Source organism: Peromyscus eremicus, chromosome 5 (genome assembly GCF_949786415.1).
Source record: "Peromyscus eremicus chromosome 5, PerEre_H2_v1, whole genome shotgun sequence".
NCBI classification, from domain to species: Eukaryota; Metazoa; Chordata; class Mammalia; order Rodentia; family Cricetidae; genus Peromyscus; species Peromyscus eremicus.
The window spans coordinates 76,551,203-76,695,381 of NC_081420.1; the positions used below are offsets into that span (position 1 = coordinate 76,551,203).

The 144,179-nt window shown below is 43.8% G+C and overlaps 1 protein-coding gene across 3 annotated transcripts; it reads right to left on the reverse strand.

The window, feature by feature from the left end:
• Positions 1-29,626: 29,626 nt before the first annotated feature.
• Epc1 (enhancer of polycomb homolog 1) lies at positions 29,627-115,833 on the reverse strand. Of its 3 annotated transcripts, none has more exons than XM_059263745.1 (14): positions 115,641-115,833; positions 54,323-54,482; positions 48,534-48,679; positions 47,287-47,493; positions 46,571-46,719; positions 45,270-45,429; positions 44,017-44,190; positions 43,804-43,893; positions 43,573-43,721; positions 42,384-42,736; positions 34,600-34,721; positions 33,558-33,699; positions 33,085-33,448; positions 29,627-30,996 (listed from the first exon to the last, which is right to left on the reverse strand). In XM_059263745.1, the coding sequence occupies exons 1-14, from the start codon at positions 115,641-115,643 to the stop codon at positions 30,924-30,926; spliced, it is 2,292 nt and encodes a 763-aa protein (XP_059119728.1). In that variant the 5' UTR covers positions 115,644-115,833; the 3' UTR covers positions 29,627-30,923. The 3 variants fall into 3 exon arrangements, with proteins under 3 accessions (XP_059119728.1, XP_059119727.1, XP_059119726.1); XM_059263744.1 differs by lacking the exon at positions 115,641-115,833 and adding an exon at positions 88,192-88,638 and having other exon boundaries at positions 44,017-44,187; XM_059263743.1 differs by lacking the exon at positions 115,641-115,833 and adding an exon at positions 88,192-88,637.
• Between the last annotated feature and the right edge of the window lie 28,346 nt (positions 115,834-144,179).

The following is a 144,179-nucleotide window of genomic DNA, read 5'->3' on the forward strand; positions in this document are numbered from 1 at the left end:
CCTGTGAGTGAACCCAGTTCAGCCATTGGTTGACCAAGCGAAGTGTGGGTTGAATCATTGGCCTTGGTCTGTCCCTGGTGCTCTGTCTGGGGTGAACAGTCATTTGTTCATCTGCCCAGGGAAAGTTCACACAAAGGTTCAAAACAAACGTGGCAGCAGTAAGACTTTTCTTTACTTGCAAACACCAAAAAGTAATTCAAAATCATAACAGCTCTGGTGTTTCTGGATACGTTTCCCACATTGCATCATGGGAGTGTGTTGCAGCCTTGGTTCTGAACACACACCATGCTTGCATTTGTGTGCCATCACGCCATGCAGTGAGTGACAAGGGACCCTGCTTGGCTCCGAGCTGAGACTGTCACAGGCCCTGAACCATCCTGTTTGTACTGTACACACAGTTTTCTGCTCTTACAGAAGCATGATGTTCTGACCACAGAAAACAAAATCTTGTAATGTTTCCATACCGTCCTTCCATACAGCGATTTGCACATTGTTGGATTGTATTGTGTTGGAATATTGGGGGGGTATTATAATTTATTTTTATTTTATGTTTATTCATGTCTTGCCTGCATGTATGACTGTGTGAGAGTATCAGAAGCCCTGGAACTGGAGTTACAGACAATTGTGAGTTGCCATGCGGGGGCTGGGAATTGAACCTGGGGCCTCTGGAAGAGCAGCCAGTGCTCTTAATGGCTGAGCCAGCTCTACAGCCCATGTTTGTTTATTAATTGATGTTTGAGTAGACTTGAGATTCATCTTTAAAAAAATCATTGAATAAATTTTGGTTTACTATTAGGACAGAATTTCTAATGATTTATGAAATTACCTTGCTTTCCTTAAGAAAACAATTAAAACAAACAATTGTTTTATTGTGTGTAGATGAGGTGTGGGTGTTGCCGGGAAGTCATGTGGAGGTCAGAGGACAGCTTTTGAGAGTCTGCTCTCTCCAGGAATTGAACTGTCATTCCTACCAGCTGGGGAGCATGGCCAGACCACTTCCTCTCTTACCTGCCTTTCCTTCTGTTCTGGTTTTTAGACCCCTGATTTCAAGGACTAAAATCTTCCCAGAATAATGTGACGTCTTGGTAAACACCCGTTGAAAGCAGCTGTGTTCCATTTCAGTTTTGGTTAAACAAAACTTCGTGCCACACAGAATTGCAAACCCCGGAAGGGCTGCTGTGAGGTGTGTGAGAAGCAAGGGCAGCTGTGGGCGCTGCTGGGCCGGTCTCAGAACCCACCCCTGCCCGCCGAGCTTCTCCCCAGCCACATCTGTAGCGGGGAAGTGTGGGGGACCAGGGCGGAGAGACTAAAGACACAAAGGAAGGGTTGGGATCTGGCAAATCAAACCAACAAAAAGCCACTGTGACCCCAAGTTCCGCAGGGGGCTTCTCCAGCATCCTGTGCTGGTCACCCATCCTGAGCTTCTTAGAATGCAGGGTCTGAATATGGGTCTCCGGGGAGTCTGGATTTTTTAGATTTTTGTTTTAAATTTATTTATTTATTATGTACACAGAAGAGGGTGCCAGATCTCATTACAGATGGTTGTGAGCCACCATGTGGGTGCTGGGAATTGAACTCAGGACCTCTGGAAGAGCAGTCGGTGCTGTTAACCTCTGAGCTATCTCTCCAGCCAATTTTTTAGATTTTATTTTTACTTATCCATCTATTTATTTCGAGACAGACTCTCAGGTAGCCCATGCTGGCCAAGGATGACCTTGAACTTCTGATCCTTTTGTCTCCCCAATGCTGTGATTGCAGGCCTGTGCCAAAAAATTGTTGGTTTATGGGTTGTTGGGAATTCCTGCACGCTAGGCACAGCTAGATGTAGCTCTACCCACAGAGCTACAGCCAGGTGAGCCTGCAGTGTTTAGTCAGTGCTCTGGAGTGGTTGGTCCAAGCGCGGCAGCTTGGTGCTGGGGAGGGATAGCTGTGGTTAGGTTGCCCTCTATTGATAACCGCATAGAAATCCAGGGTATTATCACACAACAGACACCCAGATGAGACCTTCTCAAACTTTAAAATTATTAATACCAAATTAATGAGAATTTACAGAGGGGCTGGAGATACGGCTTTTCCAGAGCACCCAGACTTGGTTTCTCGGCACCAACCTAGTGACTCATAACAGTGTGTAACTCCAGTCTCAGGGGATCTGACAGCCTCTTCTGAGCTCAAAGGACGCCAGGCACACATACATATATGTAGGCAAAACACCCATGCACATAAATAGTAATCTCTATTATTTGTATCCCTTCAAACTCTTTTATTATGTAAGTTTTTATTTGATTCATTTTCAGCGCTGGGTTGGAACCAGAGGCCTTACTGTGGTAAGTGGTGTGATCTCCACTGTGCTGCATCCTCGGCCCTTCCACATCTGAAGTCTGTCAGATTCCAAGACAAGCATTACCAACGTCATCTTCCTCTTCCACCCCGCACCTCCGGGCTTTGTCCACATAATCACAGCTTATTTCTGTAATGGTGACTGAGCTGGGCCTCCCCCATGCTCAATTGTTCTGTCTCTGAGCTGTATCCCCCAGCCTTCTTCTTACCTAAATTTCCCAGAACAGCCTTGAACTCAACTCTCCAGCCCAGGCAAGCCTGATGGTTACCCCAGCTCAGCCTCTGGAATAGTTGGGATTCCTGACCTCAGCTGACCCGGCTATTTTTCTTTTTCTTTTGGATATTGCCTAATCAAAGCCTGGGTATGCTTTCCTGGGTGCTCTGGGCCTTCCCACTCATCCCCTGAAGGTCTCCTCCTCCTCCTTCCATCATGCTTGATAGCCTCCATTTCCAAAGGCTAGTCTTTCTCGCTTCCTCCTCTCCGTTGCCCTGTGACAGCCACTGAGATTGATAGCTTGTTATTTCCCCCCTGTGGTGGTTTGAAAGAAAATGGCCTCCAAAGGGAGTGGCACTATTAGGAGGTGTGGTCTTGTTGGAGGAAATGTCACTGTGGAGGTGGGCTTTGGGGGTCTCATATATGCTCAAGCCATGCCCAGTGAGACAGTTCACTTCCTGTTGCCTGCAGAATGTAGGACTCTCAGCTACTTCTCCAGCACCATGTCTGCCTGCATGCCACCATGTCCCACTATGATCATAATGGACTAAATCTCTGAAAAGGTAAGCCTCTCTAATTAAATGTTTTCCTTTGTAAGAGTTGCTGTGGGGGCCAGAGAGATGACTTAGAGGTTAAGAGCACTGACTGCTCTTCCAGAGGTCCTGAGTTCAATTCCCAGCAGCCACGTGGTGGCTCACAACCATCTATAATGAGATATGGTGCCCTCTTCTGGCCTGCAGGGATACATGCAGCAGAACACTCTATATGTAATAAATAAATCTTAAAAAAAAAAAAAAGAGTTGCTGTGGTCATGGTGTCTCTTCACAATAATAGACACCCTAACTAAGACAGAAGTTGTTACCAGGGCCTGGGGGATTGCAGTGATAGGCCTGACTATGCTTTTGTTTGAAGGAATATGGACCTTAGAACTGTGGATTAGAAAAGCAGTTGGATTCTTTGTGTTGCCTAATAGGCTATGCTAGTAGGTGCATGAAAGACAGTGGTGCTGAGGGTGATTTGAACTGTGTGGGGATGGCTCAAGAGGTTTCAGAGGAGAAGAATTATAGTATGTTGCCTAGAGATGATTCTTGTGATATTTTGGTGAAGAATGTGGCTGCTTTTTGTCCTTGTTTTAAGAGTCTGCCTGAGGCTAAAGTGAAGAGATTTGAATTAATTCCCTTGGCAGAGGAAATCTTAAAACAGTCTAGTATAGACTCTGTCGTGTGGTTTTTAGTGGTCACTCTAATGAAGATATGCAATGAAAGGGAGCAAGCTGAGTAAGGAAAAATATTTGAGGAGAAAAGGAGCACCTAGAGGTGGAATGGAGCTAAATCCTGTGTTCAAGGAGATAAACTGATTAAGAAATGGAATAAAGGAGCCAGCTCCCAGCACTTGGAACACAGAGCCAGGTGGATCTCTGTGAGTCGAGGCCAGCCTAATCTACAGAGTGAGATCCAGGACAGGCACCAAAACTACACAAAGAAACCCTGTCTCAAAAAAACAAAACAAAACAAAAAAGAAAAAAAGAAAGAAAGAAATGGAATAAAGGGAATGATGACCTCAGATCCAACTCTGCTAAATTTCCAACTTGTGAAAAAGGGTTAAAGGAAGGCTTAGAGCTGGGTATGGTGGTACACACCTTTAATCCCAGCACTGGATAGGCAAAGGCTAGTGGATATCCGAGTTTGAGGCCAGCCTGGTCTACAGAGCAAGTTCCAGGACAGCCAAGCTTAGTTAGTGAAGGAAACTATTGAAAACAGAAGTTGGTGAAGATGTAATTGAACAAGGGGACCATGGTCCAGCCCCCCAGCAAGCAGCAGAATTTGGCAGCTTTGACCATGTAGTTTGGGCATTAAAGTTAAGGATAGAAGAAAGGAGCTATGGAATTTGTCTCCACACCCAAGGAAAGCCACTGAGACAAGGCATGTGTCAGGGTGTTCCTGAATGGAGGTCCAGAGAGGGCTATTGCATGTGAAGCTATGAAGTTGAAGCCTGGATTACCTTGGAGACCCCAAGATGTTAGAGATGCCAGACCCAGAGCCGTAGGGTACCTGCTGAGGAGAGCTGCTACTAGAGAGTGGAACCAGTCCAAAAGAAAGAAGTGTGTTGCAGTCAACAAAGCTGAAAAGAGTTGGAAATCTGAAGAGTGCTTTAACATCAGACAAGGAGATGCAGAGTTTGGAATCTGCCCAGCTGGTTTTCAGTCTTGCTTTGGTCCAGTATTTCTTCACTACGCTCCCTTCCCTATGTTTTGAAATGGTATTGTATATCCTGTGCCATTATAGATTGGAAGTACGTGATTTGCTTTTTGCTTTTGATTTTATAAGGAATTACAGTTAAGAGATTCTATGAATCTCAGAAGAGACTTTGAACTTTGGACTTTTAAATAAATTTGAGACTGTGATAGATTATGGGGACTTTTGAAGTTAAACTGAATGCATTTTTGCATTATGACATGGCTTCAAGCCTTTGGGGGCCAGGGAGTGGAATGTGGTGGTTTGAAAGAAAATGGCCTCCAAAGGGAGTGGCACTATTAGGAGGTGAGGCCTTGTTGGAGTGGGTGTCGTCTTGTTAAAGGAAGTATGTCACTGTGGAGGTGAGCTTTGAGGTCTCATTTATGTTCAAGCCACACCCAGTGAGACAGTTCACTTCCTGTTGCCTGCAAGATGTAAGACTCTTCAGCACCATGTCTGCCTGCATGCTGCCATGCTCCCACCATGATGATAATGGACTGAGCCTCTGAAACTGTAAGTGATCCACCCCAATTAAGTGTTTTCCTTTATAAGAGTTGCCACAGTCATGGTGTCTCTTCACAGCAATAGAAATGTTGGGAAGCTCCACCCAGTACCACTCCTCCCATTCCAGACCCTGCCCCAAGAAAGCCCGCCATTGGTGGCCCCCCTCCCCCAGGGGGCATTTAAAGCTCCCTCTTCGTGGTTTCCCTTCATGGTTTCTCTTCTTCCCCTGGGACCACCCAGGAATGCTTTGCTTAGATTAAACCTGGGCTTATTAATTTGGCCTGATCTGATTTAGTGCGTTGGTGGAGAGAATTAATATCGGGTACAGAAACCCTAACTAATACACCCCAAACTCTAAGATTGACCTCAGACTTATTGCCAAGACCATTTCTGAAATCTTTTATTAATGAACCCACAAAAGGGGAACCCTACTTTCTCTAGTAACAATAGTGTCCTAGTCACTGTTCTGTTGCTGTGGAGAGATACCATGAACAAGGCAACTCTTAATAAAAGAAAGCATTTAATTGGTTTGCTTACTGCTTCAGAAGATTAGTCCATGATTATCACAGCAGGGAGCTGGAGCAGTAGCTGAGAACTACATCCTTGTCTTCAGGCAGAGAGAGAGAAAAAGAGAGACTCTTGGCCCCTGGGCTTTTGAAACCTCAAAGCCCACCCCCAGTGACACACCTCTTCCAACAAGGCCACACCTTCTAATCCTTTTCAAACAGTGCCACTCCCTGGTGACTGAACATCAAATATATGAGCCTTTTGGGACCATTCTTATTCAAACCACCACATATGGAAAATATTCAATAGATGACATTATATAGAATTACCTATGAGAGCAAAGAAATGGAGAAGGGCTATAGAGGATAGGTCAATTGTGTATCCTTGGGGAACAACTCACGCTTATGGTGAGTGGGACAGATGATCTGGAAATCAGGGAAAATGTTACCTATTATAATAGGGGATCAAGGACTGGAGATAGAAGTCTCAAGATTAACATATGAAAGAGTCCCATTGCCTGAGAAAGACACAAGGTCCTCCCACCTGGGCTTCACACAAAAGAGCATGCTCAAGAAACACCCTTGGTATACAAAAGTGGGCATTGTTTGGTCCAAAAGAAACTCAGGACAGACAGCTATCTCTGGTGCCTATTATCATATCAAAGCCCATGTTGGCCTGCAGAGTCCCTCAGTATCGCAAGTCCCTGTGGCTCCTCAGTCCTTCTCACCCTGTCCCTACCCTAGACTTCTCCAGCTCATGGACTTCCTTTCCCCTACCCCGTCCCTCATTCCCTGTAACCCTGTGATTTCAGGCTCTTTTGGTCGGGTCTCTTTTTCTATCTCACCACTCTTGCCCTTCTAATGGCCATGTTCAGTCCACTACTTTCTCTGTCTGCTCTGGACTCTTCCAGAAGCCTCTGGCTGTCCTGTCCCTCACATCTACAATATAAACCTTCCCCTTAACCATACCCTGGAGTGGCCATGTTGACAGTTTATATAGGCGTGTACTATGTATATATACTACAGCTTTCCCTTCCTAATAAACTCTTTGTTCCTGATCTTGGTCATTGGTCTAACTCTTTGCCCTGGGACACAAGAGCCTAGAATCTTCAGTGAGGGCCCTGGAACTCAGATCCATGCTGATGTCACTTGGTCAGCCAGATGACGTGAGCTGATAACAGGGTGGTCCTTTGTGTGGTCTTTGTGAGTGAGGAGTGCGGTAAAGAAACCACTGACAAGGCAGATCCTTGGTTAGGGGGAAGGTTTTTACTGTAGATAAGAGAGAGAGTAGTCAGAGGCATCTGGGGGCGTCTGCCTCGGCTACCTCTCGGGACAGAGAGACAAGGCAGAGAGAGAGAGGAGCACACTGCCAATTGCCGGGGCTATGGGAACACAGAAGACAGCAAAAATGGTGGAGGAAGCTGGGGGGTGGCGCACATCTTTAATCCCAGAACTCAGGAGGCAGAGCCAGGTGGCTCTCTGTAAGTTCGAGGCCAGCCTGGTCTACAGCGGAGAGCCAGGAACAGGCAACAAAACTACACAGAGAAACCCTGTCTCGAAAAAACAAACAAACAAAAGAAAAAGAAAAAAAAACAAAACACAAAGAAAGAAAGAAAGAAAGAAAGAAAGAAAGAAAGAAAGAAAGGCAGGAAGGAAGGAAGGAAGAAAGGAAGAAAGGAAGGAAGGAAGAAAGAAAGGAAGGAAGGAAGGAAGAAAGAAAGAAAGGAAAGAAGAAAGAAAGAAAAAGAAAGAAAGAAAGAAAGAAAGAGAAAGAAAGAAAGAAAGAAAGAAGAAAGAGAGAGAGAAAGAAAGAAAGAAAGAAAGAAGAAAGAAAGAAAGAAAGAAAGAAAGAAAGAAAGAAAGAAAGAAAGAAAGAAAGAAAGAAAATGGTAGAGTCCTGTCAATTCTAAGGGCTTATGCTGTGGTGGGAGGAGGGCCCACTAGCTGGAACAGCCTGGGAACTAGGGTGGGGCTCTGATCTTGTTAATAGAGAACTAGAAGCCCTCTCCAGGTTGGGGGCTGCAGGAACCCGCAGGAACTGATAAGGGTAATGGCTTTCCCTGGCAAACAGAAACCCAGTTTACAAGGTTTCTGAGGAATGCGGGGTGATTACAGACCAGAGTCCGCCTAAACTGAGCCCAGGCTGCCATCTTGGCGCGGAGGAGGGGTTTGGGGTGGTGCGGGAGTTGAGATCTAACAGTCTTATTGCTACCCCTATAGTCAGAGAGTTTTACTTTACAGTGCACATTTAGGAAAAGTTGATTTTAATCTGTGAATTATTTTGTGCAAGGAAGAGAAGACAGGGGAATACATTCGCCACGTATCCCGAGATTAACCCCTGTTTGTATCCTCCGTGGGCAGAGCCAGGGTCCCACTCAGTAGTTATCCCAGAGTGTGTTGTGAATGACGTCTTACTACAATTCATTAGCCGTAGGAGGAGGATGTGGGGCAAACAGTTCAACCGGTGTCAGGTAGTGAAGAGGCCAGGCGGGGAGCGGCAGAAAATTGTAATGGGAAGTTCTTACCTCTAACTAGAGCACCCTTGCCGCTCAGAGCATTCTCTCAACATCTGCTCCAGGCACATCATTAGCAGGCCTTTGCAGTGCTGTGAATGGAATACTGATTTCCAAAGACTGGGCAATCAACAGTTGCTTGATTCGGAAACCAAGTGGTTCCTGTCAATTTGCATGACAGTGTTAAGAGCGTGCCTGCGAAGAATGCTGTACTGGATGAAGTGAGAGAAAGTGGAATCCTGAAGGAACCTCTAGAAATCTGGGGGTACCGATGGCAAGGGCCTTCTCCCCTCCTTGTCCCATCATGCACTGCTTTGTCTGGCAGTCTGCCCCACGGCCATTCCTTTTCTCTCTAACCTCTCTATCAGCTCTGCCCCAGCTGTCACACGGGACTGTCACAGCTGCCTGCTGCTCGATGTTCTCTGGCCTTGGTCACTCCAGGGCTCTCTCTACACAGCTTCCATCGGCAAGAGTGCTGTAATGTGTTTTACTTCCCAGATCAAAGTTTTGGATGATTCACAGCTAACCACAGGATCTAACCCAAACAGTTTTCCTTTACCATTATTTACTTCCTTGTTTATTTGTTTACTCTGTGTGTGTGTGTGTGTGTGTGTGTGTGTGTGTGCACATGCTTAGAGTTTATGGGACAAGTTGTAGGAGTTGGTTCTCTCCTTCCACCATGTGCAAACGTAAGTCATCAGTTTGGGCAGCAAAAGCCTTTCCCTGCTGAACCTCCTTGCAGGTAGTCTGACTTCTGAGCTTGGCATGCAAAGACCTCAGAACAGACATTTTCTTGCCGTTGTCTAGGACAAGCTACATCCTCCAGAGTGTGGCACGTTGTGGTTCCCTTATTTACACTACTTTTCATCTCAATTATTTTCCTCTGTAAAGAACCCCACCACGCTGCCAGGCATACCCAGGGCCCCCTCTGCTCCTGCAGTACTTGTACAAAACTTCACACTACAAACCATCTCTGTCGTTGTGTTTAGGACCTCTCTCCCTGTTGAAGAGGCAGTCTTTTAAAGATACGGGCTATTTTGTGCATCCTGAGTTTAATTCTTAGGGCTTGACATATAGAGGAGGCATTATTTAGTTCTTGGGTGAATTAAAAACTGTAAGTTAAGAATATCAAAAATGACTTAAATAAATAAATAACACATGTAAAAAATAGTACCCTATTTTCCATTTTACATTCACCACTTTCTAGACCCTACACAAATACTTTATGTTGATGTTCCTCAGATTTCAATGTACATTATTTTCTGCAACTTGACACATTTTACTAGTATAAAAATAGCTTAGGGGTTGGAGAGCTAGCTCAGCAGTTAAGAGCACTGGCTGCTCTTTCAGAGGATCAGGGTACATGGCAGCTCCCAACCATTTGTAACTCTAGTTCTAGAGGATCTGATGCCCTCTTCTGGCTTCTGCGAGTACTGTACATATGTGGAACACAGACCATACATGCAGGTAGAGCAGCCCTACACATGAAATTAAAAAAAAAAAAAAGTAAAACCCAGTATTTTAAAGTAAAAATGTATCTCATTGCTATGTATAGGATGCTAATGGCACCTGGTGAAAACAGAAATAAAATAAATTATGCAATATAAGTGGCCGTGTATTTCATCAGTTTACTGAACTGTTTGTTCTCCAACAGGAAGGAAGGAGTCACTTCAGCTTAATCTCTCAAAGGCAAAAAAGGTTGCAAGGATGTGCCTTGGGGGGGAGGGGCTGCTTTTTGTAAACTTGTATCAATAGTTCTGATTCATGTACATTCACAGTTTAAGTGGTAATTATGTATAATTTACTCCATATTTATAACCAAAATGACTGTAGAGACTTTTGTTCAATAAATTTCAGTTAAAAGAGATGTCAGAATTGATTGCTAGAGTTTGTGCTTCTGTCAAATTATTTAATGGCAGCAAAATGATGCAGAAATATTCCTGGCTTATGTGAGTCTGCCAACAGGGTTGAAAAACGTGGGCCTTTTTTTTTTTCTTTTTTCTTTTTTTTTTTCCCACAGTGTCTCTCTATGTAGCTCTGAATAGACTTGAACTCACGATGTAAATGAGACTGGCCTCAAACTCATGGAGATCGCCCTACCTTTGTGTCTCTTGAGTGCTGAGATTTAAGGAGTGCAGTACCAGATATACATACATGATTTATTTTTAAAATTAAGTTCTTTGAGTTAGTTTTTTGTTTGTGTTTTGTTTTAGTTTTTCCAGACAGGGTTTCTCTGTATTTTCTAGACAAGGTTTCCCTGGCTGTCCTAGAACTCATTCTGTAGACCCTACTGGCCTCAAACTCACAGAGATGCTCCTGCCTCTGACTCCCTGATTATTAGGATTAAAGCACCAGTTTTTTTGTTTTGTTTTGTTTTTATTTTTTCTCTCTCTCTCTCTTTTTTTAAACTTTAAAATTTCCCAGTAAGGTTTTTGGCTGAGACTTCAGAATCAGTTTGTTCATCTAACCAAAAGAATCAGGCATACCACAGATAAGTGGGTGTCCCTGGTCTGTGTAATGAATGATGTTCACTTTGCCTCAGCTGGGGAATGCTGCCTTGTGGGAATGGAGTCAAGCTGTTAGTGAGCACATGTACATGCAGAAACAGTAATTTACAAAGTCCTGCAGCTGTGAGAGAATGAAGGCCTTTCTCCCGATTTTGGGGAACCAACTGGCCTCAGTGCCCAGAGAGGAGAACTAACATTTATGCTCAACAGAGTTGGTCATTAACGCCATTTTACTAAATACCTGAACAGCCTTCTGTGTCTTCAGGCATTGGAAGGTTTCCCTGTTCAGAACCATTATACAGAGTGCACCCCAGGATGGAACTTGGACGGAACAAACCCTTGTGGCTCTTGCCCTGAATGTGCTCAGCGTGGGACCACTGACCTAGCACATCAGTTCACACGTGTTCTGGGTGCCCTGTGCCGCTCTCTCACGCCGGTAAAGACTTGCAGGGCAGGTTCGGTTACGGAAGGTTTAAAATGCACCACCACTCTTTCTTGTTTTGTTTTTTTGAGACAGGTGTTTCTCTGGGTAACCACCCTGGCTGTCCTGGAACTCACTCTGTAGACCAGGCTGGCCTCGAACTCATAGAGATCCTTCTGCTGCTGCCTCCTGAGTGCTGGGATTAAAAGTGTGTGCGGCCGCCACCACCCGGCTGCATGACTGATCTTAAGAGAGGAATGGGGGAAGGACGTAGGTGTGGTACAGTCCCAGTCATTGTGTTAGGATGGAGACATAACTTGCTGTTGGGAAGACTCCATATTCCCAGTGGGTGAGGACAGTTAGGGAGAACAGGAGCAAGAATGGTTACGGGGGGCACTGGTTATTTTACTGCCTGGCTGAGACACTGAGGGGGGAGAGAGGTCTGTTTTGGTCCCAGCTTCAGTCTGTCATGGTGAGGAAGGCGTGGTGGATGTTTTTCCACGGTTGCAAGAATGTGGGGCAGTACCCGCTCACCTGGTGCCGCCCAGGAGACAGAAGACAGGAGCTAGAGGCAGACCTACTTCCACTAGCCAGGTCCCACCTCAGAGAGGTGAAAACATTGTGAATATTTTAGCACAACTTAAAAATTAAAATAAAACCAAAAAGAAGAACATGCAAAGAAAGGTCTTTCTGAAACCCTGGTCCTGTGTGAGCATCTAGGCCAACATATCATTTTGCCTATCTCCTGGCCACGGGCACAATGGCGATGTCCCTCTAGGCCAGAGCCTTGCTATCTGTATGCAGTTTAGCAGATGACAATTTCGAAGACATTTTAGTTTATATTGAATGAGATCCTCATCTCTGCTGTCGATGAGTTTAAAACTCTTTCCCAAGAGGGGGAAAAAAAAGAGAGAAGGGAAAAAAATGCCCCCAGCTGGATCCTGAATTTGCAGTTTTGTCCCAAGAGACGGGAAAACACCTGGTCCCTGCAGACTTCCTGTTGAATTTTGTGCGGCTTTCAAAAATAGACAAAATCTTAGCTGACTGCAAGGTTGGGGTACATGTGCTTGTCTTTCCCCCGGTTTACCCAGGCGCGAGCAATCACATGAGATTCACTCTTGTTTTTATCAGCAGAGAGAGGGACACACAGAATTATGTTCCATCTCTGCTAAACTGCCATCATTTTGACAGCTCAGGTGGTGACCGGAGTGACTTCAGAGGAGGGGTGTGTTAGAGGTGCACCTTCTGGACTGCCACTCACCTGGAATGGAGGCAGGAGGATCAGAAGGTTCAAGGATAGCCTCTACTGCATTGTCAGTTTGAGGCTAGCCTAGACTACATGGAACTCTGTTTCCAAAAGCAAGACAAAATCAACAACAACTACAATCTTTACTTCACCCATAGCCTAGACTACTGACCAGAACCCGATTTTTCATATACCCCTAATGTTATGGCCTAAGGCTCTCAGGCTGATGGTTTGGTCCCCAGCTGGTTATGCTGAGAGGTCACTGGATCCTGAGAGTGGGAGTTGTTAAGTCTCAAACTTTGGGACAAATGGTTGAGGTGCCTATTTAACAAAATGGTGCCTATTTATCAAAGAGAATCTGACTGCCAGGTTCTCCCAGCATCCCCTCAGTCCTTCACTGTTACAGGGGGTAGCTGACATGCCCTGCCCCCACCCCACACTCTACAGCCCAGGGTATGGGTTGTCATTCCCCCAGAGGCTCTTCCCTATAGAATCCAGCCGTTTTGATTAATAGTTTCTTTTTTGTACCTTTGACCTCCTGGCTGCTGTACATGGTTCCCCTCTCTCCCCTTTCCCTTCCCTTCCCTCCTCTCCTCACATGGTTCAGGGCCATGTCCACTCTGGACTCTCCCAGATGTCTCTGACTCTGCTTATGCTCTCCGCCCCCCCCCCTTTTTTTTTAAAAGATTTATTTATTTATTATGTACACAGTGTTCTGCCTGCATGTGTCCCTGCAGACCAGAAGAGGGCACCAGATCTCATTATGGATGGTTGTGAGCCACCCTGTGGTTGCTGGGAATTGAACTCAGGACCTCTGGAAGAGCAGCCAGTGCTCTTAACCATTTTTTATCTACAATTAACTTTCTCCTCCACTATATCTAGGAGTGGTCGTGTCCTTTCCTTTTTATTTCTTTTTTTCATCCAGTCACTTCCTCAATGGATTTCATTGAATTGGAATTGGCCAGTGAGAGGTGCTCTTAGTTGGAGAAAGTAGACACTGGGGATGTGCCTTGGAAAGCGGATCTTTTTTTTTTTTTTTGGAGACAGGGTTTCACTGTGTAGCCCTGGCTGTTCTTGAACTCACTCTATAGACCAGGCTGGTCTTGAACTCAGAGATCCACCTGCCTCTGCCTCCCAAATGCTGGGATTAAAGGTGTGGAAGGTGGATCTTGTCATTACTTCCTGTCCTGTCCTGTTCTCTGTTTCTTGCCACCAAGAGGCAAGAAGTCTCTGCCCCACCCCCAACACACACACACACACACACACACACACACACACACACACACACACACGCTCTACTTTATCTTAGACCCAAATGGGTCCAGCCTACTGTAGACTAAAGCCTCTGAAACTTGGGGAATGCTCAGTAAAGTTTGAGCAGAGTTTCAGAAACCCTTCAGATGACATTTTGGTCTACTTATTAAAACTGCATATTTCTCGATCCTGCCCAGCATCTGTAAAAAATGCCCTGTATAACTGTATAAATTGTTTGTTTTGTTTTCTAGTGCTAAGGATTTGAATCTAGCCAAGCTCTCTGCCATGGAGCTATATCCCAACACTTCACTCCACTCACACCCACACCAGACTCTTTGAGACAGCAAATAGTCACACTGGCATTGAACTCACTTCAGATCCCAGGGAGACCTTGGTCTTGGGATCCAACTATCTCAACCTCCCAAGTATCTGGGATTCCAGGCATGTGCTCCCAGGCCTGGCTTCCCAGTATGATTCTAAGGTGCAAGCTTTCCCATTGCTACACACTGGGGTCTAGAGGGCTAAAGAGCAGTGGAGCTCTGTGCTAGTGGGGACAGAGGCCCTGTGGCTCCCTACACCCAGGCAGAATGGATCTTCAAAGATGTGTCTGCCATCTCACTTCATCTCTCAGTCTCAATTCCTCTTCTCTCCCCAAACATGAGAATAGTGGAGTTTGAGAGAAGAGGAACCCAGGGAAAGGCAATCTGTGCCTATACATTTTCAAAGAATCAGCTCCAGGCTGACCTGCAGCTCAGCCCTGCCTGCTTTTCTTGGGTGGGGAATGGGGGTGGGGGTTGCAGTGTAGTGAGGTCCAGTGGTAGCTGGGAAGACCCCTCCCACTTTATGCAATAGTGTGAATTATCTGTCAGCTTTGAATAACAGCCAGTGTGTGAGCTCAGAAGAGGAGGCATGACCGGCATCCCACAAGTCCTTCCTGGTGCTCTAGCCCACCATCAGGAGTGCTTTCTTCTTAGTTCACTGCCTCAGTTTCGATTCCTAACCACTACTCCAATTCTTTGTCCTCAGACACAATAACCGGGACTTGGCTCTCCGCTGAACTCACGTCTACACCTCTGCCAGACAGTATGACAGGAATCCTCCTCCAGACTCGCCAGTGCAGTGTTCACTTAAAACATCACCGTGTAGCAGGCTGAGCATGGCCAAGGTCACCCACCTGAAGAAGGAAGTTGGTATTGAAACTACAGCTTTAATCTTCCCTTATGAAATATCGATCTTGCAGTTAATGTGCTTTTTCTGGACTCTGATCTATCCGACCGTTACACACTGTATTTTGTAGTCCTGTGACCTTGTCTCCTGTGACGTGGGTAGATTGTACAGACGGCATTCAGTAGAGGCAGCTGTGGGCAGGACATCCTCTGGAATTTTGCACACTTCTTTTGAGTTTGCGTGGGTCCCGGCGCTCACAGACTTACCCGAGGGGCTCCTTTATCACGTCCTCTCAGTTTATTCAGTAGGGTGTGGCGATGTTAGCATGCATTTGACTCCTGCCAGGTAATTTGATAAATCACTTTAGGGAGCATCTGCATAAAGGTAGGAACCACCTATTGAGTGACGTCTCCTTGTGCAGGGACAGATTGCTTTGATCTCTTCCCTTTTTTCTTTTTACAAGGCAGAGTCTTGTCATGTAACCCAGGCTGACCACAAATGGGCTGGCGACCTGTTCTTGACCCTCCTGCGAAAGTCTCCCAAGGGCTGGGATTCCAGGTGTGTGAGGCTATGCCCATCTTCTAGTCCTTAAAAACACGTTTTACAGCGTCACGTTCACAAGGTAACGATCCTAGAGATGGTCTGCGTCTATTCCATGCAGGCCCCGCCCACTTCATAACACACATGGACGCGCGTCTGCTTGGGCTTTTTTCCCCCGCTTTCAGCGCAGCACTTTGGTTTCGCTCTATCCCCGAGATTGCCACCAGGGGGCACCCGTGGCTACCAACCACTGACAGCTCACTGGAAAGGCTACTGGCTGATGGTTTAGAGCAATAGCGAAGTGTCTTATCAACCAGCCTCCCGCCAGTGGCTCCAGGGATCTGGATCTTGTTGCCTCTGATTGGAATGGATTCCAGAAATTCTAGCTTTGGGTTATCTTTATATTGCTAATAAGTAAAGAGGCATATTTGCCTCTGATGTGGGCTGTGCAAGAACAAGACTGGACATCTGCCTGAGGGCTTGCAGAGGTGCATCAATTTTAAGAGCTTTATCTTACTTCATTTTAATTTTTTAGATTTATTTATTTTATTTTGTGTGTATGAATGTTTTGCCTGCGCACTTGTATGTGAGCCGCATAAATACCTGTTGTCATCTGCAGTCATGGGTGGTTATAAACCACCATGTAGATGCTAGGAACTAGACCCAAGTTTTCTGCAAGATAAGCACGTGCTCTTAATCACTGAGCCATCTCTCTAGCCCTCCTATTTTATTTTTAGAGATTATTTTTGGTTATTTTAAAGTGTGTGTGTGTGTGTGTGTGTGTGTGTGTGTGTGTGGTGTGTACGTGTGCCAAAGGAGGCTAGAATAGAATAGATCTTGAAGTTTTAGGCATGGCTAGTGGGAACCTAACTCAGCTCCTCTTTAAGAGCCATATGTGCTAAGCCATCTGTCCAATCTCTTATCTTACTTTAAATTGTGTGTGTGTGTGTGTGTGTGTGTGTGTGTGTGAGAGAGAGAGAGAGAGAGAGAGAGAGAGAGAGAGAGAGTATGTGCACATGAGTGCATGCACCTGAGGGGGCAGAGACATCAGACCCCCTGAAGCTGTGGTTACAGTTGATTGTGAGCTGCCCACTGTGGGTACTGGGAACAGAACTCAGTGTGTCCTCTTAGCTCTTAACCACCGAGCCATCTCTCCAGCCCTCTCCAGCACCTCTCCAGCATCTCTTCAGCATTTCTCCAGCACCTCTCCAGCACCCCTCTCTCCAGCATCTCTCCAGTACCTCTCCAGCATCTCTCCAGCATCTCTCCAGCACCTCTCTCTCCAGCACCTCTCCAGCATCTCTCCAGCATCTCTCCAGCACCCCTCTCTCCAGCATTTCTCCAGCACCTCTCTCTCCAGCACCTCTCTCTCTAGCATCTCTCCAGCACCTCTCTCTCCAGCACCTCTCTCTCCAGCATCTCTCCAGCACCTCTCTCTCCAGCACCCCTCTCTCCAGCACCTCTCTCTCCAGCACCTCTCCAGCATCTCTCCAGCATCTCTCCAGCACCCCTCTCTCCAGCATCTCTCCAGCACCTCTCTCTCCAGCACCCCTCTCTCCAGCACCTCTCTCTCCAGCACCTCTCTCTCTAGCATCTCTCCAGCATCTCTCCAGCACCTCTCTCTCCAGCACCTCTCCAGCACCTCTCCAGCATCTCTCCAGCACCTCTCTCTCCAGCACCTCTCTCTCCAGCATCTCTCCAGCACCTCTCTCTCCAGCACCTCTCTCTCCAGCACCTCTCCAGCATCTCTCCAGCATCTCTCCAGCCCTGCACAGGTAGAACGGACAGCTGTGAACAGTGCAGCAGCTAAGCTGAGGTCTGAACCCAGAACTGCAGGCTCAGTGCATCCCTGTTGGTCTCTGTGATCCTGTTTACTCTGCTTCCCATGTATCTTGCTCCAAAAGAAACCAGGGAAGAAATAACCTTACCCATACCCCCTCCCAATCCCCCCAGAGCCATCAAAGGTGCCTGCGAAGGAAGAGACCTTCTACATCTGTGCTTAGTTTATCGTACAGTGGAGAGAGGGCCTGACTTTAGTCTGTGTGGTGTGTTGGTAAATGTCTAATGACCAACTCTTCACGCAACAACCTGTTTTCCTGTTTCTGATTCTGTGGGGTAAACCACCCCACAGCTGAATCAAGCATCGGTGTGATTCCACTGAACACTGAGCTGGGAATGGCTGTCACAAGCCTTCGTGTAGGTAGTAGGATACAAATATGGGTGTGGCCTTAGGAGCACTGCTCATAATAAATACAATGAGATGAAAAGAAATTGAGGAGTTTTGATTGCTTAGGGCCGCTGCTTTAAAAATTTTTAAGTATGAGAAAATACATATGGCACAGTTTACCTCCTTAACTATTTTTAATTGCTTAAGTTATTACTCTGTTGTTATAGGACCATTGGCCAGAACTCATAAAGCTGAAATCTTTTTGTCTATCAATGGCTCTTGTTTCTCCCTCGTCATCCTGTGGTGACATCTTTACCTTCTGTGAGATTACTACCATAGATAGTGTATGTGGCTGTTCTGTATCACTCAGTATAATGCATTCAACGTTGCTCTGGGCTACACAGGACTGCCTTCAGTCTTGTGGCTGAGTAATACTCCCGGGTGTGTATGTAAATACCACCTTTGCTTTGTGGATGAACACCTGCCTGCTCACATCTCTCGGCCATTATGAATAATGCTGCTATAAACACGTGTTCACAAACATCTTTCTGAAATTCTGCCTCTGGTTCTTTGAGACAATGGAATGGATGATATTCTATTGCAGTGGGTGACAGAATACAGGCATCTACATTTATGGGCTGTCTGGAAGTCCATAAAGATTGATTTCTATCATCACAGAACTGTCCTGCTTGGTCTGGGCCCACTCGGGAACAGCTGTGGTGGGGCTCCACTGCCTCCCAGTATGGGGACAGCTGCAGGAGACTGTCTGCATCAATATTTAGTTCTTGCCACATCCATTTCATTATCTTGAGAGAAAAAAAAGACTTTTTATTCTATCAATTCAATAACTCCATGTGACCTAGCTGTGTGCTGTGGGGTTTTTTGACATTTACATAGGTGACTATTTCTCATGGTTTTATGATCCTCAAAGGGCTTTCTCTCTGTCTCTTGTCTCTGTGGTACATGCACGTGGGTGTGGGGGTGCATGGGCCAGTGCTTGCAGAGGCCAGAGCAGGGCAGTGAGTATCCTTTTTTGTTACTCTGTAGCTTATTGTCCTGAAACAAAGTGTCTCATTGAACTGGAAGCTGGCCATTTCAACTAAGCAACCTCTTGAGATCCGCCGCCTCTCCCCTCCATTACAGGAAGCCATGCCCAGTCTTCCCACGGTGCTGGAAATTTGAACTCAGGTCCTCACACTTACAGAGCAAGAGTTCTTACCAAGTCACCTCCCAGCTATGAGGTTTTCCTAATAAAAGAAAGAAGTGGCATTAGCCTGAGAGAGCCTGACCAGCGGCTTGGTAAGACACTCAGCCTGGTTGAGCCACACTCCTGGTGCTCAAAGAGATTGTAAGAAGTCCTCACCCCAAGAGGAGCAAAAGCAGTAGCTATGGGAACAGAGCACTGGGGCTGTTTTCACTCTCTCCTGCAGTTTGCAGCATACCACCGAGGAGACTGTTATATATGTACCTGTTCTACATCCGGAAGAAATAGGGCCCCTCTTTTGTCATGGCTCAGGTGTTTACCATCCAGCCCTCTTGCTTCAGGAAGGCGCCCACCAGTCGGAGAGCACCTTGGCCGCCTGTAAGTCCCTCTTGGTCATCAGCTCTTCCCAAACCCTCCCAAGGGCTCCGGGCAGACAATTTCCATTTCCGGCTTTTTTTTAATAAAGTCACCTTTCTTGCCTCAACATATTATCTCCTCATTTGGATTGGTTTATTGTGGGGCAGGCAAGCAGTCAGACCTGGATTCAGATGACACATTCTATTATTTAATTAGCATAGGACAAGAGAAACAGACGCACGATGGTGCAGGATTTTTTGTTTTTGTTTTTAAAGCCAAGTGCCACTACACCAGGCAATGTGTGAAGATGTTAGGATGCGGGGCTGGAGAGATGGCTTAGTGGTTAAGAGTACTGGCTGCTCTTCCAGGGGACCCAGGTTTGCTTCACAGCACCCACATAGCAGCTCACAACTGTCTGTAACTCCTGTTCCAGGGGATCCGATGCCTTCATACAGACCTACCTGCAGGCAAAACACCAATGCACATAAGTTAAAAATAAAGAACAGCTGGGAATCCCAGCACTCTGGACGCAGAGCCAGGCGGATCTCTGTGAGTTTGAGGCCAGCCTGGGCTATAGAGTGAGATCCAGGATAGGCACCAAAACTACACAGAGAAACCCTGTCTCAAAACAACAACAACAACAACAACAACAACAACAACATAATAATAATAATAATAATAATAATAATAATAATAATAATAAAGAACTACTTCATCAGGCCTATATTTTAAAAAAAAAACATGTTAGGATGCTAGGAACGTGGTGCCAATAGGGGGCGCTCATTTCCAAAGGAATGGATTGACAAGGTCACCAAAACCCGGAAGCTTCAGAAGCTGCCCTGGAGAGCAATTAGCTTACATTTCATTCCCCGCAGTGGGCACTGACACCAGAACCCTCCACTCCCCACCCCCTAAGAAAAACTACAGGTCTCAGCTTACTGGTGTGTGTTCAACAGTTTTTGGAGGGACGGAGCAACGCAGACACCACCATCACACGTATGAAATGGTTGCAGCCCGGCTGTCATGAGCAGCTGGAGCGTAGGCCATGCACTCTTGGATGGTGGAGCTTGGTGCCCTGCCTGTGTGCAGACACCGTCAGTGTGTGGGTGGCCCTTCTTTGAAAGGGAGAGGACAGCCTGGCACGGACTCTTGCTCCTCGTTCGTTCTCCATCAGTTCCCCACTTTAAAGAAGTAGCTTGCGGCAGCTCGCTCCAGCTCTCTCAACCAGTTTCTCGTTGGTCACGGTGCCACCCACAACCCTTTGCTTTATGCGCTTCCCCTGTTTAGCGGTCTCTGTGTCCTACTTTTCATGAGAAACTGGCAATAGCTGGTAAATTAATTTCTTATCTACGCATCTTATGTAACTTATGTATCTATCTAGTTAGCTGTTTACATACGTGGCTTTCATGTAACTTTTACTGACAGTCCTTACATTCACCCGACCTAGAGCCCCATTGTGTAGTGGTTTTTATGGATGTCTAATAAGTAGATACGGACAATTAAGTCATTGGCCATTGGTGACTGAAATCATCTCCAGCACCAATTCTCTCCTGGAAGGTCTGGAAGCTGGGCTGGAAATTGTGTATACTGTTACAATTAATTTGTTAAAACTTTTGGTATTTGTGTGTGCATGCACATGAGTGCACTGATATTTGTGGATACATTGTTCTGTATTTTTTTTTGTTTCTTTTTTGAGACAACACATCTCTATTATGTAGCCTTGGCTGTCCTGGAACTGGCTCTGTAGACCAGGCTGGCCTCGAACTCACAGAGATCCGCCTGGCTCTGCCTCCTGAGTGCTGGGATTAAAGGTGTGTGTTACCACATCTGGAGATTTTTTTTCTTGTAATCATTTTGTTTTATTTTGTTTAAGTACAGTGTCTTTGAACTGTAGTCCAGGCTGGCTTTGAACTCAGCGTCCTCTGGCCTCATGCTCTCAAGTGTTGGGATTATAACCATGCACAGTACAGCCTGGCTGACCCTTCCTTCCCACCTTTCTTCCCTTTGTGGTTTGTGTGTATGCAACTGCACACACGTGGGGTTCAGAGGACAACCTTGGGTGTCCATCCCCACCTTCCACCTTCTCAGAGGCAGGGTGTCTGTCCATCCTCACCTTCCACCTTTCAGAGGCAGGGTGTCTGTCCATTCTCACCTTCCACCTTCTCAGAGGCAGGGTGTCTGTCCATCCTCACCTTCCACCTTCTCAGAGGCAGGGTGTCTGTCCATCCTCACCTTCCACCTTCTCAGAGGCAGGGTGTCTGTCCATCCTCACCTTCCATCTTCTCAGAGGCAGGGTATCTGTCCATCCTCACCTTCCACCTTCTCAGAGGCAGGGTGTCTGTCCATCCTCACCTTCCACCTTTCAGAGGCAGGGTGTCTGTCCATCCTCACCTTCCACCTTCTCAGAGGCAGGGTGTCTGTCCATCCTCACCTTCCACCTTCTCAGAGGCAGGGTGTCTGTCCATCCTCACCTTCCACCTTCTCAGAGGCAGGGTGCCTGTCCATCCTCACCTTCCACCTTGTTAGAGGCAGGGTGTCTGTCATGTCTGGCTGCTACATACACCAAGATGGATGGTCCAAAAGTTTCCTGGGATTCTCCTTTCTGCAGAGGAACACTGGGATGTAGACATTTGTTACCACATCTGACTGTACGCAAGGACGGAGGATCTGAACTCATGTCCTCATACTTCAGTGCCAAGCACTTTACACACCAAGCCGTCTCCCTAGCTTGCATCTAGCATTTAAAAAAATTCTTGTTATTACAAACAAACACTGATTTCTTCTGGAAATAGTTGTGTCAACTTGTGTTTTTGAAGGAAATCTTGTTCCATTTAAGCTGTGAGATTTGTTGGGATAAGTTTGTGATATTTCCTTGTCATTTTTGTCTTGGTAGCATTTGTAATCCTGTGTCCTCTGATTCCCCAGCGCTGATCAACTGCATTTTATTCCAACCTGGTTATAGTTTTACCAGCCTTCCAGATCTGCTTAAAGAGGTAGCTTTTGGTCTCTGTTTCTCATGGCTTCTGTGTCCATTCCTGCTTCCAGGCTCCTGCCTGGAGTTCCTGGCCTGACTTTCCATCATGATGGTCTATGAGCTGTAAGAGGAATCAACCCCCCCCCCCATGTTGTTCTTATCATGGTGTTCATCACAGCAATGTAAACGAACTAGAACAATCCACGTGATGAAGTCCTCTGTGATGGCAAGATCTGAGAGGAGGGAACCTCAGTTCAGAAACTGCTCCACAGCGCTTGCCTAGCAAGCACAAGGTCCTGGGTTCGGTCCTCAGCTCTGGAAAATAAAAAAGAAAGAAAGAAAGAAAGAAACTGCTCCACAAGGTTGGACTGTAGGCAAGCCTGTAGGGCATTTTCTTAATTAGTGGTTGATGGGGGAGGGCCCAGCCCATTATGAATGGTGCCATTTCTGGGCTAGTGTCCTGGGTTCGGAAAGAAAGCAGGCTGAGCAAGCCATGGGGAGCAAGCCAGTAAGCAGCACTCCTCCATGGCCTCTGCATCAGCTCCTGCCTCCAGGTCCCTGCCTTGTTTGAGTTCCTGTCCTGACTTCCTTCAGTGATGGACAGCAATGGGTAAGCCGAGACCCTTGGAGGAATCCAGAAATTTGTAAGTGGATCACAGAAATTGGACATTGCGTTATTTATATTGTTGGGAGTTTGGTTTTGCTTTGATCTGATTGTGACTGTACCCTGATTCTTCCCTTTTGAAGTAGGAAAGTAACTTAATTTTGATTTCTACAGGAGCTCACAGCTGAGAGATTTTGAACTCCTATTATCTATCTATCTATCTATCTATCTATCTATCTATCTATCTATCTATCTATGGTTTTTTGAGATAGGGTTTCTCTGTGTAGCCCTGGCTGTCCTTGAATTTGCTCTTTAGACCAGGCTGGCATCAACCTGCCTCTGCCACCTGAGTGCTGGGATCAAAGGCGTGTGCCACCCCCATCCCCCAATCTCCTGGTGAGACTGGATATTTTAAAGGGACTGATTTTTTTTTTTTGAGACAGAGTTTCTCTGTGTAACAGTCCTAGCTGTCCTGGAACTCACTCTGTAGACCAGGCTGGCCTCAAACTCACAGAGATCTACCTGCCTCTGCCTTCCAAGAGTTGGGATTAAAGTGTGCATCACCACTGCCTGGCAGAGACTGAATTTTTAATGTGTTTGAATTTGAAAAGACTATAGGACTTTTAAAGTGGTTTATGTTTTTCGAGACTTTTTTAAAATTTATTTTTGTTTTTATTTTTTTTCACATACTCAGCTCTCTCCTCAACCCCTCACTTTTTTTTTTTTTATACAGTGTTCTGTTTGCACATATCCCTGCAAGCCAGAAGAGGGCACCAGATCTCATTACAGATGGTTGTGAGCCACCATGTGGTTGCTGGGAATTGAACTCAGGACCTTTGGAAGAGCAAGCAGTGCTTTTAACCTCTGAGCCATCTCTCCAGCCCCTTAAAGTGGTTTATGTTTTTAATGTGAGATCTTGGGGATGAATGAGAAAGGAAAGGTTGTAGTTTGATGATGATATGTTTGTATGTCAGGTTGACAAAGAGTCAATTGTGCTGGCTAGTTTTATGTCAGCTTGACACAAGCTAAAGTCATCTGAGAGGAGAGATCCTCAATTAAGAAAATGCCTACATAAAATCAGGCTGCAGGCAAGCTTGTAGGATATTTTCTTAATTTGTGATTGATGGGGGAGGGCCAGCTCGTTGTGGGTGGTGCCATCCCTGGGCTGGTGGTCCTGAGTTCTGTAAGAAAGCAGGCTGAGCAAGCCATGAAGAGCAAGCCAGTAAGCAGCACTCCTCCATGGCCTCTGCATCAGCTCCTGCCTCCAGGTTCCTGCCTTGTTTGAGTTCCTGTCCTGACTTCCTTCAGTGATGGACTACAATGTTGAAGTGTAAGCCCACATACACCCTTTCCTCCCTGAGTTGTTTTTTTATTATGGTGTCTATCACAGCAATAGAGAGCAAACTGACAGCCTTCATGAGGAAGTCATCTTTTGGTATTATAAACTCATCTTTCTCCCTAGCAATGTTCTTTACTTTTAATCTACGTTGTCTGATAGTAAATGCATCCTGTACTGTAGACTTGTTGACTTTAGCTTGGGTCAAGTTGACATAAAACTAGCCAGCACAATTGACCCCTTGTCAACTTGATGTCTCAGCATGCAGATAGCTGTTTTAGTCCCTTTGGTGATACTATTATAAAATACCTGAGACAGGACAATTTTTAGAGAAAATTTGCTTTTATATTTCTGGAGACTGGCAAGTTATGATTAAGGTGTCAGCAGGCTGGGTCACCTGATGAGGGCTCCATCTGTCCCTCCAGATAGAAGTTGTGTCCTCACACGTCAGAAAGACAAAGGCAAGGGTAAGCGAGTGGATGCTGTGTGAAGAAGTATCTATTGCATTTATCCTTAGTCCCAGTTATATCTGAGATGCAAACCTTCCAAGCCTAGTCTTTCTTTAAAAAAAAAAAATGTTATTTTTCGTGCATTGGTGTTTTGCCTGCATGTATGTCTGTGTGAGGGTGTTGGATCCCCTGGAACTAGAGTTACAGACTGTAGTGACTATTGTGAGGGTGCATGTGGGTGCTGGAAACTGAATCTGGATTCTCTGGAAGAGCAGCCAGCACTCTTAACTAGTTATTTTTAACTATGTGTATGTGTGTATGGGTGGGGTGGGCAGGTGGACATGGGTACGAGCACAAATGAGGGCAGGTGCCCTTGAAGTCGATGAGAGGGTACCCGATCCCCTGGAGCCGGAGTTGGAGGTGGACGTGGGTGCTGGGAACTGAACCCAGGTTCTCTTGTAAGAGCAGCCAGCCATCTTAACTGCTGAGCCATCCTTCCAGTGCCCGATTGGTTCATTTACATTATTGACATATAATTTTGTCAAGAGTGGGAACGCACTAACATGAAGTAGAACGGATCTGCTTCTATTTGCTTTACGTATTAGGTTCTAGACAGGAATTCTTTCACTGAAAGTTTTGCCATGTTGAGCCTGTGAGATAGCTCAGCAGGCGAAGGTGCCCACTGCCAAAGCTGATGACCCAGGATCGACCACCCACCTGGTAGAGTTGTCCTCTGACTTCTGCACAGATGCTGCAGCTCACACTCATGCTGCAGCTCACACAGATGCTGCAGCTCACACTCATGCTGCAGCTCACACAGATGCTGCAGCTCACTCATGCTGCAGCTCACACTCATGCTGCAGCTCACACTCATGCTGCAGCTCACACTCATGCTGCAGCTCACACAGATGCTGCAGCTCACACTCATGCTGCAGCTCGCACTCATGCTGCAGCTCGCACTCATGCTGCAGCTCACACTCATACTACAGCTCACACTCATGCTGCAGCTCGCACTCATGCTGCAGCTCGCACTCATGCTGCAGCTCACACAGATGCTGCAGCTCACACTCATGCTGCAGCTTGCACTCATGCTGCAGCTCGCACTCATGCACACACAGAGACAAATTTATAATTAGAAAAAGTTTTACTGTCAGAAAGATTTTAAATTTGGAAATAACAGGACTAGACAAACATCATATTCACCCAACATGTATTTATTAGCAAGGTTGTCAGTTTTGTGCTACATTTCACATATGTGATCCATGAATTGGGGTTCCGGTGCCATTCACGTAGGACCACAGGGCCGAACAGCCTTACATGTAGGTGGAATCATGCCCAGGGGCCTTGATTCTGAGAATTTTGAGATGACATGAAGATTACTGAGAACATTGTCCAAGTGCCCAGTTTACAGCACTATACAGGCCTGGTTTGGGAGGAGGGGAGGGTCATTCCCAGGGGAGCCTAGGCAGCGGGGGCTTTGAGGACACAGAAGGCATTGGGAAGATACAGGATGCCCACTAGCCGCCAGCAGCGGGGCAGAGCATGAAGCGCTCTGCCCTTGGCGACTTCAAAGGGATGAATCGTAGTCCCCTTGATTTCAACTCACTGAAATAAATGTATGCTGCACGTCCAGCTTCTTCTAGAACTGAGAGTCCATTTTTGCCAGGCATGGTCAGTCTTTGACATCCTGACACAATGTTGCCACTCACAAAGCTCATACACATTGTACAATCAAGTTAAAAAAGAAATTGTTTCGTGTTGTGAGAATCCTGGGAGGTATCATGTTTGCAGTAATGTTACTGTGGCTGGAATCTAAAGTATGCGGTCAAAAATAAAGCTGTTAGCGTGCTAGATGGTTGAACTAGGAAAGCGCCTTCCGTGCAAGCCTGAGGACGTGGGTTGTTTGAATCCCCAGCACACACATAAAAGGTAGATGTGGTGGCATAAGATTGTAATGCCAGAGGGCAGAGACAGGATCCTGGAGTTTGCCAGCCCAGCCAACCCATGAGTGTTTGGTTCAATGGGAGACAGCCTGCATGTTGTTCTCTGATGTCTACACACATGCTATGGCACCCACACTCAAATGCAGTAACAATAAAAAAAAAATACTGGAAAGGACACTGAGCTCTAGTCTCCATGTACAGATGCACACTGCCACATACCCACTCCACACCTATGCACACCACACCCACACGCACACACATCCACACCCATGCACATGTACCCCCACTCATACATTACCCCCCTCACACATGTACACCTGCCCGCACACCGAAAAGCAAGCCAGCCTTCTGTAACACTAAAGCTCTCCAACACTCGTGGGCCTACTCTTTTACAGAATTACAAATGTAGACCATTGTCCATTTTTTAGATTTTGTACCTATTTGGAATATTCTGGAATTATCACCTGCTTTATTCAGCCGTGTGGTCTGTAATTTCAGAGGCTGGATGTTACATTTACTTGAAAAAAAACCTAAGTGATTGTGATATATTATTCTGATTTCAAGATAGTCATGTTAATAGGATGGTGCTTTAATCTTGCCGAGTCCGTCACGGAAGGCAGAGCCCACCAGGACGTAAGCTGCAAGGGGGCTGGGCTTTGCCTGTCTCAGCTTCTGCAGGAGCGCCTGACACTGTTAATATGCAGTTGTGCTGATGTGCTGTTTGTCTGTTCCTCTGTTGCTGCTATTATTTTTGTACTAACCCCCCCCCCCACCACCAACAAAAAAACCAAACTCCACAAACAACAAAACTCCAAAGCCATACAATTTGGAGTTTAAAAGAACAAAACTCCTTTACCTAGGTAAAGAACCAGTGTCTGTGAGGTATCTGAGGTTTTGTTCATGAATCCAGACCAAAGCTTAGTGATAGTGTCCTCTAACGTTACCTTGGTAACCATGGTAAGGACGGTTACCAAGGAAACTGCATCTGTCTAATCACAGAAGAGCTGTAGACAAACACTGCCACCTTTGGAGTCTGGCAGGTGTGAGTTCAAGCCTGGGACTGTCAGCCACTGTGACCTTTGCTCATTTTCCCCAAGGCCTTCTTGTTTAAGCTGCTGTTTGGCTACCACGACTTTTATTTCATGCGATTACAACATGGTAGCAGAAGCACTGGAAACATAGTGTAGGGGTCCCTCCAAACCAGTTTTGAAGGCATCTCCTTTTGAAAATGTGCGCATTAGTTTGGATATTCCCTGAATCTCAGTTGTGATGCAACAGAACAGATGCTGTGTGGACCACAACCACCACCCGTCAACCAGCAGCCCAGTACAGCTGCATTTCAACCTTTCTAAGCAGGACTCCTCACTGCCTCGTTCCCAGGAACACTTAGGAATTTGCCTGCAGACATAGAGGGCAGGCTTCTGAGGACCTTGGACTTAACTCTATCTGTAGCATGCACTCCAGCAATTCTGACCCCGACCTCAGTTATTCTGCGGCACATTTCTTTATGCCAGCAGCTTATAGATTTAGGTTTTCAGTCTCACTGACTACACACTGGATAGAAGGACAGACCTGCTTTCTCCTTATACATTAGCTGGCTACTCCTTCAAGGCAGGGGATTCTTAGAGGTAAAAGGAACTCAAAACCACCTTGCCACAGTAGACTCTCATATCCCTTGCTTTTTGTAACCTTATGCCTCCAACTGCAACCCCAAATATTCTTAATGTTTGATCTCCAGCTCAACCCCCCCCCCCCCCCCAACTCCCACCGGTTTCTGTGTCATGCTTTCATCTTGAGTTGGATGTTGAATGAGCATCTCGAACCTTCCCAATTCCCTAGACCTACTTCCTCTTACCATACTTTTAACCATGGTCATCTGCTCAGGTGAAAGATCTTGAACTTGAGTTTTGTCTGTTCATCCATGTGGAGGCCAGAGAGCTCCCTCAGGTGGGGCCCACCTTGTTTGTTCAGTCTCCCATTGCCTGGTTTCCCAAGTAGGCTGGTCTAGCTGGACAGTGAGCCCTGAGGCTGCAATACCCCTCCCCCTCCTTCTTCAGCCCTGGGATGACAAGCACATGTAACTACCTGTTTTGTACGTGAGTTCTGAAGTCTAGTCTGGACACTGAGGCAGTTGAACTTCTCTGCTCCAAGCTCTTTTCTGTATAGAAGGCAGAGCCTTTGCATAGCTCATCATACCTTCTCCATGCCACACACTGCTGCTGTTCCCACCTGGCTCCATCACCACCTCCTTCTCCATGCCACACACCGCTGCTGTTCCCACCTGGCTTCATCACCCCCCCTTCTTCATGCCACACACTGCTGCTATTCCCACCTGACTCCATCACCCCCCCTTCTCCATACCACACACTGCTGCTGTTCTCACCTGGCTCCATGCCACATACCGCTGCTGTCCCCACCTGGCTCCATCACTCCCTCCTTCTCCATGCCACACACTGCTGCTGTTCCCACCTGGCTCCATCACCACCCACTTCTCCATGCCACACACTGCTGCTGTTCCCACCTGGCTCCATCAACATCCCCTCCTCCATGCCACACACTGCTGCTGTTCCCACCTGGCTCCATCACCACCCCCTTCTCCATGCCACACACTGCTGCTGTTCCCACCTGGCTCCATCAACATCCCCTCCTCCATGCCACACACTGCTGCTGTTCCCACTGAGCTCCATCACCACCCCCTTCTCCATGCCACACACTGCTGCTGTTCCACCTGGCTCCATCACCTCCCCCTTCTCCATGCCACACACTGCTGCAGTTCGCACCCTCTGCTCCCTCTCATCCCCGGATTGATGCTCCCCTCTGCCCAACTGCTTCTGCTACCATGTCTCTGACCCAGCCTGATACAGTGAGCACCTTTGGCGTCTACGCTGGCTCACTGGCCCTGCCTTTTCCAAACTCTTTGCTTCCCAGTAGGTATAACACATTTTAGATGTCATTTACTCTCACCTCCATGAGGTTATAAGTTGAGGGCAGGGATTTCTTTCTCTGATGTAGGCATAGAGTCACGTCAAAATAACAACTGAAAACACGGGAGTCTCCCTTCATCCCTTTCTAACCAAGCCCCTTTACTGAAATAACAGACAGTCACACAGAGTTCTGGGGTTGAAAATAAAAGCAAAGACCACTGCGCGTTAGTTTGTCAACATGTAATGCCCTGGGTTTATTTTGTGAGAATTCTATCACAATGTTTCCAGGTGGGATTAAAAACCTTAAGGATAACGTATGCCATTGGACTGGGCATTCAGACTCCGGTACTGACAAAGCACTAGCAGTAGTCTGGTAAGTACCGTTCTCTTCACAGAAGAGAGGTCAAATATTTCCAAAGGAAGGCACCCGATATTTGTGGCTCTGGCCTCGCAGCCTTCTGGAGAATCTTAAAAGGAAAAAAGCTGGCTGGCTGTTTTACACACTGGAATGACGATACACGGACAGCAATTACTGCATTCTTCTCCCCTATATCCTTTCTGTAAGAACAAGTAAAGAATGAAGTCTTTAAACGATTCCACAATAAAAAAGTACATCTTTTTGTGCTAAAAAAAGGGCAAGACAACATAAACTCCAGTTGTAAGGACTCCGTTTGCGTACTTGATTTAACACTTTTGGTGGGAGGAAATGGGACGACTGGACTGTTTGCAGAGCAGCAACGGGACATTAGTGCTTTAAGTACCGGGCGCCCAAGCTTGCAGGCGGGTGGGCGGGCGGGCGGGCAGGGACGGGAGGGTCAAGAGACTTCATTTTTAGCTTGTTGCGCGTCCTAATGGTAGAAGACCAGAAGATCCCCATTGAACAGTACATTCCCCATTTTAAAAAAAACTGGTGCCTTTTTTTTTTTTTTTGTAAAATTCTGTATGTATGTCACCATTTTTTTTTTTTTTTTCACATGATACACAGAAAACTCAAGGACCCAGAGGGAACCAAGTTATGTTATACCATTTACAAAATACCAAGGAGTCCACAGCTACCTAACACACTTACTACAGCACAGGAACCAATGAGGGTACAGTGTACAAAACCTGTAAACACGGCACAATAAATAGACAGCAGGTTCCGCACCATGCACATGATGTGATGACACCAGCTACACAGCTCACAGCTCACACTCTGGTTGCAGTTTATTCCCCACCCCCCCGCCCCCAAGTGCAAAGCATCACAAATGAACATTTCTGTATTCAAGTAACATATATACAAGGGTATTACAAATATGCAGTACTATACAGATAATTGCTGTATTCTTAATTTACAGATGTTGATTTTTTTCCTATTAACAGTAAGAAAAGAAAAGTTGAAGCATGAGAGATGCGCAGTGCTGCCGAGTCCCCACAGCTGCCATGGAAACGCATGTGTGCATTCCATCCTCCCCTGCGTTCCAACGCCTCTGATGCATAGCACCTGATCGTGTCCCCAGGCTGCAGTCCTGTTCCCAGGAAGCTACGTCACCTCCATCGCTACTGTGTTGTCGGTTATATTGTTCAGTGCTGGCTTTTCCGAGTCATGATTTTCCCTGTTGGGATAAAAGTTCAGTTACTTAACCGTCACGTACAAATGGAGCACACAAAGAAAAAGCATTAGTTATCTTTAATTACGGGGAGAAACTTTACTTATGGACAGTGGAGCAAAGAGGAGTATGAATTTTTATAATTATGAAAAACAGGCAAGCAGAAATCAGGTGTCAACAGTTAATTCCGTGGCCAACTGGACTGCTGAAAACTTGTAGAAGAGCCTGAGTGACCCAGGGACCTGCATACTAACTCCCCAACTTCTCACGCTCTGAAAGGTACAGCTGCAGCTGCCTTCCACATTCAACTTCTCTTCTTGCATTATTTACTTATTTATTTAGTGTGTATGTGATACACAAGTGTGCTTGTGACAGTATATCATAGTATATCATAGCTGAACTTCTGGGGAGTCAGTCTCTTCTTCTACCATGTGGATTCTGGGGATCAAACAGCTTGTGAGGCTTGGTGGCAAGTACCTTCACCTACAGAGCCACCTCAGCAGTCCTAAGCTTTTATTCCTTTTCAGGTGTGTGTGTGTGTGTGTGTGTGTGTGTGCACGTGGAGACCCGAGGCAGATGGCGGGCCCCTTTCCTATCACTTTACCTTACTTTCTGAGACAGGGTTTCTCACCTAACTTGAAGATCACAGAGATGGCTGGGCTGGCAAGGAGCTTCAGGGATCTGCCTATCCCATCCCTTCCCACACCTCCTACAGTGGAGGGGTTATACGCACTCAATACTACATGTAGCTTTTAAAAAAAATGTGGGATCTCGGGATCTGAACTCATATGCTCCTGTTTGTACTGGCAAGTAACTTACCAACTAAACCATCTTCCCAGGCTGTGAACCATTTTTAAACCTTATATAACTGTATGTGTGCACACGCATGCCAGTGTGGAGGTCAGAGGACCACTTACAGGATTTGCTTCTTGCCTTCCACCATGTGGGTAAAGTGGGTCAAACTCAGGTTGTCAGGCTTGGCGGCAGGCACCTTTACCCATGGAGGCATCTCCCGCTTTCAACCGCAAACAAAAATGACTAAGATTCACGTCAGGACTTTAAATCTGGGTCCTAATGAACCTCACCAGTGAGGCAGATGCAGGACTAGTAACCAGAGCACTAAGTTCTAGAGGTATCCCTGGAAAGTCCACTGACCTCCAGGAATTTGTTTCCTGCTTTTCAATAGAGACAGGATCTGAGAAGTCCCATATACTATAAATGTTCCCATCTGTGTACAATTCTACAGCAATGGAAGTCATGATGGTTGGTGATGGGGAAGAGGGGAAACCACAGTCGGATGATCAGCCACAAGTGGCCCAACAATACAGCTGGTACTGAGTGGACAGGGACTTGTGGGTGTGCAAAGTAAAGGCTCCCAATAGGCTGCTACATAACTGCTCTCGCCGCCACCCCCGCTCTTAGCTAAAGTCTTTTTTTAAAAGATTTATTTATTTATTATGTCTACAGTGTTCTGCCTGCAGGCCAGAAGAGGGCGTCAGATCTCATAGATGGTTGTGAGCCACCATGTGAGTGCTGGGAATCGAACTCAGGACCCTTAGAAGAGCATTGGCTGAAGTCTTAATGCTGGTCTAACAAGCTGCTGGTGTGATCTGCTCTCCTCCTGTCACTCCTTTTCTCCTAAGCTCCCTGAGACCCTAGGAAAGCCGAGTACTTGTTAACCACTGGTATTTCCCTGCCTTTAATCCCAGCATTCTGTGAGTTTGAGGCCAGCCTGGTCTACAGAGCAAGATCCAGGACAGGCACCAAAACTACACAGAGAAACCTTGTTTCGAAAAAAAACAAAACAAAAAAAAAACCAAAAAAAAAATCATTAGAGAGAGAGAGAGAGAGAGAGAGAGAGAGAGAGAGAGAGAGAGAGAGAGAGGCCCAAGTCACATGAGCAATACTCACTATCTCAGTGAGTGAACTGGCTCATTCTCAACTAAAAGTGAATTCACTAACACGGAATTACAACATCCACTTGCTTAGTTCCTAAGAAAATGAGGGTTCTTGTATCTATACTTTTCAATACATAGAAGGCTGAAGTGAGGTGCCTTACTTTTCCAGCATTTTAAGCTTAGAATAACTACTCACCTTGGAACGGAATCTACAGAGGATGAGGAGGGGACCTTGGAAACTTGACAGTTTGCCGCGGCAGCCAGCTTTAAGGCAGATGACGGAACAGCACTTAAAGTCCTAGGTATATGTCGTGCGTTTATTGGGGCGATAGAGTTTACAGTGGGGACCGATGAAGGTACAGTTAATCGAATGTTGTTCCCAAACAGGACCTGAGTTGTCGCAGAATTGGCAGCAGTTACTTGGTGACTCAGCGCACTGTGGGAGCCTGAAGTCTGTGTAATGTTTGAAGGCTGTAACAGAGTTGAACCCGCTGTGGATGGACTCGTATGTACAAGCGCTGTTGGTGTCGTGCTACTGAGGTGCAAGCCCTTGTACACTCCTGGGGAGAGAAAGAGAGCAGGTAAACACCGCATCTGCTGGCTGTATGACAATGTGTACAAATATGCATGCGTGTAAACACGAGGCCATGCACATCTCTTTATCCTCACCTGAGGCTGGAAGGACGCCATTCACCCCAATCCCAAGCACCACATCATCCTTCATCTTGAATCCCATCAGCTGTTCTGATGTCATCAAAGCAGAAGCAGCAAATTGCGCACTAGCAGAATCCAGAGTCTTAGAGACAAAACCCTGGAAGGAAAATACAAGGACAGCTGTCAGTGTAACGGCTTCCACCAGCATACAGACACACAGGTGCACCAAAGTCAGCTTCAAAAGCACTGAGAGCTGGCCGCCAGGAAACCTTAGTCTCTTCTCAGAGAGAGAAAAGTTCCCCGTCTAAAGATTTATACATTTTCATCTTCCTATAAGATAATATAGCGTACATAAGACAATTATCAAAAAAATAATCCCTTTAGTACAGAATGCGATAACAGCAAGAAGTTCCAACTGAGAGGTTAGAAATATATTTCTCAAACAGTCAAATATATAAGGCAAATACGTAAGCTTCCTTGTAACCTCTATACACCTATTCTCTATCTCCCACCCTCCTCCTCACCCTCACTGCTCATACCCAACCACTACACAATCAAAGACATCTTTGAACTAGTAAGACAATCACCCCTTAATAAAAAAGATATAATTTAAGAATTAAAAGGCCTCTTGTGAAATTCCCTTTAAGATGCTTACAAGACTCAGTTCTCAGTCTTTCAGCTCCAAATCTATGTATACAGCAAATATTTTCCCCTGCTTGAAGGTGAAGAGTAGTTTTAAAGAGTAGGACAGGTTTGGGTTTAATTGTGATCACGGAGAGGGAGCTGCACGGGGCTCTGGGCTGGACAGCGCCATTGCAGACACAGACCGCAGCAGCTTTACAGCTAAGGGAACTATGTTCTTATGTTACTCTGTACAATAGGCAGCAGAAGGAACCGCTTCCATACTCACCTGGAATGTTCTTTCTAAACCCTGTATGTTCAGGCCAAAGCCACTTTTCTGCTGGTTAGATGCAAGGTTCTATGACAACACTTGGTAATTAGAGATGAACTCTGGCGGGAAACAATGAGGATAATCATAAGACACAAAGGCCCTCACCTGTGGCGCGGCGGCGGTGGAGGAATTACTATTCGCTTGCTGTTGCTGAGTTTGTGCAAGCTGCTGCTGCTGCATGAGCGCCAGCTGCTGCTGGTGTTGCTGGTATTGTTCGGCTGTAAATGCTTAACAGAAAACAAGGAGACGATTCACAAAGATGCACACACACCAAGGACACCTTACAACACTAAAAAAATAATCCAGCATCAGAAAAGGATGGTTTTGTGCAAAACTGAAGCATTTGGGTAGATATGATCCTGCTAGAGATCACTTCTAGGTGGAAACCCCAGCTTTTTCTGCCACATTTAACAAAAGTGGCTTCAATTTAAAGAAAAAGAGAGAGTGAAGCTTCCCGAATTAAATACAGGAAACTCTTGCTTTTCTAAGCTGTGACCCTTGTGCTGGACAGTGTAGAAAGTGCTCTTGTGTTCTCAGTCCACAGGCTTGGAGATGCACTTTGTGCTGAGCATGAGGTGAAACCTGGTGACCACCATTGCGCTCCTACTTTATCCAGACTGCCATGCCAAGGCGCCCAGGCCTTCCCAAGAGCGCTGTGTGCAAACACTAATGTCCACATAGCTTCTTATTTTAGTCATTACAAAGGTTTCCTCTAAATAAAAGGTAAATCAGATAGCTTATTACTTTAAAAAAACAAAAACAAAAACAACTAATCTTTTAAGTTCAACAGGAAGAAAAGGAGTTTCCAATGTTAAGTTAATGACTTTTCCCCACCCAATTAACCCACCTGGACAAAATCCAGTCAATAAGAACGAAGTTATGCTGATTACTGTACAGAGTGATGACTGAGGAAAGACACTGTGTTATGCTACTATGTGTGTCTATGGAGAGCTCAGTTCTAAAAAAGACAAACAAAAAAATGTTCATTTATTACCCCAAAAAGTGTGTGCAGTTTTAAAAAGGAAATCTGTTTCTTTATTCTTTTCCTTTTGCCAGTTTAAAAAAAAAGGGGGGGGGGGGAAAAGAAAAGCACATAACACCAGAACTACTTGACTGCAAGGACTTCTTTAAAGAAACCTTTCCTGTCTGAGTAGAAGTTATTTTAAGGGAAAAAATCAATACAAACTTTAGCATGTATCCCCAGGTACCAGGGCACCTACTGATTACCCAAAGCTCCTTGAGCTCAAGCTAATTTTCAACCCCCCCGCCCAATTGGTTGCTACGAAGTCTCTTTTAGCTGACATCAGCCCACCCCATCAGGTTTTCTCATTTTCACCTAACCTCCAGAATCCGGTTTCTGCCTGATACCACTAGACAACAGCTAGCATGCCCACCACACGTGGAATGGACTGGAAAGGACCTAGAAGCCAAGGGCCGTACAACTCTTAGTACCTATACAGGTTCTTCTAAGTTCATGGGCCACATGGGCAAAAAAAGTACCTTCTCACTGGAAAAACGCTCCCATTGATCCTCTTCTTCTGTGTGTTACAGCTCCATTTAACTGGTATCTGACTTGTAAGTCTTTTCCTACTGTTTGTAATCTACACATCAAGCTCTATGAGAGACTTACTGATACTAGAATGTTCTCTAAGTACCGACAGAAGTAATTCCTGTCACGCACACATCAACATGTAATAAAAGTGACTGGGTCTAAACCATGAACACTGCCTGGAGTGAAGGTTCACAGTTAACGTAACTATTTTCCATAAAACCATTTAAACCTTAAGATACTTAATTTATTAGATATTTTTTACCAATGTGTTTGAAAGTTACTTTAACTTCCTAAAAGCTAATGTGCTGCCTCAGCCTTTACTTTCCCAATAGGGAATATTTAGTAATTAAAATAAAAATATTTCTAGAAGGATCAGGTCATTACACACTTAGAAAAATCATAATTCATAATTCAGCATTCACTCAAGACCTCTAGTATGAGTGAAGCAAACAGAAATGCTCATAAATAACAATGCCTTTTCCCTGCAAAATTCTTTTGTGTATCTTTGATATTTGTGTTTTAGTTAAGCATGTAGTGGTAATTAACTGGGAATCAACTTTGAATGAACTTCCAAATACTTTTGCCCTAGTTAAATCAAGCTCACCCTAGTTTCTGGGAGTGTGTCAATCTCACCCTAACATCTGTCTCCTGCTGATGCAGATGCAGAGATAAAGACACAATAATTAACCCACAGCCAGTCAACTCCCAATCTGGGATGGCTGTTTCTTTTGGTTTTTTGAGACAGGGTTTCTCTGTGTAGCTTTGGAGCCTTTCCTGGAACTCACTCTGTAGCCCAGGCTGCCCTCGAACTCATAGAGATCCACCTGCCTCTGTCTCCCGAGTGCTGGGATTAAAGGTGTGTGCCACCACTGCTTGGCTGAAATAGCTGTTTTTTGATGAAGCTCTTCTGTCTGGAGTCTAGGTGTAAAATCTGGCCTGGATGTTTCTGGTAAATGATCTGTAATTAACAGAGCAGCAAACAGGCCAGCAGCGAGGCGATAACAGCCTACCACAAACAGCAGCTTCAAAGAGCATGCCACCCTTTGTGGTTCAGCACCTCCAGTTAAACGTGACAAGGATGAACCGAGGTGACTGCCAAAGTCCTCTTAGCTCCCTCTCAGAAGCAAAATGAAAGGATGTGAATTTGTACGAAGGTAAGGTAGTGAATGTGGATAATTAAAATGTGAACTGGATTTTATATTCCTATTTATCACAGAATTGTAGAAGCACTCAAGGTCACTGGCCCGTTCTAACTCCAAGGTCTAATCAAATGCTCCACGGAGTAAAGCGAACGTGGCTGCTTTATGAAGCTTCGACTCTGAACCAGGGCATCACGGCAGGCAGTTTCGAGGTCTACATCTACTTCAGACAAAGTGCAGCAGTCAAGTCTAAAATGACAGGCACAGGCAACCAAGCAAATCTAGATGGCTTTGCAGAACCAAAAGGGCTGTGGTCAGGTGAGGCCCTTGGACCCTGACTTCCTCCTATAACCTCACACTGGAGATGAAGACTGAGGTCCTGGAGTCACAAAGCGGATGAAAACACACACACACACACACACACACACACACACACACACACACACACACACATATACACCCCACCACCAGTTAGTGAGACTTCAAATTTAAAACAGAGAAAAACAGCTTTAGATTTGGAATTCACAAGCTATAATAAAAACCTTAGCTATTCACCTGTATGAGCAAAATGCTTAAGAAAAAAAAAAAAGTACACTAAGAGTACTTAACCAGCAAGAATAACCAGAAGAAGAAGTGGGACTGCAGATCTGTGGAGAACAGTGTGACAGGGAGAGTGCACACTTAGCACACTCCCATAAGAAAACACAAGTCTGAACTCGAGGAGGCTGCTTTTGGCACGATGTATGGATAAGTTTCTAAGCAAGCTCCTTCAATGTAGAATAACTTGATCTGTTCTATTTCCCCTTCATCAGAAATACTCAAGCAGATATCAGAAACCACCCTGTTTTCCCTTTGCTGGTCTTTCCAGAGAGGGTTTCTCTGTGTAACAGTTCTGGCTGTCCTAGAACTCGCTCTGTAGTCCAGGCTGGCCTCAAACTCATAGAGCTCAGAGTGCTGGGATGAAAGGCATGTGCCACCACCACCACCCAGAAGTGTTGCGACCCAGTGCCTGGATCCGTCTAAGTTACAGGCACACACCCCTGTAGCTTCAGCAATCTAACTGAGGTGCTTAAGGGGGTGCGGGGGTGGGGGGGTGGGGGTGCGGTGTGAGGGATACCAGAAAGAAATGAACCATTCCAAAATGGAGTCTGGGTTATTCAAAGGCATTTATACTTCATTAAAAAACACACCAAAGCCACAAATCTGTTTTAAAACATATCTTCGAGTTAGCAACTTCTGACTCTAACAGGCCTAACAAAAAAGGTAATTAAAACAAAAGTTGGGGATATGGCTTAGTGGTAGAGCACTTGCCTAGCATGCAGGAGACCCTAGATTCAATCCCCAGCCCCACAAAAACAAACAAACAAACAAACAAACAAACAAACAAGCAAGCAAAATAACTCTGAAGTGAAATGACTCTAATTAGTAGGATCCCTGCATTAAGGAGCTGAAATCGGGGGTGGGGTGGGGTGGTGGGGGTGGGAGTGGGGGGGTTCCCAAGCTTTGAACCACCTGAAAAAAACCCAACTTGTAAACAAAGTGTGTTGTGATTCAGTTGGTGGCCAGCTGTGTCAGAGCTGAGCACACTGGCTATGACCGACTCCAGTGTGACCGACATTTCCCTAGGCCCGTGCTGCTCTGGGGGTGCGGCGCCTGCCTGTGCACCATCTACATACACCTGCCGACCTCACAGTGCACCTTACACAGGTGCCGCGTGAGAAGTCCATCATTCAGAAAAGATTCTGCAAGCTTTCAATAAAGCTCAGGGTCCGGGAGACTTCCAAATGTAACAACAATCCGTGCACAAGACTATAGTCCCACACACAGATTAAGCCAAACATACTAATTCTATGCACAGAACATGTCACTTACAGAAACAAATCAGATTTTTACAGATGGTGTGAGTTTAGGTAAACAGCTTACAATGATGCTAAATTTCATTGGGAGCTAGAATTTTAAGGCATCACTGTAGTAGGAGTTTTAGTCTTTCTGAAACATCTACCCATGCAAACATTTCCTTCTGTGTGTGTGTGTGCGTGTGCGTGTGCGTGTGTGTGTCTTGCTCTCTCTATGAGAGAGACATAGTGTGCAAGTGCACCAGGAGGACAAAGGACAACTCGTGGGAGTTGATTCTCTCCTTCCACTATGTGGGTACTGGGTGGGGATAGAACTCAGGACGGCAGGCCTGGCAGCAAGCAGCCTTTACATTGAGCCGTGTTGCCAGCCCCTGTAACAGTGTCTTGTCTAATTATGGTAATTTGATATCCCTTCAATTTCAAGTGCACAAAATGAATGCTTAACTACTCAGCAAACACTGAATTTGAAAAGGTGCTATTATAGATTAAAAGGCCTAGAAAACTATTTGGAAACAGTCCAAATTACAGATTAACTAATGATTATTAAGAAGAAATAATTTATCTCTAAGTAGATCTAGCCCTAGAAATTCTAAATCCCTATCAGCAGGTCTTTCCAAGATCCTCATTCTGTTACAAAGGGGATACAGCTGGAGAGAAGGCTCAGAGGTTAAGAGCACTGGCTGCTCTTCCAGAGGTCCTTAGTTCAATTCCCAGCAACCACATGGTGGCTCACAACCATCTAAAATGAGATCTGGTACCCTCTTCTGACATGCAGGCAGAACACTGTATACATAATAAATAAATAAATATAAAAAAAGGGGGGGGAATACAGGATTCACCAACACCTCCACAGAGGCTACCCAACATCAGACATGTCCTATTTGGGACACCCTCTGTGGTACACAGTCTGTGAAATGGCCGAGACTGGGAAGCAAGCAATGTGGATCCCAAGCAGCGGGAACAAGCTATACAAGCGGGCACTCTTCAAGGAAATGAGTGGACTCCTGTTACCTTCATTCAGAATTTCCTTTTCGAAAATGAGTGTTTGAGAACTCACTAGTAACTACTTAGGAAAGGAGCCTGGCAGGTGCTGTTTGTGTATATCAATTTTAGTTATCTGAATCAGTAACTGAATCATCAAATAATGGTTACACTTTAAGTCATCATTCGGCCTCCGTAGCAGGGCAGCGTGTTAACCGACTCCCATCTGCCACGATGGTTAAGTCAGCACAGTTAAGTTCAGCTTGGCAATGCTTTCAGAGAGGACATGGCTAGAGACTGAAACATCTTGGTACAGCCAGTGATTCCTCTGGCATTGACCAAATCAGGCTTCTTTGGTACCAAGTGTGGTTTAACATCTGGGGGTCTTGGTGTAAAGGAAAATTATTTTTAAAACCACAAGTATGATGGAGTGAGATGATCGGCCTATGAGGCAATATCTGGACTCTGCACGTCAACATCGAATGAGACCCTCGTCCGATCCAGGCTGCCTCTGGAGAGTGCTTTCTTAGAGGAGAAATGCACTTCGGCTTCTGTGTAACACGTCAATACCTAGGTTTTCTTTTCTGTCCTCAAGGACTGTCAGCTGAACTCACCTATGTTTAATGCACACATGACATAATTTACAGAGCCACAGAGCGCTTCACGATCTCACGAATATTCACAAGCATGAAAGCAGGGTATCACTGTGTAGTCTGTTGGCATTTATTCTCTAAGTATATATGAAAATAAATACGGCATTTTGAAAAGCCCCATTGTCAAAAATAGTGATTCAGGTACAAAATTACATGATTATCAAGGGTTTTTTTCCAGCTAACTTTTGCTAATGTTCACCTTTTAATGACATTTGAGAAACATACAGGAAACTTTGCAACAGACACCAACATGTTTATGTAAGTAATGTGTCAGCAAACTACCTCACACAAAATAATCCTAATGGAATCTGGAGGTCTGTTCCATGTTTCAATGTCTACACCATAGGGGGTGCCATGATGTGGATTGATGGAAAATGGCTATTTTCTCTATAAGGTCTCCAAACCTTTTCTACATCTTAAAAACTATTCTTGGGTAACTATTACAAGTTCACACTTTAAACTTGCCACACTTGTGCTTATCTAAGCCTCCAAACTGAACAGCTCTTCAGCCTGACATTAAGGACTATACAGGACAGAAAAAGTCACCAAAATTAGTAGAATTATAATCTGTTAAATCCCAGAAACAGATTTTCCAATTCTCAAGTTTAGACAGTTCAAAGAATTACTTTTTTTGTAACTAACAAGTAGATTAGTTTATGAAGCATTTTCTGAAGGCTTCTGAAGATGACAGCAAATCCTCATGCTTAGAAAGCACTTTAATTGTAGCTAAATAGGTAACTAGGGAAGCGATCCTTTAAATAAAAATCTATATTAAAGTTAATCTAGAAGAGCTTTAACAACGTAATTTAAAAATATTTTAAACATTAGTCAGCCATGGTGGCACATGTCTTTAACCCGGTACTTCAGGCCAAGAAGCTCTGTGAGTTCGAGGTCAGCCTGGTCTACAAAGTGAGTTCCAGGACAGCCGGAGCTACATAGTGAGACCCTGTCTCAAAATCACAAGTAAATAAATATTTACTCACTTATTGTATTGATGTACTTGGGTGTGTACATGCACACATGTATGCAGGCTAGAAGACAGCCTGAACGGGTTCTTTCCTTCTACTGGGTGGGTCCTGGGGACTGAACTCAGGTTGTCAGGGTTGGTGCTGAGCACCTTTACCGGCTGAGCCGTCTTGATAGTGAACATAATTTATATATAATTTATCTATAATTTATACAACTTAATGTGGACTCAAATGATTCAAAAAAGAAAGCCAAGAGTATTGTAGTATTTTCAGTATTTTAGTCTCATCGCACCAAAGTAGGTATTATCAAAAATGTTCCCAAAGAATTAAAATTCAGTTTCTCTCTCATGTATTCTAATGACTATGTCAGCATACGTTATGTGTAATTACTGACTACCGGCCTCTACATTTAAGCAGACCAGATGAGGTAGGTGTTCAAGTACGTACCCCAAACAACTTGGGGGGTCCTTTTATTTTCTTAGTACTTAAATTTATGAGTCTTGCGGTTCATGGGCTGCCTCAAGGTAACAAATGAAACATTAAATACATAGCAACGTACCATCTCTTTGTGGTTGTGGTTAAGGAAGGACACATGCACACAAACGCACACAGCAACAATACTAGTGAGCAGAAGTCAAAGAAATACTTAAGGTGTCTAACTGTGGCTGTCACAGACCACATCCTCAACGAGATGGATGACCCGACCCTGACACGGCGATGGGTACCACAAAGGAACGTACCACAGTGTGCGGAGCCACTGCTAGTTTTACTCTGCGAGGAGGTACTGCATGTGTGGGTCCCGGGCTGTGCTGCTCCTGTCCGATTTATACTCCTGTGTAATTTTCTACTGGAGAGTTCATCACTGTCACTGTCATGTAGGGATGATGTCCGAGGCCTAAAGTGCCGCCATCTACATGATTTGATATCGACTAATATCTGACTGAGGTCTTTAGAGGAAGATCTGTCCGAGGTATTGGTTTCTGAGGTATTGGCAAACTGATTGATTGGAGAAGGTTGTGGTGAGGGAAGCATGTCCAAATCCAGGTGGTGAAACATACTGTCATAGTCTGAATGCGCTCTGTCCAGCAGGACCCTGCACAAGGAGCAGACGTCAGAGATTACATCAGAGGGTTGTTTTTCTTTCTTTCCCGAAAGCCCCAAAGCTGAATAAAAGTATACTGCATATTTAAAAGCCACAGAGTTCATCACTGTAGTATCTGGCTCTTTACACAGTGGGTGTGCATGGCACAGGGCACAGGGCACAGGGCACACGCAGAGGTCAGAGGACAGCAGTTTTCAAGAGCTGGTTCTCTCCTTCCACCATGTGGGTACTGGGAAAGAACTCAGGCAGTCAGCTTGGTGGCAAATGCCTCTTTCCACTGAGCCATCTTGCTGGCTCCGGTTCTTTTAACCTCAGTCTCAATGCTGGATAAAAGTTCTTTTTTTCAAACTGTCTTTCAACCAGACTTTTCCTGTGCTTTGCCATTCCTTCCCTCCTTCACTCTATGCATGAAGGGATTCTACTCCAGACCCAAGAACCGAATCCTGACCAAGTGAGCCACGAACAGAAGAGGCAACCACTGCAGTAGTTAAGGTCTACTTTCCCCCAGAATTCAATGACTTTGTTTGTGGTTCCCCGAACCAAATCCTGAGTGTGTAAACACGATTTACACTTGTCCTTCCTTAGAATTTTATCCTGTGATAACTTAGTTTAGACGTTAAGAAGTTTGGGGAGAAAAGAACCTACACGGGTCCATTAGAACTATGCAGTGGGGGAGGCTGGTGGGAGGATGAGTGGGCTCATGCGGACAAGCCGGTTAAGCACAGTGAGCTGGAGCCGCTACAGTCTGTTCTCAAGGAGGGCCTCAGTTTAAACTTGGATTTCAGTGTCTAAAAGCATTCGATGCAAGGAAAGCAGAAGTGCGTTACCTTCCACCGCGCCCAACCCGTCTTCGTGCAAATCCAAGACACCGCTGGGGTACGGTGAGAGTTGTTAAGCAGTATCTATAGCGAACATCCCCCAATCCTCCATCTTTAGGGCTAGTCCAGGGCCAATTGCCAGTTTGGTCTAAATGAGGCTTAAAAAAAAAAAAATCCAAATTATTGTATTCTGTCAGTTTATCTGACGTCTGCTCTTTACAAACAAAGGCGGACACTTACAGCATAGTACTGACAACCTGCCTTCCTACGGAAAGCAAAAGGGCCGTCAGGGTCATTCTCTTCCTCAGCTTCCGAAGAGCCAGACAAAACCTTGAAATAAAGCAGCGAGAGGTCAGACCTGTGGGCTCCTGCACTCCTCCTCCTCCTCCTCCTCCTCCTCCTCCTCCTCCTCCTCCTCCTCCTCCGCGGGCAGAGAACTGGTCTTCCGTTTACCTGGGACAGAGGCTCTTCGTCTGAGCTGGGGAAGTCGTACTGGTTTAAGTCTTTAGCACTGAACACGGGCAGTGCAGCAGGGCTCGGCTGCTGAGGAGCGGCGGCCGACGGCGGTAAGACTTTGGGCTTCTTCTCATACTTGCGCTTGGGTCGAGTAAGGTCGGCTTTCTCCTGCTACAGCACAGACACAAATCAGTTACACACCAGAACCATGTCCCCAGCCTGCAGCTTCTGTTAATACTTCTAGCTAATTATTAGCTGGGGAGTGAACTGCTCACACTTCATATTAAAAAAGGCCCCAGTTTTCCTCCCTGGCAGTCCCCTCAACCCTCAGAGGTTCATTCTGTTTTCTAATAATCTACATTTTCTCCATTCAAAACAAACATGCTTCAAAGGCTTTAAAAATGTACGTGCATGTGTATGTGCAGGTGCCTTGGAAGGCCAGAGACCATCAAGTCCCCTGGAACTGGAATTAGAGCTGTACACCACCCCATGTAGGTACCGGGAACTCAAGCTCTGGTCCTCTGCAAGAGCAGTGTGTGCTCTAACTACGGAACCATCTCTCCAGCCCAACAACAACAAAATTTAAATGAAAATTGAAAAAACTGTTCTAGATAAAAGAACTATTCCATTAATTACCCTGTCTTTTTTTCCCGTTTTTTAAAGACAGGGTTTCTCTGTGTAGGCCTGACTGTCCTGGAACTCACTCTGGGACCAGGGTGGCCTTAAACTCAAAGATCCACCTGCCTCTGCTTTCCGAGTGCTGGGATTAAAGGAGTGTGCCCCTCCACACACACCCCCCCCAGCTGAGGCACGTTTTTCAAAAAGGCACACTGACTGTCATCTTTTATTTCCCTGGTTTCCCCTTACTAATTTTATTTCCCCCTCACCAACTTTATTCTTCACAAATTGTGAATTATTTGGTTAAGTATTAACTTGTCCAAACACTTCCCCTTCAACACCACTACCCATGTCACCGACTGTTCAAAGGTCCCTTGGTCGACTCTTTCCTTCACTCACACTGCCAGGGAGGCTTCCTGATCTCCCCAAGCCTCCGCCCTGTGAACCACGCCGACACTTCACAGCCCCTAGCAGCAACCCTCCTCTATCAGACCTCGTCTCCCGAGGAAGAAAGAGAAGCGGAACAAAACTGGCACAAGAGCTGGTTTTCCATCCAGTGGACAGCACACCTTATGGTAGAATTTACTTATTTCTCCTCCTCATGGATGCTACTGTCACCGAGCCTTAATCACCTTATGAACTTTGAACTCCTTCACATCCGTGACTTCCTGGTGTTTGAACTGACTGCTGTTAGTGATAGGGATGATGGGGATGGCGTAAGTAGGCTTCACTGGCTGTCTCTGTGCCATGACCTCAGACATGATCTCTCCACTGTAGTCACCTAAATTATACCTGAAATGACAGAGAGGAGACTTTAAGCTGTATATAGAGTACAATGAAATTACTCCATAAACACTGAAATGATCTACAAGTCAGACTAATCAATATCCACCTTCCCAGTTACCTGGTGTGCCCGCTGCAGGTGGGGTAAACTACTTAAGAGCTTTTTTCTGAGACATGTATCCTGGGCTGGTATGTACTCAATGGTGACTTTGAATGCATATGGGTGGTTTGTCTGCATGTATGTCTGTGTACCATGTGTGTACCTTGCCCATGGAGGCCAGAGAGGATACTGGGTCCCTGGGAACTAAATTTACAGAAGGTTGTGAGCTGTCACGTAGATGCTGGGAATCAAACCCAGGTCCTCTGCAAGAGCAGCCAGTGCTCAACCTTTGAGCCTTTAAAGTTTTGACTTTGAACTTTGGATCCTCCTGTCTCTACCACCTCCTTCAGGCCACGAGCCATCATACCTGGATCATCTGGTGCTGGGGCTCAAACCCAGAGTTTCCTGCCTGCCAGGTAAGCACTCTACTGATGGCGTTACATCCAGAGCCCTGTAGCCTTGTCTTGGTGACTGAGGGGGAAGTCCTAAGGCTGTGAAGCCCCAAGTCCTGCCAAGGAACCTCCTGCTAATTAGGGCTGTCTGTGCTACAAAAGTATTTTTTTCTGAAAGAATCACAAGAAATTTAAGTGATATTTTTGGGGGTGGGGGGAGAAAGAACTGAGAAGCAGGACTCTGAGACCTGGGGCTTTTACTGTCTACCTCACCAAGTGGTCATCTGAGTATTAAAATTTATGCATATCTGGTGCTTAATTGCAACATGCTTGCTTACAGTGTGCGAGGTCCTGGGTTTCATCTCTAGTACTAAAAATCCCCCATGAACCCACAAAACACCCCAAATAAACAACCAGCATTCAACAGCACACTCTCACTCTGCCTCACACAGCCATAGAAACAACTCAAAAGAACAAAAGAATTTCTCAATAGAAACACCTGATCATTGTTTGTGAAGCCAATCACTTTGAGAAAACAAGACAGAACTGTGACCATCACAGCCTCTGTTACTTAAGGAAACCATTCCCGTAACTACAGCACTTGGAAACATCCACGCTGTGACTGCCCTCAGTCCTAACACATGAGCACGAGCATCACCTCTTTTCCATGATCTCCAGTGTTAGGTGCAGCAGCTCCCGCTTGCTCTTCTCTCTCCTCTTGATCATCTCCAGGATAGTCACAGCCCGGCTCAGATCCCGACGCAGCTTAAGCATCTTTTCATATGAGGCTTCATCATTTTTGCGGTTCTGGAAAGATAAAGTTGCTTCCTTAACCTCGAGAAGCACTTGTAAGCAGCTGCACATAGAATGTGTGCGTTTGTGGGTTACAGTTTAAAGACACAGGAGGGGGACACAGAACAGCAAGACAGCAAGTCTGTACAGGGTGTTTGTTTTTTCAGTGAGCCAATATTAACATGTATTACTAAGGCCCCTATAAAAACTAAAGGTCAACTTATTTTAATATTTTCCAGTGTAATTAAAAAATGAAAAAACAGTGCTTGCTTTGGCAGTACATAGATTAAAATTGGAATAACAAAAAAGATTGTGTGTGCGTGTGTGCGTGCGTGCGTGCGTGCGTGCGTGCGTGTGTGTGTATGTGTGTACACACGTGCCCGCAGGTCAGAAGGGAGTCCCAGGTGTTGGAGAGCTGTCCCATATGGGGACAGGGATGGCAACCCTGTCCTCTGACAGATGAGTGCTCTGCACAACCGGACAGCCCCTCTAGTGGACTTCAAGGACTGTCACATGAAAGCACAGATTAGGGCACAAAGCCACGATATCAATAACTACACTTCTTCTTAAAAAGTCACTTACTTTTCGGGTTTGCATTTTCTCAGTCCGCCTTCTAAAAGCCACGTAGGGGTCATTTGTGCTGGAGCCATCTCGCTTTTCTTGTTTGACCGAGGGGATAAGCGATGGCCCTCGACAGTTTTTCCTCTTTTTAATCCAGTATTCATAAACTTCTCTAATTAACTCATCATCTTCTTTTAGCAGTAGTTTGGCTTCCTGCAGACTGACTGGCTAAATGTAAAACAATTACGTCACTTTCAAAAAACACATATGCAAGGACTCAAAACCATTCATTACTGCTTCATTAAATGACAACAATCAAGCCAACAATAGTACTGACAGCGTGTTTTCTTAAACAGGTCTCAGGTATCCCAGGCTAGCCTTGAACTTGTAGAGGATGACCTTGAACTTCTGATCCTCCTATCACCTTCTCAGTGCTGGAATCAAGACAGGTGCACACCACTACAGGTGATTTACTGGTGCCGGGGAGCAAACCCAATATGCATGCTAGGCAGGTATTGTACTAAGGGAGCCCCATCTCCAGCCCTGTGTGTTCAACCTTTACAGCGATCTCCTATCAAATTCCACAGGTAACGGCTTGCTATATGTCATGACTTTAAGATTTGATATTAGTCACTTTCTACTTGTTCACCAAATACACAAATGGCAGTTGAAGACTTTTTTACTTGTTTTTGTTTTGGAGACAGGGTCTTACAATGTAGCCTTGACTAACTTGTAACTTAAAATGTAGGCTGTCCTTTAACTCACTGAGATCCATGCACCTGCTTCTGTGGTCCAAGCACTGGGATTAAAAGTATGTGTCACCACATCCCTTCCAGTTTGTTTGTTTGTTTGTTTATTTATTTATTTATTTATTTATTTATTTATTTATTTATTTATTTATTTATTTATTTATTTATTTATTTCTCTGTGTAGCTTTGTGCCTTTCCTGGAACTCGCTTTGTAGACCAGGCTAGTAGCTTCGAACTCACAGATATCCGCCTGCCTCTGCCTCCTGAGTGCTGGGATTAAAGGGGTGCGCCACCATCGCCCGGCCCAGTTTATTATCTTTATCTCTACATACAGCTGGGGGTGACTGAGGCACAAAAAACTTAAATATATTGCTCAAAATTATTCAGGTTAAGACTAGGCAGATATAAATTCATGCCTTGAGTTCCGGAGTCTGTTGGCTCAGCCTGCCTTAATACTGCATGGTTTCACATAATATAGGCATTTATATGTAACACACACATACAGAAATGAAGTTGTACCTGCTGACCACTGCCTTTTTCTAGACGGTCAATCATCTCCTCAAACTGCAATGGACAGATGTCCATTTTCTTCTTCAGTTTATTCACAAACACTTCATCTTCAGAATCCAGATCGTAGTCAGGCTGCTCAGCGTCCAGACTAAAAGCTGACAGAAGAACCATAAGCAATCATTTACTGAGTGACTCCACCGGTTGAGGCTGCACAGACGCTGCATAAAGCAAGGCCTGGGCTCCTAACGAATGAAGGTTTCTAGGCTCTGTCTTCAGAGTCACACACATTCTAGGCTTACTTCCTGCTATGTCTTCAACACTGAAAGCCAAAGACAAACTGAATGTAGATAAAAGCTATAAAAAACAACAAACAGGACTCCCCGTCCACACTTTACACGGGATTTTTTTTCTAGATTATTTAAGTCCTATTTTATAAATCATTTAGCTATTATTCCAAAACACTAAGGAGGCTACGACCAGCAGTGGTGACAGCTCCCACGGTCCAAGTCTAGAGAATCACCGTCACTGTGCCAGACACAATGCCTTGCTGCTTATGTACGCTGTCAAGAACCGCCACTCTGCAGCATCCAAAGGCATTCAATGGCTTTTGAACACCAAGGGAGGATGATATTAAGGAAAACTAAACAGCTTGACATCAAAGCACTGCTGTGGGATGGTCTGTATGTCAAATTGCTCTGATTGGTCAATAAATAAAACACTGATTGGCCAGTGGCCAGGCAAGAAGTATAGGCGGGACTAACAGAGAGGAGAATGGAGAGAATAGGAAGGTGGAAGGAGTCACTGCAGCTGCCACCATGACAAGCAGCATGTGAAGATGCCGGTAAGCCACGAGCCATGTGGCAAGGTATATATTTATGGAAATGGATTAATTTAAGCTATAAGAACAGTTAGCAAGAAGCCTGCCACGGCCATACAGTTTGTAAACAATATAAGTCTCTGTGTTTATTTGGTTCGGTCTGATCGGCTGTGGGACTGGCAGGTGACAGAGATTTGTCCTGACTGTGGGCCAGGCAGGACCAGAAAAACTCTAGCTACAAAGCATCTATTTTTTCTTTCCTTTGGGTTATTACTTTCAACTCTGCAATCCAATGCCTAGGATGGTGAGGCCTTTTTTATTGATTGTTTTAACAGTCTCCCTAATGTCAGTATTTGATGACCCAGTAGTATATCAAGATTCCATCATACAGCATGCTAGAGTTTATGACTTCAGACTTTTGTAGCAGTCCTTTTTTAGCTACTAAGCAGGTAAATGCCAATGCAATCTTTTAAAAATCCAGCTTGACATCAGTCCTTTAAAGTGCTTTGCCTATCTATCACTCACCCAGGAAGTGGCTCCTGAACTCTTCTGTTTCAGAAACTAAACCCTCAACAGAAAAACAGGCTGTGAAGATATAGAACATTCTGTATAACTTAGAGGCATTTTAAGCAATCCTGAAAGCTTTTTTTCTTCCCCTGAGACAGTTTTTCTGTGTAGCCCTGGCTGTCCTCGAACTCAGAGATCTGCCCACTTCTGCCTCCTGAGTGCTGGGATTAAAGGTGTGCACCACCACCACCACCACCACAGAGTTCAATCCTATCTAAAATTTTATACACAGCTTTTAAAAACCCCGCCCCAATCGTTCCCTGTCTTCGTCACTTTTTGTACTATTTCCACTTCAGTTGTTAAGCATGTTTGCCCCATGTAAGAAGAGAATGATCTTGTAGGGAGGCCCATGTCTTTTCTATGAACCTCCAAGTGTTCTGAGTAACTTCTGTGCCACTGTGTGCAGACTCAACTGAGAAGCATTTCAGTGTTATGTAAATCTACTTACATAGGAAGAAACCACCACAGCAATAACTAGTCATTTGTGAAATAAGGGGACACTCCCTGGGTGCCCAGAGAACTTTAGTAAGAAGTATCTGCAGAATTAAACATATTTCACTGTCTTTTCCATTGACTTACTAAATGTGGTGGGAGTGATACAAGTGGATGTCTGGACTTACACAAGTCTCTCGGTGCTAGCACCTGTGTACGCCAGACTCTGCAGCCATTGGCTCTTCAACTGTTTTCCAACTGCCTGTCACTGCTCCACAAGCAGGCTTTTGGAGACCCTTGTATGCAGGGCCAGAGGCAGAGGCAGAAAGCATCTTTCTGCTTCTAACCAAATGATGCTTATCCCCTAACCATTTTGGTTAAACTTCTACTAGTCAAGTAAAATCTCAAATTCAGCCTCTGACAACATGAGCTGCATTCCAAGTGCTAAACACCCACATGTGCCTGGTGATAATCGCAAAGCAAGGCCCTGGAACATGTTGTAGGTAGATATGGAGACAGGCAAAGAAATACTAGCTCGTGCATGCTTTCACAATCTGGGCATAAAGACAGAGTACCTGTTCTGGGAAGCAATGAAAACATGACGTTTGATTGTGTTTTAAAGTGTCTACTGGAGGAAAAACAACCTTTTACATTAAATTTATTTTTGTGTCTGTGCACTCTCAATGTCAGAGGACAACTTTTGGGTACTTTCACCATGTGGGTCCTGGGGGTCAAACAAAGGTCACGAGACACACACACACACACACACACACACACACACACACACACACACACACAGACCAGAGGACAACTTTCAGGAGTCAGTTCTCTCCTTTTGTAACTTGGCCCAGGGCATGAACTCAGCATGGTGGCATGTGCCTCTACCAGCTGAGCCCCTTCTTGGGCTCCATCTGGGAATTCTGATTTATCAAGTCAGGATGCTGCCCAATGTAGGGGAAGAGCTTGAAATATTCAAATATCCAACTCCCCAACCCTCAGGTTCAACACACACTAGTGATCCCTGTGATGTCATCTCAATCATGGGAACTCTCTCCATTGCGTCACAAGCTCTGGCATTCGGCTGGAAGCATGAGCTACTCATCACCATCCTGAGTTTACGAGTTTACGATCCCTTCTCCCAATGGTTTATAATTTATTACTGTACTTAGATAGTCCAGGGTCATCTTGTCCCTCCCCTGCTTAAGCCTGGGGTCAGACACTTTCCTAACGACGTAGGTACTTGGTGTGCTTATTGCTATGGAATATTATTGCTTTTTGATCCCGTGGATCAGCAGAAAATTGAGCAAAACTATGTGAAATAGTTTAGAAGCATTAGAGAATGGAGCTGAAGACAGTAATGGTTTTTTTTTTTTTTTTTTTGGTTTTTCGAGACAGGGTTTCTCTGTGTAGCTTTGTGCCTTTCCTGGGACTCACTTGGTAGCCCAGGCTGCAGTAATGGTTTTAATGTTTCTTCTTGTAGAACTCTGACTAGAATTAAAGAGAAAATAATGTCTTTGTTCCTGAGCCAAGTCAACATAAAAATAGAAGGAGTTTCCTAAGCTAATGTTTGGTGAAATGTTAATAAATAACATTCAGTGATAGATTTACAAACGAACACCACAAGGCTACCACCACCTACACTACACAGTAGTAATAAGCACTATCATTCTGGAGGCAGAGAGAGGCATACATTCCCAAACACATTTGATCATGGCTGTCTTAAGGCACATTTATTTCATCCTAAAAACACCAAATCTCACCCCCAGCCCTGCTTTCCAGCTGTACCACAGTCATGGCAGTACAAACAAGGAGGCACCAGCATACAAACAGACCTGCAGACCAGCGCCCCAGAGTTGAGCACACATAAATAAACCTGTGCACCTACAAACACATGATTTTACACAAAGACTCAGGAAAGAAGGCCAAAATATTCAATTGGGACCGCATAAACAACAACAACAACAACAACAACAACAACCTCTTCTGTAGAGCAAAGAAAATCGATAACTGAGCACAGAGACAGTAGAGAGAAGGGAAGAAAATCTTTGCAAGCTGAACATCTGATGGAACTAGTATCTAGACTATACAAACAACAGGCAATCAAACCACACAATGAATAACGGGCTAATAGGATGAGCAGTCTTCAAGGGTGAAGATAAAATAGTGAGTAAACACAGAAAAGTGTTCCACATCACTAGCTACGAAAGCAACGGAAATAAAAACTGCACCAAGATCGGGTCTCACCTGAGTCAGAGGAGCTAACACAAGGATGACAAGCATCAAGTGCCGGGAGAAAGCAAAGGCGCCCGCCCTCACCCACCGCTTGTGAGCTGACCCCACTGTCTGCCGAGGGCAGTGAACCAGTTACCCACTGCTTGCCCTTGGCCAGTGAACTAACTAATCCAGTCACACCAGAAACCAGCACAGAGATTCTCCCAAAATAAAAATTCATCCAATACATGGCCGACTCCCTGTGTTTACCCCCAAAGACTCCACATCAGCATGTCACAGACACATTGGACCCCAGTGTTTACTCACAACAGCTGAGTTACAAGCCAACTTAGGTGTCCAACAGCAGAGGGATGGTTGGAGAATGAAACCGTGGCCTGTACACAATGGAACCTTTCAGCCACAGAGAACAACAAAGTTAGGTTCTTTGCCATACAATGGATGTGACTGGAGATGATCATATTAAGCAAATTCAGCCAGTTCAGAAGGCAAACGTTCACGTTTCCTCTCATTTGTGGGTCTTAGGCTTTACAGATAATAATAAACTCACGTATTTACAAATGACATGAAAGCAAAAGGAAGACGTTCTAGGGAACAAAAGGGACTAAAAAGGATAAGAAAGGGGAGAGAAACAGGATGGGGGTGTAAACGCTTAAAACACATTTTATTTACATGAAGATGGCCTCACATAACACTGTATGATAAAACAAAAACAGAAAATCCAAAGAAAAATTAGTGTAGCCTTGGCTGTCCTAGAACTCACTCTGTAGACCAGGCTGGCCTCGAACTCACAGAGATCTGCCTGTCTCTGCCTCCTGCGGGGGTTAAAGGCATGTCTGGCTGTGGAAGTTTCGATGTGCAGTGTGTCACATGGTGTACGATTGTGCCCAGACAGCTTTACTTGCAAATGTTTCCTGCAATGAATCATTGGACTGGCTGGAGGCCGGCTTACCAGAGCGCCACACTGGCAAGGGGTAGGGCAAGCTCTCCTGCCCTCAGGCCCTCAGAACCGGCTCGTCCGAGGCCATGCCACCAGGGCCAGCTCTGCTGTGCTGCCTAGGCAAGGGATGGACTGATGTACTCTTCCCAAACTAGTTATTTAACCACAGTGCTGTGAGTCCTCCCACACCAATCACTGATCAGGAATACGCCCCGTAAATCTGCCTACTGGCCAATACGATGACAAGGTTTTCCTCAACGAAGGCTCTTCTTCCAGGTACCTCTTAACTTGTACTCATGAACACAAATATAACTAGTGCAGCCTGCTAATGCAGCAGGTTGTACTGCTTGGTTTTCCAACGCTGGTCTGGCCTCCCAATCTTAACATAGCTCACTTGGCTGTGGCATATTGTATCTTTCAGTACATTGTTGGGCGAGATATTTTCTAAGAGTTTATTGAGGACTTCGGCAACTATGTTCTTAAGAAGTATTAGTAACATCTTGTGCCTTACCTGATTTGGATGTCATTAGTATTGATGTGATAAAACATGTTGGGAAATGTTCCCTCTTTTTGTGTTTTGTGGAAGAGATTGAATACCACTGGTATTAATTCTTAACAAATTATTAATGAGCTTTGTGGCATGCTAAGTAAGTACTCCATCAGAGAGATACATCCCCAGACTCTCACATACCTTGTTAAAAGTGGAAAATAGGCTCTGCTAATTTAGGCCACGGTGGTCAATGAAACAGATTTTGCCAAGTCAAATAAAAAGATAAATACAGAAGAAAAAACAACCATTAAAAGAACACTCACGCTGTATGTGAATGAGCTGCTTTGGCATCTTGAACTCCCCAGGGTATATGGACTCATAGTAAGCGATGTTACTTTCTGCCTCGGGAACTGGAATAACCATATTATCCCGCTTCTCGCCGTACACCTGCTGTGCAGAGATAGCCCGCTGAAGATGGTGTTCCTAAAAACAGGGAAAACACAAAGTGTCAGCTCTGAAACGTACCCATCAGAATGGATGGCCTCACAGAAGGTTTCTGCTCATCTGTTTTCGACTGAAGGAACTTTGGGAGACCTAACAGCACAGCTAGTGTAAGATTTTTTTCCCCCCAACACAGGGGCTCATTATGTAGACCAGGCTGGCCTCAAACTCACAAAGATCCACCTGACTCTGGCTCTTAGTGCTGGTCAAAGGTGTGCATAGCATATAAGAATATTTTAAGTAGAGACACTATTTCCTCGACAGGTAATATTTGCCAAAGATGAGAATCTGACTAACAGCATAAAAGCTTACACCTGAAGACTAGAGTTTGTTTGTTTGTTTTTTAATTTAATTTTATTTGTTCACATTCAGGATAATACAAGATAGTTATCAACTAGGAAGAAAATCAGCATAAAAACGTCAATGTCATTTTGTTTACAGGGAGGAATCAGAAAGGGAACAAATCAGAATGAGCAGGGAGACACTCTAAGCCCTCCCCACAGATTACAAAGGCTTAGCATTCAAATGGCAAATTAAGTATTACCCGCTAGTCTTCAAGACAAAAGAGAACCCACGAATGGTGATTTGCTTCTCATGGCAACTTTAAAATTTTCCTTTATGCTTTGCCAGTAAGCCATTCTGGGCTAGTGGACACAAGCTTAACACAGACCTAACATTTGGGGTATGAGATGGCAGCGATAACTATATTTTGGCTTTTATTCTAGATGCTTATCGTGGGTAAGGCAACAGTTGAGGCATCCGAAGTGAAGGCAGTCACACTTCAGTGAGAACCATGAGTTTCTCTCAGCCCGCATATGAGGTACAACGCCCACATGAACGAGGCACTTCACACCGGCACTGAGTAACCAGCACAGATACACCATGCTGATGCACTAAAACACAGTATGCTGTGGAGCTAATGAGCACAGCCAGCGGTGTGCTTCATCCAGGAGAAAGGTGACTGGTCCTCACACACAGCTAAGCCACACCAGCTGTCCTCATCATGTGCCACAGCACCAGGCTTCCGAGAGAGAAATGATTCTAGGAAAGTCAGTAAAACTCCTGAAGAGTGTCACATTTGTGAAGCCAAGATAAGGCCACATCTATCTTGAAAGCTGAAGACAACAAACAGTAGGAGTCCTAGTCCTAGTCCTGAAGAAGATGAAAAGGTCTCTAGGTAGCATATGCTCCCTAGCTCTGGGAAAGCATCGCTCTGGGAAAGCATCATGTGTGTAACGGAAGGGGCTGAAGGAACTTGGAGGGTTCAGCTACACTGCACTGTGCATGGAATCTGAACCTCAGGTTGGAAGTGACCCATCAGGCTTTTCATAAAGAGCATTATCTATCTAACGGCATGTTCAAAGGTAAAAACAGGAAGGACTGCAATGGTAACCACGGTCCCAGATGTTGACTACGCTTGCCATTTGGTCCTTCAATCCAACAGCGTTCTGTCCAACGACTTCACAGGTGTTATGCTCACAGAAGGCCAACTCTGGTAGCAGAACCATCTTTCACTATAGATGTGACTTCTCCACTCTTAAAAGTAAAGCCAAAAGCACACCTAGGGTGGAGCTACATCAGAGCTCCAGGCTGAAGACTTCACCACTGAGTCCCCATATCTCAGACTAACCAAGAAGGCTGGAGAAGAATCCAGGACCAGCTCCACAAATTTTCTACTGATTTAAGCCCGAGTCTAATTCTTCCATCTTGACCCTTACACAAAATAACTTAATGAAGGTGTTGGCACACACCTTTAATCCCAGCACTTGGGAGACAGAAGCAGGCAGATCTTTGAGTTCAAGGCCAGCCTGGTCTATAGAGTGAGTTCCAGGACAGTCAGGGCTACACAGAGAAACCCTGTCTCGAAACAACAACAAAAACCCAAACAAGAGATTTCATGAGTCCATTGCTTATTTCCTGTTCTATGAACTTCGGCCTCATGACCTGACAGATGCCACCCCACAGTTTATACTAGGTTTTGCTACTAAGCCCTCGGCTGGGGCTCCAGAGGCCACAGGCATACTTGCACCAGTCTTTTCAATTCAACTCAGTCCCACATATTGAGAGAGCTCCAGACACAGTTTAGGACAGAGGTTTCCATCCTGAGCAACTGGAGCAGAAGCTTCTGTCAAAACTGCTTGGCTGGCAAGAAAGACAGTGTGAGCCTGAATTACTCTGTCTATATTCGAATCTCCAAGTGACAGACAAACAGCCATCACTGCAGGTGTCTCCTGACTACAGGCTGTGCACCATTACATCTGTAATGTAATGCTGGTACTACTTCAGAGACCCAGGATGGAAAGCAGAGCTCAGGCTACGTGTAAGAAATATTTTGTGATTCAACTATCCTGCTCATATAGGTTTATAAATTTAAAAGACTCTTTCATGGGGGACATATACTCAAAAGGCCTTTTGTCTCAAGTAATAATATTCCTTCTGAATTTCCAAAGTTCCCTCCGGACATACAGTAAGAATGGGGCTAGAAGCATGTGCCCTGGACTTGGGCTGTTTGGATTAGAGCCAACTCCAACATCTAACAGTTTGTGATTCCTGGCAAGTCTTCCAGTCAGTCAGTGAGGGGGGAGGGGAAGAACCGAGAGTGCCTTTACAAACTGGCTAGAACTGAAGATAACCATGAGGCTGAAAGGTTTGGTATAACAGGTGTGCAAAATAAGTTTTGATTTAGTTATTACTCAGAAAGCTCTCACTAGTTGAGAGCACATCAGCTGCTATAAAAGCACTGTCCTCATCTAGTCCTACAAAGGCCTAATTTAGCATAAACTCTCTCTCTCTCTCTCTCTCTCTCTCTCTCTCTCTCTCTCTCTCACACACACACACACACACACACACACATACACACACACACACACACGAAAAGCATTCCAGCTGTATGAAAAGGTCATTAAGAATGCATATATTCTCCTAAATACTTTTTCTGTATATATAAATACAACCTGCCATATATTATAAAGTGATATACAGAGCCTTATTATAAAACAGTCTTACTACACGCTTTGTGTCACTTGATGTATCCCGACAAGCTTTCCATACCGAGACTTTACTCTCTTCAGTAGATACTCTAGGTTTCACTGTACAAGTCAAATGCATGATAATTTCACAATATAGATTGACAGTGGAGGAAACACAAACAACCTGGGAACAATCTAAATGTATAAACTTTCTCCTTAAATGCTACAAGAACAAATCATCACTGTTGTACTACATATAAACTACTTTTTAGACACGGGAAAGCATCTGCAGACAACTACAATGTGTTTAAACAGACTCCCAACATCTATTTCAACATTCCCTGGAGTAATACTACTCAGCAACCCCGGCCATTTTATTTTCTTTTAGACAGGGTCTCACTATGGAGCCCAAGCTGACCAGGAGCTCACTACACAACCCAGGATGACCCCAAACTCAATGATACTGTACCCGCTCTATCCTTTTTTTCCAAGCAGATGCCATCACCTGGCTCACTATCTCATTAAAAACAAACAAACAAACCCCACCAACCTTTATTCATCTCATTTTTATTTATTTTGCATATTTTTGTTTTGGGTATAACAGGTGTGCATTTTCCTAACAAGTTATTGCTAAGTTCCCACAATTGTCACTTTTCTTTGCTGAGCTCTGAAAGGACTGCTTCCATGTAACGTTAAAGGAGTGAGTCTCATGGAATAACCGTACAAACTTTTGTTACAGTTTTATCTTCTGGATTTTTTTTTTTTTATGTACAGAAAGTTCTATAAGTCAAACTTACAGAACACTTTAGTTTGTCACACTTGATCTCAGAAAAGTTGCACAGTTAAAAAACTATGGTGTATAAACAAATGCTTTGTTTATAAATCTGTTTTACGTTTGCATTGAAACTTTCAGATTACTACTGGTTCCTGGGGGACAGCAGAAACTAAGTGTGAATGGCGGGAGGAGGAGAACAAGCTCTAGCTGATCCTGTCCTCTTCCCCAGGCCCAGAGACAGGGTGTTTTGGTGAGCCCAGCTGGGAGGGCAGACACCCTTGATGTCAGGAGGAGGAAGGAGAAGGGGGGCAGGGCACTTTATCCTCAGTTTGTACACTTGTTCCCAGCTCAGAACCCTTCAGCCATCCTTCAGTGCTTAGATGAACATGGAAGACAGTTTATCCTTTGGATCCTCCTGCACTGAGGACACATCCGAAATGCAGGAGTGCTGTAGTACATCTGTAATCTCAGCATTCTTTCCTACAGTGAGATTGGGAGTGGACACAGGAGTCCCCAGGAGCCCAAGGGACAGCTAGCTTGTAGACACAGCAGTAAAGGATGAGAGAGCCTGTTTCAAATAAGGTGCAAGATGAGGCAGGACTGACAGCCAAGATCCTTCTCTGACCTCCATACTGTGCTGGGTCAATAGGCTGATGTCTGCTGCCTGATCATAAGAGCTGGTTGAGGGTACCTACTGCCAAAGAGTATATGGCTCTAGACAGGGCATGCCCTTCATTTCTGAAAAGTCAGAAAACATCTCTTTAAAAAAATCCCAGCTGGGTGGTGGTGGCGCACGCCTTTAATTCCAGCACTCGGGAGACAGAGGCAGGCAGATCTCTGTGAGTTCGAGGACAGCCTGGTCTGTTACACAGAGAAACCCTGTCTTGAAAAACCAGACAAAAACAAAAACAAAAACCCCAGAGTTCTATTAGGTCCAGGAGATGAACCTGTCTGAAAGGTGGGCTTTGTCAATGGGCCATGAGCATCTGCCTTTGCTCACTCACCATGGGAAACCCTACTTGTTCTTCACGGTCGCCTCATGTACACGGACACAAAACTGTCCCTCACGTATGCTCCAACAGAAGCACATTTTATACTCGGTTTAACAGGCTGTCATTATGTTTACATACCAGTTTCCAAAATGCGAGCTCCTTCAGATGAAAGGCGTCTAGTGTGCCGCCTTAACTTTTTCTTCAAGAGGTATTTTCTCATGGTGTTTGGGGATTATTTTTTAACCTTGAGGTCTAGACAAGAATATCTTTGCAAACTTCTGAGACTCTAGTTATAGCCTGGTTTATTTTGTAGTATTTTATAAGTTATCACTGAGGAAAGCAGAGAAAGCAATTTCAACGAAGCACGAAGCACAAGGAAACACGTTTCTTTCTGCTCTATAACAGAATGGGACAAATGCCACAAACCACTAAATCTATTTATTTAAGCAAGTAATGACCTCACAACAGTGGTAACAATTTGGGCCACATTTAGACTATTCTAACTGAATTAGAGACAGTTTGTTCTAAGTAGCAATAATATATAAAATTCCTTCTGGGTAAGTAAGAGATGTCTAATTTTGTTAAAAATCTACTGAAGGGTAATAATCCAGCTATTATCACACCAGAGTCTTTGCTGTTTGCCAAACTTCCAACAATGCTTTCTTCTGCATCTTCTTCAAATTTTGTATACAAGTCTCCTCCTAGAAGGATCACTGCTTACCAAGGTTCTTCCACTATACTCTCACTAGAATGGCTAAAATTGAAAAGGCCAACATCAAAAGATGAGGAGGATTTGGAAGGACAGCATTTATATCCTGTCATTGAGAAGAAGTCACAGTAGTTTATAAAACCCAACATTCACAGTCCATATAGCTTGGCAAATCTACTTCCAAGTGTTCATTCAAGAGAAACTGGCTACAAGCTCAAAAAAGACCTGAATAAGAATGCCCAATCATCTTACTAACAACAGCCTGAGACTGACATCCAGTGGCCACAGGTGGACCCCCCACAGTAACAGCTCAAGGGCAAGCATGTGTACAGCATATGGGAATCTGGGATTTACCCCATTATCCAACAACCAGTCTCCCCACGCCCCAAACAGGATAAACTATGGTCTAGTGAAAAGTGGAATACTAGTAACAAAAAGGAACTAGTTCAACTTTCCAATCCAGCTTCACCCACAAGAGCACACACTGGAGTCCACCTACGTGTAGTTCTTAAACACACAAAGTTAGCCCAAGGTAGAAAAGATCCCAGCAAACAGCCCCCTCAGAGGAAAGGAGTCTGAAGGAGGATGATGGTGATGTTCTGCATTTTGATGTGGGGTTAGGTGATGCGAATTTATGAATGCTACAATTCAACTAATAAACACTATTTGTAAATTCCTCTGTATGCCAATTTTACCTCAAAATGACAAAACCAACAATTGAACTCTAGCTGTAGAGTTCTGAAACACAAACACGAACTGGCATTTGAAATTAAAGTGTACTTTAAACACAGGGTGCTGGGTGAGCTCTGGAAAGCCCTTTCCTAGCTTGTGTTTGCAAATACAGTTGAGAGACGCATAGCTGGGCAACGAGCAGGCACACACACCCGTTAACCGCGGCAGCTGGCCAGTGAGACATCACGAATGGGCGATCACCGGGGAGTCGTCAACTTTCTCTGGCTTGAAAATGTTCATAAATTCTTATTTTAAAAAAGCTGGGGATATAGCTGAGTGGTGAGCACTTGCCTAGCACACATGAAGCCCTGGGATTTGATTCTCCAGTATCACAGAACAAAACAAAGGGAACCTCCCTTACCCGCTTCAACTCCTCCATACCGCGCATCAGCCTTGGAGGCCGTGGCTGCGTTTGTTTCCGCTGAGTGTTTTTCTACTGTTTTGCTCTAGGAGGAGAATCAGACCTAACACATCACAAATCCTCAATAAGCTTTTTTTTTTAAAATAAAAATAAATTGTCCTAGTTATTTAAGGTCCACAAATGACCATGGTTTCAAACAGACTTTATAAAAAATTAAGATAAAATTTCATAAAAGGCAAACAAAAACTAAATATATAATTTGATATTTCAAATGTTCAAGGGAATAGTTAAAAATGGTTGAAGGACAATGTGGCACAGTAAAGCAATTTAATAGTTTTCCAAAAGAAATAAACAGAAAAGGTAAGATTATTTTCCACTATACTCGAACTTAAAAGTATAATCCTGAAGTTCCAGAATTTAAAGTTATAAAGGAAGTTTTGTTATTTCAAGGTATGAATTAGTTGCAAATTCATTACTAAAGTTCAGCACTGGGCATGTCTGGGTGGCCTGAGGGTCTGCCACAAGGAAGAATGTTTACAGCCATCCTTCCATTGCCAGAGTCTACAGCTCCTAACTCAATGGAGAAGACGTTCTCATTCCCCCAGAGTTTGACAGTAACAGCAGCTCAGCAAGAGCCCTCCAGCAGCCACCTCGCCTCTAATCAACACTGTGTGATATTGGTCAGCAAATCCCCAAAGTACAAATGACCTTTGTTTCTGACACTTGGAGCTACTGAGAAGACTAAGTCATCAGGTCAGAAGTACATCTGCTCTCCTGTGGCAGGAAGAGCCTGTTAGTCCATGAACAACCATGCCCACCTACCTGAGCCTCCTTGGACAGCGGGGCAGAGAATCCACTGTTTCTCACAGAGCTAGCCTCTGTCGTCTTCCCCACACACCTTGTCTTTTGACCTAACTGGCATATGGCTTCTTTACTAAACAACCAGGGCCTAAGTTACTAACATGTTCAAAGGCAGAGTAAGTTTAATTTTGATCCTTGCCTTTAAGTCCTTCCTTGTAGCCCCAACGGGCTGTTTGCGCTGCACTTTTCAAGCTCCTGCAAGGCTTGATGTGATGCTCAACATAACAGGGAGAGGGCAAGAGTAAAACTATAGTTCCTTACTTTTAGGAAAGTCACAGTCCAATCAGAACAAGTCCCAAAGCCCCTTTCTTTCCCTTCCTGGTTAGAAACTCCACAGCGATGTCTACACCTCACATCAGTGGCTCCTCTCCGCTGCCTCTGGTTTCTGCTAACGCAGCAGTCAAAGAAAACACAAAGGCTATTTATTCTTTGTGAGGCCAGTGGAGTAGCACGTTGACTTAAGGTACACACATCCAATGGACACACACAGCCACAATTAAGACATTACCGTCCACTTCCTGTCCACACTGCTCACCACTGTCACAGCCCCACTATTCCTATGCTGGTGGTGGGTCTACAAGTTAATTTCCACTCAGATTTCACAAGAGCTCCGGATCAACCTCTATCCATGTCCATTCCCCTCTCCCACTGGTCTCTTCTGATCTTATTCAGATGTCCTACCTCCCTCACCAAGGCCTGAAGCCAAGTTTCCCCCCAGTGCCTTCCTTTCCTTCCCCATCTCCAAATCAGGCTTAACTCTTAGAGATTTCTGTTTTTTTTCTTTTTCTAGAAGTCACTCAGTATTTTCCACCTCAAAGTTACAGCTCACCAGCCAGCGAACACTGTTCCACCTTCTCTTCGGGAGCTACTGCCAGTGGTCTTTCTGAAGAGGCTGAACTCATTTGTTTTTTAAACTTTCTTTTTACTTATTCTTTGTGTCTTTCACATCATGCATCTCCATCCCATTCATTTCTCTGTCCTTTCGTATCCTTCCTCTGCCCTTGCAACCTCCCCCCTGAAATAAAATTTAAGAGTTTTAAAAAAAAGAAAAGGAAAAATCAATCCTGTCGTGGACGCTGTGTTGTAACACAGTGAGTCACGCAGTAAACCCTTTGTCCAGACATCTTTACTTGCAAGTGTTCATTGCAAAGTCACGGGTCTGGTTCAAGGCCTCTTGGTTTCTGCTACTCTATCCATGCTGGGCCCTCACTGGGACTCCTCTTGGTTATCCTGTTGTCCTGTGTTGTGGAGACCCTGCAGCTTTGGGTCTGCAGGACAGGCCCTTTCATGTGCTCCTGCAGATCACAGATGAGGTGGATGTTGGGGTGGGCCAACACATAACTCTGGTTCTGGGCCTGGGTAGTTGCAGGGTTGGTCAGAGGCTTAACTCTTTTTTGTTTTTGTTTTTGGAGACAGGGTTTCTCTGTGTAGCTTTGCGCCTCTCTTAGAACTCACTTGGTAGCCCAGGCTGGCCTTGAACTCAAAGAGATCTGCCTGGCTCTGCCTCCCGAGTGCTGAGATTAAAGGCGTGCGCCACCACTGCCCAGCTGAGGCTTAACTCTTATTCTGAGGCTCTCTACTGTCTTCCTGCTGTGAGCTGCTTGTGATGTGTTTCTAACTAGTTCTTCCAACCTAATACCCCACCACTTTCCACCCAGAGTCAGTATCTTACAGAACTTTCAGGTCTCACTCCTTCCATTCCAGACCCTGCCCCCTCAAAAAGCCCACCAAGAAGCAGCCCCTTCCCGGGGCTGCTCAAGACCATGCCTATAGGCTACTTAATACCTGGTAGCCATATTTACCACATGACTCCTCTCCTGCCCTCCCGAGGGTCACCCAGGAGTTGCTTTGCTCTGTTCATTAAACCTGGATTTGTCAATTTGGTTTGATTGGCTTATTACATTGGCGGTGGTGGATATCCAATAACCGGGGATTCAAAACTTACCACTTTTGAGACAAGGCTTCTCACTGAACATGGACCTCCCAAGCCTGGCTAGACTGGCTAGCTAGCAAGCTCTGGGGGATCCTCCTGCCTCTGCACCCTCAGTGCTGTTAGAATGTGGGGTGCCACACCTGGCTTTTGATGGATGTTGGGGATTTGCTATCAGTAAGCCCCAGGCCTCTATCTCCACCTCCTCAGTGCTGGGATTACAAGCACAAGTCACCACTAGTGGCTTTTTCCTTTTTATGTGGGTTCTGGGAATTGAGCTTGGGTTCTCACAGTCACTTTATGGACCAAACTATCTCCTCAGCCTCCGTCCTACCCCCTTTTCACAACTTTTCTATAACTGAAATGATCTCCAAATAATTGTATTTTAAAGAGCAAAAAGAAACAAGTAGACTCGTAGTAGGAATGGATATTTGTGTCTCCTCCTCTCTGCTGGACAGCCACATAGCTTACAGGGTAGATAATACGGTAGCAGAAGGATGGGATACAGTTTTGAGCAGAAACAAAGTTCACGGTTGACAGGATTAGTCACTGAATACTCTTGTACTGACCCACGCAGACAAAGTGATTTACAAAGGTGCTCCTGGAGGGGCGGTTCTAAAGCCGGGACACTGGCTTTGCATCAACAATCTCAGCAAACGGTCAGGGCAAAGGATGCAGAGTCCTCACAGTGCCAGGCTCTGCCCAAACAGACGCTGCCTGTCCTGTAAACACTTACATAGCTTCCTTATTTATGTTAGTGTGATGTACTGAGAAGTCTGATGAGTCCCAATCACACTGTATAAGCAGCTTCAAAATCAAGTTATAATGTTAAGCTGTATTATGCTAAAATCATTCTCTTCTACAACAGAATCACCTATTTTGGGAAACTCCTGTAGTTCCTTCCACTGATGAATTTAAAACAAGCCATTTCCCATGAAGTTTACATTTTTATTTTTCATTTTTAAAAGGAGCTCTATTTACTCCAGCTGGGGGGAGGGACAAGTCCAGCCTAATGGTGCTTGTAGATGTTGCTGGAGTACAGCCTCAGCCTTGCTTGGTCAGTGAGGACTGCCCAGGCATATTTTTGCCTCACAGCAGAGCTGAGGGGTTCCGGAAGACTGGAAGACTGCAAAGCCAAGCATCTCTTGTCCAACTCTTTACAAACCAGTTGAGGACCTTCGACATTCTCTGTCTGGATTCTGATAGCAGTGGTCTGGAATAGAGGGATGCCCAGTGGCAGCAACTGGAACCCCCCATAACACAGCTATCAAGTAGAAGCGTTAGACCACAAAGCACACTTCATCTTTACTTCTAGGTCTCTTACTATATACACCTATTTTACAGGAAAGCGAGGCTCAGTAAGATCATGCCACTTGCCCACAGTGGGAGAAGATGGATTTGGGTTCTGGTCTGGCTTCACAACCCTAGTCTTTCAAAGGTGCCTAATTCCTCTGAGTCTTTTCTTTCCCAGCTCTGGCTGAGTTCAGGTTGGTTGCTAATATTAAGAGGAGCCACAAATACCTTTTGTTTGTTTGTTTTCGAGGCAGGGTTTCTCTGTGTAATTTTGGTGCCTGTCCTGGATCTTTGTAGACCAGGCTGGCCTCGAACTCACAGAGATCCGCCTGCCTCTGCCTCCCGAGTGCTGTGATTAAAGGCGTGCGCCACCACCGCCGCCGGCGAGCCACAAATACTTTAAGCAGCTAAAGACCTAAACAATGGCTACAAGGATCAATGGCTACAAGGAGAAGCTATAGTCAATTTAGGAAAGCAGCAGCTTTCCTAACTTCCTTTACTCAACTGGAAAGCCAACAACATATACCTATGCTTCCTGGTAACTCATTACTCTTCATCACTCAATTTTGGATGCACTGAACATGGTGAAGGGAAATTACAACTTCAATAAGCAGTATTTTATCTTGCTGAGTCTAAAACCAGAATATTAATATCTACTAGTCCTTCCAACACATTAAACTTGATACCACACTAGTATGTAGGAATAACGTAGTTTCTTTTGTGTGTTGGGGGTGGGGGGATGCTGGAGGTCAACACTGCGTGGCTTCCGCTATGTATGTCCGCTTTTCCCTGAGGGGGTCTCTCTGAAACCAGAGTTCACAGACTGAGCTCGACTGGCTAGCTTTATAAGCAGTGCTGCAGCACACACACATGTGTGCTCACATACATGTGTGCTCACATACATGTGTGTGCCCTCACGCCTCACTCTGACATGGTCGTCGGGGATCCGAACTCAGGTCCTCATGCTTGCAGATCAAGCCCTTTCTCCACTGAGCCGTCTCGCAAGCCTGTGATTTATTATTTATGGGATATACTCAGGAAAAGAAACTTCCTATAGGAAAAGAATCAGCTTTTAATTAAAAGGAAATTATGAGGAAATTCACTTGGTTTGAAAATTAAGTATTAGTATAAAATCATTTTACTGTTTAAAAGAAACAAATTATTCACCATTCAGAGGGAAGACTTGTGTGATGAACAAATGTGGTCAAAACAAAGTGTCAATTTGATGAAATTTGACCTATAACGAAATGTTTCATCTATTTTGTTTTCCAGCTGGCTAACGTTACACACAGTATTCAGCTAGTGTTCCATTTACCTTATTACACATTTTGTGTAAGCCATCTGAAAACTCAAACCTTCAGAATGTGCACAAATGCTGAGAGCTGGGCAATTAAGGAAACCGGGACAGTGTAACATGGCCCGGGTGGAAAAAAGTGACAGTTATTACTTTTTTCAAACTGAGACTAAAACTAATTGTACGTAATTTTCTGCCTTTAGCGGCACCAGTCCCTTGCTTCAGCAAAGCATACATGACCTCCCAGAGTGCCTCTCACCTGTGTGAACAGCAGGGTCTTCCCATCCAGTTAGAAAAAGCCTGACGGTCTCAAAAATCCTTTCTTCTTCATTTGCTAATTAAATGCAGAAGAAAAGAAATATCTGATAATTTCAAATCACTAATAAGCTTAATGTGATACAAGTTGTTCTTGTTTTTAATGGCATATGAAAATAGTTTAACTCCAGTAGAAGTTTTCAACAGTCAAGCAGAAAGGCATGCAAAGGGCAACATCAGAAATGTGGGCTGAAATTCCAGTTTGCCGTTTACTGATTTTGTGTGGCATTCTTTAAACCTCAGTTTCTCATGTATACGTGGTGCACATGAAGGCCAGAACAGGGGCTCCAGTGTCTCCCCAGAGCTCTCTGCCTTATTTCTTGAGATAGAGTGTCCTGCTGAACTTGGCATGCTAATCGGCTAGGCCAATAGCCAGGCGAGCCAGTCAGTGCGCCCCAGCGTCTGTTGTCCACCTCAGCCCTACAGCATGGCGGGGGTTGGGGGTGGGGAGTTACAGAGATGTGCAGTCATGCTTGCCTTTTATGTGGGTGCTGGAACTTGAACTCAGATCCTCAGGGTTACACAGCACACACTCTTATCCACTGAGAAATCGCCCTAGCCCCTCAATTACCTATTAAAAATATAATCAGGTATTTGCCATTATGAGGGTAAAAATGAAAGAGAACCTCTTAGTACAGTACCTAGCACTTCAAAATCAATTTAACGTCAGGTTTTTTTTGTTTTTTTTTTTTTTTTTGGTTTTTTGAGACAGGATTTCTCTGTGTAGCTTTGCGCCTTTTCCTGGATCTTGCTCTGTAGACCAGGCTGGCCTCGAACTCACAAAGATCCACCTGCCTCTGCCTCCCGAGTGCTGGGATTAAAGGCGTGCCCCACCACCGTCCGGCTAACATCTGTTTTCTTACTGGTAAGGGGCTGAAAAATAATACCTAACTTACAGGGTTATATTGAGAATTCCAAGAAGTTCTATCAATGAAGCCTTACTGCTGCTTATTATTCTAATGGTCATTATGATACAATGGACTTAAACTCAGACTAACAGAAACCCTTACTGTATATATAAAGCTCACAAGGCCTTAGATTCACTCCTTAGCACTACAGTAATAAAATATACAAAACCCTCCCAAACACTAAAACAAAACTCAGCAACTACTTTTTTCTTTCCTTTTTTTGAGGAAAGATCTACTCCAGTTCACAGTCCCCCCCTAATTTTTATTGGCCGACTGTCGCTGTCAACAGTTAACCTCTGAAGATCATCCAGTCCCACTGCCAAGGGCTTTCTCTGAAAACTTCAGTACTGTAAAGCACACAGACTCCAGCAGGCCACGCCAGCTTTTCTAGGACAGTGAGGCCCCTACACACTTTGGAACACAAAAGGAAACAAGTGCGGGCCACACAGGAGTCTGTTCTCATGGCTTCCAGTCAAAACCACAACTGTACTTCATTTCAAATACTACGTATGTCACACACAGTGCGTGACGACTCACAGGAATACTTTCCAACTCTGAAATAAATCTAGTCACCTCCTTCCACAAAAACAGAGAAATGCATTAATCACTTAATATGGGGAAGAAGGGGAAAGAGCCGCAAACGTCACACCCGCAGCGGCTCCAGGCCTGACCTAACTGTTAACTCATTGTCTCTTTAGCTGATGTGCTGCACAGCCACAGATGACACATTTCTTCTTGTAAAAGCCTCTGGTTCACATAAAGACTAACTGCAGCTCAGGTAGCACTTAAGAGGGACTTCTTACAAAGATACTAAGAAAACCATACTAAATTTGGAATTTAGAGATTCCATTAAATTTGGTGAGAATAATAGGCTAATTCTATGAAAAACAAAAGTAGCCTCGATCTCATTCCAAAAACATAAATTTTAACAAACAGTGCCAATCAATCTTTTTATTTTTTTTTTTTAAGCCTAAAATCGCACATTAACATTGCAATAATGAAGGTGGCATGGGAGCGGTGTTAAAACATCTGTTCAGTTAGGGAGTTTTGTTCAGTCTATAAATTTCAATCACAAACAGCTGCGAGTAAGTAAATGGTACTTTAAACCCCAATCAAACCATGGCCAGAAAGTGAACTCTTTTTTTTTTTTTTTTAAACAGAAGGGAGGCTAGATTAATAACTAAAGCATTAGAAAATACAACCATCTTAAGACACACATCTAATCTGCTCACAAAGGTTTGCTGAACTGGGCATGGTGGTACACACCATTAATCTCTGTGAGTTGGAGGTCAGCTTGGTCCACACAGGACTTTCAGGACAGCCAAGGCTACATAGAGACCCTGTCTCAAAACAAACACAACAAAAGGTCCTCTGAAAACAGGACAGTTAGCAGACTGCTCCAAATACAAGGCACTGTTGGGTACATTTCATCCTCCCCAGCCAATAAAACAGGGACACTCAAAATGCCTTTCCTCAGATGCTTCTGGGAGGACTCAACTTTCTGGCAGGAAATTCTTAGTTAAAGTGACCTCCATCTGGACCACAGCATTTAACTGCTAGGCTAAGATTCAAAGACTTTCAAAGTGCTTTCCAGCATCACCATGTTTGAAACAATGATTACTGTAGCAGCTTGGATCCCCAGCTGACCTATGGTGATACAAAATGTGACAAGAGCAAGAAATCTCCCCCCGCCCCCTTTGTGTGTATGTGTGTGTGTGTGTGTGTGTGGGTGGGTGGGGGAGGGGGAGGTTAGAGATAGGGTCTCTCTGTGTAGCCTTGGCTGTCTTTGAAGTGCTGGGATTAAAGGCGTGTGCCACCACTGCCAGCCTAAGAAATAAACTTCTGACATTATTATATCCTGAGTTTTTTGAGGTAGTTACCACAATATACCATAGCCTGACCTATGCCTATCTTAACATATAAATAGGGGAGGGAGTATAAACAAACCCTGAAACATTAAAGAAAAACTAAAACAGATGCCACAGATTAAAAAGTCAGGAAGTGAGAACAATGACAATCCATAGCATGCATAGTGAAAATCACAACAACTTGAAAAGACTGATAACGTGCTTTAACTAAACCTGCAGCTCTAGGGAAGTTTTAAAAAAGTGAAAGAAAAAACAGTTCACTGGTTGTTATATTTGGCATTACACAAAAGGGCACACTGACAGACGTGCGCGCGCGCGCGCACACACACACACACACACACACACACACACACACACACACACACGGTGAGGAGAGACAATGGGCAAGCAGACAGACAAAGCCAGCAGGGAGGCCATCTTTGGAAGAGAGGCATCTGGACAAGAACACTGGCTCACACCGCGCAGAATGGAAACACAGCGGAAGCCAGCAAAGAGGCAGCAGCAGCAGCACAGCACAGAGCTTAGCTGCCAACAAGTAGATGACGGACATCCAGAGCCTCAACGAAGCGCCCGACCCAATTAGAGGCCCGCTTCTGTCTGTGCCTTGCCATAGGCAGAGAGGAGGCTGTGAACTGTTCCACACCTCAAAGCCAAGAACGGCAAAAGAAAAGGGGGACTCTCAGATGTCAACACAGAAGCCACAAAGAGCTATGGAGCAGGAGCCGCCTCACAATGGCAGATGTGCCTAAAGAACAGGAATATCCTGTGGCTCCTTCATCTATATGGAGTGTTTATTACTGTCATCCTGTCTCTGTTATTCAATCAAGTCTCGGATGGGGAGGAGGAGGAGGAGGAGGAGGAAGGGTACAGTTTTCATTCATATCCAGGGCAAGAGGCAACACATCCAGACCTACAGACAGAACTACGTGTACCACCTGGTAAAAAGACTTCACATTTGTAGTTAACTGGGACTTTCAGGTAGGCTGCACTGTGGAGAGGAGTTCATTTTACCCTATTTACTATCAGTATTATCTCCCCAAATATTTACATTTCTTTCAATCATACACTAAGACTGTAATTACTTGTTCCTCTATGGTTAGGTGTGTTACATTATTTTTGCTAGACAAATTCTGACCAGAACATTTAACAGCTGACTTGAGACTCATCTTCCTAGGCTTTCTCTTCCACTACAGTCACATCTGGGATTGAGACCACTCTGCCCGTCTGCATCCGGAGGGCGGTTATGAAGAATGGAAGCCGAGTCAACCGAAGGGCACTGCCGTGATGCAAGTCTTCGTCACAAAGCCGCTAGGATGGGGAAAGGCTTACTGCTCACAGTCTAGCCGTCCCTATCCTATCTGACAACTGAAAGGGACAGTCAAGTCAAAGTCGCACTCATGGATCTCTATTGTCGGTGACAAGAGTGTGGCAATGAAGCCTAGTGGTTGAGAAACTTGTCTCAGCATAGCAATCACATGGGAAAATCAGTGTCGTGATATAACTAACTCTAAAAGTTCAACAGGAGCAAGCACACCCTTGGGATAGACTGGATAGAAATGTATGAGTGAGTTAACCAACCTAGTCACAAATAATGGAGGCACTAAAGTCCAACGCTAACGGTACTTGGAGCTCAGAATCCTATAGTGAAAGACTGTATCAACCGACTTACATAAAACGAGCTTCAGCAGCAAATGCTGTGATGGTCGGAGAGGCTGTAATGGATAACTAAGAAGTGACCTAGCTGGGACTTGAAGGACATGTGAAATTAGTAAACTCAGGAGGGGAATGTAAGGGAATGTTTTAATAATGGGACTAAAGAGCTGATCTTGCTGCTGAATGGAACCTGAAGGCTTCAGAAGTCAAAAGCAACAGGCCAGATGATACAAAGCCCAGAGCATCTGTCCTAGCTAGGGTTTCCACTGCTGTGATGGAACGTGATGACTAAAAGCAAGTCAGGGAGGAAAAGGTTTATTTGGCTTACATTCCCACATCCTAGTCTATCATTAAAAGAACTCAGAACAGGAACTCAGAGTAAATCTGAAGGCAGGAGCTGATGCAGACAGAGGCCATGGAGGAGTGCTGCTTACTAGATTGCTCCTCATGGCTTCCTCAGCCTGCTTTCTTACAGAACCCAAGACCACAACAGTCTGGGCCCTCCCCCCATTTAGAAAATACCTTACAGCCAGATCTTATGGAGGTCTTTTCTCAATTGAGGCTCCCTTTCCGATAACTCTAGCTTGTGTCGAGTTGATATAAAACTAGCCAGCATAGCATCACACACCACTTCAAAACCATCAGCAACAGGGTTTTCCATCTTCAAAGAACAACTGATTTATGAATACTGAGGAGGCAGCAACTGGAAGGCTCAGTTAGGAACTACTTAAATCTGTGTGGAACATTGTCCCCTAAACTAGGGAAGTAGCTGCTGGGGATCGCCGACTCCTTACACCCTCTACAGGACCCATCCACCGCCAGGGATGGCTCCCGGCAACTAGCATAATGATGGGAATAACAACATTAAAAATTCTTTAAAAACAGTCTTAGCATTCTTTGTATGTTGTGTATGCATAGGTGTGCATGGGGATACCATAAAACAACACTGTGAAAGTCAGGTTCTCTCCTTTCAGTTTTACATGGCTTCTGGGACTGAATTCAGGTCATCAGGCGTTCATGGCAAACACTTTTACTTGCTATAACATTAGAAATATTTAGGAAATTACCAGACACTAGCATTTTATTCAGGGTTATTTTCAACATTTGTTAGCCTGCCTGAACTGTCTAACTAAATTCTCAACTTCTTGCCAGCGTAACCTCTCTCCACTGGGATTCAGCAAATCTGGGCATGAAGTGGATGTAAGGGCAGTCTACCACCAGGCTGTTTATTTAGCTGGGTAAGAAAGAGACAGAATTCATGTCAAGTTACCCCTAATAAGGCATAGCAATTCTTTTATAAAACTGGATGTGGTATCATGTGTCTATAATTCCAGCACTTAGGAGGCTGAGGCTAGGAAGACCAAAGAGTTCATGGCCAGCCTGGGCTACATAGCCAGACCCTGTTTACAAACAAAAACCCAGAAGAGCTACAGGACAAATGCATCAAAGAACATGTATTTATGGAGTAGATTCTTTAATATTTCCAGGTACACGGAAGGAAAAAAAAACACGCTGTTTTATGTTAGTACAAATATATTACAGGGAAAAATCCACAAAAGAAAAAACATTATACAGAGTTCTCAGGTATGGTGCCCCACTGCTGGACAGTAGATGGGAACTTCACGGCAGGTAGTAAGAAAGCATCTGCCATCAACCTTTTATTTTCAGATCAGAGAAATGGAAATTAATGTAAAAAAAAAGTTTTAACTCAAGTAAAAAAAATCCATTTTGGGAATACGTGATTTATTCTACTTATTTTCACTCCACTGGTAAACAAGACGAATCTTCAGGAACTACTCAAGTTGGCTGAGTTTCCTCACACTGAGTGGTAACTTAACTGCTGCACATGAAAATTCTATTTCTCGTCTTTAAAAGCCGGGAATTTAAAACCAGACGCTTCACACTTCAAACATGAGAAGAAAAGACATGTTTGCAGACACCACAGCATTAGCATCACACTTTGAATGTAGCTCTTGATATGCAAGCTGGCATACTCAGCACAGAACTTCACAGATTAAACTTCAGAAAAGCTCATGACATTCTCGCCGGCTTACAGTTTTGATTCATTACATTTCTCATGTCCTTCATGTAACCCAATCTTAAAATTCTACTTCACTAGTCTCACTCCCAAAATACAAATGCTGAGTATCATTTAGAATATGACGTTACTGAATGCCTAAGTTTTCCCAGAACTATTTAAGAAATGTTCAAGAAACATTTGTTACCTCAATGTTCAGTTTTTAAAGACGCTGCTTTCTGTCATCAAAGGGCTTAGAATGGTGAGCAATTATATACGTTAATTTGTTCTCTAGGGTTCAGGAGCTATGATACTTGGGAACTGTAAGACGGTTTTCATTTAAGCTGATGAAAAGGGTTTACTGAGATGTCTGGGCAGTGGTTTGTGGTGGCTAGCCTTCAAGACTAACCTGAGACACGTTTATAGGACTAGGTAGCCAAAGATCAGCCTTTGGGTGTGCTCTTAGTGTCTCTTTGGGAAGTGACAGTGTGCCAAGTCACGCAGACAGCCAATGGAGAGGCCTGGGTAATGAGGAGCAGAAGCCATGGCTTAGAATGTGAGCCTGGAAACAGTCTGCAGGCAAGCAGTGCTGGCAGTCCTGGAGGACTCCTCTGAACCTGCGTCAGGACTGCCAGTCCAGTGGCTCCCGGACCCTCCGAAACCACGAGATTATATATGGTGATGTTGCCAGCTGCTAACTTCAGGGCAGCTGCACAGTAACGGGTAACACACTTGCTGATACTGATTCCTTGCTTCCCTAACAAAAAGCCTAAAATACCCGAATAGCTTTGGAACTGGTCCATGGACCAGAGAGAGCTCATTAGTGAAGAGGCCACTGATTAAAGTGTGGCCGTGTGTCCCTAGACTGTACAGGTGAGGACAGAAAAGCAAGGAGCAGGGCACTGGACACTGGAAAGCATACAGCCTTAAGTGAGGGGCAGGAAGTTTACACTTTTGCCTTTAGTTGTGTGAAAAGTGCAAAGTTTAATTAGTGAACTGGGTGTTGGAACTAGGGAGACTTTCTGAACCAAAGTTAGAAATGCTATTATTTTTCTGTTATACATAGTAATAAATAAGAATAATTAAAATAAGGGATCTTAAAACAAGAGCCAGGCTGATGGTTTTGAAAAAATTAAAGTATATCTTTACAAATAACACAAACATTTGGAACCGGATACTCAGCCAAAACCAAATCTTAGGCACTGCCAAAAATCATAGTCCAAATGGTGTGCTGAGAGTAACATCTTTCTTGTGACAGGGTCTCACTATATAGCCCAAGCTGGCCTCAGCTGGCTCAGCTGGGATCTTCCTTCCTTAGGCCCCACACACGGGGAATGCAGTGGAATGCAGAGACTATAGGTTCAGGCCTTGCCTCAGAAGGATCAGAAAAGGTGCTAGAGTACTTGTTTCACAGATTAGCTCATAGAGCCTTTCGGAAATTGAAAAGTGTTGTCTCTCAGTAGGACTAGTAAAGGGATGGTCTCAAAGACTTATTCACAGACGTCAGGTGTTAGGTATAGGTAGCTCACACCTGTTATATCAGCACTTGGCTGATGGAAGCAGAAGGATTAGGAATCCAAGGTCATTCTTGACTACATCCCAGTTCAAGGTCAACCTAAGCTACAAAACACTTTCTCAAGCAAAACCAAATAAATAATTCAATTATACAAATAGTTTCAACTAATAGAATTCAATACACTCTGAAGAAGACTCAAAGTTTTTAAAAGAATTATATAAGTAGAAACACTGGTCTCTTGAGCTGAAAGAGACAAGAGATAGTAGAAAATAGACCCCGTTAGAAGCCCAAATGTTGGCAGAAAGCAAACAATGGTACTGGGTTGAAAATGTGACTCAGTATTACATGTTGGAGTGGGGTAGGTAATAATAACCTTCTTTATTTTTAGCTTTCTAGGTCAAGCATAATGCTCGTGAAGCTGAACACCAGGAACTATACCCAGCAACTCTCAATTGTACTGAATTTGACTTGGGTAAGATGCCAGCCTTGGATCTGATACTGTCATGAGATGAGCCAGCCTTAGGGACTTTGGGCCCAGGTAAGTAAGAATGAGCTGCAGATGGAAGGGATGTGAAGCCTATGGTGATGTCTCTCGGTCCTGGCCATGTGTAAAACCCTCTTACATTTTGCCTAGGTAGACCGATGTGACCAACAGCATATTAACGGTATATAAATTCTGAATCAGATCATAAAAGACTACAGTCCTCCCCTAACACTTTTATTCTGGGGGAAGTGAGGTGCTATGTTGGAAGGACAACTACTCTAAGGCTTCAGGCCAGTATCATGAAGATAAGCCACTTCTAGATCCCCAGGAATTGTTGTGGGGTACCTCTGCACTGTGAGGATGTATTGCTGTGATTGGTGTAATAAAAAGCTGACTGGCCAATAGCTAGGCAGGAGATATAGGCGGGACTTCTGGACAGAGAGAGAACTCTGGGAAGAAGAAAGCGAGGAGGTCAGCCAGATGCAGAGGAAGCAGCATGAGCAGTAGGGAGAGAAGAGGTAATGAGCCAGACAGAACACAAATTAAAATAAACGGGTTAATTTAAGTTATAAGAGCTAGTGGGACAAGTCTAAGCTAAAGCCAAGCTTTCACAATTAATAAGAAGTCTCCCTGTCGTTATTTGGGAGCTAGTGGCCCAAAGAAGAATCTGACCACAAAGAGTATTGGTTCAAGCTACTAAACTTGGGAATAATTTGTCACGGAGCAGGGAACTACCAGGACAGACTTAAAGGGGTTTCTTCCCTTGGAGCCCAGTCCACTCTTGTGAGTTCTGTCTCACCTTCCCTAAACACATCTAGTTCTGCTCTAAAGCAAAGCAAAATGAAACAAACAAACAAGGGGAGGGGGAAGGGCAGGAAGCACAAAGGAGCAAAGTCAGAGTACAGCAGAGACCTTAGATCATGCCAGGCCCCAGATACCATAGCAAGGGGTTTCTGCATCTTCACCTAGGAAACCAAGAACGGTGATAAACCTTCCCGCTTAGTACAGAGCAGCTTCAAGAGCTTCAAGTTACTAAATAGCTGGTCATGGTAGCACATGCCTGAGGCAGAGGCAGGTCCATCTCCATGAGTTAGATGTTAACTGGGTCTACATAGTGAATTCTACTACTACCCAGTCAATGCTACTCGGGGAGACGCTGTCTCAAAACAAAAACAAAAAACCATGAAAGTACACAGAACTTGTTAAAGGCACAGAACACCTCTCTCTCCTTGAACCCTTTGGACAGCTAAGAACTTTTTAATAATGCATTTATGCCCTTGAGACATCCCATGGGAAACTGAGCACATAGGGTAAGAAAACAATTTATCTGAATTGACTTTCTTGTCCAGTAGGCAATGCTTCTGAATACATTATGTCACACTAAATATAAATATAAACTAGACCTGTATAAAAGTCAAAATCCACTGACTATTAAAGCACTCCACAACCTTCATATCCTCAGGGTAGAAAGTTGTTGACATTTTAAAACCCACTGAAAAGTTTTGTCCTTCAGGGACTAAAACCAAAGGAAGTTTCCAGTGACTTGAGTCTTGACACTGAAGCATTACAATGAGGTGGTAACGCCTACCGAGGTTCTGAGAGAGCCCAATAACTGCACACTACGTAGCACTTTACATACTAGCTGCACTCCTGGAAGATGCAGTTAGGTCTCAAAACTACATGAGGGAAAAAAGAAAGACTTCACAGAGAAACATGGAATTAGGGCCAGATACAGATAATTCACATACAAATTTTATCTATTAGAATGTTCTGCGGGACTATTTTTGTATTGTGAGATGTATACAGGCCACCTTCTAATAACTCAACGATATCCCAATAATTGTGACAGTTGAAAGTAGCTTCTAAAATTCCCAGAAAGTCTTCAGGTATGAAAATAGTTAAGCCTCTGTCAAGAACCAATGTAGAGAAAGGAGAGGTCTCAGATAATCTGTAACAACTCATAAAGGGCCACTTCCTGAGCATTAAAAGAGCTGTGCTATGTAAAAATCCTTGGGCAAGTATTTATGAGGCACGGTGATGCACATCTGTAATCACAATACTCAGGAGGCAGTGGCAAGAGGATTGCTGTGCATTTGAAGCCAGAGAGGACTACACAGCAAGACCCAGTCATCCCTCCCTCCAAAGGATGTGACTGTCCATGAGCAGTGATAAGCATCTCTTCAAGTTCCGGGGGCTGAGACCTTTTTACCCAGTGAGCAGCCCTTCCTCAGACTCATACCACCCGACTGCAGCATGATCCCCTCCCAGCTCAGCTTCTAGTAGGGCTGCATCAATTATTATTGCCGAGTATAAGAAACAACAGGATGACTGGCTCTTCCCAGCATTCTGATCTCCACAGCAGCTAATGTGACCCAATCCTTCCACTCTTCATGACTTCTCCAATTCTTCTAGTTCCAGTTCCCTCATCTTCTTGCTCTAAGTGGTTCTGCAGTATCCCCCAAGCAGCACTCACACGGCTGTCCTTTTCCTTAACACACACACCTAAGGTGGGTACTGCCTTCCTTGATTTCTACAGCTTGCCCACACCATGCTTTTTGGCTGTCTTTTCATACTGTCCTTCTGATAGTCACCATATGCTTTGGTCAGCCAGAGCTCTCACCACAGTCCCAATACATACCGTTATCATTCTTAAGAGTCTCCACACCTAGAATTACCTAATAAGATTCTCACAGACACTTCTACCACCACTCCTGAGGTTCTACCCCAGAGAGCTTGCTTTCACCATAATTGTACCTTTAAAGTCTAAACTCAAGCATCCCGCTCTTTATTTTCCTGACTCAGTTCCTTTCACCTATCCATGCATTCCTATTTTCGTAATCAATTCAATGAAACCTTCCATTCCAGTAAGCCCTATATCAATTTTCTGCTACATTAGCTCCCTATGTCGTCTTCCTCTGTTTACATAGTTTAGATTCCCATGGTTCAGCATCATAATTTGCTTCACAATACTTTTGATTTCATCATTCCTCTCATCCTCTTCTGAACTTGCTGGGCAAACTGCAACCTTAGATAAACCCCACTGTTTACACTTTGTGCCCAAAATCAAGTGGAATGCTTGACTTTCATTGAGCTGTTCACATGATCACTTTAAAATGATCACAAATACTGGCTTTCAGCAAATCCATCAACCCTATTACATTTTCCCATTAAGTTTTGCCATGCCTTCAACTGTCCAGGTTCCGTCCTCACTGGTGATGACCTCACTTCATATGTCACAGAGAAACAGAACTTTAGGATATGTGACCACATCCTCATTATCAATTCTACTAACTAATCCCACCCCTGATACAGCTTGCCTTCCTTCCTTAAAAAAGAGGGATATTCCTTTTCCAACTAGTAACCAATTCCTCCATCAAATGGATCCAGGAGAGGCAGGGAAAGGGTTATGAAGAGCAGAGCCACTGAGTTAGAGAATATGGGATCGGCTCCTCTTTTTAAATGAAATCATTGTCACACTAACTCTAGTAATTTACTGTTACTTATAACTTTAAATGCTTTTATCCACGTATGTGATTACCTAATGGGTCACATTTTTCTGATCTTTGTATATCTGGAAATTTTCTTCTTTCTGAGAAAGGGTCTTGCAATGTAGCCTTCGCTAGCCTTGAACATACCATATAGTCCAGGCTGATCTCAAACTCAAACCAATCTTCCTGCCTCAGCTTCAGTATGTTAAAATTACAGATATGCCTCATCCTGGTGATTTTAGTTGGATGTCAAATGCTCAGTTCTGTGCTGCAGCAGGATATTTGTGCATTAGCTTCCAAGAGTTGTGGTCTTTGTTCTGGAACACAAGTTGCTTTAACCTCAGACTCGTTTGAGTCTATGTTCAATCTTTGCAAGCCCAGAACAGTCTTCAGCCTAGAATAAAGCTGGTGATAACTCTGGAGTGCTTTTCTAGATTGATGTCCCTTCTGGCCAGGCAGGGTAACATTCCTGTGTTTCTAGAACAGTCCCTCCTTCTCCCACAGACTTGGAAGTTCCTCCTCGGCTCAGATCAGCTTCAGCTCAATGGGATTCCTGGCGCTCTTTCTGGGCAGCCCTTGTATGCCACTCCAACTCTGAACCCTGTCTCTTCAACACGTGGTGCTGCCAGGCTGTATTTGGGGGTTCTTCCCTGTGCTTCGACCTCAGTACCCTCAAAGCAGTCTGAGGCTCAGCTTTCTTCACCTCCCTTGTCTGAGTTAGGGCTAGACCTCAGGCCCTTCCAGTTTCTGCCCTATTTTCTCTCCCTTTCACAGCAAAGATACTCCCAAGCATCCCCTGTACTTGCCACATTCTCCCTTTCACCTTTTATCATTCTTTAGCAATAAGCATTCCTTTCCACCACTTCACCGGAACAAGCCAACAGCACAAAGCCAACCACATTAACCTTTCCTATAGTCTTGGCTGGCACCTCCAATAGTCCTTCCTGAGTTGCAGGCCATAACTTTAAATACCAACCATACGCTAAAGTCTATCAAATGAAATAGTACTATTAGTTACAATTTCCGTTGCTTTTACAAAAACACCAGACAAATGCAATGTGAGAGTGGAAAGGCTCATTTGCCTCACAGTTTAAGGGAATATACATTATAATGGGGGACAAAAGTGAGGTAGCTGGAGGATTTTGCCATAGCTGCTTGTTACAGGGTGTTGACCAAGGAAGACAGGTCCACTGGAAGTGAGACAGGGAGGGCTACTTCAAGACTGGATCCTCAGTGACTCACTTCCTCCAGCTAGGTCCCACCTTCTAAAGGTTCCACACACTCCCAAACAGCTTCATCCACTGAAGTTCCAGAGTCTAAATACATAAGCTCACCCATTTCCCTCCCACCCAGCCTACAAGTCAACCCGTGGCTTTCAAATCATTCACACTCTCAGCTGCTCACTGTACTACAGTCTTATACGCCTAATTGAATTTGAATTAAGAGGCTTTTCAAATGCTCTACCTTTTCTATATCCTCCTTACTAATTTCCCCCATTCGTTAAGTGTCCCTCCCTATCATCTGTCCAGCCCTCAACTAAAACTCAGGGCATCTTCCTGGCATCCTTTCTCTCCGCCCAGTACATTCAAATTCATCAAGTCCTGTTGGTTCTAACTCAAAATGTGTCTCAAATCCACTGAGTTCTCTTCATGTCCATTACCACCACCTTAAAAAAAAACCCAGGAAAGGTGCAAAGCTACACAGAGAAACCCTATCTCGAAGAACCAACCAACCAACCAACCAACCAACCAAAAAAAAACAAACAAAAGAACTTAAAAAACAAACAAACAAAATCCTCCCACTCTTGCCCCAAAGGACTTATTCCCTACATGGTATTTCAGAATGATCTCAGGGGAAAAAATGGCAGAGTATGTTGCTCCTCTATATGAACCCTTATTTCAAAGCACTTCCAGCTCCTCACCCCTGAGGACCCATGGGCCTCATGGTGCTCTAAGGCCTCACGGTGTTCTCGTCACTCAGGTCTTCTTTTGGGTCCATCCTTGGGCTCCCTGGCTGGAAGGTTCTCTAACTTGAGGTTCTTCACAGGACAGGCTCATTCTCACTACTCAAGTCTCAGGTGAGTGTACCTTTACCAGTAATGAAAAGAAAACTGTCTTCCTTCTATCTGGAATTCGGTGTTTTTATCGTACTGCCACTTTAAGAATCATGTTAAAAGTTTACTTTTATACACTCTGGTCTCAGCCAATCATTTAATAAAATATTGACACTTACTACATGCCAGACATTTCAGACTCTAGAAACCATCCACAACTGAAGCAGATAGAATTCCCACCCTCATGAAGCCAACAGGCTGGAGTGTTGATGCACAGAACACCCTTCTGTGGTCACTGCTGCATCCACAGGACTTATTAGGCTCCCAGAGAATGCAACATTTGCTGCTTAAGGGGACAAGATGGGTTTAGATGTGTTTACTGTCTGTACAATGCCTTTCAACTCAAGGATCTCTAAAACAGTGACCAATTTTTGATTTATACTTCAAAACTGCTATATTTATTATATTTAAACTTCAGACTCCTGTACTGATAAAACATTAATTGAAACCGTGACTACAGAATTTTGGTCCTAACTCCAAATTTTCACAACAACCAAAGTACCCTGTGACTATTTTATCCATTTATTTCCTATATAACCTTCATAACCTGGCTTTAAACTTGAGCCTACTGAGACTAAACCAGAACCAATCACTCAAGAACCTTGACTACCTTCTTTGTAAATTACAAGCAAATGATGCCATTAATTCATTCAAGATTTAAGGCACAATGCCACCTTAACAAGAAACTATCATAGGCCAGGACCTTGTCTTTCATATCTTGGAAAACATTGCCTGTGTATACCCTACTGACATCAGAGGCTGGACTAGACTTATTTCTAACTAACTCCCTAACTAAATTCAAAGACAGTTTTTTACAACTGTATTGTGGAACTCTTTAGGGAGAACACATTTTATACCAGATAAAGATTTCAGATTACATAAATGTTAAATTACTCTTGAGCACTAATACAAAGGTCATTCTAAAAACTGACTAGTACTTGGCAACAGCTTTTGTGTGTTCACCATTTTTACATGTGCTTCTTTACTCCCCAAAGTTATCCCGTAAGGTGGTCAGAAGACTGTCGACACACCGAGACTCAAGTCCACCCAGGAAGGCTAAGTGACTTATCAAAGAACTTGGCTAGGTGCATTTTTTTTAAGCATATATTAACTGCTATTTGGGGTTCTAAATTATTAAGCCAATTCATCCCAATACATAGAAAGACTAGAACTGAGAAAAATATCACCCACAGGACATTTTAAATTGTTATGTGTATACCTGCTAATACAGAGGGGACCATACTCCAAATGACCTCTTTCAGGAATCTGTTGCAAAATTCAGCAAGCTACGTCACGATGCACATCCGAAGCTGAAGGAAGCTTTTTAAAGCTAACAGTGTGTTGTTCATGCCCACACTCCTCAAGGCTGCACCCCGACAGAATGCCGTACCCTTGAAGGCCAGCAAGTTTGCTGCTATCTGTTCACAACACAGACAGTGACTGTCGGATGATATTTACTTACTGAGGTTAAAGGGGCTGAGTGGGGCGCCACGAAGTTTAACACTTACCACCATAAGCTTTAAGAAAGTTAGCAAAGACTTCAGTCTATGAACATGCTGAAGAGAACAGCACTGAGTAATCCATTGAAAGTAATTCTATGAAGGTAGTTAAATCAGTGACTTCCTTATAATCTAACTTACGCTCAAAGTCATTGCTACTTTTCCTCTTCTGCGACAAGGTCTTTCTTTCTTACTCTTCAGCCAAGGGTAGCTTCTGACCACACCCACCCCCTGAAGGACTACATGAGCCACCATGCCTAGCTTTAGAAGTAAGGTTTTAACAGTCCAAAGCTTACTTCGTAAGTTACACGCACTCTCTTGTCTCTAAGTTATATTTTCAGATCACTTGTGTACCCAGAAACAGCTTGTTTTACTACCTAACTGTAATATAAAGTCTCATTTCCTTGCATGTTATAGAATTCTAAGGAGTAGAGTCAGGATTTTCATATGTGTAAGCACAACACTTAAGAAGTGCTTAACGACACAACCAAATATTGTTATTTGTGTATTTACATGCTTCCCATCGCTGTCTCATCACCATTACTATTATTACTGTGCCATGGAACACAAACTATAAAAATAAAGTCCATTCTGTTTTTAATAGAACACTGTTTGGTATAATAGTCAATCCTTCCTGAGACTTAACAAGCTTTTAGAAACAGACCTTTATCCCTTGTTTGTTCTATATTTAAATAGTGATTTTAATTAAATTCTAGTAATCAAAAAATATAATTTGGTAGAAAATTTCAGTGCTGATCACAAATAACCCACAAAAATTCCTTTAGATATATAAGCCATTCATTTTTATCATAATTTCTTAAGAAAATGAAGTTGGGGTGAGGAGTGGGAGAAAGGATGAGAGGGGGATCTGTGGTTGGTATGTAAAATGAATAAATTTTTTTTTACATAAAAGAAAATGAAGTTGAGCTATAAACTAACCCCAAATATCAAACTGCAAAATAAAATGGAAGTTAAACTCATGCCACGACCCACTCCCTGCTACCAGCATGATGCCTCTGTGCTAGTCTGAACAGCCTGTCTCTGGAAAACATGACATACGACTACTGAGTGTACACTTTTACAGAAGTACTCCTTTACAGAACTTGGTTTCATAATAAATATAGTAAAAGCTCTAGAAAAAAAAAGTTAACAATACTTGAGGTAACCAGGCATGGATGGCAGTTTTCCATGGGTCCCTTTGGTAGTTTCTTCTTCAGTCTCTTTCTGGGTTGCTTACTCATGTTTTTCAATTATTGTCCCTTTATAGATTTATTTTAAAAATAACTGCCATACTGAGATAAAATCAAGAGTCTCCATTTGAAATTTCAAGAACAGCAGATATTAACCTTGAAGAAAGTATGAGCCTTCTCCTTCAAAAGACCACACAAAATGTTATGTGCTTATCAAGGGAATTCACTAACTTCCAGAAGCTGTGTAATCTCCAAACCCCAGCTTAGAAACCTTTATTCAGTGCAGATGTGACTCCACACTCCTATAATCCCAGCACTCAGGAGGCAGATCAGGAGTTTCATGGCAAGCCTCAGCTACCTGACAGGCTGTCTCAGATAACCAAAGATCATCTTGAAAAGTACCTTGGACAGATTGAAAGTGGAAACTGAACTTTATTTTCTCAAATTATCTTTGTGTCCAGACCTTTTGCTATCTAATGCAAAATGCCCAAATCTTCCCAATTCCTTCCTAATCCACACAATCCACAGTTTCTTATTTCTGCCTCTGCTACAATGGATATTTCACTTCATTTGTAAAACCATCGACAGGATGGAAAAATGAGCTGAATTTGACAGCTTTAGATACAAGAGATAAACTTGGCTTAGCATATTAAGGACAAAAAAGGTCGTCTTTCAAAAGGAACCCAGAGTTTCAAACTTATCACTCAAACTGTCAAACTTATTTTCATGAAACTGAAAAACTAGATCTTGTAGAAAAATTAAATGCAGATTTTTTTATATTAGGAATATGTGCATATTTCCAATTTTTCCTTACCTTAAAATTTTTTTTGAAGAAAAAACAAAACTGTCTATAAATCCTTTACTTGGGTGTGGTAACACTATATACCAGGCCCGAATGCAGGTGAGACAAGGCAGGACTACTAGACTGTTGTGTCTACTTAGAATCCTATAAATCTATGGAGTTGGAATATGATAACTAGATTTCTACCACTCTCAAGAGACCACATGGCTAATATCAACGTGGTATCATTTGCATTCCAATTTTTTTCAACTATCCCAGCCAACCTAGTCTAGCCAGGAAACAGGCTAAGTCTCCAATCCTCATAAATGATGGCCTGTTCCTCTATGTCCCCCAGAAAAAGTTAAAGTAGCTTAAAGTTGTCAAATACTATTTTAAATACAACTAGTTAAGATCTGCAAATGTTTTCATACAAGAAAACTGTGAAGTCCCAATGCTAGTCACTTAAGTCAGCTGTAACAAACCCATCCAATAGTGCTAAATCTCTTTGGAAAGGTACCCTCCAGTTACAAGTAAAACTGTGGCGCTGTTCAGACCTTATAATGAAATTATTACATATTTAAGAGATGTTAAATGATAACGGGTTATCTACCTCTCATTTGTTTTATAACATTTGTCTTCTTTTAGTCCCCACCCCCACCAGTGCTCACTTTTCTCATGAAGTTACTATTGTTTCCCTGGACTTTAAAATTTACAGGTGACTAAATACAAAATGTCCATTAACTGTTACTTTTTGACTTAGCAAGGTGCTACTTATTACACTGTATCAATTGAAACACTTAATTCCCCAACATTTACAATTTAGTCAAATATTTCAAGCACTACAACCCAGTTATTTTTCAGTTCTACATTTAAAAAGTTTTTAAATGGAGTGACAATGTTTTATCCCCTACCCCCAAGTGTGTGTGTGTGGGGGGGGGTGTCATCGTTTACTTAAACTCATTTCTTAAAAAATTAAGCATACCCAATTAGGCCAATACATTCATCTTTAAGGTACTGGCGATGGACCTGCACCTTACACAAGTTAACATTCTATCACTAAAGCAGGGCCTAGTCCTTTGCTTTTGTATCCATTTGAGGACAGGATCTTGATGAATTCCCTGGGCTGGCCTCAGCCTTCTGATTACAGATTTGTGCTACCAGGCTTAAGCTTTATTCAGTTTTTATTAATGAAACTGGCAGAACAGGAGTACACTAAGAAGTTTTCCTCCCAGTGCCATTAGATTTCTAAGCTGATATGATGGCTACCAACCTAATCCCAGCACCCAGGAGGCTGAGAAAGGATAGTGTGTTTGAGGCAAGCCTGGGCTACACAGGCAGATCAAGACCCGGATTTCCTTAACCACAAAAAATATTATAAAGGCAACAATTATATCCTTAAGTAGATACATGCCATACTACAGTTCTGCAGATGTATGTTTATCATGAAATGCTTTCTTATAAAGCAGTGGGTAAGAACCTAACCTCATCTAATTCTGTTGTGTCTAATTAGAACCCTATTAACACATGAAGTTGGATTATGATAAATAGATTCTAGTTCTAACGGTCTCAAGACTGAGACTAAATTGAGATGGTATTCCCTTTCCTAAAACATCAGTTCAGGCCCCGGATTACAGGACCTGTCAGGAGGATAGGTCACATGCCCATGGCTGAACTTAACTCTTCTTTTTGCAAGTATAAAAGTAGAACTCCAAATTACATCATGTTTGGCACTTTTCAATACTGCACACCATACTACTTTCAATACTGTGACTTACAAGAGCCTATCACTAGCAGCTGGACACAATATTGTGGAGTAGTTTGTTTACAAAGGATCTGAAGTTCTTCTATCAAGAGATCTAGCCTTCACTCATAGATAGTTTATGGTTGGCTGTGACTTGACAAATTCTAAACAGATGATGGAAAAAGGTACTCTAAAGGGGGAAAAAGAAATCCCCACATCTCACAAAAGTTGGGCTTTCAGCTGCTAAAACCCAGTGACAGTCACTGCACAATACCAAAACTGTTTGTGACCAAAATTATCTGTAAGTGTTAATATGCACGGACAGCCCCTTCAGTTGAACTTAGCTCTCGTTTTAGGTTGTAGCTCTTGGGACTTGTCCAAAAGACTCAGATAAGCAAGACCTAACTCAGTTTCTAAAGTGTACTGTTGTGGGTCTTGCTCTTGCTTAATTAATGATTTCCCACCTTAGATGCACAAGAGCTACAAATCAATTCCTCAAGCAGGGTAACACCAGCACCCCAACTTGAAAGTAGTATCTATAAAACTTACATAGAGAAACAAAAATAAAACAAAAAGACAAGATTCTGCAGTCACAAGTACTTTAATTTTTTGAAAGAAAAAAAAAACAAACCGCTTATTTTAAAAATAAACAAATGGCACCATTCTACTCTAAGTTGATACAAGTCAATAAGGCGCACTGCTCTCACAGCCAATACGCTGCTGAGAAGTCAGTACTCTGCCCCACACATCTCATCTACTACATACACTTAGCGCTCCGCTGTGAGGTTAAATTCAGGACCCTCCGCCCCAAAGGAACATTCGACTGTCAAAACTATTTTACTTTAAAAGGTTAAACAACCCAAGCAGTTTAAAGAGTTTTATTTTGAAAAACATTACAGAGAATCGAAAATTCTTACAGTACCAACAGAAGTATTACAGTACAGTTTTCCACAACAAAATTGGAGCACACAAGTCCATGGGAATCCTCGCCTTCCTTGAACTGTCAACAACACTGCACCCTATTTTAAGTGGCTGTGCCTGGAAACCAACGTATGCAACTCCTTAGAAGTCATCAAGTTATAATGTTAGCGATCTGGGGGAAATGAGAGGAAGATTCTCTTATCTCTGTGTCGGGACCCAACTTCCACAGCAAGGTATAGGCCAGGGCTATAGTAAATCATCTACTAGTTGTATAAACAGTGTAATTACTGCAGCCCACCCAGTTAGGACAACTTAATATTAGGATGTCGGTGAAGAATTCACTCAACTTTAGCTCGGCTATTAATAATAAAAAAGCACCTTCTTTCAAGTTTTAGAGTTTTAACAACTTATTGAACCGGGTCTTCTCTAGCTTTACTTTGAAAGCAGGCGAATCTAAATTTCTCTTCGAAGTAACTAAAAAAGTTGCAGGCTTTAGAAGAGAGCTACGCATTGTAAACAAATCTGCAACATTGTCTCAAAGATCAAAAAGTAGGGGAGACTTTTTTTTTTTTCCTTCCTTATCCGCTAGGATAACCGGCACTGCGGGTAGAAGCAAGAGTATACCGGGAGTTTTAGTTTCTGTAAAAGTAAAGGCGTCTGGGCAGCCTAGGAGCACCCTCGGCATTTCCTTGCAGGAAGGGGAGAGAAATCAGCCTGAGCCCTGAAGTCAACATGACAGGCCGCTCGCAGGCTCCACGTGGGGACTGCACCGGGCCCGCGGGGAAGTGCGCCCAGAGCCTGCGCCGCCGGCCGCCGCCGCCGCCAGGCCGCGGCGGCCCGGGAGCGCCACCCAGCGGCCCTGCGAGGGGCCTGCAGGCGCGGCCCACTCCCGGCTCGCTCGCACCCCCACCGCCGCCCAGCCCGCTTCCCTCTCCGGATGCACAAGGCCCAACCCAAGAACGGAGACCACAAAATGGCTGCCGGCGGCTTCGTCACGTGACCCCTTTGTGCCTTTCGGGCCCCCGAACTCCGCGGGACCCGGGTACCAGTGGCCGGGGGCGGCGGAAGGCCTTCGAGTGGGCCCCGCCAGGCCGCAGCGGCCCGGGACCGAGCACCGGGGAGGCGGGGGGACCGGCCCGGCCGGCGACCCAAAGTCGGCGGCGGAGAGAAGATGGCGGCCATTTTGTGTGGGTCTGCTGCTCCGCCGCCGCCGCCGCCGCCGCCGCGGGCAGCGGAGGGCGCGGGCCTGGCGGCGGGTCGGACAGGGGAGTTAACACGTACCGACTCCTCTTCCTTCTCCATTCCGGTGGGCATCTGCGGCACGGCCCGGTTTATCGAGGCGTATTCGTGCAGGTCGGGCAGATCCTCACAGCGGAAGACCGGCAGCGGCTTCGAGGCGTCCAGCGCCCGCGCCCGAAACGACAGTTTACTCATCTCAGGCGCAGCAGATACCTCTCCGCTCTGGGGAAACGGCCCCGGCCAGCGGGATCATGGAGAACCGGGGTTTCGGTCTCCACTCGCCTGCCGCTGCCGGGGACTTGGGGGCGGAGCGCAAAGCCCGCCGTCCGGGCCCTGACACCAGCCGGGAGGGTGGGAGGCTGTGCCGCTCCGCGCCTCGCTCACTCGCTCTCTTCAATACGCCATGGCCAACATGGCGGACATTAAAACTCCACTGTGCGCTCTTCAGCCAACCCCAGCCATTCCCCACACTGCATCGCGCAGCGGCGCGGGCACGCGCGGGGGGGAGCGCGGGCTCGAGCGGGCGCCGGCGCGGCGCGGCGCGGAGCGCGCGTCCCGCCAACCCCCGGCCCGCCGGCCCGCCGGCCTCGCCTCGCCTCGCCTCGCCTCGCCTCACCGGCTCCGCCCGGCCGCCTCGCGCCCGCCCTGCGCGGTCCTCGGACGGGCGAAGGTGCGACGAGCTCTCGGCGCCCCGCGCGGGCCCTGCAAAGGCCGCCGCCGGGAGCGGCCGGGATGCTCGGGCCTGCGTCCCCGGCGCGGGCACCTGTCACCGCGGGGCTGGCCGCGCAGGGCGAGCGCCGCGCAGTGCGGGAGGTCCGGGGACTTAGAAATAAAAATGCACATGAAATCACAGGCTGACTCGTAAGGCAGACAAAACTTTTGAGTTATAATTCTTACCAGGTTCTGCATCGAATCAGTGGCCAATCTCCCATCCAAGGTTCTCTATAAATACCACTTACATATTCAGCTCCAAAGTAGCTTTTTTCCCCAATCCTACGTTTTATTCACCCCTTTTAGTTTAACGGAAGCAAGCTAATTACCGCAAATTGTAACAATCTTTGGTGCAACACTGTTTCCAAATCCCAGAGCCAGTCCTGTATTGCTAGCTAGCTCGAGCATTTCTGCTGTCTTAGAAGAAACGTTACTTCAACGTAGACCGAGGTTCACACTCTAGCCATCTGTTCTCCGGGAAACTTTTATAAAATCGAATCAAAGACCTGTGGTGGGTCGGCGGCCACACCAGAAATAAGAGATTAAAAGTTAATTCACTAAAAAAATAGATATTTATAAGACTGTTAATATTTGGTTTGTATTATACGTGAAAATAAGTACTCAGACATCTCTTTTCAGTGAGATATTTTATAAACTGGGAAGGCTGTTAGGGTGGATTTTAAAAGTTTGGCGGCAAAATTTCAAATGTTCATCACTATTTTAAAAAAGTGTTATAAATCTGCTTTCTTCCCTGAGGGCTACATAGTAAAAATAATCACTACTCTTAAATACAGGGTTTGATACGAACTGTTAATTAGTTTAGCGTGCACAGGCAAACTATCTCTGAGGTTTGTTTCTATGTAACATTAATTACGACCTTTGTCCTAAAAGGGCATACTTTGCTACACTAGACCAGGGGCAAGCGGACAAGCAGAATACAGACTGCTGTTCTCCAAGATTATCCTAACACTCCAATTCTGACCGCTCGTTTCTGCGAGGCAGCAGGACTTTTCACCTGCCTTTCCTCCAGCATCTAGGGTCTAACTGCCTCTCCCGAGGATGAAAACCAATGCTTATAATTGGAACTGGCAGAAGTGGTCTGCAGCCTAGGGTGAGGCTCTATTTAAGGATTCACAAAAGGTTTGGGAGATGATATCCGAGTGAGATCATGTAGCTAAGCATGGGTTATGGAAGGGAAGAGAAGAAAGGGAGGGAGAATGAGGGACAGACACATCTCAGAGCCATGGAGACCATATCATATTCCTGGAACCCAAAGAACTGCCAGATCCACCATGGAACATAACCCATTTTTAGCCAGGTTCAACAGTCAGGGAAACATGGGCTAAACATTACAATGGCAGTCCTCTGGCCTGTAATATTAGGCTACTGAAAATCCTTGTAGGAGAATTTATAGTTGGGGAACTGAAGATTTCAGAAGACAAAATAGTGTCTACTGAGTGAGCCAAGGAAATAAATTATTTTGATCTTCATTGAGATGACAACCTAAGGGCTCCCATGAAGGGATCTGGTAGCATGCACAAGGTCCTGGGTTCCAATCCCAGCAATATAAAACAGACTGACAAGTAGCTTGTGGATATATGCTTTCTACATCCTACATCAGCAGTAACGGACATGGCAGAAATAAGTTTTTTGTTCTCTAGAAATTTTCAAATCATCCTTCACAACAGACTTGGATCTACGTGCAAATCAGTGTGCCCTTTACATACAACATGCCTGCTAAGGAGCACCTGTTTCCAATCAGTTCTCCATCCATCTCCTCATACTCTAGAATCCAACTCTCAGGTCCTTCCATGTTTCCCAGGGCCCAAAGGAGTTCCACTTCTCTGCTGCATTCACATTCACTTCATACCTCCTCGTCCCGAGAAGCAGGACAGAGTAATGAAGGCTCGGATCTAATTCTCAGTTCTCCTACTCAAAGATTCCTTAGGAGGAAAAACCACAAGCCCTGCACTACCTTTTTTGTTTTTTTGTTTGTTTGTTTTGTTTTTCGAGACAGGGTTTCTCTGTGTAGCTTTGCGCCTTTCCTGGAACTCACTCTGTAGCCCAGGCTGGCCTCGAACTCACAGAGATCCGCTTGCCTCTGCCTCCTGAGTGCTGGGATTAAAGGCATGCACCACCACTGCCTGGCACCCTGCACTACCTTTAACTCTCTCATCCATTTTTCTTTTTTACTTAAAACTCCCCAGCAAAAGCTACATGAAATTCTCAATGCTGCAAAAATATATACCAGTGCTACATGCTGAATACACTTCATTTTCCTCAAATGGAACATCTTCAGGAAGAGATTTGGGTCAAAAGAACTATAATTCACATCACAAATAGATACCAAACAAAGAGGTGATAATGTGTAGGGGACATGAATGAGAGAGTGGTGAACCAAACTTGGTAGCACAGGGAAATGCAGAAGAAAGCAGTCAGGGCAGGTGTGGTGGGACACACCTGGGATTCCAGCACTCAGGAGGCTGAAGCAGGAGGATAGCAGTGTTGCAACAAGCTTGGCCTTTAGAGGAGACACTGTCCTCCCGTCCCCCTCCCAAAAAAGCAAGCCAGCAACTCTCTCTCTCTCTCTCTCTCTCTCTCTCTCTCTCTCCCTCTCCCTCTCTCTGCCTGCCTGCCTGCCTCTGTCTCTCCGTGGGTGTGGCACCGGACAAGCTGATCAAACATCATAGATGGCAGCATGGGATTTGGTTCCCGGACGATGGGGATAGTAGAAATGAAATAGTAGAAGAAAGGCATTAGTGGAGGAGCTGAGCCATATGAACTAGACAGAGGAGAAGCGACTGCCAGGAACTCAGGAAAATGGAAGTTATTCAGCCAGGGGATAGAGGGGGCTCCTGCAACAATCCTGTTAACTAGCCAGGAGAAGTGGTGGAATTTGAATGGACAGTGTCGAAGTAGAAAGTAAAGAGATGTAAGTCTCTTTGGAGTGGGATTACAGGTGCTCTTGCTGTTGGTTCTGAGATGGGGTCTTGATGTGCAGTCTAGGCTAGCCTGGAACTCACAATCCTCCTGCCTCTGCCTCCGGAGTGCTGTGATGCAAGTGTTGAGAGTCTGTCTGTTGTTCTCTGCTGTGAGATGCAAGGTTTAATCAATGGAAATAATAGTTACTTATAATATCATCACCCTGATATTAGGAGCACAGTTCAAGCTGTGCCTTTAGCAGGGCTTCACAGTACACACCACAGGTCAACTTGCCTGAAACCCAACTTCTACTCCATGCCCTCTTTACCCAAGTCATATGTCTATAATTGCTCTGTATTTTGCCCACAAGGAAAGCTTAAGTTGGTTCTAGGACGGGAGTCAAGATCTCTTATGATGCTGCTAACATCACTTCTCATTACCCACATTAAGCTCTTCACTGGTCAGTCTTACCAACTCCAGCAATCAGCACAGCTCTCCTACCTCTAGGTTTTTATTCATGCTTTTCTAGCTTCTTGTCCAGCTCTAGACTACCTTTAGAAATTCTATCTTACAAGAGTGTCTTGAATATTAAATGAAACAATATGAGAAATGCATTTAGAATGGTCCCTGGCCCACAGAGAACAGTCCATAGATACAAGTCATTGCATTCGATGGCACCGAGAACAGAACTGATGGCCTCACACATCCTGGGCAAGAGTTCTACACTCAGCTTCATACATACTCTGCCCCCCCCCCTTTTTTTTTTTTTGGAGATGTTTTCCCTACATATTTAGGCTGGTGTGAAGTCCCCATCCTTCTGTCTCTGCCTCCAAGCGCTAAGATTACAGGGACATGCCACCAGATCGAGCTAAGACAAATTTTATTATCCTTCAAAATCCAACTTAATATCACCTCCTCCATGAAAATGACAACTTAATTCATCTAAACTCTACTTTCTAATCTGAAAACCAAACAGTTAGATGAACTCAACAATCCTTAAGCCTACATGAACCTTTCTTTCTCTGAAGTCAACTCTACTTTAAGACAGCAAGAACAATGCCCATCACTTACTGCACATTTACTACACTCCCAGCAATGGAAAAGAACTTGGCAAGAATACTTCACTGCTTCCGCAACAGCCCTATTTGATGCGTCTGCAGGGCTCGAGAGGGTATGGGAGTTGCCTACAGTCATGAAGCTGGTGAGAGACAATATGGGGGTTAGAATACAATCTCTCGTTCCCTGACTTTAGAGGGGGAGTCTCAGAAATGAGACTGAAGTGGGGAGGGAGAACATAAAATGGGGAGGAGGGATGGTAGGGTACAAAGAGCTAGCTAGATGTTGTTCTTTGGGAAGGTAGAAGAGACATGGATGTGTTTGTACTAAAAGCAAAGAGAGGTACAGATGGACTGACTTCAGGACAACCTTCTCACGCCTAAGAAGACATGAAGGCAGGAATGCAGAGTAATAAATACAAAGAGTTCAATTCTTTGATAGGACAACAGGATTAAATGTCATACTACCAGGTCAGTTAGCAGGACTCCAGCTTCCTCATTCCTGTAAGCACTTAACAAATATTTACCAAATACTTGATTCAGTCTTAGGACCAAGGCGCCGGTGCTAGAGAAATGAGAAAACACCGTATGTATAACCTCTCAAAGGGAGATGCTACTATTGCATTTAACTGGGGAAATAGGAAAATAATATCTTTAAGTATGAATGGGCTAATTGAGAACGCTGGTACTGAGAGCATTGTGCAAAAGCAGTGAGACTGAGTGAACACGTTTTACTTAAGGCAGTAATTCCCCTTACCTTGTTGTTTTTTATTTCCATAATAAGTCACACAGAAACGACAGTAAGTAATTCTTCCGACATAACACAGAATTTAGACTGAGTACCCTTTATGATGTGTTGGGTTTTTTAAACCTAGAAAACACTAGAAAGGAAATGTTACAGTTTATATTGCAATATATTTAATAGAGTATCCCAAAAATCATATCTGCATGTGATTTATACCTACAATTTAAAAAACTTCATGAAGTGATTTCACCAATCTGGACATTAAAAAAAAAAATCTCATCCATCCCATCTTATTGTGTAAAGTACATTCTAAAGTTATAGAAAACCTACTTACCACCACACAGATTTTGTCAAAATTCAGAACTCCTATCCCTCTAAGGGTGAGTGAATTTGACAGTCTTTAAGACGTGTCCCTTCAGTTCCTATAGGCCATGGGTTTTTTGCTCACCCTACAGGCAGGCAGCTGAGCCCTTGGATTGCATTTTAATGAGGAGTCCACCTGTTATAGTGGGAGAAGTGGAGGAAAGCCCAAGTTGGAAACCACTGAAACTTGAGCTTGAATAGCAGTGACTTAGTGTTTAACCGAGAAACCAGAATTCTTTTTTTTTTTTTTTTTTTTTTTGGTTTTCCGAGACAGAGTTTCTCTGTGTAGCTTTGCGCCTTTCCTGGAACTCACTTGGTAGCCCAGGCTGGCCTCGAACTCACAGAGATCCGCCTGGCTCTGCCTCCCGAGTGCTGGGATTAAAGGCGTGCGCCACCACCGCCCGGCCAGAATTCTTTTCTAAGTCATGGATCTGAACAACTAGGTGGCCCAGAAGAATAAAATTCCATCTAAAAAATATTTTAAAATGTAAGAATTAAACTGTCTGTCTTCAAAATATTTGGCAGGGTGTATCTCAAGTGAGTTGTGTTAATTACTGTAAACTCCTTCATCCTGCTCCGGGGCTCACGTGAAGCTTGGAGTTCAGGAAGGACCAAAAAGTCAGTCAGAACAGGAGGAAGACACTGAGCCTCAGAGAACAAGTCTCAAGCACTCTACAATCCTGAGTAGATGGGACTGCCAACCTGTGCACCATTTCCCAAGGAACACACATGTGAGTCAATAAGGCACAGTTGGTCATAGTGAGTCATATAGTTGGCACAGGAGGGGTAAAGGAATGAAATCTGAAGGAACAGAAAAGCTGCCAGTAAAGCAGTGACCTATGTGAATGATCACACAGGTGGACTGGTGGGAGATGAGCGGGCAGTCGGGAAAGTGTCGGAACACTGAATTGCATTCGCTTCTACAACAGCATGTGATTTTCTTCTAGTTTCCTTTTAACCCTGGGTGCAGAATTATCTTTCCTGCCATCCAATAAGTTAACTTTAGTGAAATGGAGTGCTGTTTTTCACTGTGTCTATTTTCACTGACGCTTTGAGTAACATGGCCTGCATCTGCACTCTGCATCCAGTTCCTCGTCACCTCCACAGGAGGGAAGAGAAAGTGAAGATTCCAAACCCATGGAGTAAGATTACAGGTGACAGAGATGAGTCACAGAGCAAGAGGAGAAGAGCACAGAGGATGGAGCCCCAGGGAATGCCCGGGAGTCCAGACAGCAGGGGAAGAAGGGTCAGGGAAAGGACTAGAAGAGAGAGAGTCGGGAGAAGCTTGTAGACAAGATGAGCTAGCTCGTCAGGAATACAAAGGAAGGAGCTGGTCACCAGAGAGGAGAGGATCATTTCTATAGGGTGCTGTGTGCAAACAGGCTGAGGAGTTAACAAGGGGGTTGGAGGAATGACCGGCCGTGGTACCTGGAGCGCCTTAGTCATCCATCGGTGGCTAAAGCTAAGCAAAATTTCCACTCATTTCCAAGTGCCTTCCTATAAGGATTTTCTTCACATTTATTTATTTCTCTATTGTGGGAGAGGAGGCAATGCCACGGCCCATGTATAGAGGTCAGAGGTCAGTACTCTCTCCACCTGTGGATCCTGGGCACTGAACTCAGGTTGTCAGGCTGGGCAGCAAGCACTCTTCTCAGCAAGCACTGAGCCATCCCGCTGGCCCTGCCCTCCAATTAGACTTTTGTAGTTTGTTGTCCTTATAGTTTGAATTTGAAATGTCCCTCACAGGCTCATGGATTTGAACACTTGGGCTCAGCCCGTGGTGCTGTTTTGGGAAACTGTAGACCCTTGTGGACATGGAGTCTAGCTGGCAGACATAAGCCTTAGAAGCCTTTTGAGGATTCTACACTAGCCTCGATCCCAGTGTGGTTCTCTGCTTCCGGGCAGTGCCATGGAACAAATCCCTACTACCATGAATTCAGCCATGTCTTCGCCACAAGACTGACCTTTCTCTTTCAACTGTTCTTCCCCTAAGTGCTCTGTCTGCTATTCAACAGCAACAACAAGGAAAGTAACTAATTCATTCACCTGCCAAAAGGAATTGAAGCTTAAGTATCAGTCCAGGTTGAGGCCCCAGCCTGAGGCTCTCAGAATTCACCCTCATGGCTCCCTTACATGAAAAGGACGCATTCCGCACAGGCATGCATTTTGTACATCCTCCTTCTGGGTTCAAAGATGCAGGAGCTGCTGCACCAAAGACCAGTCTGCCTCCAGGAATTACAGACAGAGGTAGAATTCACATCCTGATCTGATTTCCTGAGATCTGAGTTTTCCAAACACAGGACACATAAGGCCAAAGCCAAGACAAGTGGTGCTGTGTTGACACCTTGAGATGGGGTAACATATTTGTTTAATTGATTTATTCATAAGGTTAACATTTTGGTGTTTTCATCTCTGCCAATCTTTTCGGGCTTGCTTTGTTAGTTTTGAGTTTACTTTTTCCTTTGCTTGTTTTACATTATCAGAATAACACTACATATTCTTGATAAAACTACTGCTATCTGTTTTATGGTCTTTGTATCTCCATACAATTTGAGGATGTTCCCTTATTACTAAATATGTTTTTAAAAGTATTTGATTATTTTTCAGACATGGTCTCACTGTGTAGCCCAAGCTGACCTCAAACTTGCTACCCCCTGCCACAGTAACCCACTACTGCTTATGTTCAGCCTAATAGTATGTACCATCGTTTTCTTAAGCATTATCCTTTTTAGGGACCCTTCCTGTACACTGATTCTTGTTTACTATAAAGAACACAGATATGAACAGACGGTGGTGGTGCATGCCTTTAATCCCAGCACTCAGGAAGATCTCTGAGAGTTCAAGGTCAGCCTGAGCTATAAAGTGAGTTTCAGGACAGCCAGGATGATAGAGAGAAACTGTCTCAACAAACACACATATAATCTTAATAGGACACTTACGATAAAAAAAAAAATGACTTAAAAGTTTCATGGTTTAAGACAGAAAAGAGTGAATGTGTGGTTCTTTGAATAAAGATGATTCTGTGTCTATAAAAATTAAGGTTGACAACAGTTTTTCATCTTGAGTAGCTGGGAAAAAAACTTGGTCTTAAATACTAATATTTCTTTCCAGATATTAATTTGGCATTTTCCAAAAGTGTGGTTTTATAACACACCAGTCCAGATACTCTAAGACAAGAGCTACCTATAGTTATATAAAAAACCAGCAGGGCTGGATGCGTAGCTCCATGGGAGAACACTAGCCTAGCATGTTAAAGACCCTAGGCTCCACCCTTAGCACTGAAGAAATCAATGAATACATGAACTTATAAGCCTGGAAAATTACTATAGATTACACCTTGCCCTTTAAAAAGTTGTGGTTTCATGATGTATAGGCTCAGGGGCAACCTGCAGAAAGAAAACGTATGCTTAATACAATGTATCTCAAATGTAGCTATGCTTAATACAATGTATCTCAAATGTACCTGAATGTACCTATAGCACACTTTGGCAAATTCTAGTCAAGACAACTCAAGGAAACAGAAAAATCTCTAACTACATTATGCATCTAATTATCTAAGATGCCTGATCACAAACTTTGAAAAAGCTTGAAGATCTATATAGCCATAAAGGATTATATTTATTACCACTGGTTAAGAGTTTCTAAAAACTATTTGTTTTTATTTTTAATTATGTGGGTATGTATGAAGAATGTGTAGATCCCCTGAAGTTGGAGTTAGAGGTGGCTATGAGTCACCCCACACAGGAAGTGGGAACCGAACTGGGGTCCTCTGCAAGGGCAGCAGGTGTTTGGAACTGCTGAGAGTCTCTTCAGAGCCGGATTAAGATTTTTATCCTAATAATAAACAATGTTAAGCAAGACATTTAAACAAAGAACCGGACAGAATTCCTACAGAAACTAGAGCAGATCACTACTGCTACACTCCACCATAAAACTCTCTATCTAAAAAAGTTCAGCTTTATTTGATCCTCAAAACTTCTCAAAGTGAACTCTGGTTGGAAACTGCTTTACTCTAGGCTAAGCCCTTAGAGCTGTTCTTTCCCATTTCAAAAGCCAGGAATCATAAAACCTTTCAGCAAGGCTGTCCCGAGGATTTGATGAAATACTTCATGCAAAAAGAGTGCCCTGAGCCAGCTTCTTTTTTTCTTTTTTTCTTTTCTGAGTCAAGGTCTCACTATGTAGACCAGGCTAGCCTAGAACTTCACCATACAGCCCAGGCTGGCTTCAAGCTAGTGATCCTCCTGCATCAGCCTTCCCAGTGCTGCAATTGTAGGTATGTGTCACCTTCACAGGACCCATTTCTAAAGGACATCTGTACCATACTTACTTTACTTTCCCCAGCTTTATTTTTATCCCTTGTTACTGCCAGGGAACAAAACCTGGACCTCACGCATGCCAGGCAAGCATCCTATCCACGTCCAAGCCACGCCCACAGCTCTGCAATTTACTTTCTGTGTGCTTGGCATGAAAGGTAATAGTGTTTGTAAGGGCCTCAACTCCTTTAAGTAATGAAACAATAAAAACCCTCAAACCAAACACCTACATGATATTTTATAGAACTGGTGTATGAAAGCCTGGTATTTTCATAGTCTACAGGGGGCTGCCTCCTTTGATTCTTTTCCATTTAGCAGACGCGCACCATTCAGGCAAGGAAGGCTTGTACAAGGAGCACCTCCCCTGCTCTATTCACCTCACTGCCAGGTGATGAACTGTCAACTAAAAGGTTGTCCAGTGACTGCTCAAACTCCCATGGCCCAAAGCTTCCAAGAGTTACCAGGGGGAAACTGCCCAGCTACTGTTTGCCTCGGGGAGAGTGGAGACGGTTAAGTAAGGATTTACATTCAAAACACCCATAGGACCTGGAAAGGACAGTAGCTTCCTGGGTTGAAGATCTGGATCCCAATCTAATATCTACTATTTGCCATGACTGCTCTGGTTTCAGCCCGAAGTGTCCTTGAAAGGCTTGTGTGTAGAAACCTCGGCTCCCAAGACATTATCAGAGGTGGATGCTGGGATACTGACCCTGAGCTCGTCAATGATTGACAAGACATTCACAGACTTGTGAGGGAAGGGGTTCGGCTGTCAAAGTGAACTCTTTCTCTCCCTCCCTCTGCTTCCTGACAGCCTTTAGGTGAGCAGCTAAGTCCCATTACATGCTCCCAACCACATGGTACACAGCCTGCCACTGACTGACTAAGTTACCACGGGCCACAACCTCAAACATGTGAGCCAAAGTAGATCTTTGCTGCTGATTTTCTCAGGCATTCTGTGATATCCTCAGTTGACTAACACAATGGAACTACAGAAATGATTCTTTCCTGAGTGGGAAGACTTTATATGAGTGGTCTAAGGAATGAAATCTTGGTCTCTCTCCTCTTAGGCAATTATCCAGAACAAATGAGATAATAGTACAGTGAGAACCATCTCTACAAATTCCAAAGTGCCATACCAATATAAGGACGAGCAGATGAGTCCATTCAGTTTCAACAGGGTAGCTGGGAGGGAAGGCATGCAGCCCTCAGAACAACACAGTAGAGCATAAAATCCATGCCCCGTTCAGTGCTCCCAATTAATCACAGAGGACATAGTTGCTAGAAGGTTCTTCACCCAGTTTCCTTTCATACGAAACCTTTAAAACCATTTTACTTATTTTAATAGTCTTTTCTTCCTCTTTTTAATTTATCTGGCCATAGTTCATCACTGGGCTTTAGAGAATGTCCAAATCAGGCCCAAGTGACCACTGAGTCAAGTGCCACTCCCAGCACCCACATGATAGTTCAAAACCATGCAAAACACACCTCAAGTGACCTGACGCCCTCTCCTGGCCGTTTTAGGCACTGCATGCACGTAAGGCACAGACATGTGCAGGCAAAATGCCCACACAAATAAAAATAAAGAAAAACATGTTTAAAAGAGCATGATTTCATGATACTGCCTCCTCCTGTTGTGTTTCAATGACTTGTCTTAAAAAGAAGAAGGCATTTCCAGCCATGTGATATTTTTTTAGAACTGACTTACAAATAAGCTAAAAATTAATCCATAACGATCATGGTTATTCAGGAGCATCTTCTTTTAAAGGAATGAGGTTCCAATGTCCTGTTGCCAGCCAGCTGTGTGATCTCTGCCCTCTCCCTGTGTTGCTGGGCACCAAACCCAAAGCCTTGCTCATGCCACACCATGCTCTACACTGAGCTACAAACACCCCCGACCTCGATCTCCTGTCTCCCTGTCCTCTACTCTGAAAACGATGAATTCTTGGTGATGACACTTCAATTTTCTGACTACCTCTATTCTCCCGTACGTAGTTCATAGAAAAAAAAAATGATATATGAAAAAAAATTAAATATTGAAAAAGCCAAGCCAAGCCAAGTCTTTGAGAAGCCAAGGCCACGCTCTCAAATAAATGTACCTTACTTTCTTTGAGTACCCTTTTCTTCTAACCTTTGTGTTCACATCTATATTAAAATACTTTAAATAAAACCTCCAACTCCGGTTTATTAAAAAAGAAGAAGGAAAGCTAATCAAAGATGTTCAAGGGCGAGTGAGGTAGCCATGTAGGTGGAGTACTCGCCATGGGGGGCTTGATGACCTGAGCTCCATCCTGGGAGCCCACATAAAGGCAAAGGTCAGAACCAGCTCCACAAGGCTGTCCTCTGACCTCCACACATGGGTCAGGACACCACCCCCATAAACAATAATAATGAGTAAAACATTTAAAAAGCTTTTGAGATCTGTGATTTGTAATGAAACTATGCTTTCAGTATTTCCCGATAATATGTATACCTACGTGGTAGACAAAGGCTAGTTTAGAGTTTTAAGAGTCCATTAAATAAAATCCTGAGAGATGCTTCAGGGACAGGATGACCGAGTCAAGGGAGAGAGGGTGCATTAGGGATCCCTAACACTTGACAGCAGACAAAAGGGTTTTCTTTTCTTTTTTTCTTCATCACTGGGGATCCAAATCAGTGCCTCTTGCATGCTGAGTCCTCATCCTGCCCCACAAAAGGTTCCTACAGGACAGCTGGATGTAGCTTTGTACTGTGATCAAATGTGACTTGAGGGCTCCGAGCAGCTTACAAACAATCATTAAAGCTAGAAAAGAAGGATGCAGGATTCAAATGAAAAGAAAGACAAAGACTTCTTAACAAAGGCTGACACAGAAATGATTCAAAAAATAGTCTGGGGAGGGGAAAAAAAATCTGCAACTAGTGTGACAGTCTTCCTGAAAAAGGATGGAGAATTTCCTTGTAGCAGGTTTAGAAAATAATTAACACAAGAGTAAGTCAAAGAACCAAACAATGACAGAAACACTTCAGGCACTTGAGCAATCTGAAGTGTTACATGTATAGAGAATCAATTTAAGTCGGCACAAAAAGCTTGATCATGTTTTATATAACTGAGCTTTTCTGATCTGATTTGTTTACCAAGCCCTATCCCAGGCCAGCTTTGTGTTACAAACCACAGGAGAGAACAAAGAAAAGGATGTTTTTGACTTTGGTCAATTTATTTCCTGTTCACATAAACAGCCTACGCTATTTTTATACCCTATTTCAAAAGGTACCATTTGTTATCTTTATGCTTCCAGATTACAAAATTATTTATTGAAACAAAATATGGGTAATAGTTCATAAATCTACAAAGTAATTTATTTACATCTAGCTTAGGCCAAAAGTATATTTACTGTTTCTGGTTCTCCTTAATAAAATTGGAAATCAATATCCAATAACCACAGAAGAGTGTCGCCCTAATTAATTTGGTCTTTTAAAGAGATAAATGAGGCGTATCAATACACATAGAAGGCGGTGAAACACGGGAACAAAGTGCAGCGTGCAAGGACAAATTACAGCCTGCAAACACAGGCAGGGTGCTGAGAATCAGGGCGGGTGTGTGTGTGTGTGTGTGTGTGTGTGTGTGTGTGTGTGTGTGTGCTAGCAGAGAGGGGAGGGTGGAGGGAGGCAGAAAGGGAATTCCAAACTCAAGTGGGCTTCACTTAATGCTGTGTTGACTAAGGCAAATTGCAGCATATAAAAAGGGTGTTTAAGAGGAGAGTTCAGGGGATAAGGGCACTCACTGGCTGGGCAAGCCTGACAGACGACCTGAGCTGACTCCTGGAACCCACGTGGTGGAAGGAGAGTCCTTTGACTTCCGTGTGCACACCATTGCATGCAAATTTGCATGTGCAGTCATGCGTGCTTCTGCGCACACACACACACACATACAAATAGGTGTATAAAATAATTTTTAAAGGTATATGAGGAAACTTTCATTCTTTTACAGCTAACATCACTAATTATTCAAACATTTAAAAAGCTAGCACAAGGTGAATTTTGGCGGCAGTATTTGAGTAAATTTATTGCAGACAATTTTAAATGCAGACATTATGAAAAGTTTCACTCAAAGTCCAACAGATGGTGGCCATGGTGGCAAATGACTATCAGTGCACTTTAGGAGGCTGAGGGTAGAAGAAATGGAGTTTGAGCTACAAAGTGAGATGCTGTATAAAACAGCCAAGAATAACTCCAAAAACTTGTACAGTTACATGTTTGAAAATTTAAAATTCTATGTATTACTTAGGTAAAATAAAATGAACATTCAAATTTAAAATGGAATGGTGTGTTTGGTTTTGAGACAGATTCCCATGCCATTCAAGCTGGCCCTAAGCCTCTGGTTATCTTGCCTCTGCTGGGATCATGGTATGTGCCACTACATCTGGCTTAATTCATTATTCACCTGCAGTTTTATTTTCCAGAGTGACTGTGCCCATTCACTGTTTTTTAACAGTGTAGCTAAATACTGGAAAAATGAAAGATCTGGGGCTGGAGAGATGGCTCAGTTGTTAAGAGAGCGCACTGCCCTTCTAGAAGACCTGATTACAGTTCCCAGCACCTACATCTGGTAGTTCACAAGCATCTGTAACTCCAGTTCCAGGCGACTGGACGCTCTCTTCTGGCCTCTAAGAGCAATTGCATTCATATGTAAATTCCCCCCCCCCACATACATGCATACATAAAAAGAAAAGAAAATCCACTTTAAAAGGCAAAATCTTAGAATCATGTAAATGTGTGCTTTCCAGTTGAAACACACTTGTGTGAAGCTCTGGGTTCCTATACACTGGAGAGGAAATGATGCCCAGAACGTTTTCTGTCCTCTAAGATAAACATCTATGCTGCTCTGCCATTAGCCATTAGCCTATAACAGTTAAGCTAGTATTTTACTACCTGTTGATTTCTATTCATTCTGAGGAAGAGACTGAGAGTGTTAATATAAGTTGTATTAGAAATATACACTCACAGTTGACAAGAAATGTTAAAGAGACAACCTACAAATTCCATCAACTCTTTGGTGCCCGCACGCTGCCCCCTGCTGCCCTGTGCCTGTTCACTGAAGCCGTTTTCAACTTTCAATCTTCCCACCTCTTTACCCTCCAGTCAAAACTGACCAGAGGCTGAGACTGCGGCATGCGGAAGCTTTCCTTTCGACGGTCGGTCGGTGGCAAGCGGATGATAACACACAGAGGCAGTTTCCTCCTCTTTTGTGGGTTAACATCTGGACTGTTCTGGAAGTACTGAGTTCTAGATCACCCCGCTGGAGGTTCCAAGCGCCACCCCACTGTGTTCTAGTTCTTTCCAGAGTCCTTGTGTGTCCCTGGGTCTTAACCTATGCTCATAGTGCTTTCTTTAGCTCACATGGCATGTCTGCTGGTCCATTTCTGCGAGTGCAAAGTCCGCCCAGCACACAGGGCTCCGGCCAAAGCTGCCTCCTCTAGAGTTTACCCCTTTCCCAAATCAAGTCCTTTCTGCTTTCTCTTTAAACCACAGTTTTTTGTTTTGTTTTGTTTTGTTTTGTTTTCCGGAGCTGAGATCGAACCCAGGGCCTTGTGCTTGCTAGGCAAACGCTTTACCACTGAGCTAAATCCCCAACCCCTTGTTTTGTTTTTTAAATGTGGTAGAAGTCCAATAAAGATTTGCTTAATAGGTGAAAAGGAGATGATACAGAAACTCTTGAAAAGTCTGTTTCATTCACTGGTGTGTGTGTGTGTGTGTGTGTGTGTGTGTGTGTGTGTGTGTGTGTGTGGTGCCTGCACACTAAGTCTGTGCAGGTGAGCATCCAAGGGTGCAAATGCAGAGGCCACAGCAATACGTCGTGTGTCTTCCTTGATCACTCTCCGTCTTACTGACTTGAGACGGGGTCTCTGGCTGAAGAAGAAACTAGGTTCTGGTGCTGGACTGGCTGGGTCAAGCTGTCTCCAGCCCCCAACACTGAGGTTCTATAAGCATGCGTGCGCGGGCGGCCTTTTCATCTGAGGGGTGTGGATTCGAACCCAGTCCTCAGGCTTGTAGCACAAGCGCTCCTACCACTGAAGCATCTTCCCAGTCCCTCACTGACTTTTAATAAAGCCCCTGGAGAAGGCAGCACTCCACCCCAGCAGCCGTTCTAATACTGAGAGTCCGTGTGTTTAAATGAGGCAATGGGGGTGAGGGTGGGGACTGGGCTTGACCCAGGGCCCCACATAAGGTAAGCAAGTGCTCTACTGCTGAGCTAAGTTCTCAGATGCGGGGTGATCTTCTAATGCCCATCTTATCTCCTAGAGTTGGGATCTCAAGTTTCCTACAGTTATTAAAGATTGGGGGTCATGGTGGTGCTATGTGGAGATGGTGGAGCCTTTATTTAGGAGGTTGGGCCAAGTGGGAAGACTTCAGATCATTGGGGGCAGTCTCATGGGGAGAGGTAGGGACACATTCCTTCATTCTGTTTAGCTTACTGGCCATAATGTGGGTCTGCTCCGCCCCAGGTCTCCACTATCACCACCTGGCACCACAACACAGTGATAGGTCTCTAGCGACAGACCAGAACCTCTAAAGCTGAGCCAGTAACTCTTCTGTCTTTACAAGTTCATTATCTCAGATAATTTGTTGCAGTGATCATGGAAAAGCATGGAAAGGTGTTTTGATCTCCGCAATCAGAAAGTGAGTGCAGAGAAGGTATTGGGTGCTTAGGTGCTCCGAACGCATTAACTCACTGTTCTCACAGCGCTAACATGAGGTAGCAATACCACCTGTCACAAGAAACCGAGGGTCTGGGTGACGACCTCACTGGTCTAACATAATCCGGGTGTAAAGGGTGCAGCTCAGAATGCAGGTGAGTACACTCAGGAGTGATTCATTTGTAGAGTATCCTCAACTGGAAGGGAAGACGTCTAGTTGGCTTTTCTGTATTACCCTGTTAACTGGGGCTCTCTGGAAATAGAACCATAGAGTCAAACAAACCCCTGTGAGACCTCTGGAGCCCCACCAGGTATGCTGTTTTACATGACAGAAAGTGAAGCCATGTGGCATCCGGCCATGTTGAAAAGTCTCTGAGGCTTAGATATAAAAGACTATGTTATATTCTAAAAGATTAAGAAATACAAAATCTAAATATCTGTCCATGGAGTCACCTGTGTGAGGACCATAAAATTCTAATCCAAACTGAGTATGGTGGCACATGACTGAGGCAGGAGGTTCACAGGTTTGAGGTTATCCTGGGCTACATAATAAGAACATGTCTCAGAATATCCAAAATAAAATGAAATTTAAGAACAATTTTAATCTTCCTTAAAATTAGGTAAAGGCAGGTCAATATCTAACTGAAATATGCTCCTGGAATATCTTTTATTTATTTATTTGTCTGTTTGTTTGTTTTTAATTACATGCTTTAATCTAATGAGCCCTGGGAAGTAAGTTTTTTTTTAAAAAATGATTTATTTATTTGCATTGATGAGTCTGTGTAAAGGTGCTAGATCTCCTGGAACTGGAATTACAGACAGTTGTGTGCTGCCATGTGGGTGCTGGGAATTGAACCCAGGTCTTCTGGAAGAGCAGCCAGTGCTCTTAACCACTGAGCCATTTCTCCAGCCCTGGAATATCTTTTAAATTAAAAACCACAGTGAACACAAGGGAGACCCAGCATGGCTCAGCAAGCCCCCGACAAGGATGTAGCTGTCTTGTAACTAAAATCCCTACTTATCAGACCCCAGATGCTTGCAAGTCACCCGGGAGGCAACTCCCAGGGACTGTACGTGAGGGTGTAACTGTCTCCTTAGTAGCTGAGCATGCCACAAGCCAGAATGACTTAGAATGCACAGTAAAAGTACAGTGATCACTTTACTTTTTGAAACAGGGTCTCATGTGGCTAGCCTTGAACTCACTATGTAGCTGAGGTAGTCCTTGAATGCCTAACCTTTCTCAAGTGCTAGAATTACAGGCAAGTGTCCCCACGCCTAGCTCCTAGGTGATTTCATTGAAAAGAGCGGTACTGGTTAAGAACAATGGACTGGGTGGAGAAGAGGTCAGCCCACTACACTTTTAAGCAGAACACCTACTTAAGTTTGTGGGTCTCTCCCCTGGCTAAAGTCTGTGTGGCCCATGGGCTGTCAGCTTTCTGTTTCCCTTCACAAACAGGCTCAACTGAGCAGTTTTTCTCTGTTTACTTTAGCTCTCCTAGGAGATGGATATCTAGCTAGTAGAAAGGGTAGCAGCACTGGTCCACTGACAGCCCTTCCCAGAGTTTGGCTTCGTGGCTTGTTTCAATAGTTATGAATCTACTGATCTAACTTAGAGATCCTCGGCCTCTAGCTGCATAGCAGAGCAGAAGTCATGAATAGCTGTGGAAATGCTATGCCCAGCTCCAATACAGATCAATAAACTCAGAATCCCCTGAGGTGAGACCTAGGCATGTTTTTTGCAAGTTTCTAGGTGACCCACATGTAGACAGAAGGCTGGGAGGGTAGCCCAGACATGAAGTGCCTGTTTAGCAAGCACAAGGCTCTGGCTTCCGTCCTCAGCACCACACACGTGAATAAACATATGTACACACATGGACAGCACTGAGAAGTACAGGGTTAAGAGTATGAGCCAGCCATAGTGTGGAGGATCCAGATACACTCTGGAACAGGGCTACCCAAGAGAGCCTTCTAGAACATCAGAAATGTCTCATGGTCTGTGCTCTGCCTAGTACAGAAGTAACTAAGTAACCACTTGAAATGCAGACAGTATGACTGAGAAACTGGAACTTCAAAGTTTAAATAAATTCAAATTTAAGTATATATAGATGCATGTAGCAAGTGGACTAGTGCATTGGAGAACCACAGCCCTTGAGTTTTATGCCATTTTAAAGGAGCCTGTCTGTTACTAAATGGGTACTGAATGATGTGTGTGTGTGTGTGTGTGTGTGTGTGTGTGTGTGTGTGTGTGTGTGCGTGCATACCAGTAGCACTGTGTTCTGCATGAAGAGGTCAGAGGACAATTTGGGAGAGTAGGTTCTCTCTCCTTCTGCCACGTAGGTCCCAGGAATTGGCCTCAGGTCATGAGACTTAGCGGCAAGCACCTTGAACCACTGAGCCATCCCCAGATTCTTTTAGATTCTAGGCCACACTACTCACACCTCTTTGAAGTTCTTCACACCATTTTCCTGACAAGAACTCCAGCTGAACGGAAGGACAGACTGAAGGTTATACTGGCTTCTGAGGAAGATAAGGACTGTGAATTAGCTTCTTCCCCCGTCCCCCATTCAGTTAGGGGGAAAAAAGTGAAGGTCTTCAGAACTAGATGTTCTTTAAGTCTTGTAGTTTAATAATGGAGAAGTGGGGTGATTAAACTCTGGGGAAAGTCCTCTTCAATCCTTGGCATAATACAGTCCTTTCCAGCTGGGGGTTGTGCCTTGGAAGATCTAGAGTTTCCAGTGATCTGTGGTGACAGCCTGAGTTCCAGGGCTAAATATAGGTCACTGGCAATGACAGCTTCCCTCTCTCAGGCACTTGGAAACGGAGTCCTATCAATGAATGGGGTTATTCATGGTTGGTGGGATACGAGACCGAGAAGAGCCAGGAACATGGCATGGACAGAGGACTCTTCCCACGGTAACTTACTACTGCATAAAACCAAACTGTGTTTACCTGATTTCCAAAATAACTGGTGAATTGTGAGTTGCTTTTTTGAAGTTCTAAAATGCTTTTTAATTTAACAAAGTTTGAAAGAGCAAGAATGCATTGATAAAACCTAGTAGCAATCCAGACCAGGATACTTACCCACTGCCACGTTTTTAAAATAGATGCAGCACAAGCATGTGAATTGCAATCAAATAAATTTCAACTGTGAAATCAACACCCGTCAAGTCTTTGTCCACTATCACTTTCAGTGAGGCCACCCTGCCCACCCTATTTAATACAGCAATATGTATTCATTCATTATATCTGCCACTTATGACAGTTTGTGACCCATTTTTTGAGGCCCAATTAAGTATCATGGCTTATAGCCTGAATGTACCGGGCAGTGTTCTCCAAGGGTGTACCCCGAAGGACTGCATACAGGTCATTTGGGACTGGCTTAAAGAGCAGATTCTCATAGAACACCCCCAGACTTTCTGATTACAGAACTGGAGAGGTGCAAGACAGCACTCTGTGTTTTCATAATCCATCCAGGTGAATCTGGCACTAAAATTTAACACCCACTGACCTAAAGTATTGTGAATCCTCCCAAAACTATGCCCCAGGAAAAGGCTTCCTTATAACTTGAAGTTGAAAATGACTGAAACATTTTATTATTTTCCTTAAGTTATCATCATCATCATCATCATCATCATCGCCAGGGAGTGGGTACATGTAGAGGGCAGGGAACAGCTTTCAGGAATTCTTTTTCTTTTTCCACCATGTGTCTCCAGGTCATTAGGAGTGGGCATCAAGCACCTTTATCCAATGAGCCATTTTAGAACCTAAACCTGGCCTTGTATGTTATAAAATAGAAGTCATTATTCTATCTGGACTTAATTTTATGAGTAGTGAATTTCCCTATTTCAACAAAGCTTATTTGTTTTTTGAATGTAACTCATTTTTGTAAGTTTAAAATTTGTAAAAAAAAAAAAAAAAAAAAAAAATCAACCTCTGAACGAATCTCATGAGACATGCTTGATGATGTCATCCAAGGGTACCTTAAACCCAGCATAGAAGACTTTCAGAAGTAGGGCTGGGGCGATCACTCTGCAGGTAAGAGCCTGTGCACCTCAGCCTGATGACTGAGTTGGATTCCCAAAACCCCAGATGCAGAGAGAACCAACACAAGTTGTCTGACCTCCAGGTGCATATACTAGAAACCACACACGCACCCAATAGTAATAAAGAAAAAGAAAATTTTAAAGAGGCCAGGCGGTGGTGACACACGCCTTTAATCCCAGCACTCGGGAGGCAGAGGCAGGCGGATCTCTGTGAGTTCGAGGCCAGCCTGGGCTACAAAGTGAGTTCCAGAACAGGCTCCAAAGCTACACAGACAAACCCTGTCTCGAAAAAACAAAACCAAAAAAAAAAAAAAAAAAGAAAAAGAAAAGAAAATTTCAGATGCACATCACTGCTAAATGAGGATCACTCCTCCCATGAAGTGATTATTGGTTATGAAATAATGAATACACTCACTAGAAAATTATGCAGTTAATAACATATCATGCATTTAAAAAGTGTCAATTCACAAAATGCAAATTTGCAGCTGTCTACTGTGGCAGCAGCGAAGAGGAGGGGAGGCTACAGGCTGTGACCTCAGACCTCTAAGTGCCAACTCTAGTTTTTCATTTACTAGGTAATGTGGGTCGCGCCTAAGGTGTGCCAATTTCTCTGTCTGTTTCCTCCATAAAAAGGAGTTTAACTGTCCTTTCCTACTTCGTGTGCAGATTCCGAGACAGTCAATTGGGCTGTCACCGCCTTTCAAAATACTTGTTCACTTATTTGTGTGCGTCTGCACGTGTTTACACATACCGTGTACGGGGTGGTGCCTGTGGAAACCGGAAGAGGGTGTCAGATCTCCTGGAACGGGAGTGACAGGTGGTTGTGAGCCGCCATGTAGGGGCTGGGAATCGAACATAGGTCCTCTGGAATTCCAGAGCAGCAAGTGCTCTTAACTACTGAGCCATCTCTCCAGCCCTGGTTGTTCCTCTTTAAATTAGCTCATCTGTGTCTAGTCTGGTCACCAGGAACACAGAAGACACTAACAGGCATCACTCCAGAGTACGCACACAATTAAGTCTACACAAAGCAAATACGAGCTAATGACAATGAATTCTGGACACCCAGCAAGTACACACCCTTCTAAGCATTTGTCTCTAGCCAAACCCACTGTGCGTGACTGGGTAAAGTGAAGTGTGTCCAGTGACCTCTGTGCTTCTGGGAAAGGACATCTCCCTTTGCAAAAACAGAGTCTCTTCATTTCAAAACTAGAACCCTAGACTGCTGAGTGTATCTCAGCAGTCATCTTGGTATCACGGACAATGTCAAAGGAGAAAACCCCCAAGAAGGTACATAAAATGGATGAGCTAGTCAAACCTAGAGCTGGCTTTCCTCCAGATTACTAACTTAGTTAAATAATAAATAGCCTTAGTTTTAACATTGTTATCAGCAGGGTTCTATGTTAGTGTGAAAACAAATTAGGTGATCAACATACCCAGCTAGTATGTGCTAAGTGGTCCTATAACAAAATAATTTTTGCTATCTTAAATCACTACAGCAACTCCTTAACCATTCCTTCTTCAATTTGTCTATGCAGAAATAACATTAATTTGACTTTTCCTGCTCCATACTTGCTTAGTAGACTAAACGTCAGCTAGATGTCTAATGTTTTAACTTCATAAAATATTTGTTTTGTCTTTAAAATTTCTGCTCTATGTCATTAGGAATCGCTACAGAAGAGTTTAAAATAAGAATGCATATTAAAAGGAGCTGCTGAGAGGGTTCAGTCAGGAAAGTCCTCGCTGTGTAAGCATGCGGACCTCAGATCAGATGACCAGCACATATGTGAAAAGCCAGGCATGATACCATGTGCCTGTAATCTCAGCAACAGGAGGGAGGCAAAGCCAGGTGAATCCCCGGGGCTTTCTTGCCAGCCAGCATAGTGTGTAACTAGTGAACCCTGGGTCCCAGTCAGAGACTCTGCCTCAAACACATGAAATTACTTCTAATGTAGTCTTTGGTGACTCTTTTTACTTGCCTATATTAATGTAAAGGTTGATAATGAACACAGTGCTGTTTAAGTCATGGCTATGTGAGTAAAATGTACAAAATACATTCCATAATAAAAATCATGAGCCAGGAGTGGTGGTGCGCACCTTTAATCCCAGCACTCAGGAGGCCGAGGCAGGTGCATCTCTGTGAATTTGAGGCTAGCCTGGTCTACAAAGTGAGTTCCAGGACAGCCAGGGCTGTTACACAGAGAAACCCTGTTTTGAAAAAACAAACAAACAAACAAACAAACAAACTAAAAATCAATATATATTATCTTTTTGTTGCTGCTGTCTTTTGTTTTGGGTTCTTTCTTTTCTTTTTGAGACAGAATCCCCTATAGCCCAGGCTGGCTTTGAAATCCTGAGTCTTGTGTTACCATGACCCAGCTAAACGGTTTTGTTTTGTTCTTATGTGCATTGGTGTTTGTCTGAATGTATGTCTGTGTGAGGGTGTTGGATGGTGTTAGAGACAGTTGCGAGCTGCCGTGCGGGTGCTGGGAATTGCACCCGCTGGAAGAGCAGTCACTAGTGCTCTTAGCTGCTGAGCCATCTCTCCAGCCCCCAAGCTTAACAGTTTTTTAAAAGTTAACATGTCCGGACTCCGGGTTGAATCCTAACCATCAATACAAACAAACAAACAAACAAATGGAGCTCAGAGTCACGCCCCAAACTCATCCTACCAGGGGACCCCCCAAGCGCTTTCTCACACAAATAAGCCAATGTTGTATTTCTTGCTTTGTAATGGGAACGTACATCACATGGCTACCCAGTTATGTAGCTTCTGTTTGGGCTATGAAGGCTGACCACCACCTCCCCAACCTGGCTGTGAGTATTTGGTGCCCAAATTATGATCCTTCAGTGGAAGGACACTTGTCAGATCCATATAAGCAGGGTGAAATTTAAACATTTCTCCCCGTCTAGAAATAATACATGGTCAACGGCTCCAGATGGGAACACCCCACACCTAAGGCCTCAGATTTAAAACATCACTAGAACAAGGAGCCATGTTGGACTTTCAGGTGCATAAGAGAAGGACTCTTTCTCTTCTCCCTCACTACCGTGACCCAGCACCTTGTCCTGTAGATGGAGAGGGGAAGGTCATAAACAACCAAAAAACCCCTGGTAAAACCCATGTTACACACAGCAAGCAGAAACGTGTTTTTCAAGAATGAAATCTTCAGCTCTGCCTTACGTTCTGCTTGGGGTCTTCGTATGAGGGTCATTGTGGAAAGATCAAAACCAAGTCAGAACGCCACACACCCATTTTGCATGTTATTTTTCTTTCCTTGGCAACATCAGTCCAGGAACAGTCAGTTGCCTGTATAGATAGAACATCTGTAGTGTGTCCAAGAAATAACAGAGAAGAGGCAAATTGTGCAAGATGGACCAAACTGTAGCATTTAAAACATGCAGCTTCAGCTCTGGATTGAAGTAGCACTCAGAGAATAGATATTCTTCCCTTTAACAAATTCGTCCCAAGTTAAGGGAGCCTGGCCCTGAGTGTGGTCAGCACCATATCTTACCTCAAGGTCTCTAAGTGCTTCCTCCCTTTGTTGCCTCATCCTACCATTACCTATTACCTAGTGGGCTTGTCTAACCTGGAACGTCCTCAATACGTAGGAATAGAAACAACTACATGGTAAGGAATCAGGGAACTATGCTGGTTCAGTACATTCAGTCTGAATATAATCTTCAGTTTAGTCCTATTACTGAAGATCCAAAATTCATTTTTTCTGAGCTGTATTGTTTAGAATCCAACTTAAAGACGGTCCCTGTCTTCTGTGTCCTTCCTTCTGCAACCTGTTTCCTGACCATCTCACTGTTCATTAATCTCTCCCTCCACAAGAGGGAAGGGCAACACACACACACACACACACACACACACACACACACGCACACACACAGATATTTTAATAGAATCAATTTTGCTACTTGCTACTATTATCTCTGATAAAATTATATGCAAAAAAGTGTCAATTTGACTGAAATGACATAGCAGAATTCTGAAAAAAATAATTTTTGATTGTCCATGATCTAGCAATTACTGCCATGAAAAATTGAATTAGTTTTCTATGTTAAATTTTATAAAGGATTTTTAATGATCAAAGGAAAAATTTGGCTTTATAATTCTAAGCATAACCACACCAAACTCATGAACTAAATGTCTATAAAATCTCATCAATTAAAAAGAATTAATTCCCAAAGAATCAAGAGCTGAAACGAAGCACCAGGTACATTTTAAAATGGAGAATAATATAAAACAGGGAATTCTTTTTACCTCATTGATTTAAACCTCTTTACTTACACGATGATGGAAAGGTCACATCTAGAAGAGTATGTGTGACAGAAATGTCTATGGGTATTTTCAAAAGTAACGACTGAACTCTAATGGTTACTTCCTAATCAATGATGTAATAGTCAAGAGGAGAACAAAGAGGATGCATAGCTACGGATGGACTTCCCAGTTCAGTTTGCTCTTAAAAGACGTGACAGTAGACAAACATTGGTAGTTTCAGAAATTGAACAAAATGAAAAATCACTGCATTATGGAGAACAGAATATTTTAGCACTGAATGTGCTGGGAGGTATATTTTATTCAGCTGATCAACTTCCGAGAACTAAAGTCTCAAGCACAACCAGGTTAGATAATACGTTTATACCTGCAATATTTCATTCCATAAATAATCTATAGTGTCAGAAGCCACACTCGAAGCTGCATTTAGACTCTACAAAGAGAGAAAATGAAACGTACTGGTGAACACATCCAAACCTTCCGAGCAGGGTATAAACAAAATACAGGCACTGGGCATGATTATTCTGAAGTTCAAGGGAAGAGGTAAACAGATTCTAGGAAATACTGTTTCTACTCATTTCCACACATTCTTTTACTCCAGACTGCTGATGGATTAGTGGAAAGGTCATTTACCTATTTCCAAGTAAATAAAGACACTTAACAGCTCCTGACATTGTCACTCTCTCGAGACATAACCTATTAATCAGATAATCCAAACGCTATTTCAGTTGCTTTTATTTTATTTGGCAAATAATATGTTTCAAGGTATAATTACTGATTCCTCCCACTTTCTTTCTGAACTGAGGACACCCCTATTATTTTCACAAGCAACTACAATCTTTACAGAGACCAGTAAAACCGATGTCATATTGTGACATATTTTTGTTCCTAGCAGGCTTTGGGCCTAAATCCCATATTCTCTAATCAGATAACTCTCAAGAACAAAGATGTAACCCCATCCTTACATGTGTGCACATCAATATTTTTAAGTTAAAAGTAGGTATGCAATATTCTTAAAAAATTATCTTAGTTCCGAAAATATTTGCTTTAAAAAAACAAAAAAAACAAAAAACAAGGCTATCTCTAAATTCAAGGACCAGCTCAAAATAAAACAGACATGACAAGCTACTAGAATATCCTCAAGACAGACTCAGAATAGGTATTTGAGAATTCCCTTGATTCAAAATGAAATTCAACTTTCACAACGTCCAAGGAACTAATACTCAAATGTTTTGTTACGTTGAAAAGGTACTAACAGGCATGGTTTTTTAAAATAAGAAAAATAATATAAAATGCTAGTGAGGAGAGAGGGGGTAAACAGCAGCTTATTATTAAAGAGTCTGATAGAGATCATAAATCAGATCAGATCAAACACAACTGGCAACCGAATGCTTGTCCATAATGTCCCCTGAATTGGATGTGACGACATGTCTGCTCTCACCATGGTGCACACAGTGCACAGAAAACGCCTAAATAATAGAGCTGACCAAACTGAACTTTCTTTATGAAAATTAAAGGATAATAGATAAAATCTTGCCCCACCTTTTTTCTTCCTTTTTTCTTTTAGTAAAACTGACAAATTGTTGAGGAGCACTACAGCGCCACCAACACAGATCAATGCAGAACAAAAAAAAAAAAAAAAAAAAAAAAAAGATCTCCCACCGTGTGCAAAAAGAAGAAAACTAGAAAAATACCAAAAATTACAAAATGTCTCCCAAATGTACCTCTCCGGAGAAAACATAAAATAGACCCACAGAGATGAACCGACAAAGAGCTTTAAAGAAATCACATTCTAGACCACAAGTTAGAGCCGCTCAGCAATAAAAGAGCCACTATTTAGGAACAGCCATAACTTAAACCCGGTTATGTCAATCTCCACCTTCATTATACCAGAGCTGCTTTCTGTAGTTTGTATTCAAGTACTCCATCAAGGGAATCACAATAGGTCTATTAAAACAAACAAACAAACAAACAAACAAACAAAAACTACAACGGTAGTTGGCTTGTTGGTAATTTACTCTGGACAAATTAGGCAATAGATAATTTTTATAAAGAGGATATGTACATATTTGGCACTACCAACATTGCTGGCACACAAAAAAAAGTCCATCTTGAAACATCTGAGTTCCCCTGTAGTTCACAGCAATTAAAGTATAATTTTCATTATATATGTTTATCTTTAACAATGGAGAGAAAAACTGTTTTTTTCCCCCTTTTGGTAAAAATTAACCAGATAAAATTACGTGGAACATGCACAGATCGAAGCTAAAGAAGAAGAAAAAATACAAAGATTGGTTTTGTGAGAAGAAACACAATGAAAATCTCTCTTAATCTGGTGCTCCTTTCAAAGATGTAATGCCAAGAATGTTTAAAATTATAAACTTACCATCAGTGTAGGCAAAGCAGCAACCAGCTCTCAAAAAAAAATTGTAACAATATAGGCTGGGGACTGGGTTGTCCAGAAAAAACAGCCTCCGGGCAGCGTACGGATCTTCAAACATCCTGAAAATATTTGGTAAATCAAAAGTGAGACTTTCCTCCATGGAGGGCGGCGGAGCGGGGCGGGCAGCCGCAGGATCCGAGGGCGTTCGGGGGAATGGAGCAGGCTGGAGGATGCGGAGCGGGCGGCGGCGGGAGGCTCGGGGTTAACAACTTTGCGCTGGCGGGCGGGCGGGCGCGCTGATTGGCTGGCGGCCGCCCAGCTCGGCCCTCGCTCCCGCCTCCCGCAGCTCGGAAAGAATGCACGACTGTGCCATTTTATACCGGGCTCGGGAGAGCGCCGCCGCCCGGGCCTGAATCGGGGCTCGGGATTAAGTGACAAGCACAACAATGGCAGCGGCCGCGTCCTCGGAGCATCTGGGCACGCCCTTTGCGCGCGGGCGCGTGGGGTGGGGGGGAGTGTTCCACGCGAGACGGCGTCCGTGTAGGATGAGGATGTGGATGCGGACGCGGCCATTTGGAAAAGAAGCCCGTCCAAGTGGGCTCGGTGTGCCGTCCCCCAGGCCCTCCTGCAGCCACGAGCACCAGGGTCCCTGCATTAAGTAGCCGAATCCTGACATAAGTTGAAACCATATTCAGCTCCCCCGCTCCCCCTCTTTCAACACTGCTTCCAAACCCCTTCCTGGCCGGCCCAGTTCCACCGCTCCGCCTTACAAACAAAATGGCTGAGGTGCCCAGTTTTTTTGGATCCTTCCACCCGGCCTCCAGGAAGTGGTAAAAATTCAAAATAAATATAGCACGAAAGTACACCCTTGAGTCTGAACTCCGGACCACCCTTTGGTGCTGGTGCTAGCGGGGTGTCTAGGAAATGCGCTGCTTTGGGGTTCTTTTTAAAAAATTCTTTTAATTGTTTTGAAAAGAACATCAATCATTAGGGATTTACTTGACTGTAATTTGAACTTCCTGCTTTACATATTAATAAGGTCTTTCACCTATCTTGGCAGGCTTTCAAATTAAGTGGGCTGGGAAACTTGATTCTCTCTAGTTGTGAGCTGAGTAGGGTTGTTGCAAACAGGCTTTTCTAATAAAGACAGTCTGAAAAGCTGAACGTAAAAATGTTAGAGGAATCCAACGCTTGAGGTTGCAAATGTAAAGTCCTCAAAGTCAGCTAATATCCAAGTGTTTCAAATACTTATATGTGTGAACTGGACGTGTTCACTGTGCAATTCCTTACCAGCTAAATTTGTAATAACCAAAGGATGAAAGAAAACACCACGAAAGGCTGAAAAAAGGAAGGAGAATTGCCTACATTCTTCAAGATCCCCCCCCCCCCCAACCCACTCAGAGGTTTGCTATGCTTGGCTCGTATTTAATAGGTAATCACCTTAAAAACTATAGCTAGGCTCTATCTTGAAAAACCAAACCAAACTAAACAAAAAACAAAAACAAAAACAAAAAAAAAAAAAACTATAGCTAGGGTTACTGTATCACTCATTGTCTACAGGACTCTGAGAATGAGACAACAAATGCTATTAATTACAGGACAATTAGAATAAACAGAACCTGCCTCCAGCAAACCAGAAGGCTGACAAAACTAGAATTTTGTCAGACAGGTAGTGACCCACAGGCATGCGGATCACTTGGAGCCTGGGCTAGGCTCCCTCTCTGGCCTCTGTGTTTTGCGCTTGTTCTACAGTCAGCTGAGGTAGATAACTGGGGTACACCTGGATTCACATATATTTAATGAGCAGTCCTGGTAAGAAAAATATCTAGACAGGAATAAACACTTATGTAAGTATACATAAAAGGTAGGTCCCTTTTATTATCTGTAGGCAAGACTATTCTGAGCACTTTGTGAGGTTTGCATATTTTAAATTATAAACTTTATGATGAAATAGTTTGCTTTCCAATTTTTGAAGCCATATTCGTGGTATACATGAATAGATTTCTTGTTTTTTCTGTGTGTACGAAGGCAAAATGTAGGATAAAGTATAGAAAAGTTCTCAGAGAAAAATGGAAGAAAAATAACTTCCAGGTTTATTAGGGTTCTTGAGAACTTTGCATTTGCTGTGCACAGTGGTTGCTGCTCATAGATATTAATGAATAAGCATATGGCTTATCTCCTGTTTCATGGAACTTATAATCCAGAGACAAGCTAACAAGCATATGATTGAAAATGTCGGTGAGTGCCATCTAGGAAGCAGCGTGGCGGTCCAGAGAATGCATCAACCAAGAGACAGAGAAACAGCCTCTTAGCAGATGACATTGATGTTAGCCATGAAAGATGGGGAAACCTGAAGACTACCTGGGAAATAACAGCGCGACCTAGGCTAGGGCATTGAGGCAGATTCCAGGGGCACACTCTAAAAGAGACACGGAGGCCAGAAGGGCCAGAGCATACCTAAAGAAAGGAAAATGGCTCTGTGGTTACATCTGGTCAGAGGTGCAAGTAGGATTGAGGTTAAGAGTGACTGTGAAAAAGGAATAAACAGGAAAGGACAGGGCTGCTCCTAGGCGTGGTGAAGGAGAAAGTTTACTGTAGACGAAAGGGAGAGCACAGCCAAAGGCAGAGACGTTTGGGGGAGCCCAGAGTGGACATGACCCTGAGCCATGTGAGGGGAGAAGAGAGAAGGACAAGGTGAGAAGGGAACCAGGTGCAGCAGCCTGGGGGCCAAAGGTTCGCTTTGATGTGTTAAATAGGCATCTCAGCCTATTGTCCTGGCTTTGAGACTGAACAGGGGACTAGATGAGTAAATTCGACTGAAGTTGAGAGGACCTGGATCCACACTAGAGCTCCATATTTAAGCAGTGAGTTACAGGCAGTGAAAAGGACGATGCACTCGGAGATTTTGATGGTGGTAAACCCGAGAGAAACCCATGAAGGTGAGAACAAAATCCACAATGCTAATTTTGAGTTCACACAGCTGCATCATGGAGTTTTTGCTCTTCATCCACATGGTTATAGCTAGTGATGATGAATGACTTAATTCATTAATAAATATGAAAAAGAGCCGGGTGGTGGTGGCGGCGGTGCACAACTTTAATTCCAGTACTCAGGAGGCAGAGGCAGGTGAATCTCTGAGTTTAAGCCAGCCTGGTCTACAGAGTTCCAGAACAGCCAGAGCTGCACAGAGAAACCCTGTCTCGAAAAACAAAACAAGAGCACCACCACCAACAAAATTCCATAAATATGAAAAAGAAAGACATAAAGCAGATCACACATAATAGTAGTAAAAATTTCAAAAAGTAGCAATACAACTACTCGCCTGGATTTTCTTTAGTTGTGCTGATTTGTGCTTTGGTTGTTTTCCTCGGCAGAATCTCATTATACATACAGCTCAGGCCTAGCTGACTTTAGTACTTTGATTTTTTTAATTCTTACTTTTTTTTTTTAAGTTGGGTGTGGTAGTACATTCCTTTAATCCCTGCACAAGGAGGGAGAGGTGGGTAGATCTCAGAATTCGAGGCCAGCCTGGTCTAGAGTGTGAGTTCCTGGACACTCAAGGCTATATAGAAAAACCCTGTCTCAAAAACAAAACAAAAACAAAAAATTATTATACCTTTTTAATCAGTTGAAAAAAATCTGAGTATCTTCTATATTTATAAATGATGCAAAGCATTGTTAAAGCTAGAATTTGGAATACTTAATTAGAATAAAAAGTAATTTTTTTTTCAATTTGGTACCTGACTTCTAGCAAACTGAAATACCATGTGTGCATGAGCAGAAATAGCACGTTCAACTACTTAAATCTAAGATCTAGAACATTCATTGTTCTAGCAACTCAGTGACAAGATCCCTCGAATGCCCTTAGGAACCAAAATTTTCAGACACTTCAAATTGTGAGCCAGTGTATGAATAAACTCTTTCCCTCACAGAACTGAGAAGTAAGGGAAGATATGTTTTTGAGTGCCATCTTTTTATTTTTAAGAGGTGATACAGAAATCTTTCAATCCTAATTAAATTTATTACTGTCTTTGTAGTCAAATACATATGGCCAGTTGCAATAAGTGGGGTAAATAAGACAGGTAGACCACAGTAATTCGGATCAGTTTTTCCCACTAAATATGAGAATGCAGCTTATTACTAAGCTTTTCAAAGATTTTCCTTCCTTTGTAAACGTAGAGAAGGTACTGTGGATCTGTACACGTTAGTCTCCTGAAGATAATTTAGAAAAAAATGACTCTTAGCTGAAGTCAGCATCCATAACCCTATTGAGCATGGACAGCTCCAATTTGGAAATACCCAAATTTGGGGTTGCTAGTGAATGATAGTATTAAATTTTGTGTATTCTTGGGGGAAATCCCAATATCACCCCTATGGTTTCTCCATGTTTCTGCCTTAAAAATAGTAAAGTCATCCTTTCTGCAAACTTACTTTCGAGCAACACCTGACTATTGGTTTCCAAATGTTCTGGCGCCTTTAGCTGAGATTTAAAGTGTTGATTTCAGAATGTATTGTCTATTGTGGGGTGGTTTTAGATGCATTTACTCATTGCAAGATTTGCTCATTGCAAGTTGAATCATTTAGAAGAAAGAAATTTTCAAGTAGCATCATCACTCTTGGAGCACTCTGTGAACACTGGTGTAGCCAAGAGTCGTCTCTGACTAATCAATATCTCTCCTTAATTTTGGGCTCACTACCCAAAGCAGTGTTTTATGACACAGTTTTCACCAAGGGGATGTAGCTGAAATTGTTTGGTAGGACTCACAACAGGTCAATTAAAGACTGACTCTAGACTCTGAAGCTCCAGGGCAGTACATGATACCCATTGTGGCATCTCTCCATCAGGGTGACTAACACTGACGAGGCCCTGAAAGTAGTCAGGCAGGTCTTCTGTCTCAGCTAAACTCAATGCTGTGATTGCTTCCAACATCCCAGTGCACTCGAAACTTGTCCCTCGGCTGAAACAGCCATTTCAAGGGCTGCCATCTTTAGTCTTGTTTGCCAGTAGACGGAAGGCAATGGTTAAGTGTGGTCTGCAGAGCTCTGAATACACAGTCACCAGCTCTAGTGAGCACTGGGTGCTTGCCCAATCTAACTCAGCAACGGTGTAAAGCACAGGGAAGTCGGAAGTCCTCAAGCAGAGCTCACTCCACCTGCACACACACCTTTCACGAATTCCGAGGGCACAGAGCACAGCTGCTTCACCACTTCATGTTTGTCTTTCTTCTATTTTGATATGATTCTTAGGGTTTTTCTTCTTCTCTACACATTTAATGGGATTTTTACTTCTTTATTGTATTTAAAATTCTTTTTTTAATTAAATTTATTTTATTTTATATACATTGGTGTGAGGGTGTCAGATCCCCTGGAACTGGAGTTACAGACAGTTCTGAATTGCCATGTGGTTGCTGGGAATTGAACCCAGGTTTTCTGGAAGAGCAGCCAGTACTCTTAACCACTGAGCCATCTCTCCAGCCCAAATTTAAAATTCTTATGCTTTATTCATTACTCCTCACAAACACACATCCTATTCTCATCTAATTTTGTTCATGCATATTTTTCCTTTTAGGGCAATGTTTTTTCATTTTCTTATTTCCTTTTTTGCCTTTATGTCTACACACACACACACACACACACACACACACACACACACACACACAGTAGTATTTCAACTTTACCTAATTGGCTTACAAAATTCTCACATATTTTCATTTAGTATCCCCTTTGATATATGTATTCAAGTTTATTTCTAAACTTTATCACTGTTGGAAACTTTTCTTTCCTCTGAGCTCCCCCTTTCTTCTCTCCTCTATACCATTCTTCTCCACTCCCTTCTTATTTCTCCTCTGTCTAGTTAACAACCCCCCCCTTTCCTATCCCCTTTATCTCATTCCATTTACTGTTTACACAGTTGCCCTAAAGAGTTTTTAACAACATAGCACATTGCACTCAGGTCTTACCATTTTTAGTTCTATGATCATTGGTGATGGATTCATGGGTTGTAATTTATTTTAAGTGTATTTCTATATGTTATAGCATTTGACATTGTTCCTTTCCAAGTTACTTTGGGGATTGAGGCTTCAAGACTAGGTTACTCAATAAGAAGACACCTCCCTATGCACACACACTGTGGGAATGACTTCTCTGAGAAATGCTTCTTGTAGTATTAGATTACTTGTAGAAAGTAATCAAACTTTCATCCAATCTATAACTAAGTTAATAATATTCTTTGAGATCATTTATAACTATGCACTCATTCTGCACACATACTGTGTACTTAGTCTATTTAGAATTAACTAACCTTGTACCTGAAGTGGTGGAGCACACCTTTAATTCCAGCACTCGGGAGGCAGAAGCAGGAGGATCTCTGTGAGTTTGAGGCCAGCCTGGTCTACATAGCAAGTTCCAGGACATCTATGACCAAATAGAGAGACCCTTTCTCAAAAAAAAAACAAACAAAAACCCAAAATAAATAAACAAAGAATTAATGACCTTTAAGAAAACAATGTAATTGTTAATTAATTAATCTTACTGTCTTCATTAGGGTTTCTATTGTTGTGAAGAGACACTATGACCACTGCAACTCTTATAAAGGAAAACATTTAACTGTGGTAGCAGCCTACACTTCAGAGGTTCAGTCCATTATCATCATGGCAGGGAGTATGGCAGTGTGCAGGCAGACATGGTACTGGCTACATCTTGATCAGAAGGCAACAGGAAGTGGACTGACTGACGATCACACTTAGCAAAGCTGGAGCAAAAGAGACCTCAAAGCCCACCCCTACAGTGACACACTTCCTCCAACAAGACCACACCTACTCCAACAAGGCCACACCTACTAATAGTGCCACTCCCAATGAGATTATGGGGGCCAATTACATTTAAACTATCACACTTACTATATGTTGGACTCCCCAACATATCATGTTTCCTTTTTTCTTTCATGACCCATCATGACCCTAACTCAGAACAATGTATGTGTCTTTCTATTGAAAACAACAGCTCCCAACAAAGAATATTGACAGCAACATGTGGGCATAGAGTGATAACATTTGATGGCTTTGTGTCCTGCTCTGAGTCAATAGGGTTAGAAAAACAATTTTCTCTTGTGAGACTCCTGTAAAAGATTGATTAAAATGAAAGTTCTTTATTCTTTTTCAGTATCATATTTGCTGTGTTGTTCAATAAATATAGAGAACAGCCTTTGTTTGAACAATCAAATGAGAAATCTTCAGAACAAATCAGGCTCCCTCTTGGGTAAACAACATAACAAATCTATGCTGTTACAATGAAAGGAGTCTTTTCAGGAAAATCTATAGCTCTAACTGCCTACATCAAAAAATCAGAGAGGCCAGGAACAGTGGTGTATGCTTTAATCCCAGCACTCAAATGTCAGAGGCAGGTGGATCTCTGTGAGTTGGAGGCCAGCCTGATCTACATAGAGAGTTCCAGGACAGCCAAGGCTACACAGAGAGATTCTGGAAATTAGAGAGATCACAAATAAAGAACCTAGTGATATACCTCAAGACCCTGGAAAAATGAAGAAGAAAACAACCCCCAAATCAATAGACAGACAGACATCAGTAAGATCAGGACAGGAATCAATGAGATGGAAAGAAACAAATAAACAACAAAAACAATTAGAAGAATCACTGAAACAAAGAGCTGGATCTTTGAAAAGATAAACAAGATTGGCAAAGCATCTGCCACTAAACAGAAGGAAGAGAGCTCTAAATTAATAAAATTAGAGTTGAAAAAGAAGGTGTTAAACAGATATCAATGGAATTCATAAAAATCATTAGGTCTTACCTTAAAAACATACTATATTAAGTTGAAAAATCTAAAAGGAATGGATGAATTTCTAGATGCATATGAGCTATCAAATTAAACCAAAATTAGACAAACAGTTTTAACAGAGCCATATAAGTAGTGAAATTGAAGTAGTAATTTTAAAATCTCCCAATTAAAAAAAAGTCCAGGCCCAGATAAATTTACCAGTGGATTTTACCAGACCTTCAAAGAAAAAACAGACACTAAAGATTTTCAAACTATTCTATAAAATAGAAAATTAGAAAATGTTACCAACTTTTTTATGAAGCTAGTAGTATTACCCTGATACCAAAAGCAAGTCAAAAAATTACAAACTATTTTCCCTGATTGAGCATAGATGCAAAACTTTTCAACACAACACTTGCAAACTGAATAATACATAAAAAGATCACTCACAGTAACATAATTGATTTTACAGTATCAAGCCAGAAATGCTCAATATATGTGGTAGTTTGAATGTAATTGGCCCCCATAAGCTCAGAGGGAGTGGCACTATTAGGAAGTTTGGCCTTGTTGGAGGAGGTGTGGCCTTGTTGGAGGAAGTGTGTCACTGTGGGGGTGAGCTTTGAGGTCTCCTGTGCTCAAGGTATGCCTACTATGGATACAGATTCCTTCTGCTGCCTATTGATCAAGATGTAAAACTCTCAGCTCCATCTCTAGCACCATGTCTGCCTGCAAGCTGCCATGTCCCACCATGATAGTGGACTATAAGTGTAAGTCTCTGAAACTGTCAGCCACCCCAATTAAATGTTTTCCTTTATAAGAGTTGTTGTGGTCATGGTATGTCTTTACAGCAGTAGAAACTTGAAGACAGAAGTTTGCTGTGGGATGGTCTGTATGTCAAATGCTCTGATTGGTCAATAAATAAAACACTGATTGGCCAGTGGCCAGGCAGGAAGTATAGGCGGGACTAACAGAGAGGAGAATTGAGAGAACAGGAAGGTGGGAGGAGTCACTGCTAGCCGCCACCATGACAAGCAGCATGTGAAGACGCCGGTAAGCCACAAGCCACGTGGCAAGGTATAGATTTATAGAAATGGATTAATTTAAGATGTAAGAACTAGATAGCTAGAAGCCTGAGCCATTAGGCCAAACAGTTTAAATAATATAAGTGTCTGTGTGTTTATTTTATAAGTGGGCTGTCGGACTGCTGGGGTTTGGCGGGAGCTGGAGAGAAAACTCTTCAGATACAGAAGTTGGTACCAGAGACTGGGGTATTTCTGTGATAGGCCTGATTATGTTTTTATTTGAAAGGATTTGGACTTTAGGAGTTTGGGTTAGGAAAGCAGTGGAATGCTTTAAGGGCTGCTTAATGGGCTATACTAGCAAGACCATGAAAGACAGTGGTGCTGAGGATGATTTGAACCATGTGGGACTGGCTTAAGAGGTTTCAAAGGAGAAGAATATTTATATGTGGCCCAGAGATCATTCTTGTGATATTTTGGTGAAGAATGTGGCTCCTTTTTGCCCTTGTCTAAAGAGTCTGCCTGAGGCTAAAGTGAAGAGGTTTGGATTAATTCTGTTGGCAGAGGAAATATCAAAACAGCCTAGTATTGAACTCTGTTGTGCAGTTATTAGTGATCTCTCTTATACAGATCTATAATGAAAAGAAGCAAGCTAAGTAAGGAAAAAATACAAAATGTACAATTTGAGAAGAAAAGGAGTGGAGGTGGAATGGAACTAAGTCCTGGGTTTGAGGAAATAAACAGATTAAGAAGTGGGAATAAAGGGAGTGGTAACTTTGGGGCAAGATCCCACACAGGTAAGTTTTTAATTTGTGAAAAGTAATTAAAGAAAAGCTCAGAGCCAGGTATGGTGGTGCACACCTTTAATCCTGGCACTCCAGAGGTGGAGACAGGCATATCTCTGAGTTTGAGGCCAGCCTGGTCTATAGAGCAAGTTCCAAGACAACCAAAATTAGGAAGTGACAGTTACCATTGAAAGAAAAAGCTGGTAAAGATGTAATTGAACAAGGGGGCCTTGCTCCAGTCCCAGCAAGCAGCAGAACTTGGCAGTTTGGGCCATGTGGTGCTGGTTTTAGAATCAAGGATAGAAGAAACAGGTTATGGAATCTTCCTCGGTGACTAAGTAAAGCTGCTGAGGCCAGGCATGTGTTGGGGTGTCCCTGAATTGAGGTCCAGAGAGGACATTGCATGAAGCTGTGAAGTTGAAGCCTGGATTGCCATGGAGACACCAAAATGTTGGAGGTACCAGAGCCATAGAATACCTGCCAAGGAGAGATGCTGACAGGCAGTGGAACCAGCTCAAGGGAAAGAAGTATGATGCAGTCAACAAGGCTGAAAAGAGTTGGAGATCTGAAGAGCATTTTGACATCAGGCATGGAGATTCAGAGTTTGGAGTTTGCCCAGTTGGTTTTTGGTCTTGCTTTGATCCAGCATTTCCTCCATGTGCTCTCTTCTCTATGTTTTGGAATGGTAATATATATCCTGTGCCATTATGTGTTGGAAGTATATGATCTGCTTTTTGATTTTAGTTTTACAGGGGATTACAGTTAAGAGATTGCATAAATCTCAGAAGAGACTTTGAACTTTGGACTTTTAAACATTGTTGAGACTGTGATAGACTATGGGGACTTTTGAAGTTAGACTAAATGCAGTTTGCATTATGATGTTGTTTAAATCTTATGGTGGCCATTGAGTGGAATGTTGTAGTTTGAATATAATTGACCCTCATAAGCTCAGAGGGAGTGGTACTATTAGGAAGTGTGGCCTTGTTAGAGTAGGTGTGGCCTTATTGGATGAAGTGTGTCACTGTTGGGGCAGGCTTTGAGGTCTCCTATGCTTAAGCTATGCCCAGTGTGGATACAGACTCCTTTTGCTGACTGTAGATCAAAATGTAGAACTCTCATCTCTTTCTTTAGCACCATGTCTACCTGCATGCTGCCATGTCCCACCATGATGATAATGGACCAAACCTCTGAAACTGTAAGGCACCTCAATTAAATGTTTTCTTTTATAAGAATTTCTGTGATCATGGTGTCTCTTCACAGTATATATATATATACAAAAAGTGCTATACATTTCATAAATGGACACAAGAACAGAAATCACACAATCATTTTGATATATGCAAAAAAAGCTTTTGACAAAATCTCCTCATGCTAAAGTCCTGGAAAATTTTGGAATAGACGGAGCATGCCTCAACATGATTAAGTCTGTGTATGACAAACCTACATCCAACATAATATTAAGTGGGGGAGAAACTCAAAGCATTTCCACTAAAATCAGTAACAAAATATGGGTATTTACTTTCCCCATTTTTATTCAATATGGTACTGGGAGTCTTAGCTAGGGCAATAACACAAGAGAAGGGGTACAAATAGGAAAGGAAAATGATATATTATTCTCATATAAGTGCTGTGGGATGTTTTGTAAGCTGTGAATATATGTTGCTCTGATTGGTTGATAAATAAAAAGCTGATTGGCCAGTAGCCAGGCGGGAAATATAGGCAGGACAAGGAGACAAGGAGAATTCTGGGAGAGGAAGACTAAGTTAGGAGACGCCAGCCTGTCTTTCAGGGAGCAACATCTAATGGCACACAGGTAAAGCCACGGAACATGTGGCGACATATAGATTAACAGAAATGGGCTGAGTTTAAGTGTAAGAGCTAGTCAGTGGTAGGCCTGAGCTAATGGCCGAGAAGTTTTAATCAATACAAGCTTCTGAGTGATTATTTTATAAAGGTTTGCGGGACTGCAGGGGCCCAGGCAGTACTGGAGAAACTTCTAATTACAATAAGAGTCCACCAGCAAATCTCTATAGCTGATAAACACTTTTAGCAAAGTGGCAGGATACAAAATCAACATACAAAAATCAGTAGCCTTCCTATATACCAATGACGAACATAAGTGAGAAAGAAACCAGGGAAACAATTCCATTCGCAACTGCCTCAAAAATAAAAGTCTTGAAATAAAGTTAAACAAGGATGTGAAAGACTTCTATGGTGAAAACTTTAAAACAGTGAAGAAATAAATAAAGGAAGACATTAGAAGATGGAAATACCTCCCATGCTCATGTATCATAAGAATCAAAAAGTGACAAAATTCAAAATCTCTTCATCCTATCTAAAGCATTCTCCAGATTCAATGAAATCTCAATAAAAATTCTAGTGATAGTCTTCATAAGTAAAAAAAAAAATCCTAAAATTCATATGGAACTGCAGAAAAACCTTGATAACCAGAGCAATCTTTTTGTTTATTTGTTTGTTTTTTGGTTTTTATTTTTTGTTTTTTGTTTTTTGAGACAGGGTTTCTCTGTGTAGTTTTGGTTCCTGTCCTGGATCTCATTCTATAGACCAAGCTGGCCTTCAACTCACAGAGATTTGCCTGGCTCTGCCTTATGAGTGCTGGGATTAAAGGCATGTACCACTGCCGCCTGGCAACCAGAGCAATCTTAAGTAAAAAGAATACTGCTGGAGGTATTCCCAAATTCAGGTTATACTACAGAACCCTAGTAGTGAAACCTGTTTAGTGTTGGTGCAAGAACGGAAATATAGAACAATGAATTAGACTAGAAGGCCCAGAAAGAAATCCATTTGCAATTGCAGCCATATAATTTTTTAATAAAAATGTACATTTAGGAAAAGAGACTAGCGTCAACAAATTGTGCTGGGAAAACTGGATAGCTACATGTAGAAGAATGAAACTAGATCCTTACCTCTCACTGAGCACAAAACTCAACGCCACATGGATCAAGGACCATGACTTAAGACCTGAAACTGCTAGAACAGAAAGTAGGGAGAGCACTTGAAGATATGCCACAGGAAAGGTTTTTCTAAATAGGATCCTGATAGCTCAGAAAATTAGTCCAACAATAGACAGACGGGAGCTCATGAAATTAAAAGCAAAGGAAACTGTCAATCGAGTGAAAAGGCAACCTACAGAAAATTGTTGCTAACTATACCTCTGACAGGATTAGAAGATTTACAAAGAACTCAGGAAACTACATGTCATGAAAACAAACAACTAAACCAAAAAGTGGACTCTATTGACCTGAGCAGAGAGTTCTCAAGAGAAGAAATATAAATGGTTAATAAATGTTTTTAAAGATGTTCAATAGCATTAGCCATAAGAGAAATCTAAACTGATAAACTGAAACTACCTGGAGGTCTCATCTCACCCCAATCGGGGGGGGGGGTATCATCAAGAATCCACATGACAGCAAATGCTGGCATGCACATGGGGATAAGAGGAACCCAGATCTACTGCTGGTGGGATTATAAACTGGGACAGCCACTGAGGAAGCCAGTCTGGATGTTTGTCAAAGAGCTAAAAGTTACCGTATATCCAGCCCTGACACCCCTGGGCACACACCCAGAGAGCTCCATGTCCTCCTTCAGAGATGCCTGCACATCCATGTTCCCTGTGGCTCTATTCACAACAGCAGATGGATCGACCCTGATGTCTATCAGCTGATGAACAATAAGAAAAACGTGGTGCACGGACACAGTGGGATTTTACTGGGCTGAAAGGAAAAGCAAAGTCATAAAATTTTTAGGAAATTGGATGAAACTGGAAAATATTATACCGAGTGAGGTAGCCCAGGCCCAGAAAGACAAACACATGTTCTCTCCCATATGTAGATCTTAGGTTCAAGTATTTCTATTTGTGTTTTTAATTTGGAATGTCTGTAGAGATCAGGAAGCTAGAAAGGCATCGTGAGAGGGGGAGGGGAACTAAAGACAGGGCGGGATAATGGAGCACCTGAGATCTGAGTGTGTAGGGGAGGAATACTGGGGGTTAAAGCTTTAAGCTGGAATGGAAAGGGTGTAGGTTAAGCAAACCTAAGAACGTATAAAAAAGTCTCACAGAAACCTACTAGATTTTAGTGTGTGTGAGTGTGTGTGTGTGTGTGTGTGTGTGTGTGTGTGTTTCAAAGAGTTTGAGTGTAGGTACTCTGTCCGTGTGGGCATTATCCTAGAAGACATGAGTCACTTAATGAAAGTGCTAGGCTTGGGATACCTCCCTATCTGTTATTATTAGTCAGGGAGGCCTGAAACGAAAGGAAAAACCACCATGGCGGCGGGGGGGGGGGGGGGGGGGGGGGGGGGGGGGACACATCACCTACTGTTGTGCTGCTCTCGGTTGCCCACAATAACTAGATGGGAAAACCCTGTTGCTGAAGACACAATGTGCTTTGATCACAGGGCATTGAGAAACCAAGCTGAAACTAACCTGGAAACCTCCTCCCTGCTCCCCAGCTTTCAAAGTCCCAGAAAGTGCCCTGCAAGCTTAGAGAGTAGGAAAGTCACTGATAGTCTTATCCAGTGGTAGTCCTGAATGGTACAACATTGACCCGCCAGACGAGATATGCCCACTGGTGCAAGCAGCATTGGGACTAACCAACCATCATGTCCAAAGGAAACTTCATTTCCCCAAATACCAAAAGGCGAAAGAGACAGATGGCTATCCGTGGTGCCTATTAGCATACCAAAGCACAAGCTGGCCTCCAGGCCTTTTTAATATCACAAGTACCTGTTACACATTTCAAAGCATCCTCCCTCTTCTCCCTTCCTCCCTCAACCTAAACTCCCTCCAGCTTACAGGCTTCCCTGCCCCAGCTACTCATTCTCCTAATACCCCTGCTATTTCAGCTCTGCTCTCTCTCTCTCTGTCTCTCTCCATCTCTCTATGTTCCTCTCTCTCTGCTCCTGCTTCTCTCCTGGCAAGGTCCAGTCAGCTGGCCATGTTCAGTCTACTTTCTCTGTCTGCTCTGGACTCTCCCAGATGCCTCTGGCTGTTCTCTCCCTTATATCTACAATAGAAATCTTCCCCTTAACCACACCATGGATCGGTCATATCATTAGTTTATACACCACATTTTGTAGTTGGATTTGAAGCCTGCTCACTAGGAGCAAATTCATATGTGGTACTGTAAACTTTGTCAAAATCCCATGACTACGCCTAGAGGAGAGTCACCACTACTATTTTGCTACATGGACATATTGTCAAACTATCTTCTAAATATTTATGTTTATCCCCATAGACTAATACTGTTCTCAGCTTTGGCTAGAGAAGTTTCTATTTGGAGAGGGCAGTAGCTAATGCAGAGACTTACCTGGTCAACATGTTGACAATAGATTGTTGAGTGCTTGACTCTAAAAAGAGCAAACAGGGCAGGTTTGTCGGTGGTGGTTTTGTTTTTTGTTTTTTCAAGGACAGCAGACTTTTGATTAAAAATAAGCTTCATTTTGGGAAATGCAAATTTGAGGGAGGAGTAGAAGATCACACCACTTTAGTACTTCGCCTGGACCCCAGGGCTGAGCCCCGGGAACAGCTTCGTTATAGGAAGATCCTGGGAGATGTTCTGGAGAAGGGCTCCGGGCTCCCGGCAGGGGTAAGAGAGCTTGGGTCTTCTTGATAGCTGGCTAAGGGTTTTTGTTCTGTTTGTTTGTTTTTCCCTTGAAATGGGGTTTTACACAGTCCATGCTGGATGCGAGCTTGCGCTATACATCCAAGGCTGGTCTTGAACTTCTGACCCTGCTGCCTTTACTTCCCAAGTGCCAGGATTATAGTGTACTATACCAACAGGCTGTGGATGCATTTTTAAGTCCCACTTTTTAAGCCTCATCAGGAGATATCAGCATGGTCCTCTTTAATTTGGCTCTGTGGGAGACTTACCCCAAGCAGGGCATTCATATCACACTCCCTTGCAAGGTTCATGGAAGAGGAGCCAGACAGAATATAAGAGTGGGAGGATACAGAGGAGTGCTGGGAAGTGCTGTCTTCTGGATGTGACATGGCCAATGCACTCATGAACTCACAGGAGCTAGGGTTACCTGCACAAGACCTGTATAAGACCAATCTAGTTAGGCCAGAGCAATGGCTCAGCAGGTAAATGCACTTACTGCCAAGCCCAATGACCCAAGTGTGACCCCTAGGATCCACGTAGTGCAGGGAGAGGACAAAGTCCATAGGTTTCTTACTTGGCCTCCACACAAATGCTATGGCATGCACACATACCCGTGAACACACATGCGCGTGCGCGCATGTACACACAAACACACACACACTACATACATACATATATACATACATACATATACATGCCATCTTAAAAAAAAAGATCAAGGTTGTCAATATTCCAGCATGGACAGGGGAAGAAAACATGAGATTCAACTTCTAGCTAAGGAACTACTGACAGTTGATAGCTGTTGGGAGGAAAAGTCCTTTTCATTTGAAGCTATGGCCACTGGCAGGTTAGCCATGCTTTGGCAGATGGCCCCTGGATGGTAGGTCATCAGCTTTAGTAAATGGCCCCTGGATGGTAGGTCATCAGCTTTAGTAAATGGCCCCTGGATGGTAGGTCATCAGCTTTGGTGGATGGCCCCTGGATGGTAGATCATCAGCTTTGGTGGATGGGCCCTGGACGGTAGGTCATCAGCTTTGGTGGAGGGCCCATACCCAGGGACATGTGTGTAGCACCAATTAGCCTCAGGAAAAGGATTAAAAAGATGAAGATGAGAGGATGATGTCTGGGGGAGTTCTGGGGAGTGGAAGGAGAGAGCTAGGGGAGGAAATGACCAAGATACATCGTGTATACATATGATATTACCAAAGAATATATTTAAATTATTATTTCTAGTGAAATAAAGAGAGTCATTATGGAGTACTTTGAAAACATATTCCAAAAAACTAGAAAATGTGCAAGAAATAAATTCCTAGATATATGTGACCTACCAAAATTAAATCTAGAAAATATGAACAACTTAGCCAGACATGTTACTATCAATGAGATTGAAGAGTTAACAAAGAGAAGTCCTGGGCCAGAGAGATTCACTGCTGAGTGCCGTCGAGTCATTAAAGAGCCAACACCAATGCTCCAGAAACTTCCCTAAGCAGGCACGGAAGGAACATGATGACCAAGTTCATTCTATGAAGCCAGCACCACCCTGGTTCCAAAATCAAAGACTCACAGATGAATAAAAAAACAAAATAAAACTATAGATTTCCCCGATGAACATGATACAAAAGTTCTCAATAAAATTCTTGCAAATCAAATAAGACATTCAATAAGACATTTAGGAGACCACACAGCATGACCAAGTTAATTTCATTCCAGAGTTCAAGATAGTTCAATGTACACTAACCAGTGTTATCCAGAGCATAGATAGACTTAAGGACAAAAACCAGTATCTCAATTGATTCAGAGAAGGCCGCTGATAAAGGTCAACATCTCTTCATGATAAAAGTCCTAAGAAATTAGGAAAAAAGAACATACTTTAACATAGTAAAGGCTATACATGATATACCTACAGCAAGCATAATATGTAAAAGACAGAATTTCCTCTAAAGTCTGGAATCGGACAAGGGAGCTTACTCTCTTAACTTCTACTCCATGTAGTACATGAAGTCTTAGGTTGGAGAACAGGTGAAAGAGAGAAATTAAAATAATACAAATAGGAAAAGAAGTCAAGTTGTCCCTGTTTGTAGATCTCATGGTCCTATGTTTAAAAAAAGCCTTAAAAAGGTCAGAAATGTGGTAGAATACAAGATCAGCACATGGTCAGTAGTATGTCTATATACTAATAATGAACTCACCAAGGAAAAATGCTATCCCAACAGCTTCATAAAAACAAAAGGAAGAGAGACAGGAAGGAAGGAAGGAAGGAAGGAAGGAAGGAAGGAAGAAAGGTCTACAAATAAACCTGAACAGAGAAGTTAGAAGACTTCCACAATGAAAGCTTTAGGACCTGGAAGAAAGCAGTTGCTGATGAGACCAGATAGAAAGGCCTTCTGTGCCCATGAATAGGAAGAGTCAATCCTGTGAAAGAGGCCACAGACTTAATTCAGTCCCCATCGAAAGTTGACAGCATTCACCAGAGCACTAGAAGAGCATTGCTCACATCACAAGGGCCAACAACAGAAAGCCATCCTTAGTTGGAAGAGCAGCACTGAAGGTGTCACAACACCAGACTTGAAGCTACATGACAGAAACACAGTAAAAGGAGCACAGCAGTGACATAAACCCAGATGTGCAGACCAATGGAGCAGGGAAGGAGACCTGTAAGCAAACCCACACAGTTACAGCTGCCTACGTTTGGACAAACCTGTCAAGAAAATACACTGAACAAAAGACAGCCTCTTTAACAAACAGTGCTAGGAAAACTGGATGTACACATGTAGAAGAATGGAACTATTTTCTTCTTTTTTTAATGCTGTACAATAATCAATTAAAAATGGATCAGAGACCTTAATGCAATACTGGCAACTTAAATTTCTAGAGGAAAATGTAGAGGAAATAGTTCAGAGACAGGCTTTGGCAAGGATTTTCTGAGCAGGACTCCAATAGCACTAAGCCTGAGCATTGACAAAGGGTGTTTATCACTCTAGATGGTGCTGGGAACTGGGAGAATGGTGCCAATAAATGAGGCAGACTAAAGTCTCATGCAATAGCCAACTTTATTCAGAGCATCAGACAATTTATACTCTGAGGATTAAGAGGAGCCACACTAGTAAAGTATCCAACCATAAGGACAAGCCACATGTGGCAAAAAAACATGTTTTCCATAGAGGTATATAAACAAAGAACAATAGTCAGTTGTAATGAATGATTGGAAGCAAACTCATACCTATCCACTACACCTGGAAGGTCACAAAAGCACAACCCAAGAACAATTCTGTGTTCTTGAAGAAACGGAGATCACAGGACTCTTGTCTTGGTTCCTTGGAATTTTCTCACAAGCACTCAGAAATGTCACATGACTCCGTTCTTGGACCATGTTTCAACAAAAAGGTATTGCATGAAATTAAGATGAATCTGCAGAGCAAAGGAAAGAGTCACCAGAGCAAAGAGACAGCTGAAGAACAGGACAGAAGCTGTGCCAACTACATTCACAGGAGATGAGTATCCATTATAGAAAGAACCACAAACCCATAAATCTTCTAGTCAATAAATGAAGTTAATAGATAGTTCTCCATGGAAAAGATACAAATGGCCAATAAAGGGCTGGAGAGATGGCTCAGAGGTTAAGGGCACTGACTGTTCTTCCAGAGGTCCTGAGTTCAATTCCCAGCAACCACATGGTGGCTCACAACCATCTGTAATGAGATCTGGCACCCTCTTCTGTATACATAATAAATAAATAAATCTTAAGAAAAAAAACAAAACAAAACAAACAAACAAAAAACAAATTGCCAATAAATACATGGAAAAAACAAAGTTTGGCATCCTCAGGAATCAGGAATATGTAAAAACAAATTTCTTTGAGATTCCACCTAATACCTGTCAAAATGACTATTAAGAAAATAAATGACAACAAATGTCAGAGAGGATGTGGGAAAAGGAAACTTTTTCACCTCTGGTAGGAATGTGATACTGGTATGGCCACTATGGGAATCAGTGTGCCAGTTCCTAAAAAAACTGAAAAATCTAACTGCCAGTTGACCCCTCTGTGTGACCTTGGGTACATGCCTGAAGAACTCTAAGTGAAGACACTGAAATGCTGGTACCTCCATGTTTATAGCTGAACCATGCACACTAGCCAGGGAACGGAACCAGCCTAGATAAGTGGATAAAAGAAAATGTATATAAAGCACACAATGAAATTTAATACAGCTGTAAAGTGCTGTGGGATGGTCTGTATGTCAAATTGCTCTGGTTGGTCAATAAATAAAACACTGATTGGCCAGTGGCCAGGCAGGAAGTATAGGTGGGACTAACAGAGAGGAGAATGGAGAGAATAGGAAGGCGGAAGGAGTCACTGCAGCTGCCACCATGACAAGCAGCATGTGAAGATAGAACAGGAAGGCAGGGGGAGACAATGCCAGCTGCTGCCATGACAAACAGCATGTGAAGATGTCGGTAAGCCATGAGCCACGTGGCAAGGTATAGATTTATAGAAATGGATTAATTTAAGATATAAGAACAGTTAGCAAGAAGCCTGCCATGGCCATACAGTTTGTAAGCAATATAAGTCTCTGTGTTTACTTGGTTGGGTCTGAGCGGCTGTGGGACTGGTGGGTGACAGAGATTTGTCCTGACTGTGGGCCAGACAGGAAAACTCTAGCTACAGTAAAGAGAAATAAAATCTCTGTCTCTAAGTGCTCAACTGAGTAGATGCTGAGACCACGGCCGTCTCTCCCAGGGAGAAGGGTGCTGCTGTGTGGGTACACATCCCTGTTGCGTTGTTGCTGACATGGGTTGCTGACGTGTGGTCGCACAGGACTGAGGTATTTCCGCTGGGATATCCAGAAAAGCGATTCTTTTCATGATGAAGAAGACAGCACAGTGTAAATGCCTGGCCCTCGCTCCCCTCCTTGGGGAGGACAATGAGAACCCACAGACAGATCCCACCGCCTCCATTTCATCAGGGATCCCCGAGTCACGGGGGATCAGAATAGCTGCCGCAACTGAAACACAGCGGGCACACTCTCCCTTTAAGTGTGACCTTTGAGCAAGGGCAGGAAGGGGCTGAGGAGTCCGGTGAGATGTAGGGTGCTTTCTCTTTATGGAATATTTACTTCTTGCTGGAGCAGAAAAGAGAGTAAGTACGTCAAGCCTCCGGTGAAAAGGGAGTTTACCACATTCACGTCACAACACAGCAAGGGTTCTTACGTTCTTAGCGACTCCACACACAGCTCTCTAGTGTACTGTCAGCATCCAGGCACTTTTTTCTAACTAACCCTGTTTTCTTTTCCCTAGAAAAAAAACTTTCGGTGTTAGATTTGGGTTAGCTAGATTTAGGGGTTGGAGAGATGGCTCGCTGGGAAAAGTGCCTGTCATGGAAGCGTGAGGACCGGAGTTCAGATCCCGGACTTGAAACGTCAGAGGGCAGCATTGGTTCTATGACCCCAGCCCTGAGGGAAAGGAAGTGGGGGGCGGGCAGAGACAGATGATTCTCTGAGCTCTCTGACAGCCAGGGTAGCTGATCAGTGAGCTACCCTGTCCAAAGATAAGGTGTTCAGTGAGAGTGAAAAACACCAATGTCAGCTTCTGGCCTTCAAATGTGCACATGCACACTCTCACACATAACCACCCCCCAACACACCATACACACACACACACACACACACACACACACACACACACACATACACACCATACATACACCACCCACAGAGAGTACATTCACATGCTCAAACTGCACACTTATATAATATACCACACACAAACACAGCATACACTACACACATACCACACACACATATACACAAAGATACATACACACACATACCACATACACACACTTATACATGTACACAAACACACACAAATACATGCACCACACACAGCACACAAACACTACACACCACACACACACACACACATAATTATACACACATATACACACCCCCAAACACATACACACAACACATACATACATACACACACACACTCCATACACACATCACACACATATACACACATAAATATACATACGCTTCACACACACATATACACACACAGCATATACATACATATATACCACATACATATACACATGCACACACACCACACACATACATACATATATACACATACACTTCACACACACACATATATACACACACAACACACACACAACACATACATATATATACACTGAACACATACATACATGCACACACACCACATATATACACACTTATATACACACATACACTTCACACAAACCACACACACAGACACACACAAGACACATACATACATACATACACACCAAACACATACACACACACACCACATCCACATCCACACACACACACACACACTCCTCAGATGAGGATAGTTATTACAGTTGTGGATCAGGGAACGGGGCACAGAGTGGCCTTCTCGCTCACAACAAGCATTTTTACCAGGCTCCCTCTCTGCCTGGGACAACTGACAGGGTTGTATCCTGGGGAGCATGCAGACTGCATATTACCTGCAAGAGCTGCATCCTGAGGAGCATGCAGCCTCCATATTACCTGCAAGAGCTGCATCCTGGGGAGCATGCAGCCTCCATATTACCTGCAAGAAAGTTCAAGTAAAGCAGCAACTCCTGAGCAGCTGCATCACCTGAGTGATGACTCACTTCCCATATAATCACTGAAAAACCCCAGCATTATTGAATGTACATATAACAGAAGAATTAATTAATAACCATCTATTATCTAACATCAAATCTAGCTTTTAGATTTTCTTATTGATAAAATAATTACAGTCTAAAGTATCTTTCAAAGAATCAATTTCATTTATTGTATTCATTTTCTTTCAATGATAAACATAGCATAAACCATTTGGAAGGCAGAAATGTGTAATATGAGCATGCCAACTGTTTACAGCCCTGTTCCCTCAGGCCCTCCCCCACTGTCTTCCCCTCAACTTCTTTTTCAGGTTGGCAAACTTTCAGAATAAAGGGTGCCAAGCCAGCGATCACTATTACATAACTGAATGAGCGTATGTAATAGCAGCCACAAAAATAACCCAGACAGGAGCGATTACATAATTAACACAATTGCTCTTTACTTTGATAAAGGGCAGGGATGTTTTCAAGGGGCATTAGAAACTCGCCCTTACCGTTCTGGATTACTTGCGAAGTCACACACGGTACAGATGTAACTAGTCAGGTTGTTCATTTGCTGTTCATTGGTCACGCTTATTTGGACAAATAAGTGGACGGGCAAGAGCATGAACAGTAAATGACTGTGGAGCATGGGCCCCTTGACACACATGGAAAGGACACTGGGTAGAGGGAGGTATGGGATGATGGACAGTGAAGGAGATGAAGCATTAGAGAAGAGGTGGAGCACCAAACTAATGCAGGATGGTGACAGGGACAGTGTGGTGCTTTGAAATAGCCTCCAAAGGCAGTGGCACTATTAGGAGGTGTGGTCTTGTTGGAGTAGGTGTGGCCTTGATGGAGGAAGTATGTCACTGTGGGAGTGGGCATTGAGGTCTCCTGTGCTCAAGCCACACTCAGTGTGGCAGACAGTTCACTGCCTGTGGGTCAAGATGTAGAGCTCTCAGCTCCTTCTCCAGCACCATGTCTGGCTGCACACCACCATGTCCCACCATGATGATAATGGACTAAATCCCTGAGACTGTAAGCCACCGCAATTAAATGTTTTCCTTTATAGGAGTTGCCAGGATCATGGTATCTCTTCACAACAATAGAAACCCTAACTAAGACAGATAGTGTGACCAGATGATGTACAGGAAAATCCAGGACATTTTTTTTTTTTCCGAGGCAGATTTCTCTGTGTAGCCCTGGAGGTTCTGGAACTCTCTATATAGACCAGGCTGGCCTTGAACTCAAGAGATCTGCCTGCCTCTACCTCCTGAATGCTGGGATTAAAGGCATGTACCGCTGCTGAGCAATCCAGGACATTTTTAAGACTAGTGCTCTTAATTTTTGCACTGGCTCCTGAATGTAGCTCAGTGGTACAGCACTTGCCTACCATGCATGGAGCCCTGGAGCTTATCCCAGCACAGCACAAAAGCAAAACAATTCAGAACATCTCAGTAATTATTCTGGCAGAACAGGTTGAAAAATTAGGGAAGTGAATCATTTTACATACATATATTCTCTTTAAATACAGGGAAAATCAGGAAGTCTGGTCACTTTGGAGGGATTTTCCCAACACACTTACAGCAGGCTGTGCCTGCTTGCTGCCTCTCCCCGAAACAGGCACATTGTTGCTATTTTCCTGAAACAGGCACATTGTTGCCGTCTCCGAAACACGCACATTGTTGCCATCACCCTGAAACATGCACATTGTTGCCATCTCCCCGAAACAGGCACATTGTTGCCATCTCTCCGAAACAGGCACATTGTTGCCATCTCTCCGAAACAGGCACATTGTTGCCATCACCCCGAAACACATACATTGTTGCCATCTCCCCGAAACACGCACATTGTTGCCATCACCCCAAAACACGCACATTGTTGCTGTCTCCCCGAAACACGCACATTGTTGCCATCACCCCGAAACACGCACATTATTGCCATCTCCCCGAAACAGGCACATTGTTGCCATCTCCCCGAAACAGGCACATTGTTGCCATTACTGTCCTGCATTTCTGACCCACCAGCATTCGCTTCTACTTGCTTTTGCCAGCAAAAAGAGAAGCCATTGAGGCCGTTTCTCCTTACTGAGGGATCTTTAAAAAGACCAAGGGAAAAGTGATTGCTTCTACTCCTGACACCCCTGCGACCCACATGGTCAAGAGAACCTATCTCTGCAAGTTCCTCTAACCTCCACACACGTGTGTGCGCATGCACACACAGATAAGTAAACACTATTTAAAGAATTAAAGCGGCTGCTCCTGCAGGAGTGAGCGCACTGCTGAGTCCACAGTGAGGGTTCAGTCATCCTCAGAGGGAGGGAAGCTCACTTCAAATCCAGGCTTCACTCTCAGAACCGCTGGGAAAGCCCCGTGCTGAAGGTGCTTTTTAAATTTAGGCAGAAGCTTGGCTAGCCAGGCTTGGTCTCTCGACTGCAATATATTCATTGTCATCCCCATGGTCTGGAAATGTATTTTCAACCAATACACGTGTCAATCTGCATTTCTAAGTCAGTTTGCTATCTTTATTGCACATGTTTGGAAAAACAAATGATCAAACCTCCGTTTGAAAACCACTGAGGAGTATTTGGAAAGGAGCCAGTTGGGTTCACCTACTGTGTAATCATGCATGAAGCACCTACTGTGTGTAGGCGCATTGCTAGGTATGTAGTCTTTGATCTAGAGAGCAGACAAACTTCCAAGACTCTCAGTCTTCCATTTCACCCTGGGTGTCAGCTAGTCCACTAGACGTCTTGACAGGTGGGGGAGGCAGGATCTTAGGGATGGCACTATCCTGGCCTCTACCTATAAATTCTGCTGTTCTTGCCATCTTTGAGGACTATGACTAAGAAAAGAAGTAGGTAGGTTCTGGGTCATGGGGCGAGGAAGGGCTTCCATCTCAAATGGGAATATTTGAGGGGCTGTAGTTGGTTGGCTGAGCAACTCTGAGATTTCCATTGTCATTTCCACTGAAGGGCCGAGGTGTTGGGCTTCTCCTGCAAAGGAAGGAAACAGCATTGTGGGTGGGGTCTTGGGTACCTGAGAAGCAGAGGGGAGCCTGGAGATGCTGAGCTGGCCTCTACTCCAGCTTCATCCAGCCCATGCCAGACAGGTTTGCCTAGCTGTCCTCCATTAGAGTCTGGATAGGGTGGGATTCCCAGCAGATGTGGTCTCCTCTGTCATTGCAAAGGCTGAAAAGGAGGTCTCATTCTGGGTATCTTGTCTTTTCCTGCATCTCCACTTCCCCTTCTAGAGATGCCCACATCAACAGCACATCTGTCTCCATCCTTAGATCTGGGACGCTGCACATCGGCAGATCCAGAGCTTGAAGTGTGTTAATGAGCAGTGAAGCCAGCTACTCTGGAGCCAAAACCAGCTTGTGCACCAGAGCCGGAGAGCACAGACACCACCTGAAAGTTCTGTGACATGTGTGCAGTTGGAGCCAGATGTGGCAGCAGTGGTCCAGCCAGTACACCTGCTGGCTGCTGTGGATCCTGTGTGTCTCAATGTGTCAGCAGACACAACACACATTTTATACCTCTGGCTCTAGCTGCAGTGTGTCTGCTTCCTGCAGAAGTGGCTGCACCAGACCCATTCTTTCTTGGTAACCCATTTTCTGTCTGCTTTGAAGACAGTGCCAGTTCTGTGGCCTCTCACAGTCATCCCCACAGTCCTCAGCACTATTCAGCCTTCCTTTGAAAAAGATACAATTTTTATTTTCTGCTTTCTTTTTAAATTTTTTTTTCCGTTTTATAGAAATTAGAATTTTTCCCCCTTACATAATACATCTTGATTTTGGTTTCTTCTCCTTCTACTTCTCCCAGCTCCTCCCCTACTCCCCTTCCATCCAAATCCACCCCTTTCTGTCTCTCATTAGAAAACAAGCAGGCATCTATGGGATAATAATAAAATGAAATATAATAAAACAAAATATAATAAGCTCAAACAAAAACTAACACATCGGAATGGGACAAAGCAAAGAGAAGGAAAAGAGCCTGAGTAGTCACAAGAAACAGAGACTCAGGCCGGGCATTGGTGGTGCACGCCTTTAATCCCAGCACTCAGGAGGCAGAGGCAGGCAGATCTCTGTGAACTGTAGCCTGGGCTACAGAGTGAGTTCCAGGAAAGGTGCAAAGCTACACAGAGAAACCTTGTCTTGGAAAAAAAAGAAAAGAAACAGAGACTCACAGGTTCACACACTCAGATATCCCATTAAAAACACTAAACTGAAAGCCATAATATATACATAAAAGACCTATAGGGTAAAAAGAGAGAAGAAAAAATAGAAGCAAAAATATAATAAGAAAAATTTAAAAAGAAGGAGAAGAAGAAGAGGAGGAGGAGGAGAAAGAGGAAGAGGAGAAGCAGGAGGAGGAGAAAGAGGAGAAGAAGAAGAAGAGAAGAGGGAAGAACCCTGACATGACATTATGAGACAAGAAACCTCCAAAGATACCTTTTGGTCCATTTTCTGTTGGCCATCTACTGCTGGGCATGCAGTCTATCCTTCAGAGTAGTTTGTTTTTCCATTGAGACCCTCTTGGAGGAAACTAATTTTTCATTTGCAAGTAGTTATCAATTACAAATTGATACCAGTTGCTTCTGGGTTAAGGATGGGGCATGTGTCCACTTTCAGCTCTAGAACCCCATCTGGTGCAGAACCAGGTAGGCCCTGTGCATGTTGCCTCAGTCTCCGTGTATTCGTTTGTGTGTCAATCATGTTGATTTAGAAGGCCTTGTTTCCTTGGTGTTTTTCACCCCCTCTGGCCCTCATACTCCTTCTATCTCCTCTTCCAAGGGGAACCCTGAGCCCTTGAGGGGCGGGTGGATGTGATGGAGACATTCCATTTAGGGCTGAGTGTTCTTAGGTCTCTCACTCTGCATAATGTCTGGCTGTGGGTCCCTGTGTGTTCCCATCTGCTGAAGGAGGAAGCTTCTCTGATGGTAGCTGAGCAAGGCACCGATCTATGAGTATAGTAGGAGTCATTTTACTGCTCCTTTTTTTCTTTAGAACAGTAGAATTTGGTTTTACCCTAAATCCCTGGGCTATCTTGTCTTGGGTTCTTAACCACCCAAGCAGTGTCAAGTATGAGTTCCATCTCATGGAGTGGGCCACCAGTCAAATCAGATATTGGTTGGTGACTCCCCAGACTTTGTGCCACCACTGCACTAGCATAGCTTGAGGGCAGGACACAGCTGTAGATCAAAGGGTTTGTGCTTGGGTTGGTGTTTCTGTTTTTCTCCCTAGCATGTAGGAGCGAAAGCTCTGTGTGGGCACCAGCTCAACATCTCCATGTTCACTGAGTTGTGTGGGTGTTGTTTTCAGCAATGGGGCCTTGCAGTCAGTTTGTGCAGAGCAACCTATAGTCTTGGCAACAACTTGGACATTTTCTGGTTCTTTCAACATTCCCCATATACTTTAAGTGACCCTTGGTGGCTCAGAGGGCTGGCAGTGGAGTGACTTGATTGAAAAATGAAGGAAATTAAAGGCAAAGGGCATGTCCACTCACTCACATGTCACAGTTTGCCTGCCATTATGTAGAAAGCCCGAGGAATTCAGGAAATATCATGAATTCTGGTGAACACGTAGGACAAAGATACGAGACAATATCTTGCTGTGTGATGTTCTGTATGGCAAATGTGTTGCTGATTAGTCAATAAATAAAACACTGATTGGCCATTGTCTAGGCAGGAAGTGTAGGCAGGACAAGGAGGAGAATAAAGCTGGGAAGTGGAAGGCTGAGTCAGAGAGACACTGCCAGCCGCCATGATGACAAACAGCATGTGAAGATGCCGGTAAGCCACGAGCCATGTGGCAAGGTATAGATTAATGGAAATGGATTAATTTAAGCTGTAAGAACAGTTAGCAAGTAGCCTGCCACAGCCATACAGTTTGTAACCAATATAAGTCTCTGTGTTTACTTGGTCGGGTTTGAGCAGCTGTGGGGCTGGCGGGTGAGAGAGATTTATTCTGACTGTGAACCAGGCAGGAAAACTCTGGCTACAATATCTCATGTTTACATGCCAGCAGCGAGGTATCTAGAAGTGATACCAAACCTCAAATGTCAGCAATAAAATGTACATAATAGTAAATTTCAACAATCAGCAGAACTGGAACAGAGAACGTTTTCAAAGGAAATAAAGGGAAATCTAAGAAGTGTACAGTGATGTCATGTTCATGAATTGAGAATGTTAATTGATAACATCATGTTAGTCAAGCTACACATTGAGTGAAGGCTGTTTTGTAGCTCAGGCTCCCCTACTGTCCTCTATCCCCAGTGATATCAAGGTAGGGCAGAGAACATCTGGATGCCAGTTACGCCTCATCTTCCTCAGGTCACTGTATACAGTTCAAGGGTAACACAGGTCATCATGGCTGCCCAATCAAGGCAGGAGGAGCTAGAAGCAGCTGATCATACTGTGTTCACAGTCAGGAAGCAGACAGCACAAATGCTTGAGCTCAGCTGGCTTTCTCCTTCTAATACAGTCTAGGACCCAAGCCTAATGAATGCTGCCAAGTACTTTTAGTATAGTTTTCCAATCTCCAGTAAGATACTTAGCATAATCCCTCAAAGGCATTCCCAGAAGCTAGACAATCACTCACAGGTGTGCCTAGAGGCTCCTCTCTAGGTGATTCCAGATTTTGTCAAGTTGACGATGACAATGGTGCTTTGCACTTACAATAGTCTCTCTACTATGGCTCACATC

Coding starts and splice junctions, on each gene's coding strand:
- Epc1 (XM_059263743.1), bottom strand. CDS start 88,344: ATGAGTAAACTGTCGTTTCGGGCGCGGGCGCTGGACGCCTCGAAGCCG. Junction 46,720..47,286: donor AGAAAATGCAAACCCGAAAA/GTAAGTGACTTT, acceptor TTATCTTTCCAG/AACCGCAAAAATGATGAAGC. Junction 33,700..34,599: donor CCACCGCCGCCGCGCCACAG/GTGAGGGCCTTT, acceptor TTTTCCTTCCAG/GGTTTTGTCTCTAAGACTCT.